The sequence below is a fragment of the Helianthus annuus genome, chromosome 9 (assembly GCF_002127325.2).
Source record: "Helianthus annuus cultivar XRQ/B chromosome 9, HanXRQr2.0-SUNRISE, whole genome shotgun sequence".
In the NCBI taxonomy this organism is placed as follows: domain Eukaryota; kingdom Viridiplantae; phylum Streptophyta; class Magnoliopsida; order Asterales; family Asteraceae; genus Helianthus; species Helianthus annuus.
In genome coordinates, this window is record NC_035441.2 from 183,006,492 (window position 1) to 183,150,670 (window position 144,179).

Here is a 144,179-nt window from a genome sequence, read left to right on the forward strand (position 1 = left end):
GGGATCCAAACTCTTTGACCCCCTCATAAGTTAACTACTATTAATACTACAACCCGGCTATTTAGGACTGTATCCCTGCTGACTCAGACTACTTAGTCGAGGGTAACGTCACCTCCAAAAGTGGGGCCTACCATAATTTGCATTAATAACTTAATTCATTATCTTTCAATAATCCGACCCTTTAGGATTGTATCCTTGCTGACTCAAACTACTGGGTTGAGGGTAACGTCGCCTTCAAAAGAGGGGCCTACTACAATAACTAAGATAATCTCTTAAACAAGTGCAAAAGTGCGAAAATAATCAAAGGTTATACTAATACACGAGTCGGATCCAAGTGATTCATCTTGTCTATCTGTTTTTATTTTTATTTTATTTTTCAGCATTTAGTTAGTTTCATTTTCTTAGTTTAAAAATCTTTTTTCTAACATTTTGATTTGATTAGACGTTGAGGATAAACCGGTACTAAAAGCTCTTGTGTCCTTGGACGACCTCGGTATCTTACCAACACTATACTACGTCCACGATGGGTGCACTTGCCCATATGTGTGTTTAGTGTTAGTAAATATCGTGTTTTATAAATTTAAAACTTGGCTAAAAGTGTAAAAAGGGCTTAAAATATACATCTAAAACATATTACACTACACACGCATCATCACAACTTCTTCATATAATGATCCTCACATTAATGATCCTTCATTAATCTTATGATCAATTTTGTCTTCCTTAATTTTTTAAGTACTCCTAACTTTACTCACTATAACTTTCTTCTATAAATCAATATCTCATCCACTCTAATTCTTAAACTTAAAATGTTTTGCTTTATTTAAAGTTTCTATAAGAATTAGCTCTTAAATTAAATCCTTGATTATCTCTTAAGCCACGATAATCCTATTCCTCTCTTCTAATATAAGTAATACAGAAGAAAACTAGAGCATGATGAATAGGATAAATCGAACATGATGTCTCTTATGATAATCAAGAACTCTCAAACATAAATGTTATCACTAAAGTTATTCCAGATTAAGTATTTCCTAAGACTAATCTATTATCTGTGGAATAATCACAAGAACTACTAAGATGCATGCCTTTATTTAAAATTATAAAGTATAAAGCTAAGTGGTATATGTGAATGCATAATAATGTACAATACCATGACCCATAAAGTTAAGGGTTTACGCATGGAAATAAGTACATTTTTCCAGTACATTACATACTAAGATTTTCACTTGTACAATTTGATGCTTTATAAATCAACTATAACACTCAAAAGTACCAAAGTATAATGAGTGTGTTGATAAGCAACATATGTACAAAGAAATAAATGTTTGAAGCTGGAAAAATAAGTTGTTACTCACCTTACAATCACTTAAACTTTAAAAGAGGATTGTTCTAAGGTCCATAGACAATTTACAAGTGCTAATTCCACCTCTAAGGTTCTTCAAGGGGAAATCTCACTGCATAATTTTGCCTTAGACTAGGCATAAGCAACGAGACTATCTATTATTCAGAAGAACGATTGGATAAGTTAATTAGGTAGTCACTTCCTAATGATATCTAAGTCCGATAATTTTAATATTCCTATTAACACATGATTAGAAGACTCTAGTTTTAAACATTTCCTTACCAGAAGTCAACAAATAATTAACATGAGAGTTAGTGACAAAATTAAATGTTAAGACTATAAAAACCATAATAAGCAGTCTTCTAACAAAACTTTTCGATACCTTACATATTCTGAAGATTAATCAGAATATAGTATCATAATTAAGCTATGTTATGAAGGTTTGAGATTTGCATGGTCAACATAAAGTCACACTTACTTAAACTCTCATATTATTTGTTTTAATATCTAGATAGAAACATTACTAAGATGGAACTAGATGATACCTTAAACTTTCACAAATTTTGTCATCATGCAAATGAGAATTTGATAAAATAAAAATGAGACTTATAAATTCCATCCATTATAATCAAAATTCATAAGAAATCATGACATGGTTAACGAGGATGATTTTTTATCTAATTTCATTCTAAGTGATTTTAAATCATGACATTAAAAGCCCTAAATCATTATTTGGCTTAAGGAATAAGTATGGTCTACCATAAGTTATATTTCATTAACATTCGTGAAACTTATTCCAAAATAAAATATTCAGACATAATTCATTTATCAATTAAAGACTATCTGCTTGTATCTAAATTAGTCGCATATGGCCCATGGGCTTAAAGAAATCTATTCATATATGTGCTTAACATGATTTTTATTAAATATGTCCCTAAGTTTCTTATGACATCTGGACATTAAGGAAATCAAGTAAAGTCTAATATATATATGATAGGTTCCCACGTCACATAACTAATTGAAACTTATCTTGTAGCATTTCTAGAGACATCATAGATCAGTGAGAGCATTAAGTGTCTTAATTATAACTTGTAAAAAGTTGCAAGAGGTGGGGGAGTGCAAACTTCACGTTACTTCAATTTACACCTCTTGTACAAGACACTACTCATTTTGGCACTGTTTCATCAAAACTTGTCTCCTTACAATCTAATGCTACACTTACAAAAGTTTCATCGTTGCTTAATTTCAATCTGAATTTAACTCCGATTACACCTCTTGTACACCATATTGCACCAACTCTTACAAACTTAGAATGAAAATGATAGCAACCTAACCAAGAGCTAATCCATAAAACTGAAACTTCTAACAAACCCAATAATCAACTCAGGAGGTCATCTAGGTTTAAAAACCTACTAACTTTGATGATTACATAACCTCCCTAATTGAAGTTGAAATGGATTTTGTAAAAGTTTATCGATCCTATCTCTTCTAATTAAGCCATTAGCGTCAATCAATCTTCTAAATGGAATAAAACTGTTTTCTAGTAAAACTGATTTTATGTGTTCGTATAACGTTTGGGATTTGATTGAATAACCTAAGAGTGTTCATAACTAAACCAAATCCTGATATAAACGTTAAGACACAAAGAAGCATGATTGATTGTCAAAGGTTATACTCAGGATAAGATATATTATTAAAGAATCTTTCTTACATATCTAACAAAAGATTTCTTTTAGGATCATCACTGTTCTAGTAACTTATAATAGTTTTGAGCTACATTAGATGAACATTAAAACAACTTTCCCTAACAACTAGCTGTCATATTTACATGTTCATAAAACAACCTGAAAGTTCTAAACTTAAGGTTAAAGAACAGTTTGTCTATAAGCCAATAAAATCTATGTATGGGTTAATGCAAACAATGTGATGAAATCTTAACGAAATTATTTTCATCAAGAACCTAGTGGATTAATGTACCTACCTCAAGATGAGTGGGAGCAACTAAGATAAACTTGTCTTTATATAGATGACACTTTTTTTGACAAGTATATGTTACATAAGTCAAAGCATTGTTGTCAAAAACTTTGATATAATAGATCTCAGAGATATCTCTTACATAATAGATATCATAACATGTTGAGATAGACCAAATGGGACATTAGTTCCGTTCCATAAGTTTAACATTAAATTGGTCCTTGCATATGTAACAAACAATACCGCTCTCCTTTAGAGGATAATAGGATAAATGAGATTATATCCTTACGCTTCATTAATTAGAAGCCTTATGTATGTTCAAGTCTGTACTCGTTTAGATATTACTCACATTGCAACACACTAGATATGTCTAGATTAATGTGAAGCATCTAATACAGCATTACAATATCTTTAAAAGAAATGAGAGGCTATAATTTAAAGAAGAAGTGAGAACTCAAACCGGTTGATTACTCTAACTTTGTGATATTCAAAAATGATAGAATGTAATTTCGGGTATATCTTTATGTCAGCAGCCAAAACCTATCTCATGGAGGAGTCATAAAAAACTGATAACAACCTAAGTTATAACGACATAATATATTGTTGATCACAAAACAATAGTCACTAAATGTTGTTGAAAATTTATCAGTGGACTCATAACTTTATTAACTCCATATAATTAATATATTGAAGACTTATTGTGATAAAGTCAACTACCATGTCTCCTTGAACAGTAACAGTTCGAGAGGTGTTGCATTAAATTTTGATACGCAATTAATTATTCGTTTATGAACGAATTGAGAAAACTAAATCTTTGTATCGAATGCATTCATGATATGCTTAAGGATCCTATAACTAAAAGTCTATCACCCATAACTATTATGCAAGCGCTTATAATAATCACAGGTATATTAATGACTATGTACAACTGCATATCGTACTATGAATAACTAACTATTAATTAATTTTCCTCATCAGTTTGATTTTGTATGTCTCTTACATATATTCTGCCGGTGTAATGACATATAGACAACTATAAATACAAATCAAACATTAAAGGGCTTACTTATTTTGATCATAACTGTTAGGTTTTAAATTGAGGTTGTAGTATGATTAATGGGGGTCCTGAGTCGAATAATGATTCAACGACTGTATTTCTCTGCTACGATTCTTGGTTTAAAGCTAAAATGAGTATTAACTTCTGATCAGACTTATCTAATACTCATGATAAATGATTATTCGGCTAAGTGGGAGAATGTAAGATTAAATATTTATTTATTTATATTTAATCTAGTAGCCATCATTATCATTTATATAATATAGATCAAAATATATAAAACCTATAATATAATTAGTTGGTAATTGTTGATGGGCCATATTACCCTAATTAACTAATTGGGTTTCCCCTTGGGTGTATATAAGGAGATTACTAGAGAGGGATTAGGGTTAGACATTCATAACATCACATTCAAAATCGCCCCTCCTCTCTCTCCATTATTACGAGTTCTTCAACCCTAAAGAACTCGGTGCTACCATCAAGAAGATACATCCTAAAGGGGAACCAGATCAAGCTGACAACTATGTCGGACCTCGTGGCTGCGTCCCCGACTGGATTCTCTGTTGGCCTGTTCGCTGTATCAAGTATTATTTACATGTTTTCCCTTATGTTTAAACAGAACTGATCAACAGAGTTGAGTCAAATTTTGTTTCATTTTTTTCCCATTTCTTATAAATTCTAATTAGTCCATTTTGATTATACGTGCAAGTTTTTCCTTTATATCTGTTACGTTTTCTATGTATGAGTCATGTCACATATAATATGTTACGATTCTACGGTATAAACTCAAATTACTTTACATTTTGATTCAATCGCAATGCTTATATATGTTACATTGAGTTAAATTGGATACGTCGAAACACACGTTTTCATATGGCTAGCGAATCACATAACCCTTGGACTAATCCATTCAATGTTTGCGATGTGCCCGCGCCACAACACGCGCGGGTCTTATGGCTAGTTATTCTTAAAAGTTATCCCAACAATAAATGTGTCCTTTATAAATTCTGGGATGTGGTTTCTCTTCTTTCATCTCCATCTCCACCCCATCTTCACCTCACCTCACCACCTTCTTCTTTTCATTCCTCTTCCCTCATCAACAAGAAATGGTCTCCCTATCCATTCTTTCCAATAATTTAAGAGAGAGAGAGAGAACGTGTCCCGGGAAGACGGGGGTGAGCCCCCGAGCTTAACGAAGAAAAGACGTGGGTGAATTTTGGGTTGGTTTTGATTGGTTAATTTTTTTTTGTATAAAAACGTCGCTCTTCCACGCCCCATCCCACACCCCCCATTTTTGCACCACGCTACTTTTTTGACACGTGTTGACGTGTCGTACACATATCACATAATGCCTCATTTTTCATGCTATTCCACATCGTATAGTCTAAGTTTTAAAAGCAAACATTTTTTTTGGCAAATACTTTTTGTTGTTATATTATTATCGTATTATATTTTGAGGGACAAACACATATTCTCTTTCTACTTCTAAATCTATATCATTGTGTTGATATATTGTTGCCATACCACAGGTCGTATATTGTTAAGTTCGTTAAATACGCGTTAACTATTCCGTTCGAGACATTTATAAGGGGGGACGGGGCGCTCCGCGGTGGCACGATGACCACGCGTGGATCCCCGTGGAACACCGCCGTCGCTCAATCCTATCACGCGTGGAACTCATGACGCGTTGAAAGTTCACAAATCTCAGACACAACCATCTTCTTCGCTGGTATCTTTGGAGTGATGAGCATTTCACTAAAATTCATCACCAGTGTTTAAATAAAGTTCAATGACATGGTGGAATTTGATTGAATGTTGTGGGTGATGGAATTAAATCACTAATGGAGCGCACGTATAGTCTCGTAAGAGAAACTATTCAACTATCAAAGCACGAGTTACAAGCTACAAAAAGACATCATGACATCTGGGCCCGTCACCCTGACTCTTTCCAATTTCCATCCGAAGAGAATTATACTCGAAATTTGGTATCTCCACTCCATCTTCAATTATTCGCTTGTTTTATCCGTATACTCCAAACATATTCAAGATTCGTGTTAAATCCTGAATCTAAACCTCTATATGCTCGTTGTGTGATCAATCGACGGTTTATTTTCAATATCTTGTTTGGACTGAAACCCTAATTCAATGACGACATGAGGTAACTTACTAAATTCACGATACAGTTCTGTTAGTTTAGTCGATTATACTTATTCTGTTGTCATTAATTATATTTTTCACTTCAGTTCGTTTTATAAACTTTAATTATTGGATAATTGAATCCCTTGTTGTAGCAATTTGATTAAATTTGGTAATAGTATTATTATTTTGTATATTCTAAGTAGGTGAAAATATATGTGTTGTTAGATAATTATAATGGGAGACATAAAAGAGCGTCTTCTACCAAAACCAGCATCAGCAGTGACTTTAGGAGATGCATCATACAGGCCATTTGCATCTTTCCGGCAGCCGTTTCAAGGCGTTGATGTATCGGGCTTGAAAAAGCGCGGTCAAGGTCTTCGGTCATGGATCCGTGTCGATGCTTCAACTGGCGATTCACAAATTATCGAGGTTGATAAGTTCACGGTGATGAGACGGTGTGATCTTCCGGCTCGTGATCTTCGTTTACTTGATCCGTTGTTCGTTTATCCCTCGACGATTTTGGGCAGAGAGAAGGCTATAGTTGTGAATTTGGAGCAGATTCGGTGTATTATAACAGCGGATGAAGTGTTGCTTTTGAATTCTCTTGATAGTTATGTGTTGCAGTATGTTGTGGAACTGCAGAGGCGGTTGAAAGCTACGGGTGCGGGTGATGTTTGGCAGTCGGAGAGTAGGGATTTTGCGGACGTGTCTAGGAACTCATCGTCGGATTATCTGCCTTTTGAGTTTAAGGCTTTAGAAATCGCTCTTGAAGCTGCTTGTACGTTTCTTGACTCACAGGTGTGAATGTGATCGATCTCGTATTAAATTAATTATGTTGTTAATTTTATTTAATGATAATAATAATAATATCGTGATAAGTTCGTCAGGCAGCAGAATTAGAAATCGAAGCGTATCCGTTGCTAGATGAACTTACGTCGACAATCAGTACTTTAAACTTGGAACGCGTTCGTAGACTGAAAAGCAGACTTGTTGGATTGACTCGCAGGGTCCAAAAGGTACTCGAGTCTTTTGACTTTCATTGACTTTGGATGTTTGACTTTCATTGACAATAACTTTCATACAGGTAAGAGATGAGATAGAGCAACTTATGGATGATGACGGAGATATGGCTGAAATGTACCTAACGGATAAGAAACTGAGGATGGATTCTATATACTACGGTGGAGATCAATCTGTGACGGGATACAGGTCAAACGATGGTCTACAATCTGCTTCAGCTCCAGTATCTCCGGTTTCTTCACCGCCAGAATATCGAAAGCTTGAAAAATCTATTAGCTTTGCGAGGAGCAGGCATGATAGCATGAGGAGTTCCGAAAGTAGCAAGCAAAACATTGAGGAGATGGAGATGCTTTTGGAAGCTTATTTTGTTGTTATCGACAGCACTCTTAATAAGTTGACCTCGGTACTAAATTATTATTAATTTACCATAAAAAGTATATATATATTTTTAATCTGGTTTCTTTGTTTTGTGATACACCAGCTGAAGGAATATATTGATGATACAGAAGACTTCATCAACATTCAACTGGTATGTGTCCCTTCTTAAGATTGCTGTCCGAAAGAAACATAACTAATATTTTTTATGTTATATGTATAACCTTGGATTGCAGGATAATGTGAGGAACCAGCTTATACAGTTTGAATTACTACTGACAACTGCGACATTTGTGGTTGCCATCTGTGGGGTGGTTGCGGGGGTATTTGGCATGAATTTCCCGATAACATTGTTTGATAACCCTACAGCTTTCGATTGGGTATTGTTCATTACGGGAGTCACTGGGCTCGTTATATTCTGTTCATTTTTGTGGTTTTACAAGTCCAGAAGAGTGATGCCATTTTAGAATATGACAAAATGCTCAGCTTGTAATCTTGTATCACCATACCAACTTGTGGTTTGTCGAATTTGAGACGCTTAAATAGTTTCATCTGAAATGTACATATTCACAAAAGTTAAAATTATCAGAAGTTAAAAGTCACGAGGGTCGACAAAGATCACAGGAGACGACTTAGATGTAGATGTAATACAATCGTGTGGTCCGCGATTCGTGTTGATATCCTGCTTCGCGGTTGCAAGCTCCTTGATGCACCAAATATCTTCGGCCCAAGAAAATTTCCTCCAATGCGGCATCACCTCTCTCACCGGATCCCTCTTGCCCACTTCCGCCACCACGGCCCGACATAATACGTCATTCCGGGCCATATTATGTGCGTGTGCACACAAAGACTTCATGAGCCGCGAAGCACCGTAGCCTCTCATGTGAAGTCCGTATAGGAAATAAACCCCGAACTGTTTAAAAAAGTTCGGTACAGATGGTAATCTTAAACAAGGCATCAAAGTGTCCAACACCCTACTTCCTGCGCACTCTGCGTACGTTAGCGGCGACACGCCCTTCACTTGAAACCGAAACACCTCCTTAGTGTTCCATATGCTTAAGATGGCAAAACTAGGTGGCAATATGGTCATTTTAGGATCCCAATAGTCAACATAGCTCTTAGGTATGGCCATAAAAGTTCCTAAATTAAGCTTGTTATGCAAAATTACATCCATGTCCTCAGGAAAAAACTCTGAATCCCCCAAGGTCTTGCAATAGACTGCGCTCGCAAGTTTAGGGTCGAGCTGTTTGATCACAACACCTGAGATCAACGGCTTGTTGTGGGCGTGAACTGGTTGGACCAAAATCGTAAGGCTACGGAACCTGATATAATCGCATTTTAGTGTAAACAGGTTTAGTGAAGCTTCGTTGTAGGAATCAGTCGCCATGTAAGCATAATCGGCGCCATTTCTCTTGCACCATTCTTCTAAACATTGGACTAGTTTTGTACCGATGCCTAGTTGTCTATATGCCAAATTCAAATATAAATGTCAAATTGCTAAGTGAGTTAAACTGACACTTGTAAAATTAAGAATAATAATGAGACCAATTATTGGTGTAAGAATCTAATCAAATCTTCCTCTTTGTTACTAAAAAACTTTTCTATTACATCTAATCCAATAAAAAAAAAGTTTCCAATTTGATGCCGTGATATGATTTTTTTTTTTTTTTTTTGAAAGGTGAATTTCTTTAATTCTTGTCGTCTGTGGGACTTGAACCCAAGACCTTCCCATTCCCAACCTAGGTGTTTTAAAGGCTTTGCCTTTACCAATGGACCACCACCCCATTGGTCTTTGATATGATTATTTATCAGCCAAATAAACTAATATATTAGATTCTAAACTATTTAAACAAACCCATTATTATATTTTTCATAAGTCGTCATCTCGCATTTGGTAAATCTTTATTTGAATTTCACAACTGTTTAAAGGAAAATTTTAATGTTTTGGTCAGGATCTTAGGAGGAACATAAGTACAAAACCAAGGTCAAAAAACACCACTAACAACAAGAATAACACCAGAAAGATCCATCCTCCACCAACAAACGACAATGCATCACTTTAACTATAAAAATGTCAGAAGAATCTAATCATACAATATTCTTTTCAGCAACACCTGTAAATAAATATTGAAATCGGACCATCAAGAAACCAAAACACCAACAGACCGAAAGTTACACGATTACATCACAAATAAAAATATTGCAACACCTCTCCCACTTAACAACATAGGATTTAGATCTACCGAAGCAGTGGCGGACCCAGAATTTTTTTGCTAGGGATGCGGATGATGTGTTCAACCATATTTTCAAGGGGTGCGGTCGGTTTTTTTGCATAAAATATACACTAAATTTTTTTTCAAGGGGTGCGGTCGCCCACCCTGGCCGAAGGCTAGGTCCGCCGATGTACTGAAGTCTCTTTGATATCCTCCACAGTTCTAGTAACCGAACTGTAGTTATAGTAATTAGTAAACCATGAATTGTAGTTCGAAAAGTTGTCACGATTTCAATGAAAAAAGACTTAAAAAACAAGACTTAACGTACAGGCCAATAATTACTTGCATGAACCATATTGGTAGACACACACGTTATACATATTTTTTTATATATAAGAAAAAAAAAGATACAATAATGAAGAGTGATATACCTATGGGGTGGTGAAACCCTGAGTCCAAGAACATAAGCCATCTTTATGTAAGCCCTATGTTGATGTTCCCCTTTGCTTACAGTCTTGATGCAACCCCTTATTCTGTTGGATTTATATGTACGGGTTCGATAAGTCAACGCTGCTGACCGAGCTATGACCCGTAAGAGTTACACCTTGGGCAACGAACATTAAACCCACTTAACTTGGTTAACTGGTGATCACGAACAATTAACGGAACTCAATATATAATTATCTAGAATAATTATATATATCCACGAGAAACGGGATTTATTATTTATACGGGTTATAAATAATATAACGTTTAATTACTTATTTAATTAAACTTTGTTTTTCGGGCTTCGTATCATGTCTGGGCTTGGACTTATTATATTGGGCTTTGGGGCCTAAGAGTAATTAGGGATGTTAACCTAAATATATTACTATATATATTTTGTGTTAATTTTTTCCTTTGTGGCCTAGTCTTCTGCCGTAACACATCACAAAACAAAGGAGTCAATTTTGTGAGAAAATCACAAAACAGAAGTTGGCATCAAAACAAGAAATACGGCCACCACTTTTTAAGTGCTGCCCTATTTTCTTTTCTTTGCATTGTGACGACTGGTCAAGTCAAAGCTGCCGCCACTTGGTTCGTGTTCGTGTCTAGCACCCGTTCGTTGTACCTCGGTGTCTCACACGGTTAATTATTAACCACAAGGGTATAATTTTTCTCATCGGTAGATTAATTATTTTATGTATCGTATTTGCATGTTTGTAACCATGATCCTGTTCGGTTCACTTCTGGTGTTATTATTTATATTTATTCCACTGCGTTTTTATTAATAATATATTTAGTTAATAAAATATGTCAAACCCGTTTTGATAAAAAGTAAAATTGACACCACTGAATCTCAACAGTGGTATCAGAGCCACGCTTACAACATGCAAATCGGAACCAGTCCTTTTAACCGGTTATAGATCTCAAACTTTAACTTGTTTAAAGTTTCAGATCTAAATATTTCTTGGGCAAAAAATTATTTGGTCAAAAGTTTATTTGTTTTATTTGACCAAAAGATTGCTCACTTCAATATGATTGTGTTGAATATGTAAATCTGGCCGACCTTGTACTTGTATTTTGTTATTGTTTTGTTTTATGGTTTTGGCCCACTTTGTGGCTCAAAGTTGTAATAGATTAGGGTTTCATTCTTGTTATATTTTTATTATAATATAAAGTTGAAGACCCGAAGACAAAACTGAAGACATTACAGGAATCAAAGAGGTGTTAAAGACAACTAGATGCACTAGGTCCATCCTTGTGGTTGTTTGTTACCCCGTGACCCAGTTTGGTCTTGCTATTTGGCTCTAGCAAGAACAAACATAATGGCTTAAAGATTTACATATCTATTTTTGCTATTATGGTTGTTTTTATCATATAAGTTGTTATATAACATACCAACCTAATACCAAACCTTTTAAAAGATGTTTTAAAATGTTCACAATCAATTATAACAAGTTCTAAATTGATTTTTACAACTTGTAAATATTTGTTATAAAACAAATAGTTTATCTTAAAATAAATAATAACCATTAGAGTTTTTAAAATGTAACAAGTTTTTAACTTTCTAAAACTCATAACTTAATAGTTTTAAAACTATTAACTTTTAAATGGTTATACAAGTCGCGACAAACTTAGTTTTAATAGGTTATTTAAAATTAAGTGTCTTGAGAGATGAAAGGGTTCATCATGATGTCACGACTAAATATGTACTAAAATTGGCTCTTACGACCCTATTTTGTAAATATTAAATTATCCCATAATTAAAATCAATAGTCTATGCCATCCTATCACAAGCTACACTTGGAACGTAAAAGCGAACCATCAGTGTTTGAAGCCACAACACCACACTTGATGTCTAGCATATCCTTCCAAGGTGCAAGGGTTTCGTTGACACATCCGGCCCTTCCACAAGTACCTCTTTTAGGACGACTATTACTTTTTCTTTTCTCACCACATGCTCCAGCTGTCTCGAAAGTAAAAAGTCGGCATAGATGAGGCTAAACGTATCAATGCATAGACAAGAGTTGTCTTAGCGGCCTCATACTCGAGAGTTGTGCAATTCTCACAATTGACACTCGTTGTCAGTCTGCCTAGTCACTTACTAAAGAGCATGCAACAGCTGCCTTTACTACTGACATAGCCAGATTCTCATTCCTTGTTCTAATTATTGTAATGGGTCATTAATTAAATAAAGAAATGTACATTGAAAATACTAATTAAAATCTCTTTGCTTATGTAACAGATGTCTAATGAAAACAACTCCTTCGTTCTCAAGTCTATACTTGAAAAGGAAAAACTGAATAACACCAACTTTCTCGAATGGCACCGCAATCTGAGAATAGTTCTCAAGATGGCGAAAAAGCTCTATATCTTAGATGGCCCAGTCCCTACCGAGCCTGAAAGTAACACTACTGCTGCTCGTAAGGCACTAGAAAAGCATAACGAGGATGCCATTGAGGTAGCCTGCCTTATGGAAGCCACCATGTCTCCTGAACTTCAGAAGAACATGGAAGATAAAGATGCTTATGACATGATCCAGCAACTGAAAGGCATGTTTCAGAAACAAGCCCGACAGGAGCGATATGACACCATGAAGCAGCTCATAAGCTGTAAAATGCAAGAAGGATCGTGTGTCAGTACTCATGTGCTTAAGATGAAAGGGTACATTGACCAGATGAACAAACTTGGTTATCCCCTGCAAGATGAAATGGCAGCGGACTTCATCTTGAACTCTCTCCCTAGCTCATATGACCAGTTCATTATGAACTATAATATGAATGCTTGGGTGAAGACTGTGCCTGAGCTACATGGTATGCTCAAAACGGCCGAGATGAACATTCCACATAAAACCAACCAAGTTCTGATGGTCAAGTCTGGTGGTGTTAAGAAGCTCAACAACAAGAAAAGGGCTCATAACAGCAAAGGCAAGAAAATGGCTGTTGTTGCTGCCAAATCTGCCACCAACAACAAGCAGGTTGCTAAACCACCCCCTCCCCAGGAGCGTCAGTGCTTTGAATGCAACCAAATGGGGCACTGGAAAAGGAACTGCCCACAGTATCTAGCCAAGCTGAAGGCGAACAAGGCCAATAACATTGGCACTTCTTCAGGTATTCTCATTTATGTTATTGAACTTTTTACTGTCTCCAACAACACATGGGTATTTGATACCGGGTGTGGTTACCACATCACTAATGTTTTGCAGGAGCCTGAAAAGTGGAGGAAGCTGAAACAAGGCGACATGGAACTCATTGTTGGTGATAGGAAAAGAGTGCCCGTTCTTGCAACCGGCACATTTCATTTTTCATGTCCTTCTGGCCTTGTAGTTAATTTAAACAATTGTTTGTTTGCACCTAGTATAACCAGAAACATTATTTCAGTTTCCCTTTTGTTTGAACAAGGTTTCAAGTACGTTTTTAATGGTATTTCTATTTCTGCCTACTTGAATGATGTCTTTTATTTTGAGGCTAAACCTCGAAATGGTATTTATGAGATTGATGTTCAAACATGTAATAACATATATCATCTTTCTAAGCGTAACAAAATTGGTATTAATGAAACCTTTCTATGGCATTGTAGACTTGGCCACATAAGTAAGGCACGCATAAAATGGCTCCAATCCGAGGGGATTCTTGAATCCACTGGACAGGACTCCTTTAATGATTGCGAATCTTGCTTAGCTGGCAAACTCACAAAGCGTCCCTTCATTGGTGTTGGTGAACGGGCTAATGGTCTGCTATGACTCATTCACACTGATGTATGTGGCCCTTTCAGAACCATGACAAGAAACCATGAAAGATACTTCGTTACTTTCATCGACGAGTATAGCCGATATGCTTATGTCTATCTTATGAAGCATAAGCATGAAACTTTTGAAAAGTTCAAAGAGTTTCAAAACGAAGTAGAAAACCAACTTACTAGAAAGATAAAAATACTTCGATCAGATCGAGGTGGCGAATACCTCAGCTTAGAGTTCCTCCATCATCTCAAGAGTGTGGAATAATTTCAGAACCCACTCCACCTGGCACACCCCAACTTAATGGCGTGAGCGAGAGGAGAAATCGAACCCTACTTAATATGGTTAGATCGATGATGTGTAGAACTAACTTGCCTCACTCCTTCTGGGGTCATGCTCTTATGACTGCCGCCCGCATTGTCAATCTGGCTCCGACTAAAAAGGTAAACAAAACCCCATATGAGATATGTCATGGGCGTAAACCCGATTTGGAATACCTAAAAGTATGGGGATGTGATGCATATATCACAAGTGAAGCTGATGATAAGCTCGATTCTCGAGGCGAAAAGGTTGTTTTCGTTGGATACTAAAAAAGAAGCGGATATTATTTCTACCATCCTGATGCAAATGTTATTTCCATCAAAAGGAAGGGGCACTTTCTCGAGGAAGAACTTCTTAATCGAGGAACTGGAAATAATGTGGTTGATCTTGAAGAAATTCGAGAACCAACAGCAACCGCTGATGAAGTCGGAACGTCTGAACAACAAGAAATTGTTGCTGATGAATCAGACATAAACACATGCGTTCGCAGAAGTAGCAGGACTCGTAAAGAACCTGACAGATACCTTTGGCATCTCGAAGGTGCTGAAGTCTTGGTAGTAGATGAGTCTAACGACGAACCTACTAACTACAAATCTGCTATCTCAGATCCTGAATCTGCGAAATGGCTGGAAGCCATGAATGCTGAGATGCAATCTATGCGTGATAATCAAGTCTGGGACTTGGTTGAGCTACCCCCCGAATCTCGGGCAGTAGGGAGCAAATGGGTTTTCAAGAGAAAAACCGATATGCATGGAAATGTACACACCTTTAAAGCACGGCTAGTTGCGAAGGGTTTCACTCAAACTCAGGGTATTGACTATGATGAAACATTCTCGCCTGTTGCTATGATCAAATCGATCAGGATATTGCTTGCCATAGCCGCGTACTATGACTACGAGATATGGCAAATGGATGTCAAAACCGCTTTTCTTAATGGCCATCTCTCTGAAGATGTCTATATGGTTCAACCAGACGGTTTTGTTGATCCAAAATATCCTAATAGGGTGTGCAAGCTGAATAAGTCCATTTATGGACTCAAGCAGGCGTCTCGTAGCTGGAATCTTCGTTTTGACCAAAAGATCAAAGAGTTTGGTTTTGTCAAAAATGAAGATGAGCCTTGTGTTTACAGAAAGGCTAGTGGGAGCACTATATCATTCCTCATCCTGTATGTGGATGATATACTGATCATTGGAAATAGCGTCCCTATGCTTAACGAAGTTAAACACTATTTGGGAACTTGTTTCGCAATGAAAGATCTTGGAGAAGCAGCTTATATTCTAGGAATCAAGATCTATAGGGATAGATCTAAGCGGCTTCTTGGGCTAAGTCAAAGTACATACATAGACAAAATGATGACACGCTTTAAGATGGAAAACTCCAAGAAAGGAGGTGTTCTTATGACTAAAGGGACTGTGTTGGACAAATCGCAATCTCCTTCAACGGACATTGAAATTAAGCGAATGGAAGCAGTTCCATATGCTTCAAGGATTGGTTCTATCATGTATGCTATGTTATGTACTAGACCCGACGTCTCGCATGCTTTAAGCATGACTAGTCGTTATCAGCAAGCTCCTGGCATCGCCCATTGGACTGCTGTCAAGAACATTCTTAAGTATCTGAGAAGAACTAAAGATATGTTCTTAGTATTTGGAGGAGTAGAAGAAAAGCTCACTGTAAGATGTTACACTGATGCTAGTTTTCAAACTGACCGAGATGATTCTCGCTCACAATCAGGTTTCGTATTCACTCTAAATGGAGGAGCTATCTCATGGAAGAGCTCCAAGCAGAGTGTGGTGGCGGATTCAACCACCGAATCTGAATATATAGCCGCATCAGATGCTGCAAAGGAGGCTGCTTGGATGAAGAAATTCATAACCGACCTCGATGTGGTTCCAAGCATTAAGAAACCCATCGAGATATTCTGTGATAACACAGGTGCTATTGCTCAAGCGAAAGAGCCCAGGTCTCATCACAAGGCCAAGCACATTCTAAGAAAGTTCCACTACATACGGGAAATTGTGGAACGTGGAGACATCGTGATAAGCAAAGTGGACACAGATCAAAACCTAGCAGACCCGTTTACTAAGCCCATGACTCAGGACAAGCATGATCAGCACATGGGTGCTATCGGGCTTAGATTAGCTAGCAGTATGTTTTGATTTAGTATTTGGATGTACGAACTTTTAACAGTTGTACTTTTGAATTCAATTTTGATTTACTGGTTAAATGCAATTTTGAATCCTATAACTGTGTTCGATTTTAATACGTTTAATCCGTGAATCTTGCATTCTAAACTATCCGTAGTCGGTCAGACTCGTGGGAACAATTCTGAATTAAGACTATTCTGACTTTGGACTCAAGGAGTTGACTTCCAAATTCACAGACCTCATTGAGAATGACGTTGGATGTAACTTGCATCAAATCATCTTCATGGATCTTAGTCATAAGATGCTTTGATATTGGTATACTCATTTAGTATCCTTTGACCTGTGATACATATTAGAACTTCCGTTTACCAAGGATTATTCTTTGATTAATGTCAACTGCTGTCGCGTAACTACCAGTCATAAAGGCTTTAATTGGGAATAGTTCTGAAGTTCAGTGGGAGTTGTATGTAGTCGATATGGGATTCTGTACTCTTACATGATATGTAACAGTTAGACATTGTGGCGCCCTCGTTGATTCAAACCGGTGAAGTGTAAGGCCTTGCCCAAACTTACTGTGTGTTTGTTCGGACCACTTTGACTCTTGATCGAGAACAATAATAATTGAACACCATATGAGAATGAACTTAATCCATGTCTCATTGATTCAATTTATGTCTTTTACAGAAAGGATAAATGACAACAATTACCATAAGTCTATTGTCTTGCAATAGTAGGTTGTTACTAATGGCAAGGTGTTTTGGTTAATGACTTTAAAGTATCATACCTTGTTGGGGGCAGCCATGTGCAGCTAGAGCGCCGCTGACTGTCTGCGTTGAGGATTTTATCGAAGACCGTCCAAGTGGGAGATTGTTGGATTTATATGTACGGGTTCGATAAGTCAACGCTGCTGACCGAGCTATGACCCGTAAGAGTTACACCTTGGGCAACGAACATTAAGCCCACTTAACTTGGTTAACTGGTGATCACGAACAATTAACGGAACTCAATATATAATTATCTAGAATAATTATATATATCCACGAGAAACGGGATTTATTATTTATACGGGTTATAAATAATATAACGTTTAATTACTTATTTAATTAAACTTTGTTTTTCGGGCTTCGTATCGTGTCTGGGCTTGGACTTATTATATTGGGCTTTGGGGCCTAAGAGTAATTAGGGATATGATGTTAACCTAAATATATTACTATATATATTTTGTGTTAATTTTTTCCTTTGTGGCCTAGTCTTCTGCCGTAACACATCACAAAACAAAGGAAGTCAATTTTGTGAGAAAATCACAAAACAGAAGTTGGCATCAAAACAAGAAATAGGGCCACCACTTTTTAAGTGCTGCCCTATTTTCTTTTCTTTGCATTGTGACGATTGGTCAAGTCAAAGCCGCCGCCACTCGGTTCGTGTTCGTGTCTAGCACCCGTTCGTTGTACCTTGGTGTCTCACACGGTTAATTATTAACCACAAGGTATAATTTTTCTCATCGGTAGATTAATTATTTTATGTATCGTATTTGCATGTTTGTAACCATGATCCTGTTCGGTTCACTTCTGGTGTTGATTATTTATATTTATTCCGCTACGTTTTTATTAATTATATATTTAGTTAATAAAATATGTCAAACCCGTTTTGATAAAAAGTAAAATTGACACCACTGAATCTCAACATATTCCTCCTACTATTTCACTCTTCTCCACATGCTCAGCAACCTGCATGTATGTATGTATGTGTCAGATTACTCTTGCAACATCAAATTATTAAGAAAACTATGAGGCAGGGGTACCAGCATGACATGGAGGGGGGAAATGGCGCACGCGACAAAGAGGGTCACCTAAGAGATTGGTGACTAACGAAGGCTTTCCCGCCTGCTGGAAGTCACAGCGGCTCTCAAACGCCTCCACCGCCGCCTTGTCTTTCTCTTCGTCGTACTCTCTAACCACCAGCCACGGAGGATTTTCAGCAAATCCAGTAGACATCTATCTATTATACTAAAGCAAAATAAAGGTTGACTATTTGACCATGATGTGGCAGCTCTCTTAGGCCAGATAATTGAGAATTTGGGCGCCATTCTCCTTTTCTTCCATATTCCTTCATTTTGTTCAATGCTATTAAATACTCAGTTACCTTCACCGCTCTCTCTCTTCAATTATCTTTGTTACCACCGCCTTATCTTCAACATATACTTCTTCCTTTTCAAGTTCATCATCTTCAGTCGAATCCTGAAATTTTTCTTTGATCCATTACGAAAAATTGTAAGTTTAGATTGTTTATTTCTTAGTTTAATCCTTCTTTTTTTTTTTTTTTTGTCGGAATTTTATTTTGGATCTGAAAAAGTGTTATTCTGTACAACAAACCCTAGATCCGATTGTCATTATAGATTTGTTCTTTATGATTATATTCTTTTTGTTTTTGTTATACATTTTTGTGTTTACTCATATCCCTGACTCGGTTTATCTCTTCCGTTTTTTGATAATTTTTTGAATAAATTTTGTATTGTTATTTGTATGAAACCCTAAGTCCGATTCTAATTCCAGATCTGTTTGTAATATTTAGTAACATTATTATGTTGTTATTAAATTTGATGTTTATTCATATTCCAGATCTGTATGTTATTGTTATTGAATTTGATGTTAGATTTATTAAAATCCCTAGAATGATAAGCTGATATCACAATTTCATGGTAAAAAAATGTGATATTTTTATTGAAATTTGTTGTTTATTCATATTCCAGATCTGTATGTTATTGTTATTGAATTTGATGCTAGATTTATTCAAATCCCTAAAATGTTAAGCTGATATCACAATTTCATGGTAAAAAAATGTTTATTTTTTATTGAAATTTGTTGTTTATTCATATTCCATATATCTGTTTGTTTTTTATATTGAATTTTATGTTACATTTATTCAACTCTCTAAAATGTTAACCTCATTTCACAATTTCATGGTCAAAAAAACATTTAATTTTGATTGATTCTGTGTTGTATGCACCATAAATTCTTTGAATATATTGTTTTTAATAGAGGATCTTTTTGATTTGTTGATTTTTTGTTCTTTTTTCTTTTAATTTTAGTCTGTATCTGATTTCCTACGAAGATCTGTTGATTTTTTATAATTAACCTTACTGTTGCTTTTTGATAATTAACATTCAAACCTGCTTTTTGATTCTGTGTTAATCCTTTGTTGTATTATGATTTCTTACATCTGAGATGGTATGATTCCGATGGTATGAATCATCTCCAAGAAGACGAACAATAAACAATTCAGATCCATTATCCCTCTTCAACCCTACAATGAACCTCCGTCAGGTTTGTTTTCTTCAACATTTTTTCTTTAATTTCAAATGGTTGGAGTGTAATGCTATTTGGTTTGATTTGATTAACATTGTTTGTTGATTATTGTTTGTGTTCGTCGGAATGCAATTAGGGCTTTTCGGTTGAAAGAGCACAATTAACTCAATGCAACTTTTGGTGTCCCTTTATTATAAGAGGGTATGTACATTTTGGTGATTTTAGTTTGTTTGTGTTGGAAGGTTTTTTTTTTGCTCATTTTGGTAGTTTGTACTTTTCTGGTTGATTGTTGATGGTTAGAAATTTGGGGAATATTCACATGAGTTTGTTTGTTGATAATTAAAATTAGGGAAGATTGTTTAAATTCTTTGTGAATATTATCATGAATTTTTGAAATTCCACCTGAACTACTGCTCCGATTGACCAGACCCATATCATGAATTTTTGAGTTTTTAAAAAGTGAAACATTTACATAATTTCTGTTTGGCATATGATTTATGGAAATAAGTTAGTTGCAGACTTATTTTTTTTTATAGACTTTGATTTTTTTTTTGTTTCATTGCGGGTTTTATATGCGAATGGTGATGAAGAATTGCTCGACTATCCTTGGTGATTAAGATTTTAAGGTATTGTTGATTTTTTGTTCTTTTTTCTTTTAATTTTAGTCTGTATCTGATTTCCTACGAAGATCTGTTGCTTTTTGATAATTAACCTTACTGTTGCTTTTTGATAATTAACATTCAAACCTGTTTTTGTAGGTTTATAGTATGCCTGTCCCTTCTTCATTAAGGTATATGTTTTTTTATTAACGTATTGTATTATAATATCCCTGTGACATATTCAGTAAGTTATATTTCGCGTTCAAACCTGTTTTGTTAAGAAGAAACGTTCAGTTGTATAAAAAAATCAGGGAAAGTCTTTTGCTTGGAACATTGAGGCGTCGTTGATGTTGCCAAGGAGTCTCAGAAAATGTTAAGTTATATAATTTTCTTACACTCCTCGGCAATGTCAACGACTCCTAAAAAAAGTTCCTTCGAATCTCTCTGACTGATTGCTTCATCGACAGATTGTTTCTTTTTCTCATCACAGATTTCCTCTATATTATATCAATTCCTTAACCGCCCTATTTTCATTATATATGGAAAGTTGCCTTTTGAATGAATAAACTTTAATTTTTTTTAGGTAATTTTGGAACCGTTTCCATTTGTACTCCATATATACAAAAATTGTTTTTAATATAATGTTTCAATCGTTCACTTGAGAAGCGTTCCCTTTTTTTTGTTCATCATCAGACATCCAAATACAAGCATCGGTAAGTATATTGCACCTCTGTTTGACATTTGTATTTTTTATTATATATAACCACAATTATAGTTATTTGGTTTTTATGTTCTATTTAACTGTGTAATTGATATTTCAAGTGGTATCGATATCATAAACAATAATCACTATTTAGAATTTTCATTATATATAACCACAATTATAGTTATTTGGTTTTTATGTTCTATTTAACTGTGTAATTAATATTTCAAGTGGTATCGATATCATAAACCCTAATCACTATTTAGAATTTTGCTAAATACATGTGTTATACAAATACTGATTCAACTGATTGAAACGAAAATTATATTATCTATTGTTATGAGATTTATATTTTTATTAATTAACTATTTAGACAATTTTTTAATTTTCTTATTATGGTTATTTTGATGTTATACAACTCATTCTTCAACTTATTCATTAATCCTTTGTTTGTTAATTATTTTTATTGAAATATATTAGATCTGATGTCTTTTTTTTTTTTGTATCCTGTTTTTTTGCAGGTATTTAGTATGGGTGAACGTTCATCAAGGTATTATGTGTATATTTTTTATAGTTTCTAACAATCCCCTTATCGTGTTATATTTTCTTAACATTCTATTATGTAATTCACTTACAGAGGACCCTGGTTCTGTAGGGTAATGAATCGAGCAGACCAACTTATTCTGGTATAGGAAAAAATATTACTTTAGTTATTTGTGTTATCTGTTTTTTCATATTTTTAAAAACATAATATTATTATTCTATTGTTTAAATCAATTGAAAATATTTATAATTCATTTTCCATTTCATTATATTATTAGTCCATTCCGGATGATGCGGCCTCCAAACTATGGGGTGTTGACAAAGGCCCTACTAATGTTATGATACACATTGAAGATGGTCGTGACTTTAATGTTTTTTTAAGCGCGTCTAAAGGGAAATTATTTTTTTTTTCATGGATGGTCCAATGTTGTTGAACACTTGGGTCTATCTCAGGGATGTTTGGTAGTATTTAATCCTTTAGATCATGCTACCTTTAAGTTAACAACTTATCAGAATGGTGTTAGTCGTGGGTCTTTCTGGACATATATGCTACCTCCATCATGCAATTTTTATGTAAGACAAATGTGATTTTATTTTTCCTAATGTATTTAATTATAATTTATAAATTTATAGATACTAACCTTTTTTTTTTCATCCTACAGCTCATCCCTGAATGTATTTTGCCCAAAATTTACGATTTTTCGTCAAATGATGTAACCTCTACTGTGATGATCGACAACCAAACGTTTAACGTTTCCATTGTAACTAATGACGGCAAAGTCGGTTTTTCCGCTGGTATGGATGTAATTATTAGTATGTTTCAGTTGGAGGTTGGTTGTTATTTCTTATTCACCAAAGGTTTTGGACATTTTTTCTATTTGAAAGTCTTTGGAAAAAACGGTGTTGAAATCACATATCCTAACTTAGATTTTCATGAGGTAAATTAAATATATGTACTTACTTCTATGTATTATACATATCAGAATGTAATTCATTTTTTATATATTAATTTGCAGATTGAGGTTGCACATATAGATGTTGATAATGAAGTTGAAGAACAAATACATGGTGGTGTTACTCGGTTTGTTCGTACGGCTGGTGAAGATTATTTTGTAAGTTTTGATATCATCTTCAAAACTGATAAAACACATAAGTTTTATGTTATTTTATTTTATTTAATGAGTATTAATATTTTTTATTAATTTTATTTAAATACAGAGAATTCCTGATCATGTTTCACGCATGGCTAAGCTTCATGAAGGGTTAAAAGATTTGACCATAAAATTTTTGCATCTGGACCCGCCACTGCAGATTACTAACGGTACCAGACGTGAAAGAAGAACCAATGGTCGTGGTTATCGATACGCTTTAACCTCTTGGAAGAAGTTCATGAAAGCCGCTCAAATTAAGGTCCGTGACCAGGTTCACTTTTCTTTTGATGAAAATGAGCAGGTCCTGACTATTGAGAGGGTTGTACCTTACGTTAACCGTAGTAATTAGATATATGACAATTATGGCATGTTTTTGGCCTTTCAAGTTTTTTTGGTTATAACATTGGTTTTGGACTTTAATTTCAAGTTTTTATATATCTTTCAATCTATTTCTTATATATTCAGTATAACATTGCTGATTATTGTTTACAACTAAATATGTAAAAAAAACAATATATAAACTAACTTTGCATATATGAAAAAGTATTATGAACTTAGTATTATATTTTCAGCATATTACACTAATTTGTTACATTATAAACATTTTATAAACCTTCCAGAATAGTTTTTTTATTATATATAATAATTGCAGAAAGTCAGGTACGACATAGTAGGTTGCATATTTATAAATGTTTTCATTATTTCGAAATTTACTAATCATCAAAATTCCCTCCGTTCCTTGCAATTTCAAATTAATAACTATTGAAATTGTTAATATGCCCCATGTGTTTTTTATCCAGTGTAATCGTTTACAAATCTATAATAAGCCAAAAAAATATACAAATTTAGTATACGTAGTTATGGCCATTATATGGATATGTTCGTCAATGTGTGATATGTCATAGTTCAATGCTGAGTTTAAAACTGCTAAAGTTGTAGAATGTTCCATAGTTTCAAATTCAATTAAAGGTTATGAAGGAATTTAATATTGACAATCCGTATACTAAGTTGGTTAGTTACATTTCATTTTCTAATTTTTTATGACATATACCATATTTTTGGACATTTAGATTGATTGACTATATTTTTAGAAAATACCTTCATATTACATATTTCCATTTTCATCGTATATTATAATTGATTGTGTTCGATATTTTAAATTTTTATACTATACAATGTTTACTTAATTAACTTTGCCTACCTATTATAAATATTCTTTAAACATTTCACATTTTAATCAGTCTTATCTACTCAGCATTTTCTCTATCATTTTTCATAATCTTTGGTAAGAATACCATTGACAGTTCTATACGATATTGATTTATAATTTATTACAATGTGTTAGTATATAGTGTTTTTTTTCTAATCTTTACTTTGAATTTTATGCAGAAATGGAAGAAGGTGCAATCACATTGTTGAATAATTTGGACCTCAATGTTGATAACTATACCATAAGAATACGCATTGTTCGTTTGTGGACAAGAGCTGATTTCAATAACGCTAGAAAAGTGTATTGTTATGATATGATAGTCATGGACAGTGAGGTAAGTGTTCATATACGTATGTTATAATTTAAGTTTATATACTGTTAATTGTCAAAGTACGTATTATTTGTCTAACATAATGTTGTTGTTTGTCAGGGAACAAAAATGCAAGCTTTTGTCTTGGCTAAAAACGCATCTGGATATCAACATCTTTTGGAAGAAAAGCGTTGTTTGACGATTAGAAATCCTTCATTGGGTGAGAATCGTCAGAAGGTCAAGTACGCTAAAGGTGGTTTGAAGATTAACCTTAATAACAACACCGTTGTTGAGGAATGCCACGAGGCTATTGGTTCTGAATGGGGTTTTGATTTTACTCCGTTTGATTCAGTTGTGGAGGATCCAACAGTTGACAACAAGTTTTTTAAAAGTCCAATTGGTATGATATACAATTAAAACTATATAACTAAACATAACACATTTTTTATTTTGTTGACACTATTTAATTTTTATCCACAGATGTAATTGGTTTTGTGGTCAAAAGTTTTCCCTTCGAGATAGACACGGAAACTAATAATGGACAAAACCAGAAGAAAGTCACCTTTATGCTTGAAGACTTGAAGTATTTATTTATTTTTTCTTCACTTTTATTCTTTAATATATTTTTTTATATTATGTATTCTGAACTGCTACTTTGTTTGTATTGATTTCAATAATGTTCAGCAATAAGCAGATCTTTGTGACACTTTGGGACGGTTATGCGGATCAAATAATGGAGTATGATGTTAGAGCATGTGAGATCGTTGGTACTTGTACTGGATTAGTTTAGTTGTAGTTTGTATGCCTTTTGAATGTTTAGGGGTTGTTTTGTAATTATCTAGAAGTAATATTCCTGACCTAGTGTAGTTAAGATTCCAGCAAATTTATAAATTTGCTGGTTAGTCAGGATGCTAGTATAAATACCCCAAGCATTGTAACACATTCAAGCTTTTGGCTCTTGGTGGAATCAAGTGTTGTTTACATTCTTATTGAGCTTTGATCTGATTTCCAAGGTTGTTTATTGTTATATCATTCTGTTTGGATTCAATACAACACTAGTTGTATTCCTCAATCCATTAGCTTCACCTTCATCTTCATTCTTGATATTTCTTGACTAGTCATAGTTCAAACACTTAATCAATAGGTGTTTTGGACTAAAACAACCAACCACTGTGATCCGGATACGTTTTGGGATCTACAATTTGGTATCAGAGCCTTTGTGCTCTTGGTTGTTGTGTTCTTGTTAAGATTTTTCATTGTTTTGAAGGTTTTTCAAAGTTTCAAGGTTTTTCAAATTTTTGGGCTTAAAATGGATTGATTTGGTGTGTTTAATTGATAGGTTGTTGTTAATACTTGGTTAAGGAGTCATTTTGGTCATTTTGGTGCATCAAAACATGGTTTTTGGGCTGTTTTTGAATGATTAGAGGGTTTTAGTTCGTGATAAACCCTCTGGTTAGCGAAGATAACTTGAATGCAGCGATGAGTTTTTGAATACAGCGAAGATAATTTTGAATACAACGAAGATAATTTTGAATACAGCGAATATATATTTTGAACGTAGCGAACATAGCGAAGATTGTCTGAATCGCTGAGTGTTCCGTCGCATAATCAGCAAATTAGCCGACTAACGTTCGAGCAAATTTGCTGATCATCAGCGAAACAGTATCATTTGACCCATTAGCGAATTTATCGAAGGCGACTTCGAGAACCGTGCTAGCGAATCACAGCGTTCCTATCACGGTTTCCGGCAATTATAACCTAACTTCGTTTGGTGTTTGATTTGTCAGCGAAGATAAATTGGTGTTCGTGCAGGATCCAACATCGTGTCAGCGAAGATAGCGAACAAGTTAGCGGAGATCATCAGTCAACATCGTTCGCCGGCGAAATTAAAGATTTGTCAGCGAATTTAAGCCTGTTTCAGCACACGTTTGTCAAAAACAAAGAAAAATGTCGCTAAATCAACTAAGTCCAATCGCTCAAGCGGAACTTGAAACTGGAACCACAACTCGCCCACCAAAGTTGAAAGGAGCGGAAGATTTTAGCACTTGGAAAACTCGCATTCAATCGTTCTTCGAGTACACGGATTACAATCTGTGGCTCTCTGTTACGGCCGGACCTCACGTTCCTACGGTAGTTAGAGGAGATACGGTGGTTCCTAACAACGATGCTACCACCTTCACTGACGAAGACAAGGCCCTCATTCAACGTGATCGTCGTGCACACGCCGCTCTAACCATGGCTTTATCAACAAACGACTGCAACATGTTTGAAGAACACCGAACTGCTAATGCACTCTGGAATGCATTGATCGAGTACTATGAGGGAAATGAAGAACTGATCGAAAGCAAGAGAGATATGGTGCAAAAGCAATACGACATGTTTTGCGGAGTCCGTGGAGAGAGCCTGTCTGATCACATTAGCCGCTTCCTAAACATGATGACCAAAATGAAGAAAGCTGGAAATCCTGTAACCAATCGTGCTGCAATAAAGAAATTGCTTGACTCGCTCCCCAAGGAATGGAGCCTGCAGTGTATTGATCAAGAAGGAATTCCTCAACAATCCTAATCCTGTTACTCTGTCAGATCTGATCAACACTCTAAGGGCATTTGAAATGGACGTAAACAAGAGAGAGATGAACACTGCTGGATATCAACCTAAAGCAACTCAACCTTCAGCAGGACTGAAGAATGTAGCGTTTCTCGCTTCAGGGGGCATTACTCCACAAGCTTCTGATCTAATTTATGCAAATGCTTCCGCAAGCGCATCTAAAGCCCCACAACTTGTTGAGAAAACGATCACTGTCGATACTCAAGCACTGAAAGTTTCAACCGAGAATGTGGCACTCTTCAACACTTTCCTAAGCAGCTATGAAGCCCTAATGTCTGGGGAATTGAAGAAGGAGATGTTTACTGCCGAAGACATGTATCAGGTTGATCCAGATGATATGGAAGAAATGGATCTGAAATGGCAAATGGCCATGATCACTCTGAGATTGAAGAAGTTTCAAGACAAGACAGGCAAGCGATTAGGTCTTGGAAAAGCTGGTTTTGACAAGTCTAAGCTGAGGTGCTACAACTGTAAGAATCTTGGACACTTCAAGCGTGACTGTCCGATGTTGAAAGAGGGAAACAGTGAAGCTACTCCTGCTGCTAAACAGATCACTGCCGAAGAGAACAAAAGCAACGCTTCTCCCAGCACGCCAAAGGCTTTGGTTGTTGAAGACTATGACTGGAGCGAAGAGATCACTGAAGCTAAGGAACAAGTCAACAAAGCACTGATGGCCAAAATCTCTAGTGAATCATCTGCAAAGCACTTTGAGAAGCAGACAACGGGAATCCCAACTGGAAACAATGATGCTGACCAGGGATTGAAAGGTATTCTGCCTTCAGTGGAGTCTGGTGATAAAGCTGAAAAAGATGCTGAGAAAGGAAAGGATAAAGTTCAAGCTACAGCCATGAAAGCAGATGCATCAAAAGAGAAGGCTGACAAAGACTTGGTAAATAGTATTCCACTTAGTTTCAAGGAGAAGTTATGCTCCGAAGCATGCGTTGATGTCGTGGCACATTATAAATTCCTAAATCTGGAGTTTGAAAGGCAAAAGGACAAAGCTTTAAAAATTAATAATGAGCTTAAACAAAATAAAGCTGCATATCAGAGAAAGTTGAACTCAACTTTGGCTGAAATGCAAACTCTTAAAGAATTTGTGTTTAGAAAAGATTTTATCATAAATGATCTTACTGAAAGGTTAGAAAAAGCGTTAAATGAAAAGAACAAACTCCAGATTATAATAGATAAATGGAATGTCAGTCAAAAGGCCTTTACTGACATCAAAAATTGCCAACGACCAACGTTTGTGAAAGACGGGATTGGTTATAAGGATAGGCACGGAAATGAAAGAAAACTTTTCTTTCCGCCTCACAGCAAAAACTACGTGCCTATGCCTACTCCTCATCCCGAAAATGATCTCATAAATGAAAAGGCCTCAGTTGAACAAAATGAATTTTATGAAAATGGGACAACTGCTAACTGTTCTAAAAGCAATGCAGATTCCATTGAGTGTAAAGAAGATGTGTGCGATGATGATGGAGACTGCGGAGGGTCAAAAATAGGAATTGGTTATTCAGGCGACAGTTATTCCACCGTTAACTGGTTCGTCTGGAATTGTTCTAAAAACAATGTTAAGGATGAATGTAATAGTTTAAGTAGGATGGATGACTGTAATGGCCAAGTGCCTAAAACTAAATCTGTGGATGACTGTAAGGGCCATGTGCCTACATTTGAGACCCGTGATCATGAACCTTATGTGTCTGAATGTCATGGTTTGAATTATGCGTGTCGTGATGATAATGTTGCTTGTGAATCTCCTGTATTTGTGCCAGAATTAAAAAGAAATAGCTTTGGAAAATTCCTTACAAAGGAAATTCCCGAATTTATTCCTTCCAGAACAGGTATGACAGAATCAGAAAAGAAAGCTACTGAAGATCAAGATAATGTAGAATCAAGCGCCATTACCACAGAAGACGAACAGACATCAGAAAGTTCGCATTCAGAAATCTCAACTGAAGATCAAGCAACAAGTGATGAAAGCTTCGAATGTTCAAGTTGTGAAGCAAGTGAAGAACAAAATTCAAGCAAGGACAACACGTCTGAAAGCTCACTCGATTCAGACAGTGATGAAGAATTTCCCGAAGATGAAAGCAGAGTGGACAAGAAAATGAAGAAAGCAAAAAGCTCAAGATTCTCATCACATACATCATCTTCTCACACCAAAAGACCCAGACATAAAAGATGTTTTCGCTGTGGTCATTTAGGACATACAGCGAAACATTGTAAAACCAAAAAGTTTCCTAAACCAGAACATGATTTTATTACAAACGTCACGCAGCAACTAAATTATCTTAAGAAATCTGTTAAAAATCTGGTTGATTCAACTGCGTATCTTTGGAAACAAAAAGAGGTCAAAGTGGGTCAAAACCACGATAGATTTGAAATGAAACAGATTTGGGTTCCTAAATCAAACTAATCTGTATATTTGTATATTTGTATATATCAGAATAAGCTCCAGAAATGGCTTCGAATGCTCATGGAATACATCTGGCACGTCGACAGCGGATGCTCAAGACACATGACGGGGTTAAAAGAACTATTAAAGAACTTCCGCTTTATTGGGGGCTAGAAATCATGCCACCAACCTTTGTTGAGTGGGGGCTAGAAGACGAGGTCTTATATGAGCAAGAAGACGGCAAGACATTTGCTCCTGAACATCCCGAGTGGTTCAGAAAAGAACGAGAAAAGCTTCCTGATCTTCATCAAGTGATAAAGGTCGTTAAATCTGAGGAAACTGAGAAAATAATTAGCTGGATGTATGATAACCTCAGGGGCATGTTTGTAGTAAAGAGACGGGGTGGTGTGATACAATATTTCGCAACAGGATTTGATCTTTTCTCGCTCCCAAGGTGGGATTTAAGAGAGCTTGGGCGTCTGAATTTGCTCAACCATGGTGACAGAGGCATCGGAAGAGACTTTGAACGTCTAATTACAAGCGAATGCGACAAGAACTTCCCGAATCATGCCCCACAGCGCCCAAGACGCCGAGTGTCCAAAACTTCTTTCGATCCAGTAACAGGCAAGGGAAAGGTGACGTGGGTTATTAACCCTGCTAAAGTAGTCACCAGAGTCAAGCTTCCGGAAGAAATCCCTGTGGCACTTAAGGATTTCAAGAAATGGTTCTACGATAGTCAAACCGGTGAAGCTGTAATAAGGTCGAACGACAATGTTGATATTCGAATACTGGATCCTATGGACGTGTTTCAGTTCGGGCTGTCTGATCTCACCATGCTGAATGCGAGTCGTATCAATGTCGGAGCTGGAAATGCAAATCTTGAAGAGGCAGCACTGTTTCAGCGAGCAGTTGAACGTGCCTGGAGATTAAAAAGGGAGATGCTCGACATGGTAGACAAAATAGAGAAGCGAAAAGAGAAAGAGCAGAAAAAGAGAGAAGCTCGAAAGAAAAAGAAACATGAGACAACAGTGGAAGGAAGTGCTACTGCAACTGCAGATCCAACCACCACCGACTCTCAAGCCACACCAACACCTCCGGCCTCATCCACATATGAGGCCACTAAGGAGGACCTAAAATCAAGTGAAGCCGTTATTAATCAGGAACCTCCGGTAGCACCAACGGAGATTGTCGCACCACCAGAAACGATCGTTGTAGAAGAAAATCCAATCGAGCCAGAAAAACAAACTACAGAAGATCCAGTGGTTACAACAGAAGATCCAGTGGTCACCACGGAAGAATGAGAAGACAAGCACGCAACGATCTAGGGGGGATATTGTTAGAGCATGTGAGATCGTTGGTACTTGTACTGGATTAGTTTAGTTGTAGTTTGTATGCCTTTTGAATGTTTAGGGGTTGTTTTGTAATTATCTAGAAGTAATATTCCTGACCTAGTGTAGTTAAGATTCCAGCAAATTTATAAATTTGCTGGTTAGTCAGGATGCTAGTATAAATACCCCAAGCATTGTAACACATTCAAGCTTTTGGCTCTTGGTGGAATCAAGTGTTGTTTACATTCTTATTGAGCTTTGATCTGATTTCCAAGGTTGTTTATTGTTATATCATTCTGTTTGGATTCAATACAACACTAGTTGTATTCCTCAATCCATTAGCTTCACCTTCATCTTCATTCTTGATATTTCTTGACTAGTCATAGTTCAAACACTTAATCAATAGGTGTTTTGGACTAAAACAACCAACCACTGTGATCCGGATACGTTTTGGGATCTACATATGAGAGCAGCAATCGAGGTGAAAAAAATGTCGTCGTGATCATTCAGTTTGGGAAATACAGATTCTGGGGAGGTATCGTATTATTTCAAATATATTGTGTTTTTTTCTTTATGGTTACATTTTGAATAATTGTTTACATTAATTAAAATAAATGTATACATCTGTTCAGGGCATTTGTCTGTTTCAAATTTGTATACTGTCACCCGAGTCTTAATTAACAGTGATATTGATGAGGTTGCTGAGTTTAAACAAAGGTTCACTATCCTAATAAGTTTTTTTAAATTTCCTATGCATTTCTGTGAGTCTAAATTATTAAATTTTATTTTTTTACTAGATTTATCGAGAAACTTTCTCCCGAAATGTCTTCCAGTTATTCTGGCCTAAGTTCTTCTGTTGTGAAGTCTGCCACTGAAGAGTTCCTTTCTGACCTCACTTTTTTTCCCATTGGGTCGTTAAGCTCAATAGATACGGTAACACGGATAACAGATAGTTTTTATATGTTTTACACCATCCATTTTTGTATACTTTATATATATCTTAAACACAGACGAGGTTTGTTGTGATTGTTGGCACTATCAAGAGTTTTGCATCGAATAATGAGTGGTTTTACAACGCGTGCACAAACTGCAACAAAAAGGTTTCAACCGTTACTGTTGTTAAAGAAAAGCATGATGGTACTGATGGTTTTGAAGAGGTTACTGTCTTGGAATGCAAGACTGATATTTGTAATACAAGGACCGTTTCATCAATTCCACGGTAAATATTATCCATGTTAAGTTTTGTTTGTCAAAATAAGTAAATCTCATTTATATTTGTTTGCAGAATTAGGCTTTATATACGTGTCCAAGATTGCACTGGTATTGTGAGTCTAACATTGTTTGAGCGTGAGGTGACAAAGCTTTTGAAGGTTAATGCTAATCAGCTTTTAGACAACAACATTGAAGTATGTAGTAAATAATTCATTTTATCATAATTGTGTTTATTTTAAAAATATTAATTATATTTTATTTTTCAACAGTTAGCAAACGAAGGAAGCTTTCCAAAGGAGCTAAATTCATTACTCAATATGAAGTTTGCCTTCAAGATTGATGTTTCTTCTTTTAACATCACCAAGAAGTCTGATGGATACTCAGTCTCGAAGATGACTGATAACCCGGTTGTTTTGTCCGAGCTTGATAAACATTTTGACACTATTCAGGTAAATTTATTCCAATTCACCTTTATACTATTATTACAATTTTCCAACAATGTTTAACTACTAATTAATATCATATATGTTTTTAACTTAAAAAAATTTAAAAAATCAGCCTATTGATGAGGAAGCCGTCAATGTCGAACCATCCGATTCAAATCGTAATGATGATTTGCCTGTTAAGGTTTAGTATCCTTTACCTTATCTATGATTCAACTTTAACTCATTATATGTTAAATGTATGTTTATAACTCATACCTATTTATTTATTTTATTTTACTAGGATTCTATATCCCAAACGGGAGACGATGTAACCCCTTGCTCAAATGTGTTTAAAGTTGGCTTTACAACATCGTTTGATCAGAAGGATGCTGACTTTGATACGAGCAGCGAGCGTGACTTGAAGCGCAATTTGGATACCGTGTATGACGTGGATGATGTATCTTCGCAGTCTTCGTCGAAGTCGCGTAAAGATGGTGGTGTGGATGCAGTTCTTCTAATTCCAAAGAAAGAAAAGTAGTCACCTATAATTCGAACATTTGATTTCATCGGCTGTTTTTTCTTAAGTATTTTGCTATTTTTTTTTATTTTGACAATGGTTTTAACTGTGTGGTTGATTTTTATGAACATGGTTGTCTTATTGTTTAGTTGTTTGTTTTGAATATCAATTGTTATTTTGCTAATTTATTTTTCTAATCCCACTTTTTGTTTCTTATACATATGACATCATTATTCTTTTTGGTAACTAACATTTTAATATTATATCGTTTGAGTATTGATATTTTTATTTAAAATATAAGAGCTAATATCATTTTGTGTAACATAACTCATTTTAAGAACGTATCATTTAATATTTACGTATTTATTAATCAGTATTTAGAAAAAATTACACAGTAATAAGATAACAACTTTTTACGTTACTTAAATAATAAAAAAAAATAATCCGTGCTTTAAATAATGAATCTTACTTAAAATTTAGTTCCGAATATGATAATTCGTTAATATGGGACACTTAGATATCCATATTTTTTTATTATATAAAATTTTAATATTATTTGTTATTTTATGTAAATAAAACGTAAAATTTAATTATTGGTTGATATTTGAATTCAATTTAATTATACATGTAATGTAATGTATTTAAGGAATGTAGTTAATACATTATCCATTTTTAATATACAGTTACCATAAATTATTTCTAAATATATATATTAATTAGAATAAAATATATATTGTTTATAGTATTATTTTTATATACATATTTTACCAACGAATTACCACAATTACTTAGCTGATTTCAACTGACCCTCTTCATTGTATGGTTAACAAATACATGGTAACAGTATTTTAACCCTTAGTGGAACATAAAAGGTTGTTGTGGTAATTTATGTTTAAATCCATTTTATTTTTGTCAGAAATCAAACTATAGGGGATGTATATGTAAATTTCATTATGGCGGTTCTAAATAAGGACTTTGTCCTTACCATACTCTACCATCAAATCATCCTTCTTATCATTCTTATCATCCCTAGGAGAACGCAAATCGGCGACCGGAACGTATCATCGGATTATCGCCGGAATCATCCATCTTTTAGGTTTCCGGCAACCGAAACTAGGGCTTCTAATCTTCACTTAAAGGTAACAACATTTATGTTCCTGTGATCAGTCATAAACTTTACTTTTAATCGTTTATATATTTGATTTTAGACCACTACATTGATGTACTTCTAAACTTAACCATTAATATTGTTGATTTTTGTAAGATTTGAGTCTTTAATTGTTTGAAAAATAGTGTTGTAGTTTAGTTTTGTTATGCTATGTTCAAAAGTTGTTTATATACCGATCCTAGTTTTTTCATAAACGTTTGTTGATGAATCTGTATTTAATAATTTACTTAAAATTTTTTAGATACTGGTATTAAAACTTTAAATTGCTGATGCATTAAATTTATTTATAATATTGTATGTATATTCATATAAAATTTTAATTTGTTAAGCATATAACTTTGGGTTTTTTATTATTTTAGTCGTCATTTTTTGTAGTCCAATCAGTGGTATGTATATATTTGTTAAGATAGATATATTAGTGTTTGGTAAAGTACTAGAATTTGAAAATAATTTATTGTTGCAGGTTTCAAAATGTATACTTCATTTGTAAAGTATCTTCTAAACCCATCCTCATTGAGTATAGTAAGTATTCTTTATGTAATCTATAATTCCGCTTTTAGAGTAATATAATTTATAATTTTGTTCTTTGAAACTTATAATACTAAATATAGTTAATATTAATATTAATATATATACAGGATGTACCTATCAGCTTTGTTACTCAATTCTACGGAGAGGATTGGGCCGATAGGAAGATGCGTATATATCACTCAAGTGGGAAAATTTGGATCGTAATGTTGAACGATTAAAACGTATGCCAGTCTTAACTGACGGCTGGGAAACAGTTGTTTCAGATCTCAAACTTCAGAAGGATTGTCTCCTGACATTTCGTCCCATGAACCATTTTGGTCTCTATCTTTCATCTTTTGTTAATGGCGCCTGTGAGCAATCTTATTTCACGATTAATCGTCATCTAAGATTGGGTTTTACGGTACGTAATCTCAATTAATTTTCCTTAAACTTTATATTTAACATGTATTTCACTTTTTATAATCTACCGTACATAGTCAACATTCAATTTGTTATGTTTCATATTATGTAGATCATTGAAGATTCATTTGTTCAACAATGTTTTGGGGACGATGTAATGGCTGGCTCATATGAAGTTAATTATAAGGGTTCTCCGTGGACGGTGTCAACAACTAAGGTTAATTCAAACTATGTATTCTCACAAGGTTGGACTCAACTTTGCAACGATCTTGGCGTTCAGGAAGATGATTTATTGGTTTTTGAAAAACTTAATGATGTTATGTTTGATTTAACGGTGTATCGAGACGAGGTTGAGATAAGGTTGAGCAAGAAGGTTGAATCTGATGATGATGATGATGATGATGTAATTCAGATCTCTAGGGCCGATTACGATAAAGCGCTTTTTAAGGTTCGAATCTATTAGGTATTATATTTTGTATCCATTTTTATTTTTCTTTCAATCTTTTTTTTAATATGATTTTTTCAGGACATAGAGGTAGATGATAACCAGCCCACATCTGTTAAAAGTCCATCAGGAACAGTCCCGACAAGTACACCAAAGAATGTTCATGTTAAAGAGACGTTGAAAGTAGGTGATGGTTTACATTTCACGACAACACAAGATGTAAGTTTACACTCTCTATTATATTGTTATATTAATTTATTTATTATGACAATTGCCTATTATAACTAAATTTTTTGAATTCAACCTACAATTAACCAATACGAACATTAGTACTGATAATAAACCAATGGTTGCATCTATATTATTACTTTTATAGTTTTTTTGTTTGTTTGTTTGTACAAACACATAGTTTAATCAATTTGCCTTATTAGTAATACCATGGGATAGTTTCAATCATCATAATAGTTGTATTCGAGTTGTTGGAACTTCATTATTTATTTCTTTGGTTTACAATTCAAGTATTAATTAAATAAACATGACAATGTACAATTAATTTAACAACTTTATTATGTCTGAAAAATAACCTCCAACTTGATTAGATCAATTAGAAGGTGAGTCTTGGATGTATTTTTTCCTTTTTTTTTCCTTCAAAATTAGTACATTTTGTATATGTAATTTGTTGCTGACAAATTTTTGGTTTAAATTTAAAAAACATATAAGATGTAAAATATTTCATGTGCTAACTCTATTATTTCACAACAGCTCAAAGGAAAGGGAAAAGGTAAACTTTCTGTCGACCGATCCGTCACAGTTGACAATTTCAACAAACAATGCAGAGGCCGAAAACGTTATACAACATCTGATCAAACTGTCAAGGTATTAAATAATTTATGTATTTTATTTTAAGTGTACTAATATCCGTTTGTATTGTACATTATTTTCCTTATCAAAGGCAAAGAAATGCTTAACTGTTGTTAAAAATGGGTAGCATCCAAAGAAGGTTTCAAGGAATGCAAACAAAGTTTCCCGTATCTGCATTGATCCAGAATATTTCGACTTTAGCCGTAAAGCTGAATATAGGCTGGTACTTTTTCTTTTATACCTGATCAACAATTAAAAATTTTATAATTGTTTATATTTACTTATAGTTTTTTGTTATTTTCAACGCATTTAGCGGCTTCCGGTTGAGGTTGTTAATAGAGCCGGCCTGTCTGAAAGATTGCAACTTATATCTGTCCAGAACTTGAATGGTGATGTTGAAGTTTATGACACAAAGATAGAGTTAAACAGTGGTACGTTACGTTACGCTGTTGATGGATGGAGGAAATTTATGGATGATAACCAGTTGCAGTTTGGACACATGTTGCACTTCACATATGTAACTTCACAGAGGAAGATTGTGTTGAACGGTTTAACTTCAATCTAATGAAGACTGCTATAAAGTGTGTTTAAAACAGCTATGGTTTGGTTAGTTGTTTGTTAGTCTTTTGAATAGATTAATTTTTTCGGTTGTGGTTATGAACATGAAAAATTTGCGTCCTTTCCCATGGTTGACTTTATTTAGATCTTTTGTAATGATACTAATGTCACTTATTTTGTAATAGTTTTTAGATTTTGTTAGTGTTTTATATGTCTATTATAGTAAGTAGTTACAATCTTCATATTTACACAGTTCATATCTTTTATTTATTTGTAAAGATGTTATAAATCTCAATTTCCTAAAAAAAAATTTAATATAAGGTAAGCAAATTCATTTATGGAAACATATATAACAATTTAAAAACTTCTAAAATTAACGTATTACATAAATATATTTCCATATTTTTTATATTCTATCTCTATATATTATTATAGACTTCTTCCAATTTGTGGTTTCTATATCCCCCTTTCATTTCTTATCGGATGATTCAATAAGAATTGATCAAAACACTCATTTTCCCTTGATTATTTCATCCTCGGTATTCAACCTTTCAACTCGGTTAGTTTGTTCAGTTTGTATTTTTATCTAATGTTATTTAATCATTTAGCATTTTATTTGAATCTGTATGTATTTTTGTTTTCACAATATTTGTTTTCGCACAGTATAATTCATTTAAGTTGTGCGCTGTCATTATAATGTATCTTTATATTAATATATTTATACATATATAATACATAAATTTTATGATTTAACACTCCGTATAAAATATAGACCATTGTACACAATTAACACCTTATTGTTTTGTTAAATTGTTTATATGAATCTTTATTGATTATTGATTAAATATTACTTAACATGTGTTCCAACATACCAACTATGTAATTTAACAATTCTTTTTCTAAATTCATAGCAATGCCTAAACGACCAAAAATTGTCTCCGTATACAATGACATTGATAAAGAAAACACTCAGCATGGTAAGTTATTTAAAGTTTTACGGTTTTTTTACCTTCTTAGTTATTTGATTATATAGATAGAGATGTATATTTTTTTTATCCGCAGTTCACCGGAATGAAAACACATCCTCCGACATTGTTAACGGTATAGCACTAATTATTTCATTGTCCATTTATATTATTTTAGACCTACTTACTTAGCTCACTATTACGCTAGAATTTTTTATTAATTCTTCCATTTTTTTTTTTTGTCTTTTTAAAGTTCGACGAGGCAGAAGACATTTATCAAGCATAACGAATGGTATTATTTTAAGTATATATTTTTTTAACAAAATGAAAATTATTTTTTCCTTATCTACAACTAACTATTTTGATTTGTTATTGTTTGTTCATTATAATTTTTTCAATTTGTCTACGATTTTATAATAGCTGTCCTCCCAATTGTTACTCGAGACGAGGCATCTCATAGAAGAAAATTAAGAAAATTATACTTGGATAATAAGAAATCAAATGTGGGAACTACATTGTCATCCCTCAATATTGATTCCACTAATATTAATTCAACTTCCACTCCGTGTGTTACATCTGATAACATAGTCAACAGAATTGGTTTTCACAATTTTGAATCCACTCCTGAGGTGACTAATAATGTTAATCCAAGTCCTTCAAGTATTGTAACAAGTAAGTATTTCTTTATTTTAATGTTTATATATATGGGAATATGTTCTTATTGTTTTGCATCTATATTTTTAATATGCTTTTTGTCAATTGTAGCATGTAACATTATTTGTAGCACCAGCAATCGTACAACGAGAAAAAACGATATTGGGAATAATATTTCAACTGGCATCACATCAACCACCTGCACATCATCATTGAACCGTAATTTGCAAAGGCTATCATCTGGGAAACGTAAGTTGGTATCCAAAGCACGTATTTCGTCTCCTATACCAATGATCGACTTGACCACAGACGAAACCGTAGAACGAGATCCTTATAAAGGTGTTTCTACAGGTTAGGTTTGTTGATAAGTAGTGCTACATATTGTAAAATTACTAAGTCTTAAATACGTATATCTTATTATTTTAATGAATGTTGTATATATAACTATAATAATGTTGTATGTTTGAACAGATTATTTGGATCACGGTGATCAAGTTATTACTTGTGAAGTTTGTTATGCAAAGTTATGGGACGCAGAGAAAGGAAGCGGAAGAAAAGAGGGTGGCAAAATATGTCATATGTTATGTTGTGGTTATGCCAAAGTTGTCTTACCGGATTACAAAACCGCGACACCTTATTATAAAAGTCTATTCATGTCCAATGACAATGAAAGCAAGCACTTTTTGAAGAACATTCGACGTTACAATTCTATGTTCGCGTTTACCTCAATGGGTGGTAAGGTTGACCAAACCGTGAATACTGGTAATGCTCCTTTTTGCTACAGAATTAGTGGTGAAAATTATCATTCTATTGGTAGTCTTGTGCCACCAAACGGAGGGAAGCCTAAATTTTGTCAGTTATACATATACGATACTGAAAATGAGTTGGCAAACAGGCAATCAGTTTTTAGGTACCATTCATGAACTAATTTTATTAATAACATTTATTTTAAGTATATATTTACTTAATATTTCAATTTGATGAAACAGGTCTTCAGACAATGTTTCCTCATCATCCACTTCAGATGAAACTGATAATAAGCTGATACAACAAATCAAAGCAATGTTTGATGCCGAAAATGTGCTTGTGAAAATTTATAGGATGGTTAGAGATTACTTCCAACAAAATCCTAATACCACTTTAAAGCTTCGCCTAATTGGCAAAAGAGAACAAGATGGTCGGACTTATAACTTACCTACTTCCTCAGAGGTTGCTGCTCTTATTGTTGGAGATATCGATAACGCACTTGAGAAAAGAGATATCGTTGTCGAGACACAAACAGGTTCATTAAAAAGAATAAGTGAATTGCATCCTTCCTATCTTGCACTTCAGTATCCTATTTTGTTCCCATATGGAGACGACGGTTACAGAATTGACATACCACATAGGGGTGTCATTGATGTTACTAACAAGAAACGTCCGAATTGTACAATGAGAGAGTTTTTTGCGTATCGTGTACAAGATCGTAGTAACCAGTTTTCATTGATTCTAAATTCCCGACGGTTATTCCAACAGTTTTTGGTTGATGCTTATACGATGATTGAGAGCGAGCGACTTAACTTTATAAGATTTCAGCAACAAGATCTCAGGTCTGATACATATGAGAATATCCGGAAACTAAGATATAACGGCCAACAAGATTTGTCTAAGGTTGGAAAACGTATTTTCCTTCCATCTTCCTTTACAGGCGGGTCACGATATATGATGCAAAACTATCTTGACGCAATGGCAATTTGTAAATGGTATGGTTATCCAGACTTTTTTATAACCATTACCTGCAATCCCAAATGGCCGGAGGTTCAAAGGTTTCTTAAGGACACAAATCTTAATCCGGAGGATAGGCCAGATATTTTATCTCGAATTTTTAAAATTAAGCTGGATTCAATTTGTAAAGATTTGAAAGACCGTGATTTGTTTGGAAAAGCTTCTGCTGGTATGTTTATAAATTTACTTTTTAAAAATAACCTTAATTATAATTACAAGGTTTTTATTTTTTTTTTGTAGTTGTTTACACTATTGAGTTTCAGAAGCGAGGATTGCCTCATGCGCATATGTGCTTATTCATGGAGAATCATTACAAACTTCCAACTGTAGACCATGTTGATCAGTTTATTTGTGCAGAAATCCCTGATTTAAACCAAGACCCGGAACTATATACGCTTGTGAAAGACCATATGATTCACGGTCCATGTGGTAATGCTAGAATGAGCTCTCCATGTATGGTTGATAGAAAATGTTCAAAAGGTTTTCCCAAGAAATTTCAAGATCACTCAACCTTGGATTCTAACGGATTTCCCTTATACAGAAGAAGAGATGACGGTTCCTTCGTTTTAAAAAATAAAATTCAGTTAGACAACAGAAGTGTTGTACCTTATAACAAAAAGCTTTTGAAAAGATATCAGGCGCATATAAACGTTGAATGGTGCAACCAAGCGGCGTCAATAAAGTATTTGTTCAAGTATATTAATAAAGGTCCTGATAGAGCAACAGTTGCTGTGGTTCCGAGCAATAATGAAAACGAGCAAGCAGAAAATGATGAAATTAAAGAGTATTATGACTGTAGGTATATATCTGCGTGTGAAGCCTCTTGGAGGATTTTTTCTAATGAAGTTAATTATAGGAGTCCTTCTGTTATGCGTCTTCCTTTCCATCTTCCTGGACAACAAACAGTTTGTTTCGGTCCTGATGAAGATATTAATCAAGTGCTAAACAAACCATCTGTGAACTCATCAATGTTTTTAGCTTGGATGCAACGTAATCAAGATCCTAACGACCATGTTGCACGTACCCTAACATATGTACAGTTTCCGCGTTTTTATGTGTGGAAGCTTGACAAGCGTATATGGGTTCCAAGAATAAAAGGAAAAACAATTGGAAGAATTCATTCCGTTTCTCCTTCTACCGGTGAAGCGTACTATTTAAGAATTCTTCTTAACAAAGTTAAAGGACCAACATCGTTTGATGATATTAAAACAGTTAATGGTCGAGTGTACGATACTTTTAGAGATGTTTGCTATACGCTTGGTTTGTTGGATGACGACTCGGAGTACATTGAGGCCATCAAAGAAGCAAATATATCAGGTAGTGCAGGTTATATTCGCAATTTATTCGCCACCATGCTACTGTCAAGCACATTATCTAGACCTGAAGTTGTCTGGGAAAGCACATGGAAGTATATGACAGATGATTTTCTGTACAGATTCTCAAAGTATCATCGTGTTTCAGGTAAAATTATAAATTTCATATTATGTTTTTGTGACAGTTACAAAAAAATTACCATTAAATTTATATGTGGTTTTGATTTTTCACAGGTTTATCAATTCCTGATGAGCAACTAAAGAACTATGTTTTATGCGAAATCGAGAAGTTTTTAACTCGGAATAATTCATCGCTTCGGAGATTTTTATCAATGCCTTACCCGGATACTTCATCTTTAGATAACTTTCGCTGCCGATTGATTAACGAAGAGCTTGCTTATGACAGAACAGAGTTACAAAATGTTTATCAAGGTCAGGTGAATTTGTTAACGGATGAACAACGTGCAGTATATGAAGAAATTATGAACGCAGTTCATGGAGACAATGGAGGAGTATTTTTTGTTTACGGTTATGGCGGGACCGGTAAAACTTTTTTATGGAAAACATTGTCTGCTGCAATTAGGTCAAAAGGTGAGATTGTATTAAACGTTGCATCTAGCGGAATTGCATCATTGCTGTTGGAGGGAGGAAGAACGGCTCATTCTAGGTTTCATATACCTTTGAATCTTAATGAGGATTCCGTTTGTCATATAAAACCAGAGGATGATGTAGCTAAATTACTACAGCAGACCAAACTCATTATATGGGATGAAGCTCCTATGGTTCATAAACATGCATTTGAGGCTTTGGATAGAACTATGCATGACATTTTCAATATATCTAATCCATCCAGGTCTGATGTTTCATTTGGAGGAAAGGTAATTGTATTTGGTGGTGATTTTCGGCAAATACTACGTGTTGTTCCAAACGGTGGACGTCAAGAAATTGTGAATGCCTCATTATGTTCTTCTTATTTGTGGAGTAAGTGTAAGTTGTTGACGTTATCTAGAAACATGAGGTTAACTGTTGGAAGACCATCATCTGAAGTTGAAGAGATCAGTAATTTTGCAAAATGGTTGTTGGACGTTGGTGAGGGAAATGTTGGTGGTTCCAATGATGGAGAAGCAATAATTGAAATACCACCTGAGCTTTTAATTGATAACATATCTGATCCAATTTCTAGCCTGATTGATTTTGTTTATCCATCAATTTTGGAGAATTACAATGATCGTAATTACTTTAGTACACGAGCTATACTTGCGCCTAAGAATGAGGTTGTTTACGAGATTAACGACAGATTGTTGGCAGTATTCCCTGGTGAAGAAAAAGAGTATCTTAGTTCTGACAGTCTATGCCCTACTGAAGATGGCAATGTTGATCAGCAAAAAATATACTCCCCCGATGTGCTCAATGGTCTCAAAGTGTCTGGTTTACCAAATCATAGGTTAGTGCTTAAAGTTGGTGTTCCAGTAATGTTGTTGCGAAATATTGACCAACGAAATGGTTTGTGTAACGGTACAAGGTTAAAGGTCACAAAACTTTACAGTCGTGTTATTGAAGCTGAGATAATTCTGGTGGTAATATTGGTTCTCGGACATTCATACCTAGAATGAATTTGGTACCTTCGGACAAAAAGATTCCTTTTGCATTTCAAAGGAGGCAATTTCCAATAACTGTATGTTTTGCAATGACGATTAACAAAAGCCAGGGACAGTCGCTATCTAAGGTTGGGTTGTACCTAAGACAACCAGTTTTCACACGTGGTCAATTGTACGTAGCTTTATCCAGGGTTACAAGACGAGATGGAATCAAGTTACTAATACTTGACAATGATGGCAGGCCTACAAATAAAACAACCAATGTTGTATATAAAGAGATATTCAATGGATTGTAACTTTTTTATTTTTGTCATTTTTTTTTCTTCACGTTATTTGTATCATTTTTTATTATATGCGAAGAAACTTATAACGAAGTATTTACGCATTAAAGTATATTCACATTCTTATGTATTATTGAATCAATAGTTATTTCTGGTAATAATATTGGGACATGAACTTTTATTCCAAGGATCCATATTTCTCCGTCCGACAAACTAATTACTTTCAAATTATATAAAGTAACCGATTCACATATAAACAACAATAACTTATTATGTTAATATATATACATACACATATTAATCAACAACCTTTTATAGATGATACCAACATTACTTAGATTCCAAAATATGGTTTTTTTTCATGATATATAACTAAATGTCTTTAAGGTTAACCACTTACTACATGTCCATAACAAAAGTAAACATAACATCATAACCACTGATTACATGTCCAAAACAAAAGTAAACATAACATAACTAGCATAATATAGTCCTCATTTCGAGTACACAAAAAACCTTCTTCATTAGCTTAAACATTTACCTTTCAACCTGCATTAACTTGATCCACGTCTGTTAAGATCAGCAGATTTCCTGTGCTTATGAATTTGAAATGCATTTTGTCACCCAGACGAAGCCCATTCTCTTTCATGAACATTGGCCAACCTTCGATTGCATACCTCACATCATCTCCATTCTTTTGGCGCCTAACATTCATATCGACTGTTTTTCCCTTCATGCTCCTCACTTTTAACACATGCACTTTGTTTTTTAATCCGCCAATTCTTACAACATTAGCAGGCAATCTCTGCATGAATATGATAATTAACAATTAAACCAGCCTTATGAATGTTATAGTCTTACCGTTTATCAATTAGTGTTGAAAAAACATACCATTCTGTTACCTCCCTTTTGTGTAAATTCACAGCAACCATCTTTATCTACAGAATTCTTCCTTGCAACACGTTTTGGTGCAACATCTAATATCTTCAATTTACTGCCCGATATCTTTCTAATGTCTTTTTCCTAATTATTACAGAAACACATAATGTTTATAATAAAATATGTATTATATATTTTAATCTCTTTGAGTTAATCATAAATAAATGTTGTTATACGTACCAACCGACTGCGTGTTCTTTTTCCAACTGTTGAAACGGTTTGCATTTCCACTTCTGTTCCGCATATCAGCGCCTTACCTTCGTCTGCCTTACAATATCCCTCAATATGTTTTCCTTCTTTCTTAACATGTTTACACAATTTCTTATTTTAGACATCAATAACCAAGAAGTAAAAAATAAATATGGCTATACATATTAAAAGTACTACTCATGTATTATTATGATTAAAATTCTTACATCTTCTTTTGGCAGTTGGTTTATCTCTTCTCTCATCACACTCTTTGTTTCCACGTTCGAGGCTTCTTCTCCACCAACGTTCTTACTCCCCTCATCTTTGTAACCACTTTCATTCATCTATTTATCATACATTTATACTTAGTAAAATCCCAAAAGCTAATTCTAAATTATATTTATCTACATAAATGGATGCTTATTACCTCACACTTAAACAGATCAACTGAATCATCGTCTTCACACAAAGTCTGTCATACAATAACATACGTAAGTAAGTCGGATTTTTTTCTAAAGTCTTATAATTTAGTATAAAATACTTACAAAGTCAACGTTTTTGTAGTATGTGTCTTTAGGTATTTCCAGCACAGATTCATCATCACTTTCTTCTTTGATGTTCACATCTAACTCAACTCCTCTACGATATATCTTTATCTCAAATGTTGCGTTGTCAGTTTTCGTCAACAACAGTAAATCATCCTCTTCTATTCCAAGATCATGAAATAACTTCGGACAACCTTTTGTAAAAACATAGTTATCATTTATTTTTTCCGTCTCAACTTTCCAACTATGACCTGCTGCATTTATGTTGTAACAGTCGTTCACTGGGACGTACGAGTAACATTTTGTGACATAAGCTTTTGGAAGCACCTGAAAAGTAATGTAACATTTTATTGATATATATTTATGTAAATCATCTATATTTCAAGTATGACAAAATAAAAAATCATTAAGAAATAATAGTATACTTAGTATTATCTTTAAAACGTTGTAAAGATTGAATGTTACAAAAGATTCACCACTTATGTTTTCAACGAAGCAACTGATTTCCATACTTTTGTCCTCCATTATCCTTAATCGCAATATCGTCCTCTTTGTCAATTCAAGATCCCTTACTAAATTACTCCATCCGTCGGTTATAACAGATTCCCCACTTACACTTCTTAAAGAAACTGGCCAACTTCTACGACTTTCATGATTTATGATTATTTTTTTCCTTTGCCAATATTCTCCGTATACATTCTTAACAAAATCAATTGGCAGCACCTGCGGTTAAAGTTAGTCTTTACATAATTTGTAATACAGGTTATATATATTATTTTTTAACCTTTATACATACAAGTTTTAACGACGATGGCTCTTCTAAGATTGCAATGCATGAGGGACTCATTTTTTAAACCTGCATTATACCAACATATGGTATAAACATTTAGTGTTGAACTTCAATGAATACATATATGTTCATTTCAATAAGAAAATAATATTTTAAACAGATGTTCACACACATTTTGCTGATACAATTAATATCTACAATATACATATAAACAAGACTAAAGCAACTTTTCCTGATCATTACATTTATATAGAGTATTAGAAATAAATAAACGAGTCAATTATTTTTTACCAAAAATTATCATTTTATAGTGTTCAAGATGAGTTAAATATAATCTTACTTTGAATACAAATCAACAAAAAAAATTCTGGATCATAAATTTAAGATGATAATCATATCTATTCAATCATCCAAATCACACTATTAACTAACATTTTTTCTTCATAACAATATCATCAAAATCTATCAACCAAATCAAAGTAATAACCGAAATTATATACACTCAAACACATGCAATACATATACTCCTTCTTAAACACAGATAACATACAGAACTTTCGAATTAATGAAAACCTAACTCTGATTTTACGTCTAATTCTTCAATAATCGATGGAAATAAACACAATTCTTGAGTTGTTTGTAATACCGTTGATAATTTTAGTTGGTAAATGGAAGTAACCATGTTCTTACAACTGATCGGAGTAGAAGTCGGAACTTACCTTTACCAATTTTTAGAACCGCCGGTGAAGCTTTTCTTGAAGCATGTGAAGAAGGTAAGCTTATTTTCAAGAAGTTGATTTGATATATTTGAAATGATAATGATGATTGTTTTGTTAAAAGATATTATCATACATTCTTGCCGAAAATATTTATTAAAAAAAAGTAATTGGACGGTAAGTTTGGTAAGAATTTTTTACTTTTATATATTTTACTCAAAAAATTTTAATTCCCATTGTTTTGTTTATTTTAGGATATAAAATTCTTATTAGATTATTAGATGTTCAATTTTTTTACAACTAATTATAAATATATTTACAAGTTTAGTAATGTACAACTGATTGTTTTTTCAATTGGTCTAAACCGAATTTGAAGTTATTTGTTACGAAACTCCATGAACCATAAGTTTTAGAGTAACAAATTTTAAATATATATTGACATCCGAGAATCATTTTTCTTACATACACATCATCTATCCACTTTTTTTACATTTGTAGTACGATGAATATTTTTTTTTTTATATTATAACTTCAAATTGATATGATAACAACGTATTCTGTTTTCAAAAAGTAAGAAACATATCATTGTTCAACACTGCAATATTCGCGGGTATAATCAATAGGCATCATTGATCATAATGTTCTGAGGTACTAACTTTACATTTATGTAGATTAAAATACATCATAATATTCGAACGAAGCTGTAATAAAGAATTTACGTTTCAAAGTATAATTTATTTGTTCTTTAGCCACCCGTGTATTACACGGGTACTTAGACTAGTTATATATATATAGGGAATTGAAGGAAGGAATAAATGTTGTTGGTACGAATTTTTTCTATATTTGAAAGCTTTATAACGTACCTTATGACCTATAAGCTTCTTCAACGTATATATATAGTAACTAGGGATGCCAACTTGGCAGGATATATTAATCTTTGTTTTTTGTCAATTGCTTCTTTGCCTAGCGAAACCATGTGAATATCGTGTGAGTTTAACTCTTACGAAATAGAGATTTTACGGTGGTGTCTATGAAATATATTTTGAATAATATAATTGAGTGGAAAATAGATAATGGGTGGATTTCAGAAATCAGAAGTAGATTTTACGTCTATGAAATATATTCTGAATAATGTATTTAAGTGTTTAATGTGTTAATGGTTGTATATTCATTTTCTGTTGTTGTCTGTAATAAAAATACTTTAGTTATGTAAATTTTGTACACATTATTATACTTTTATTTTTATTTGTACATAGAAGAATTTAGAAATTCGTGAGTTATAATTGCACATTCATTTTCTGTTGTTGTACGTAATAAAAATACTTCAGTTATGTAAATTTTTGTACACATTATTGTACTTTTATTTTTATATTATATAACACCATACCATGCATAACTCTATAACCTAGTTACCTAGTTAAAGCGTAGTAGAAAAAAGGGCAAAAAATTGTGAAATGATATTTTCCATATTTCAACGTTTTTGGGTACCGGTACTTTCGGTACCGGTGCCGATGCAACTTTTCTCTGTTTTTTGATATTGGTATTGGTTCGGTACCAAATGGATACCATGTTCATCCCAATTCCATATAGTACAACTGAGGTACTTGTTTATTAGTGGGAACATCGCTAGGGATATGTATTTTAATACAAGATCAAGTGTGGCATCACCTGTTGCCCTCATAAGTGATGATTACAAAAGCAGTGATCCATTTCTATCAACTTTGTGAACAAATAAATAAAATTCAATGATGATTAACGGATAGTACTTGAAATTTTTGAACGGCCAACAGAATCAATCCCGAGAACTCTCAGGGCACCCACTGGACCAAACGGAGTACTCCGAGAGTAACCCGAGTCCACCACCAATTCCGGGGAAAACCCGGTAACCCACCCGTCCGTAGGCACGACGGTGAAATTACCGGTAAAACCCGTTTGGTTAATTATAAATTGTTTTCATTGTGTTTTTTAAACCCTACTTTGACGGGAAGAATAAAGGGGAACCGAGTCTACACATGTTTAGACTAATGGATAGTGATGAGGGCCAGAAAAACACGAATCACGGTGGTTATGCAAAGTAGGAATCTTTGTAAGGATAAATACCCATTCATTTGTTAAACTAATATGTTTATATTTTTTTAACAATATCATTTTGTTTTATGCAATGCATCAACTTATTTTAATTTTGCATTTATCTATTGATTTTTAGTATTTAATTCTTGTATTGTATGTTCGTATTACTATTATAAGCATACTATTTACCCAACAAAAGTTGTACAAATCATGTTGCTACCCTAACCCGCACGGGTTGGTGAATGGTATCAGGCTCGTTGGTCGTTTATTCATGTGTCGTTCCTACAACAAAGAATATTGTTAGTCTCATCACGGAGGAGCTCAGGGGGTATTGCCGTGACCAACCTTCGACGTAAGAGTAAGTGTTTGTCTCGTAAGGAGATTTAAGACAGTAATAAATGTATAGTAAATGAAGGTTATTTTGGGGGCTGAGAATGTATCAAATGCCTTTAGGGTCTGTTTGGTATGGGGTAATGGAATGGATTGGATGAGAGAATGAAATGAACCAGGTAATGGAATAGACACCGTAATGAAATGGATCATTCCATTCCATTGTGATGTTTGGATACTCATATGTGAATAGAATGAATCATTACTTTGTACAATTTAATAAACAAAAAAAGACAAAGTAACGAAACACAATTGTATTAAAAACGAAAAAAATATAATTGCCTCAATGATAATAATAATATATTAAAAAATTAATAATAAATTTTTTGATATATATATATTAATATTAGTATGAATACTAATAATAATAATATAGATATAGATATAGATATAGATATAGATATAGATATAATAATAATAATAATAATAATAATAATAATAATAATAATAATAATATTTCTTTTCATTCCTTGAAGGAATGGAAAAAAAAAACACCCTCATACCAAGGAATGGAAATTTTTATATTTGGAAGGAGTTACATTCCTTTGGAATGCTCCATTCCATTACCACATGATAACCAAACATGTTTCTTTTCATTCCATCAGGATGATCCATTCCATTCTACCTTCTATTCCTTCATACCAAACGCTACCTTAATCCTGGAGGAGATGAAACTTATTAACTGGCTTTATCATATTGCATTTAATGAAGCTCAACATGTTGTTTAGACGATCAAAATTACCTTGACTTGTGTTAAGACTTATTCTACTGGTCCACCCTGTTATTGTTGTTGGTGGTGGTGATGGTAGCGGCGGCGGCGACGGCTTTTATAACAAAAGTATATAAAAAGACTGACAATGTAAGTTATATTGCTAGGGAGATTGGATGTATAATTCTTCGGATGCTGGTTCTAGTCTTGTGGGGTACATTGGTGTCAAATTTAAGAGTAGACTTAGTTGGTGTATGTGTTTGTTGTTTAAAAAAACACTAAAAGACCAAACCAAGTAATGTCGAAGAAATGCAGAGATATTGAGGATAGCGGATCCTTGGCTCACCAAATTTCATAAAACATATAACCAAACAAAGTTTTACAAAATATTACATCTTTTATGAAAATATGGGTGGATAAAAAGTGTAGATAAGAAGTATTTCTTCAAAAAAAAAAAAAAAACTAAATTAGATAAAATGTTATATTTTATGTAAAGCATTGAAACGCACCAAAACCGGGGGTCTCATATGTTGGATTTACTCATCAAAACATGTTCCTTAAACGAGAGGAATTCATTTAAAACACTGCAATTGAACAATAAGTCAAAGCATTCATTGCAAAAGGTAACCTTCTTCTAAAAACAAAAATGGTGTTTACAATGAACTTCTTAAAAGGGATGCCACTTTTGATCCAGGATAGCCTTCAGAGCCATGCCATCCAACACATCGCGACTAACCTATTATGCATACTAAACATCAGCTACGCTGAGTAAGTTTTAGTTTTAAAACAATAATTGACCTTAACATGCATTATCATATAACATAACATGGCAAAATATAACGTATAATAAGTAGAGCTACCTTAACGATCACTAGAGCTACCTTAACGATCACTGTATAGTTTAGGTAACACAACACATAGTAAGATCTTTACAGTCTCTATGTAAACTAGTAGTCAGTCAGTGATTATCTTTAATGTGCATTCATTGATTATATATAGTGTAAACATGCACAAGGTTCGCAGACATTTCTCTTGTTTACTACTTTAGTGGGTAAGCGTATAAAAGGGTCGCAGACTTTCCCTACTTTTACTCCTTACCATTCCACATGTAGCGTAGGGCCAATTCTACTAATGTAAACACGTTCAAGGTTCGTTGACCTTCCCTGTGTTTACATTATTACCATTTACGTATGATGTAGCTGCAAGATACATAGTATTTTAGTGTTAAAAGTCCCGCATTTAAGGTAAATTATCTCAAATCTGATAAGGATAGATAGTTATTAATGTATTATTAAGGATTTGTAGGTAATTGGTTAAAAGGGGGTAAAGTGGACGTAAAATGATGCTTTTGGAAAAGAAAGAGAAAAGGTGAGGAAAGGATAGGTGAAAGAAGAGGGTACGACCCGTACCTGACCCAGATAGTACGACTCGTAAGCGCCGTCACGCAGAGAGACAAGATCAACATTGGAATTTTGGCCAAAGTAGGCCAGATCAGGTTATGTACGACCCGTAACTAGTAAATAAGGGCACGACGCGTACCGTTTTCAAACTCGAAAAGAGTCGCCTATTTAAAGTTTGCGATGGGAAACCCTAAACATAATTGTAATCGGCTGGAGAGCAAAAAAGGGTTGAAGAACTGTGTTTTGAAGGAATTGGAAGAGAGAAGGCGAGAGGATTGAAGATGTAACGCTTGGGGAAGCAAGATTTGATTCTCCGGGTTACATCTTTACTATTTTCTAGTCTTTGAACTTTTGTAATTGATGATGAATTCAGTTTGTGTTTTGAATTTGTTTGTCATGTCCGACCAAACTATTTTATAATTATCCGAATGAGATGATTCGTTGATTTGACTTATGATTAGTAATTAAGTTGCTTATTAGTATGGTTTTAGTAGTTTGTTACAGATTAATCTTATGATGCATATGAGTACATGTTGTGTATTGATTATGATATTAATTGTGTGGTTGTGTTGATCTTTCTTTGAAGTTATGCATGTCAGATTCAATACCTTCTATCTCTAGGTTATATGACGTCTATTAATTTAAGGAGTAGAATGCCCGGATATTCCCCGTGGTTTGGTAAAATAACACCTATAGTCCCCACCTTTTGGAAATTACACCAGTTCTCCCTATGGTTTGAAAATTTTTACTCGGATAGTCCATTGAGTGGATGTCTCTTAGTTTCTGCCGTTAAGTCCATGTGAAATTACTTATTTACCCCTCTCATTGAAAAATAAAAAAAACAAATATTATAAACACTCATATTATTATTAAAAGTGTGGGACCCATGAACTCCTTTGTCTTTTAAAAACAACCGACCACCATCACCATAGTCACCCACCTCCACCTCCAGCCACCCCCACCTCAGCCACATAAACCTAACTCCTTCAACCCTTAACCCGTCAAAATACCACAACCTCCATCACCCAGCTATACAACAAAACACCACCACGGTCACTACCGCCACAACAACAGTCGCCATCTGAAATCGGTTCTAAATCCACAAATGCAGCTCAAAACTCAAAACTCTAAGAGGAAATACGTACCTTAATTGACTGGATTCACCATTTTTGTTAACAATAGCACCCATCGTCACCCTCATGTTCACCAATTTTGGAAACCCTGGGAAACAAATCAGATCCATCCATCATCGCTGCAAATAGATCTAGCCACCACCACAGCTCACCAACAATAGCACCCATCGTTACCCTCATGTTCACCAATAATTAATCGGTTCTCTCTCTGATGGATCTCTCTCTCTCGTCGTTCCTCTCTCTAATATGGTGGACTGATGGTTCTGGAATGGAGGAGGGAGTTAAGGTGGTGGAGATGTTGATGGTAGTCGAGTGGAAGGTAGTGGTGGTGGTAGGTGGTGGTGAATGAGTGTTTGGGGGTGTGTGTGTGATACAAGGGTTTAAATGGTGAATAAGAAGGTTGATGGGTACCACATTTAATTTAATATATCTACTTTAAATGTTTTAATAAAATACTAAGGGCATTTTAGTCATTTTACATAGAGTTAACGATGAAAACTAACGGACATCCACTCTAGGGACTATCCGAGTAACAATTAGTCAAACCACAGGGAGTACTGGTGTAATTTTCAAAATCTGGGGACTATAGGTGTTATTTTACCAAAGTCATAAGTCATAGAAACCCTAAGTCATAAGAATCCATATCAATAGTAGCTTTATTTGATTAGGTGTAAAGGTGTGTTTATAGCCTTAACCCTAGTTTAATATGATTGACCTTAGTCGGTGTTAGTCCATTTTAGCACTTCATACGCTATTATCAATGCTAAGGTAGTGTTTGGTATGTAGGAATGAGGGACGGAAAGGAATGGATGATTACGAGGGAATGAATAAAAGGGTGTTTGGTTGGTCAACGGAATGGAATCACTCATTCCAAAAGGCATTCCATTCCCTTAAAATCATTCCATCCAACCCTCATGTTTTTTTTATTCCATCCCCTCTTTCACCATTCAGCAACAACACCACAACCCACCACTGCCACGGCCACCCATCCGCCATCATTACCACTTACCGCCGCGACCAACCGCCAACGCCACTCGCCGCCACCACCCACCACCATCGTCGATGCCACCACCGTCACCACTAACCACCGCCGCCGTCGCCACCCGCCGCCGCCGCCACCTCTGCCGCCACCCACCACCAACGGTCGCCATCGCAGCCACCGCCACTCTTCGTCGCCGCCGCATCGCCACTCGCCGCCACCACCACCACCCATCGCCGCCGCCACCACCTATAACCACCCACAATCACTACCACCGACCACCACAACCACCACTCACCGCTAATTTTATTCCTACGTTCTTCTTGCCACCAAACAATACACAAGAATAATTCATTCCATTCACAGATGGTAACCAAACAAGACATGGAATGGTAATGATTCATTGCATTCACTCGTCCATTCCATTACCTCGTCCATTCCATTCCTTCGTCTATTCTATTACCCCATACCAAACAGACCCTAAATCTTGAAATCGTTTAATATGTATTATCTGTCATCAAGCTAGTCAGTCTTCGTGTTTGATTATTAGTAGATTGCATATTAAGTGATAGATCTAGTACTAATAGCTTTTGTGTCCTGGGATTGATACTCCGTAACTTACCTGAACTATACTATACTATGATAGGTACACTTGCCTGTGACTTGTATAGTTAGTATTATTCTGTCTTTTACCTTAATAGTGGCCTGTGCATTGTTTCATATTTTATTTATTACTATCTAAGCACGTCAACGTACCTACTCTTTAATGTTAGTAATACTAACGCCCTTTCATTACATTACTGTTTCGTTATCAAGACATCAGTCAGGTTATTATTTGTTAACAAAATTATTTTATTTGTTAAATCATCATATTTTCAAAATATTTCTTATTTCATTTAAACGTATATTGAGTATGCACACCGCCCTTGAATAGTAAAAAGATGGGATCTGGAAACTCACATGTTGTGCTATGTCTTCTATATCAATGAATGAGCTTCCTCGACCCTTAGTAACCTTGGTGTTAATGTTCTAGGTACGCATGCGAAATAGGTGACCTATTATTCCAATTATGGGGCGCAAAGTAGGCTTTACGCTCAAAGTTATCCGAACATGCTGACCCCTTAGTGCTCGGGCAAAGTTTGTGCTTGACCCAAGCCACTACGTCATGCTATGCGCATGACGACAATACGCATGCATGACATGACAAAATGTGTCTAGCATGATCTACTCTATGCCTGTTCTATGAAAATCGTGAATGATCCTTTGATGTTTCCCATCAATCCTCTTGTAAATTCGTCTTGGAAACAACCTAAGATGAACTTTCTCTCTCTAGACACTAGATGGAAATGATGATAAATGGGTTGTGGTGGCTACTCTATTCTTTCCAAAATAGGGATGTCATAGATATTACCAAAATTCCACTCTTTTGGCCTCCATAACTAGTTCGCCTTTCTTCTTTTTTAGATCTTTTAATTACCTTATCGCCCTTTCCATTTTACCAATTGTACTGGAAACTAGTGTTTAACACCCGCGTTGCGGGCGCAAGGTCGTAATCATGCTAAGTAGTAAGTATAAGACGACCAAAACCGGAAAAATCGTAATACAAAAGAAACGAAATTATATCTTCATGTCACGTAAAACGTAGGTAAAAACAAACGCAAACTTATACTACAAGCTGACATAAAGTATATATAAACACGAATTTATAAAGAAAACTTCCGTTTATAGACCCAAATAAAAAAAGACATCTGTTGGTCCAAAAATAAAACATACAAACATAAGGGTAAAAAATTCACACTAAAAGAGAAGGACAAAAAATATATAATTCTCCGTTAAAAAATTTGATGGAAATTAGAGTGGCAATTATGTGAATATCTTGAAAATGAGTGCTTCTTTGGACCGTAGCCATCGGGGTAGGCTTCACACGCGTTAGGACATGTGGCAGCCTTATCTGCCCGGCAAGTAATGCCCGTCGCGCCCCACGACACCCTTGGTTTCATCCGTCGCGGGCCGCCACAGGCCTTAGGAATTTGTTTTATTTGATTTTTATTAATTTTAAGGTATTTCGGGCCTATTTCCCGTGTATGGGGTGTATTTTAGGACGTATTGGGATGTTATAAATATTTTAAGATATATTTAGGAGTGTCGGAAATATTTTAGGAGGGTTGTTATAAAACCCAACACGTCCCAACCCCCTGCATTTGTATCATCCCCTTGCTCAAAATCTTCATAAAGATAAAACAAACCACCAAGCTGTATTTTACAGTGTATTTTGTGACCTAACGGTTGACTTTAACGACACCGTGTTCATCATTGTGTGATATGATTCTGTTTGTAGTTTTATTCATAGAATTCAACATCAATTCGATGTTTTGTAGAGGTAAAACTTATGTTTGACCTGATGTTAGAAGCTTCTTATTTGACTTGTTCATGTTTGTTTCCAGTTATCATATGAGTTTAATTTATATGATATGTTATATGTTATATTTGAATTTTGTATTTTGTGACTAAACAACTGATTTTAACGACTTGAATTCTAATCACAATGTTCATCATTGTGTAATTTGATTTGATTATCTGTGTGTAGTTTTTAGCATCGATTCGATGTTTTGCAGGCATATAGATATACATTTGACCAGATGTTAGAAGCTTCTTATATGACTTGTTAAATTTTGTTTCCACAAGTTATCATACGAGTTCAGTTTATTTGAAATTTCATACTTAAATTCTATGCTTTGTGAACTAACAATTGAATTTAGTAACTAGAATTCAAATAACAGTGTTTATCATGGTGTATGTTGATTTGATTATCTATTTGTAGTTACCATCAATTCAATGTTTTGTAGACGTATGTTGAATTTGGTATGTTGAATTGGAGGATTAGGGTTTTAATAGAAGGAATACAAGTGGGTAGGTTAAATGACGTTAATGCCTTCACGTGGGCCCTACGTGACATGAGTTAACTGAAAAAATAAATAGAGCTTGGGGTAAAGGATATAACATGTTAGGGTGTAAGGGGCACTCACCTAAGAGGTGAGTCACCTCTCTTACGCCCAACCAATCGTCTTGTGCCACGTCAACTCCCCTCTTAAACTCCCCTAACACCCTAAATTGATGGCGGCACTCCCCTCATAGGTGACTCGGTTTTTTAATTTTTTTTTTGTTTATTTATTTGTTGAAAATATACATGTTTATAAAAAAAATATCAATAAAAATTAAATATAATTTAACAAAAGACATTTAGACCGTACTTGATGAACGGTCCGGTTACTTCCACCGACGGTTTTGTTAAAATGATCTAAAATCTTACGCCAAAAACTTTCGCGGTTTTGTTGATTGCCCTTCTTTTTGTTGGTAGAGCAATGTACCCACGCCTTTGCCAACGCCTCTTCTTCGACCTTTGTCCAATTCGTGCTCTTCGTTTTTCCCTTTTTTTCCCGAGCGTCATCTTCTTCGTTGCCCGCGTCTTCATCCACATTATATTCATCTTCCGCGTCATCGTCGCCCAAATTTTGAGTTTCGGGCACTACCTCATCGTCCTCGTCGTCGTAAATAGGTAGAGGACGTTCGACATTTCCTCGTGTAGATGGAACTTGTGGGGCACGAAAAGCATATGGGTCGAAGGTGGGGGATTGAGGAGGAGCGTCCATTGATAACAAATTTTGAAAATAGCCGAAATTGGGTTGTTGGGTGTTGTAAAACGAGGGGTGTGAAGGTTGTTGGAAAAAAACGGGGGTTGTGAAGTGTATCCGAAAAGGGGTTGTGATTGAGCACTTGCACCGCTCGAACCACCACGAGACGGTTGCGAGCCCCGTCCCTTAGTTTTTTTCTTGGCCTCGCGGGGTTGGTTCTCCATTGCTCGGTTTGAAGTGGGTGTGGTTTGAGAGTATAAAAAATAAACTGAAGTGGGTGTGGTTGGAGAGTATAAAAAATGTGTGAGGTTGATATGGTTTGAGTATAAAAAAATGGGGAAGGATGTATAGAAAACCCACTTTAATTTAGAAAACCCGGGAAACTCAAAGCTCCCGATGTTTTTTTGTTTTGAAAAAATTTACACATGTTATATGCATGTTTTTAAGGGTTTTGGGCAAAAAAAATCAAAAAAGCGCCGAGTAGATATTTTTTAAAAAATAAACAAGTTTTGGTGTAACACATGTTACATTCATCTGACATATTTGTAATATGTGTTACACCAAAACTTGTTTATTTTTTTAAAAAATAACTACTCGGCGCTTTTTTGATTTTTTTTGCCCAAAACCCTTAAAAACATGTATATAACATGTGTAAATTTTTTCAAAAGAAAAAAACATCGGGAGCTTTGAGTTTCCCGGGTTTTCTAAATTAAAGTGGGTTTTCTATAGATACTTACATTAAAAAAATTGAGTGAATGGGATGGTTATTTATATATGTTTTAAAAAAGTGATTTTTTTTTTAAAAAAAATCTGACCGTTTCAAACTAGCCGTTCCTCAATCTTCGTGCAAACACAGCGGTGACTCCATACCGATATCACTCCCCGATTCGGGTCCCCGCGTTGATGGCAGCGGTGTTCCCGATCGGGGACAACTGTCACCGAAGCCCCTCCCCGCTTACGCCCCGTGCACCCTTAGGGTTTCCAAACATTAAGTATGTTTTTTGTACTTATTAAAAATAAAGGACACGCTTTGCAATTACATACATACATAAAGGAAGATTTTTGTAATTTACTCTTTATATTTAAACGTGACAGTTTAACACCCCTCAATTTTATACCCGAACACATCGGACATATTAAACCTTTTGCATAAGAGTAAATTTCAAAGTTCGTCCTTTATGTATGTCTAATATATCAAAGTATGTCCTTTATCTTTAATAACCTCAGAAAACATCCTTAATGTTTGAAAAACCGATCAGGTTATGTCCTTTACCCTAAACCTTGTTTGTTTTCCCAGTTAAATCAGGTCATGTGAGAAGCACATGAGGGTATATTGGTCTTTACCTTAATACTAGAAAAATAAAATTATAAAAAATTCAAATCTTCTTTCTCTTAACTATAAGCTTCATAATCTGCACATTATATCTTCAAAACTTCAAACAAAACCCAGATCTTCAAAACACAAAGAAAAAAATATCAAAACTTCAAAACCCAGATATTCAAAACTTCAAAACCCGGATAGTCAAAACTTCAAAACCCAGATTATCATCAACATTATCATCAATAACCCATGAACAAAAAAACCCCCAATTTCTTACAACTCACCAAAATTAGGGCAACAAAGTGGTTTATTGAGATCTAACAATCCTACCACCACCACAACCTACCTGCCGCCACCACCGCCACCACGACCCACCTGTCGCCGCCATCACCGCCACCACGACCCACCTGTCGCCGCCATCACCACCGCCACCACGACCCACCCGTGTTGACTGTTTGACTGATGTTGACCCGACACCGAATCTGAACCGAAAATGAAACTGAGTCGGTTGGCTACTTTGACTGGACCCGAACCCAAACTGAAACTGGGTTGTAATGAATCTGAAAATAAATCCAAACAGAATCCGATTTTGAAGTGAAACTGGAACTTAACCGAAAAATACTCAAAACCCTTACCGGAATAGAGACGACCATGTTAACCCGGTGTCGACTGAACTCGAACCGAACCGAGTCTGACCCGTGCCGTGACACCCAAACTCAGAATGATGCCCGACCCCATCAACCATCAAACCTGAAACGCAAACAAAACGGACTTGAGAGATAGCTCGTTACAAACCTGAGAGTAAAAGAGGTGAAGATGACGAGTTGGATAAGTTTACCGGAGAAAATTCCTGAACCCACGACTACTGTGACTCGAGAGGGTCGCTGGAACCACCGCCGCCGTAGACGACGGCACCGGCTCCGCCGGTTCTCTCTCTTTCCTGCCTTCTCTTCTGCTCTCTCTCTCTCTCTCTCTCTCACTCTCTCTTGAATATGCCAGGTTGTGGTGGTGGTAGGATTGTTAGATAGAGAGAAGAAGGGGGTATGTTGATGTGCAGGTGATTGAAAGATGGAGAAGATGATGGTGGAGTTTAGGGTTTTTATTAAGGTAAAGACCAATATACCCTCATGTGCTTCTCACATGACCTGATTTAACTGGGAAAACAAACAAGGTTTAGGGTAAAGGACATAACCTGATTGGTTTTTCAAACATTAAGGATGTTTTCTGAGGTTATTAAAGATAAAGGACATACTTTGATATATTAGACATACATAAAGGACGAACTTTGAAATTTACTCTTTGCATAACACTTCATGTTGACTACTTAATAACCATTTGTAAAGATATTAAACTTTGATCCAATTCATCTTGGATTTCAATAGTAAAAATTAATCAACATGTCATTTAATGTAGTGATTTCAATATATCTTAGATTAAGGCTCACTTTTAAGTAGAACTTAATTATTTCGCAAAATATAATAATACCTTTATAACACATTCTCCATAATCAACAAGTTCATTTGTTACCACATTAGTTGATATTTCGGAAGCACACGTCCATGTATCACTTCCTCTTTAATGCTTCTTTGGTATTATACAAAGATAAGACATCGCCTAACATAATTATTGGTTTTTTACTTAATGTGTTATTGGTGCGACTAAAACAAATGAAACATTGGTTTTGTTCATATCGGCGACCAATTTACATGTTACTAAATTGTGTTTGAGTCACTAGACCAATTTGTTATCATTTATATGTCCTGCCACTAAAGAGTGGTTTCTTATAGCAAGTAGAACTCTATTATTTACGGTTTATTTTTTAGTTGCTAATCAATAAAAAAAGAAAATAAAAACCAAAATAATAGATATATGTCTGGAAGAATTCATTTGTCTTTTATGTAGTAAAAAGTTATATTATTGGTTGGCCATAAAGAGCTTTTGACTGGTCCTTCACTCTTCTTCACTAGTCACAATCTCCTTTGCTCTCTCCAGTACTTCAGCAGCGACAACGACAACACTTCCGGTCTCACAGTACTAGCCCCATCTATTTTAACCGAGCTTTATCATTTCCACTACTCACACTCTCTGTTTCGCCTTTTCCGATCACCCAAAACTATTTCCAACTTCCCCTTTTCACTCGCACTAAAATCACATGACTTCCGTCCATTATCTCTTTCTAATCTATTTCCAGTGGGTAGCTTTTAAGGGACCGGGGGTGCACCCGCCCCCGAATGTTTTGATTAGACGTGTGATATTTTCGTTTTTTCGTTTGAAAATTTTAAAATTATATAGGTCTGCCCCGCCAATTATTTTGTCTAAAATTCCTCTGCCCCAACCAAGTTTATTGTAAAAAATATTTATACATATTTTCGTATTGAGTTAAAAAAAATGTGAACAGGCTAAAATTTAAGTAAAATTTGTTACTACTTTATATATATAAATCAAAGTTGAGGGCTCTTTTTTATCTTAAAGTTCTTAAAGATACTTGCCATTATCTTAAAGATCGTTGGGTTGAGTTGTAATTCTTCGTCCTTTACTTAACATTTATCTCGCATCATTATAAATATTTGCTCTTTATTTTTGTTAAACAATATATAACATTTTTTTATGATCAATTAAGCAATAAATTAAGCAGCCCTTTCCAACCATTTTACTCAACCCGAAACCGTACTTAAACTGACCCGATAACCATATAATCCAATGGTTTGGTTATCGGGTCATATGTCCACCACTAAAACGATATTTAGGTGAAAACATAAGTCAAACAATTAGTACCGGATTTTCATTTATAGAAGACGAAACCAAATCGTTACTAACTATTTAAGCTCGTCAAACCTTAATCAAACCGTCAAATGGACTAATGAGAACGAAGAAGAAGAACGCCGGAATTTTTTTGGTTTTGCCGGAATTCTTTGCCGGAAGTTACAGGTCAAGAAGAAGAAGAAGGTAAGAAGAAGAAGAATGGTGGGATATGGGAGGCGGCTAGGTCAAAGAAGGTATTTTAAAAAATGGCAAATTAGGTCCTTGTGGTTTTTATTTGTTTTTTTATTTCCAGTTTTTTTTTTATTTCCTGTTTTTTTTAAGTTTAGTCGGTTTTTATTTTTTTTATTTCTAATATTGTATTTTTTTTTTAATTTAATGAAGTATTTTAAGTTTTTAATTTAAAAAAATAAATAATTGTGTAATGATTGGATGGGGCGTATTGAGCATTATTCCACTACGCAATTTTTGCAAAACGCCCAATAATGCCCCCCATGCTGACTAGACTGCCACATAGCAGAAAACGCCCCAAGGTGGGGGCATTATTCATCAAACCACTACGCATGGTCTTATAATTGATATTATCACATGTTCGTTTTTACAAATTCTACTCTAATACGTTTCATAATTTTGGTTCAATTAATTTGATAAAAAAATGGTTCAAAGGTTTGGAACAATAAACAAAAATCAGATTCAATATTATTTTCTTTGAAATATTAGGGATTCAAAGAATCTATTAAATTATGATCACGTATTCATTCAAGAATCTTGACGATTTGTAAATCTTTCAAATCAAGTATTTTGATTGTGGTCAAGAAGCGGGACACGAACACTCCACTCCTATATGGCACGACCATACGAGGAATGTATGAACTACGTTCCTCTCGACTGCCTTCCTCATCTACCGCTTTCACAATGCAAATTCTAGTTCTAACGACAATTTTAATTCTTTTTCATATCAATAAAACTCACCGTTTACCGTTTTCTAACTCTTTATTATCGTCGTGCTCCACTTGACTTGATATTTTCCAATGTTTGGTGCTAACCGGTTACCTCTTTTGACAACTATAAACATTGCATTATTTTTGTAGATCATGTTACCAGGTACATTTGGATTTACCTTTCAAAAAGAAAATCTGACTCTCTCCCCATATTTATACGTTTTCAACCTTAGTTGAAAATTACTTTCAAAGCAAAATAAAACAAATAAAACAATTATCCACCGAAAATGGTGAAGAATGTATTAAACTTGTCCCTCACCTATCTTCACATGGCATTTCTCACCTTATGTCACCACTACATACACCGGAACACAACGATTATATCAAAAGACGTCGTAGGCATATCGTTAAAATCGGCTTGGCTCTTCTCTATCATGCCAGGTTACTGGTCATTTTTTGGCCATTCACCACCACAACTTATCTTATAAATCTTCTACCCACACTCACCCTTAACGACACTTCACCGTATTTTTGTGACAACCCTCATAATTACATAATTACAGGTATCCGTATAATTAATTAATATTAATTCATGCTTAATGACTGTGCTTGATTACAACTGATGATACAAACTGCTTTATGATTTCTGTTACATACATACATGTGCATCACACTTCATACTGTCACTCCATTTAATGCATACCAACTTTAGTGACAAACATGATGCACAAAGCACAGTTAGCGGATAACTCAGAAATATACTGACAGTGCCAGTACATAGACAGACAATGTTTCGAGGCCCAGTATGAGCCAGAGACAAGTACTACACTAGTAGCGAGTGTAGGGAAGTAAGGACCATAAAACTGCATCACTAGGTGATAGTTAGGTGCCAGAAAGTGCCTAAGACCCACTTAAAGTGCAGAATTCTGCATTAACCAACAAATTCAGCATTTTAACATGCTAGTAAGGTGCAAAAATATGGCAAAATGGTCCTGTATGCTTTCCTAAGTGTCGGGAATTAAAAGTGTCACAAAAAGTTACTTAAAGGACACTATACGGAATAACTTAGCACTTTAACGGATCGGTATCTAACCGAACAATCGGACATTACCTGGAACACTAAAATATTGCTAGAAGCATTGTTTTTATTTTTCTGAGTTAGTTATGATTCCCGAGCACTATAACACATTACATAATTCAAGTAACACACTAAACTCAAGACTTACACTTAACACCCTACTAATCACCCACTTACCATCTAGTTTACAAATAACCCCCCCCCCCTTGCAAGATTACGGCTCATAGGGGCCCCACTCACCAAAGATTTCTTCAAATCTTCTAAAATTTCTAGTAATCTCTCCTTGGGATATGGTGGATCTTCTGTGTACTTCTTGAAACATATAACCCCTTGGATAATAACCATTAGAGATTATAAGTATCATATGTATCTTCATCTTCCAACACACTACACCACAAACTCACTCTCTCCCTCTCTAAGCTCGGCCGTGAACCCCCCTATATACCACCACCATTTTCTTTCAAGCTTCATTCAATCCAAGTGTACTTCAAGGTGTTACAAGGTGTATAACAAAGCTCGGTGCTCTCGGAACTTGAAGGACCACCTTCGTTTGCTATTATCCACCACATTTTCTCCATTGTTCTTCCCTAGCTTTAAGCTAGTAGTAAGATGCTCTTGAACTTTTGTTACTTCACATTTATGGTGGTTAAAAGATATATCTTGTTGAAATCATTTGAACACTAAATGAACATACACATAAATCATGAAACATAAGCTTACATAAGATGAAAACTTGATGATATGATGTTGTTTAGAATATGTTGATGATTACTTGTTGATTTCTTGGTAATATGATGTTGAAACTTGTTAGATTATGATTAAAAACATGACTTAACAAGTTAAGGGATGATTATATCACTACATAAGATAATCATCTACTAGTGAAGACATGAACTTGAAAGTAGAATGATTTTTCTTGAAAAATAATAAACCAAGTGAACTAGTAATCTTGTAAATCCAAGTCTTGAGAATGATTTTTCTAAACAAACCAAGTTCAAGAGACGGTTTTTGAAAGATCATAACTTTTCATACACTTACACTATTTTTTGGAAACGAAATAAGTATAAGGGTGCTAGTAAAACAAGAAGATGTTGCAAATAAATATTTTTGTAAAATAGGTTCACAAGTTGTGAACATCTAGAAATTTCGAGAATGAGATTTTAACAAATGTAAACACACTTTGGAGGGTAACTAAACCCACTAAATACTTTACCAAGTTACTACAAATTTTTGTGAAGAATTAAGTTCATGTCATTAGGTAAATATATATAGTTTTTGCACTTGGTAAATGTAATATGATTTAGTGAATTGTTATGCTAAATAGCATGGACACCTCCATTTACAAAGGAAACTATGGCGAAATTTTCTAAAAAATTCCAACACTTAGAAAATATTTTCTAAACAAGTGTTTACTAGTGTATTTTAAACTATGTGCTTCAAACATAAGCTTCGCCATATTTTTTGTTACAAAAATACAAAGTATCGGAGGTTGGTTTTTATAAATAAAATGGATAAATATATATTTAGAATATATATTTTATACTAAGACACTTGTGTGAATATTTGTATATTTTGTGAAGTAGTTATATTGTTTTAAGGTAAAATAATAAAACTTACAAATCACCATGACATTTACAACTCCAAAATACTACCAAAAATCACAAGGAATAAATATTTAAGTTACATCCATAATATTGTGAATCGAACACAAAAAAGTAACTTATGAAATATTCCGGAAAATACTCTTACACATATATTTTTGGTAAACATTATTTTGGAAATAAAAGAAGTGAAAATATATTATTTTTGGGAAAAATATATATATATTTTGGAATACGTTATTTTTGACAAATAAGTTATATATATTTTCTAAGTGAGACTTAAAAATATATTTCGGAATTACATTATACATGTATAAATATCTCCATCCTTGGGAAGGAAAATACGAAGTTAAAATACTTGAGAAGTATTAATACGAAATATTGTTTAAACAATTATTCAAAAACAAAGTATAATTTAAAGTTAAAATAATTATTATTTTAACAAATAATTATAACTTGGAATAATATTCGGAGACACAAGAAACGCAACTCAAAAACATTAAACTCTAAGCCAAGGCACGGCCCGTTCTTCTAATAGACGTTAGTACACTGTAGGTAGTCGTGATTAGCTGCGGAGATTTGAGTGGCCGGTACAAGACGCACTACTGTGAGTTCATGTCCCCCTTTTCTTTTAAATGTTTTCAGTTTTATACTTCGGGGGTGAAATACATGTTACGATTATTACAAACGTTTATTACATGGTATGATTAGCTTAAGGAGGGTTTACTACTAGATCATGTGAAGGGTGGGTACGACACTTAAGGCCATCAATCCTCGTCATAGGACCGAGGGACATGAGTGATAGATCTATTTGGGTGTAGCGAGCCCACACCCATGGGGACCAGGGTGGCCCATAGTGGTGACTATGTCTTCCAGCCGGAGGCCCGTTACAAATTTGCTAGGTTTGAGTCTTCCTGCACCATTTCACACATACCATTGGCTTTGCAACTCATTGGTGATCTCTTTTTCCTTAATTGCTACATACCAGGGACTTTCATACATACAGACATACTTTAAAAGTTTATACTTACTCACATACGCATGAACTCGCTCAACTTTTGTTGATTTTTCAAACTACATGTATTTCAGGGAACTAGTGGATCTGGCGGGGAATGCATGTGTCAAGCTGCTTTTGAATAAAAGATGTTATCCAGCGTTGTTGAGTTTAGAGGGTGTATTCCTTTCCTGGACGGGATACCTGATTCTAAACTCAGGTTTTATTTAAGTACTTTTGTTGAGTCTCGTGAACTCGTTAAAACATGTCATGGTTTGTAACTTAATTCGATATTGATACCTTCAAACTATGGTATTGTGGTAGTTTCTAAACTTTATTAATGGATAAACATCTCGTGTTTTTATCATATAGCATTGTTGTGATTGTTGCTATGGTATTAAGAAGTCACACCAAATAAACCCACGCTTCCGCAAAAGCCAGGGTGTGACAGCTTGGTATCAGAGCTTCGATCATAGCGAACTAGGATTCCTTCTTGAGTCTAGACTATGATCATCAGGGCTCTCACGAAAATGTTTTCAAACATTTTTACATTGCATACACAAAACGTCCAGATCCAGGGAACAAACATTTTTACAAACAAAAGGCACAAATACACACTTCAAAAATTTATCTTTATTATTCAGTCTTAGAGACTGAGGGAGGATCAGTCTTAGAGATTGGCGAGGTTCAGCCTTAGAGGCTGGGGAGGTTCAGTCTTAGAGGCTGGGGAGGTTTAGTCTTAGAGACTAGGGAAGTTTGGTCTTAGAGACCAGGGAGTTAGTCTTAGAGACTGGGAGGTTTGGTCTTAGAGAGCAGGGAGTTGGTCTTAGAGACCAGGGATGTAGTCTTAGAGACTGGGGAAATTTGGTCTTAGAGACCAGGGAGGTAGTCTAAGAGACTAGGGAGTTCAGTCTAAGAAACTGGGTGGGATAGTCTGGGGAAGACTAGGATGATTACATGCTTACACTGTTATTACATACGTGCTTATTTGATGTTTATTGACATATGTGCAAATGTGTGGTTGTTTTGTCACAGACACCATGTCACCATCCTCCGATAGTGGAGTGTCGGACACCCTAGACCCAATAGTTATTGTATCAGACGACGAGATCCTTCCAGAGGGCGAGTTTTACACTTCAGATACGACGAGTAGTGACGACGATGACTTCCAGCCCTTCGCCTTATCGGATTTCGGGGATGATTTACCTTTAGCTGATGGTTTTCTCGATGGGGATCTACCTCTTGCTTAGATCCCTGCACCTATTCATCTCGCTGCATTTCCCTTGGAGGATTTGCCTCTTGACGATATGTCGGACGATGACATCGATCTATTCATCAAGGGTCCCCTGAGGATGACCAGGATGGCGAGGCTCCGATTAATGATGATGTTGCTATTCCTGTTGTTGAGGTTCCTGTTGTTGATGCCATTGTTTTTCCTGTCGAGGTTCCTGTTATGGAGGTTTTATCTGACCAGTCTGGTCACGATTCGTCTGGTCTCGACTCGTTTGAGTCCGTTTCATCTTCTACTCTTCATGCGCTGGGATTACAGCGATATCCCACAGACACTGATTCCGACACTGCTATGTCTGCAGCGCCGGTTCCGCAGCTGGGTTTTGGGTTCGTCCCTGACTTCCCACACGATTTTGACCCCGATCATGAGATGGAGTTTATTCCTGAGGAGCAGCCTGTTGAGGCATCTGTTTTTCCTGGTGATCAGCACTTCGATATACCCGCTGATCATGAGCTTGCTCCATCTGATCCAGAGCCTGAGATAGCACCAGAGCCTGTTTTTGCTCACGACCCTTTACCTATGCATGACCCTATCCCTGCTGAGGTCCTAGTTATTGCACCACCAGTTGTTGAGGTCCTAATTATTGCACCACCAGTTGTTGATGTCCTAGTTGTTGCACCACCAGTTGTTGATATTCCAGTTATTGCACCACTGCCTGACCCTATACCAGTATTTGTTGATCGTGCCCCTTTTGCTACACACGTTGACCCCCGTTATGCACACACCCACAATGGGTGGATTGAGGATGACGACGATTATCCTCCTTTTATCAGACTAGTTACTCCCCCTGCTGCACCTGTGTTTGCACCGATCGGTCACTGATTTACTAGTTACTTTTCTTCAGGACATTCCTCATCCCCGTCTAGGGGAAGGACCTTCTAGTCAGCAGCACACTCACATACCTTTTGTGTCAGGAGCCGATCAATTCATGTCTCAGTTTCCACACGCTGCATCTTCTTTTACACCTACGGGCGAGCCATTTATGAGGTCTCAGCCCAATGTCATGCCTTTATCTGATCCGTACCATCCCTTTCACGTTGGGTACTCTACGGATGATATACTTTTATCCTTGTAGTTACAGCAGGATATGTTAGGTCGCAGAGTCACCGAGCTGGAGAGGATTCCGCGTCCTCCACTTGGTGCTGATTCATCACAGTTTACTGCTTCACCTGCTCCACTGTTTCCTTATCCGGATTTTGGTATTCGTTTTCTCACGATGGAGCAGCAGATTGCTTGTTTGTTGCGTATTGTTTATGCACTCGAGGAGGATTTGGTGCATTTGCGCCGCTTGCTTTTCATTCCTCCACCTCCCCTCCCCCATCAGCATGAGGTTTTTGGTTTTGTGCAGATAGCATATTTTGATGAGAATGCAGCTATTGGGCCGGATTGCACAGCATTTTGAAGACCACAATGTGTCTTTTGACTTTTGATTTGTGATTATGGTAGTTGGTAGACGATTCAGACAAGGGCGATGTGACCCTTAGTCTCTTTTGTTGTATGATACATTTGTAAAACTTGTAAACACTGTATTTGTGGTCTTAGTTATATGAAGCTCAATCGCATCGTTCTCATTACATGCATTGTTGGATTACTTATTTGTGTTATAACATGGGATGTTATGTGAATACTTGTGTTGATGAATGATATTACATACGCTTACTACATACATATATACATAAAGGCCTAACCTATACAATCTTCTTATAGAAGATGCCTCCACGAAGGGAAAACCGTTTGCCCACTACTGAGGCCGAATTACAAGAAAGGATCTCCCGAGCCATAGCCGATTACGAGGCCTCACGCGCCGAAACTAGCGGAAATACCTCAAGGAAAAACCCGCCACATGGTAATGTTTAAATCACTTGGGACACATTACGTTACCTTTGGATATCCCGTGTGCATTTGCTAATGCTTCCTGTAAATGACGATGCTTGTACAGGCTGTACTTTTAAACAATTTTTGGACTGTAAACCGATGAATTTTGACGGCACCGGGGGTGCTGTGGCTTATGTTCGATGGATGGAGAAGACCGACTCCGTGATAAGGATGAGCAAATGCGCACCAGAACAACAAGTGACCTACATCTCGGGATTGTTCATAGACGGAGCACTTTCATGGTGGAATCTCCAAGTCCAAACTCTGGGAGAGGCAGCAGCATACGCTTTGACTTGGAATGAGTTAAAGGAACTCATGCGTAAAAAGTATTGCTCCAGGGCCGAAATTCAAAAGCTGGAAACGGAATTCTGGACGGCCCAAAAATCGCCGAATATGTGCAAAGATTCCACGATTTGTCGCACGTGGTACAATACAGGGTTACTCCTGAATTCAAACGCATTGAACGATTCGTCTGGGGATTGGCACCACAGATTATGAGTATGGTAACGACGTCAAAGCCCCCGACGATTACTGAAGCCATTGATCTCAGTGTGGCACTTACAGAAGAGGCTATCAGGCTAAACAAGTTTTCAATTTCTGAACAAAAGAAGAAAGAAACTCATGTTGAATCCTCAGGAGAGAACAAAAGGAAATTATCCAGTTTTGAAAAGGGTACCAGCAGCGCCAGCAATAAGAAGGAGGTGAACCCATGTCACACCTTGACTTTTGCGGAAGCGTGGTTATTTGGTGTGACTTCTTAATATCATAGCATTCAATCATAACAACGCTATGTGATAAAAACATGAGGTGTTCATTCATTAATTAAGTTTAGAAAATACCATAACATACTTGTCTTGAAAACATTGACACCAAATTAAGTTACAACCCATAACATGTTCAACTGAGTTCATAAGGACTCATCAAAAGATGTTAATTAAAAAAAACCAAGTTTAGAAACGTGTATCCCGTCTAGGAATAGGATACATCTCTTAAACTCTATGACCATGGATGACATCCTTTATTTAGTACGCAGCTTGAAAACACATGCAACACTTGCTAGATCCACTAGTTCCCTGAAATACATGTAATTTGAAAAACATCAACAAAAGTTGAGCGAGTTCATGTGTAAGTGTATGTGAATAAACCTTTAAAGTATGTCTTGTATGTATAAATGTCCCTGGTATGCAGCAATAAGGAAAAAGAGATCACCAATGGGTTGCAAAGCCAATGGTATGTGTGAAATGGTGCAGGAAGTACTCAAACCTAGCAAACTTGTCTCCGGGAATAAGACATAGTCACCACATGGGCCACCCTGGTCCGTATAGGTGTGGGCTCCCTACACCTAAATAGATCTATCACTCATGTCCCCTCGGTCCTACGATGAGGATTAATGGCCTTAAGTGTTATACCCACCTTTCACATGATCTAAGTAGTAAACCCTCCTTAAGCTAATCATACCATGTAATAAACGTTTGTAATAATCGTAACATGTATTTCACTCCCGAAGTATAAAACTGAAAACAGTTAAAAGAAAAGGGGGACATGAACTCACCGTAGTGCGTCTTCAGTATCTCAACTCAAACTCTGTCAGCTACACGACAACCTATAACGTACTAATGTCTATTAGACGAACGGGTCGTGCCTTGGCTTAGAGTTTAATGTTTTGAGTTGCGTTTCTTGTGTTATTCCAAGTTATAATTATTTGTTAAAATAATAATTATTTTAACTTCGAATTATATTTAGTTTTGGAATAATTGTTTAATCAATATCTGGCATTAATACTTCTCAAGTATTTTAACTTCGTATTTCCTTCCCAAGGATGGGGGGGGGTATTTATACATGTATATTGTATTCAGAAATAATATATTTTTAAGTCCCACTTAGAAAATATATATAACTAATTTGTCAAAAATAATGTATTCCAAAATATATATATTTTTCCCAAAAATAATATATTTTCACTTCTTTAGTTTCCAAAATAATATTTACCAAAAATATATGTGTAAGAGTATTTTCTGGAATATTTTATAAGTTACGTTTTTGCGTTTGGTTTCACAATATCAAGCGTGTAACTTAAATATTTGCTCCGTGAGATTTCTGGTATTATTTTGGAGTTGTAAATGTCATGGCAAATGTAAGTTATATTATTTTACCTTAAAATGATATAACTATTCCACAAAATAAACAAATATTCACACGAGCGTCTTATTAATAAATATATATTCTAAGTATATATTTGTCCATTTTTATTTATAAAAACCAACCTTCGATTCTTTGTATTTTTACAACAAAACATATGGCGAAGTTTATTTCGAAAACAAAGTTAAAAATATACTTGTAAACACTTGTTAGAAATTATTTTCTAAGTGTTGGAATTTTAGAAAAATTTCGCCATAGTTTCCTTTGTAAATGGAGGTGTCCATGCTATTTAGCATATCATTTTTTTTTCAAAAATTCATCCAAACAATCATCAACAAATCACTAGACAATATTACACTTACCAAGTGCAAAACTATTTTATTAATACGACATGAATTTGATGTTTTATAAAAACGCGTAGTAACTCGATGAAGTGTTTAGTTACCCCCCGGAGTGTGCTTACTTTTGTTAAAATCTCATTCTCGGGATTTTTAGATGTTCACAACTTGTTGACATATTTTACAAAATATTTATTTGCAACATTTTCATGTTTCACTAGCTTTCCTACACTTAATTTGTTTCCAAAATAGTGTGAGTATATGTAAGAATCATGATCTTTCAAAAACCATCTTTTAAACTTGGTTTGTTTAGAAAAATCATTCACAAGCCTTGGGTTTACAAGTTTACTAGTTCATTAGGTTTATTACTTTGTAAGAAAAATCATTTTTTTTTACTTTCAAGTTCATGTTAGTCTAGACGATGATTATTTTATGAAAGCACATATCATCTCTAACTTGTTAAACCATGTTTTTAATCATACTTTAACAAGTTCCATATAGTGATCAACCATCATATTACTAGTAATCAACAAGTAATCATCCACATATTCAAAACAACCACATTCTAGCAATATTTCATTATGTTTCATCTTTTGTAAGCTTATGTTTCTTGATTTATGTTTGTGTTCTTATATGATTTCATCATAATATAATCTTTAACCACTAAAAACATGAAGTGAACAAGGATCAAAGAAGTCTTACAACTAGCTTAAAGCTAGGGAAGATCAATGGAGAAAAATGAGTGGATAAAAGCTTGTAGTAGAGGTCCTTCAAGATCCGAGCTCACCAAACCTTCTAAATCACCTTGTAGTGCACTTGGATTAGTGGGATTGAATTGGAAAATGGTAGTGGTATATAGGGGAGTTTCGGCCGTAGCTTATGTGAAGAGGGTGAGAAGGAATTGAGTGGATGAAGATGGTGAGATAATTGCTCCTTATATCCCACTAAACTTATTATCCATTGGGTTAAATGCTCCCTCAAGTACACACATAATCAAATCAAGATCTAAATGAATATTTCTAGAGATTTTGGAAGATTACATAAATCTTGGTGAGTAGGGCCAAGCTAGTGACCGTAAATCATATATATGGGGGGGGGGTAAATTGTAATTTTTTGATGGTATATAATTTAATTAGTGGAAGGTTAAACATTATTTCTAATGTTTAATGTGTATGATGCATTTTATAATATGTTAGGGTGTTCGGGAACCATAACTAGCTCAGAAAAAGTAAAACAATGTTTCTGGTAATATTTTAGTGTTCCGGGTAATGTCCGGTTGTTCGATTAGATACCGTTCCGTTAAAGTGCTAAGTTATTCCGTATAGTGTCCCTTATGTAACTTTTTGTGACACTTTTAATTCCCGACACTTAGGGAAGCATACAGGACCATTTTGCCATATTTTTGCACATTACTAGCATGTTAAAATGCTGAATTTTGTTAATTAAATGCAGAATTATGCACTTGGAGTGGGTTTTAGGCACTTTCCGGCACTTAAACTATCACCTAGTGACGCAGTTTTATGGTCCTTACTTCTCTACACTCCATACTAGTGTAGTACCTTGTCCCTGGCTCATACTGGGCCTCAAAATATTGTCTGTCTATGTACTGGCACTGTCAGTATATTTCTGAGTTATCCGCTAACTATGCTAACTGTGCTTTGTGCATCAAGTATGTCACTAAAGTTTGTATGTAATGAATGTAGTGACAGTATGAAATGTGATGCATATGTATGTATGTAACAGAAATCAGGAAACAGTTTAATCATCAGTTGTAATCAAGCACAGTCATTAAGCACAAATTTAATATTAATTAATTGTACGGAAGCATGCAAATTTGACAGTTGTCACAACCCACCAGTTGAAGTTAAAACTGGTGCTGAAGTCAAGGGAAAGGGATACATGGGCGCTCTGCCCAAATGTGATACATGTCAGTACCACCACTCCAGCCAGTGCAGGCTAAGGAAATGTGAGTCTTGTGGGAAGACTGGCCATTCGAAAGAAACATGCTGGGCTGGTACTGGTGTTGGTGTTGGTCGTGGTGGTCAGCGAGGATATGGAAATGGTAATGGAAACCGTCCGCAAGGAAATGGCGGAAATGGAAATCGTGGGAATGCTGGGAATCAAGCTGGTAACCGGGGAGCAAACAATAATTGAGGTGGTAATGGTAATGGGAATGGTCGAGGACCAGGGTGTTTCAATTGTGGAGACATCGGGCACTTCAAGCGTGAATGCCCAAAACTGAATCAAGCTCAAGGAAGAGTATTCAATATCGGAGCGAGGGAAGCTCGCCAGGATCCAAATGTTGTTACTGGTATGTTCCCTATTAATCAACGCTTTGCATCTGTACTATTTGACACTGGTGCCGACTATAGTTTTGTATCGCTAGAATTTAAAAGTATGCTTGGGTTAACTGCTAGTAAGTTAGACATTCCATATTCAATAGAACTAGCTAATGGAAAGCTAGTAGAAACAAATGAAGTTATCAGAGGATGCGTGATAGAGCTGGGAGAACACGAGTTTACACTGGATCTACTGCTAGTCGAGTTGGGAAGCTTCGACATGGTAGTAGGGATGGATTGGTTGTCAAGCAACAGAGCCGAAATTGTATGTCACGAGAAGACCATTCGCATCCCAATGGCGGATGGAGAAACGATTGTGGTACATGGAGAAAAACGCGATACACCCTTAAGAATCATCAGTTGTTTGAAGGCTCGAAAGTGTTTGAAGAAAGGATGTGTTGCTTTCCTGGCACACATCATGGATAAAGAAGCCGTCGAGCCGAAGTTAGAAGATATTCCAGTCGTGAAGGAGTATCATGAAGTCTTTCCTGAAGACTTGCCAGGAAGTCCACCTCAAAGACAAGTCGAGTTTCACATTGACTTAGTTCCAGGCGTCGCGCCTGTAGCTAAGGCACCTTATAGACTTGCACCTTTGGAGATGCAAGAGCTGTCAACACAACTCCAGGAGTTATTGGATAAAGGATTTATCAGACCAAGCTTCTCGCCTTGGGGAGCACCAGTTTTGTTCGTAAAAAAGAAAGATGGTAGTTTCCGTATGTGTATCGACTACCGCAAGCTGAATAAGTTGACTATTAAGAATCGATATCCTTTGCCAAGGATAGATGACCTGTTTGATCAATTACAAGGCTCAAGTTTTTACTCCAAGATCGATCTTCGATCGGGTTATCATCAGCTGCGTATTCAAGAGGAAAGTATTCCCAAGACTGCTTTTAGGACTCACTATGGACATTACGAGTTCCTGGTTATGCCGTTTGGTTTGACAAACGCGCCAGCAGTATTCATGGATCTGATGAACAGAGTTTGTAAGCCGTACCTCGATAACTTTGTGATTGTGTTTATTGATGACATTTTGATCTACTCAAAGTTGAAAGAAGAACATGAGCAACATTTAAGGGCTATTTTAGAGCTGCTTAAGAAGGAGAAATTGTACGCTAAGTTCTCGAAGTGCGAGTTCTGGCTACGCGAAGTCCAGTTTCGTGGTCACATGGTTAACGGAAATGGAATTCATGTGGATCCAACAAAGATCGAAGCGATCAAGAATTGGGAAACTCTTAAGACGCCAACCAAGATCCGTCAGTTTCTTGGTTTGGCTGGTTATTACCGCAGATTTATTGAGGATTTCTAGAAAATCGCTCAACCGTTGACTTCCCTCAGACAAAAAGACAAGAAGTATGAATGGGGAGACAAGCAAGAAGAAGCTTTTCAGCTGTTGAAGAACAAACTTTGCGACCACCCATCTTATCTCTACCCGAAGGCACTGACGACTTCGTGGTATATTGCGACGCTTCACGTCAAGGTGTAGGTTGCGTGTTTATGAAGCGTCAGAAGGTGATAGCATATGCTTCGCGCCAGCTAAAAGTTCACGAGAAAAATTACACCACACACGATTTGGAATTAGGCGCGTTGGTGTTTGCTTTAAAAATCTGGCGACATTACTTATATGGCATGCGATGCACGATCTTTACAGATCACAAGAGCCTACAACACATATTTGATCAAAAAGAGCTTAACATGAGACAGAGACGTTGGGTTGAACTATTGAATGACTATGATTGTGAGATCAAGTATCACCCAGGGAAAGCGAATGTGGTCACTGATGCCCTGAGTCGGAAGGAAAGGATCAAGCCCATAAGGGTTAGGGCTTTGGAAATGATTATACAAACGGACCTCTCATTGCGCATTCGTGCCGCGCAGAGAGAAGCTCTCAAAGAAAGGAATCTGGAAAATGAGTATCTCCGTGGGATGGAGAAGCAGTTGGTACCAAACGAGGAAGGAACTTTGTACTTCATGAAACGGATTTGGGTTCCTCTGTTTGGTGGTTTGAGAAATGTTATTCTCGATGAAGCTCATAAATCACGGTACTCGATCCATCCAGGATCGGATAAAATGTACCAAGACTTAAAGGATTTCTACTGGTGGCCGAGAATGAAAGGCGATGTTGCGATATATGTTGGCAAATGTTTAACTTGCGCCAAAGTAAATGCCGAATACCAGAAGCCTTCAGGTCTCTTGCAGCAACCTGAAATACCCAAATGGAAATGGGAACAGTTTTCCATGGATTTTATAACAAAGTTGCCAAGGACGCCCAGAGGTCACGATACGATTTGGGTAATTGTAGACCGTTTAACAAAATCAACACACTTTTTGGCAATTAAGGAGAAAGACAACACGAGTAAACTTGCTGAGCTATACCTGAGAGAGATTGTTGCACGTCATGGAGTGCCTCTCTCAATTATCTCTGATAGAGATGGACGCTTCGTGTAAAGGATTTGGCAATCCTTTCAAGAAGCTTTTGGCTCTTAGTTGAATCTGAGTACTGCCTTTCACCCGCAGACAGACGGACAGAGCGAACGAACGATTCAAATGTTGGAAGATATGCTGGGAGCTTGCGTAATGGATTTGGGTGGTAGTTGGGACACTCACTTACCCTTGGTCGAATTTTCATACAACAATAGTTACCATGCAAGCATCCAAGCCGCACCGTTTGAAGCTCTCTATGGACGCAAGTGTCGATCACCGATTTGTTGGGCTGACGCAGGTGATAGACAACTTGTTGGACCCGAATTGGTCCAGGAGACGACAGACAAGATTGCACAGATCCGAGAACGCATCAAAGCGGCTCGTGATCGACAAAAGAGTTATGCGGACCTAAGGAGGAAACCTCTGGAATTTGAGGTGGGAGATATGGTTTTGTTGAAGGTTTCACCATGGAAGGGTGTGGCACGCATTGGAAAGCGTGGGAAGTTGAATCTGCGATATATTGGTCCATTCAGAATCCTGGAAAGGATTGGTCTTGTAGCATACAAGTTGGATTTACCTGCTGAACTGAATGACGTTCATGATACATTTCATGTATCAAATCTGAAAAAGAGTCTAACTCAAGCAACGGTAGTCATTCCTGCCGACGAAGTTCATATTGATGACACACTCCACTTTACTGAAGAACCCGTTGAGGTCACGGATTGGAAGGTTAACAAAACACGCCGGAGTAGTGTCAAACTCGTCAAAGTTTGATGGAATGCACGACATGGCCCAGAATTCACGTGGGAGCGTGAAGATCACATGAAAGAAAAATACCCACATTTATTCCCCAAGACCCCTGCAACTAGTAGCAGAACTAAAATTTCGGGACGAAATTTTTCTAACAGGGGGAGAATGTGACAACCCTCATAATTACAGGTATCCGTACAATTAATTAATATTAATTCATGCTTAATGACTGTGCTTGATTACAACTGATGATACAAACTGCTTTATGATTTCTGTTACATACATGTGCATCACATTTCATACTGTCACTCCATTTATTGCATACCAACTTTAGTGACAAACATGATGCACAAAGCACAGTTAGCACAGTTAGCGGATAACTCAGAAATATACTGACAGTGCCAGTACATAGACAGACAATGTTTTGAGGCCCAGTATGAGCCAGAGACAAGGTACTACACTAATATGGAGTGTAGGGAAGTAAGGACCATAAAACTGCGTCACAAGGTGATAGTTTAGGTGCCGGAAAGTGCCTAAAACCCACTTAAAGTGCAGAATTCTGCATTAACCAACAAAATTCAGCATTTTAACATGCTAGTAAGGTGCAAAAACATGGCAAAATGGTCCTGTATGCTTTCCTAAGTGTCGGGAATTAAAAGTGTCACAAAAAGTTACTTAAAGGACACTATACGGAATAACTTAGCACTTTAACGGATCGGTATCTAACCGAACAACCGTACATTATCCGGAACACTAAAATATTGCTAGAAGCATTGTTTTTATTTTTCTGAGCTAGGTATGGTTCCAGAGCACTATAACACATTACATAATTCAAGTAACACACTAAACTCAAGACTTACACTTAACACCCTACTAATCACCCACTTACCATCTAATTTACAAATACCCCCCACCCCTTGCAAGATTACGGCTCATAGGGGCCCCACTCACCAAAGATTTCTTCAAATCTTCTAAAATCTCTAGTAATCTCTCCTTGAGATATGGTGGATCTTGTGTGTACTTCTTGAAACATATAACCCCGTGGATAATAACCATTAGAGATTATAAGTATCATATGTATCTTCATCTTCCAACACACTACACCACAAACTCACTCTCTCCCTCTCTAAGCTCGGCCGTGAACCCCCCTATATACCACCACCATTTTCGTTCAAGCTTCATTCAATCCAAGTGTACTTCAAGGTGTTACAAGGTGTATAACGAAGCTCGGTGCTCTCGGAACTTGAAGGACCACCTTCATTTGCTATTATCCACCGCATTTTCTCCATTGTTCTTCCCTAGCTTTAAGCTAGTAGTAAGATGCTCTTGAACTCTTGTTACTTCACATTTATGGTGGTTAAAAGATATATCTTGTTGAAATCATTTGAACACTAAATGAACATACACATAAATCATGAAACATAAGCTTACATAAGATGAAAACTTGATGATATGATGTTGTTTAGGATATGTTCATGATTACTTGTTGATTTCTTGGTAATATGATGTTGATCATCATATGGAACTTGTTAGATTATGATTAAAAACATGACTTAACAAGTTAAGGGATGATTATATCACTACATAAGATAATCATCTACTAGTGAAGACATGAACTTGAAAGTAGAATGATTTTTCTTAAAAAATAATAAACCAAGTGAACTAGAAATCTTGTAAATCCAAGTCTTGAGAATGATTTTTCTAAACAAACCAAGTTCAAGAGACGGTTTTTGAAAGATCATAACTTTTCATACACTTACACTATTTTTTGGAAACAAAATAAGTGTAAGGATGCTAGTAAAACAAGAAGATGTTGCAAATAAATATTTTTTGTAAAATGGGTTCACAAGTTGTGAACATCTAAAAATTTCGAGAATGAGATTTTAACAAATGTAAACACACTTTGGAGGGTAACTAAACCCACTAAATACTTTACCAAGTTACTACACACTTTTGTGAAGAATCAAGTTCATGTCATTAGGTAAATATATATAGTTTTTGCACTTGGTAAGTGTAATACGGTTTAGTGAATTGTTGTTGATTGTTTGAATGATTTTCGGAATGAAAATGATATGCTAAATAGCATGGACACCTCCATTTACAAAGGAAACTATGGCGAAATTTTCTAAAAAATTCCAACACTTAGAAAATATTTTCTAAACAAGTGTTTACTAGTGTATTTTAAACTATGTTCTTCAAACATAAGCTTCGCCATAATTTTTGTTACAAAAATACAAAGTATCGGAGGTTGGTTTTTGTAAATAAAATGGATAAATATATATTTAGAATATATATTTTATACTAAGACACTTGTGTGAATATTTGTATATTTTGTGAACTAGTTATATTGTTTTAGGGTAAAATAATACAACTTACAAATCACCATGACATTTACAACTCCAAAATAATACCAAAAATCACAAGGAATAAATATTTAAGTTACATCCATAATATTGTGAACCGAACACAAAAGCGTAACTTATGAAATATTCCGGAAAATACTCTTACACATATATTTTTGGTAAACATTATTTTGGAAATAAAAGAAGTGAAAATATATTATTTTTGGGAAAAATATATATATATATTTTGGAATACGTTATTTTTGACAAATAAGTTATATATATTTTCTAAATGAGACTTAAAAATATATTTCGAAATTACAATATACATGTATAAATACCCCCATCCTTGGGAAGGAAAATACGAAGTTAAAATACTTGAGAAGTATTAATACGAAATATTGTTTAAACAATTATTCCAAAACAAAGTATAATTTAAAGTTAAAATAATTATTATTTTAACAAATAATTATAACTTGGAATAATATTCGGAGACACAAGAAACGCAACTCAAAAACATTAAACTCTAAGCCAAGGTACGGCCCGTTCGTCTAATAGACGTTAGTACACTGTAGGTAGTCGTGATTAGCTGCGGAGATTTGAGTGGCCGGTACAAGACGCACTACTGTGAGTTCATGTCTCCCTTTTCTTTTAACTGTTTTCAGTTTTCTACTTCGGGGGTGAAATACATGTTACGATTATTACAAACGTTTGTTACATGGTATGATTAGCTTAAGGAGGGTTTACTACTAGATCATGTGAAGGGTGGGTACGACACTTAAGGTCATCAATCCTCGTCGTAGAACCGAGGGACATGAGTGATAGATCTATTTGGGTGTAGCAAGCCCACACCCATGGGGACCAGGGTGGCCTATAGTGGTGACTATGTCTTCCAGCCGGAGGCCCGGTACAAATTTTCTAGGTTTGAGTCTTCCTGCACCATTTCACACATACCATTGGCTTTGCAACCAATTGGTGATCTCTTTTTCCTTAATTGCTACATACCAGGGACTTTCATACATACAGACATACTTTAAAGGTTTATACTTACTCACATACGCATGAACTCGCTCAACTTTTGTTGATTTTTCAAACTACATGTATTTCAGGGAACTAGTGAATCTGGCGGGGTATGCATGTGTCAAGCTGCGTTTGAATAAAAGATGTTATCCAGGGTTGTTGAGTTTAGAGGGTGTGTTCCTTTCCTGGACGGGATACATGATTTTAAACTCAGGTTTTATTTAAGTACTTTTGTTGAGTCTTGTGAACTCGTTAAAACACGTCATGGTTCGTAACTTAATTCGGTATTGATACCTTCAAACAGTGGTATTGTGGTAGTTTCTAAACTTTATTAATGGATAAATATCTCGTGTTTTTATCATATAGCATTGTTGTGATTGTTGCTATGGTATTAAGAAGTCACACCAAATAAACCCACGCTTTCGCAAAAGCCAGGGTGTGACAATTTTTGCCTAACAACCCAACTATTCGAATAATACGTACTCTCCAAATAAAATTCATTCCTGTTCCATTCCTTGTATTTTTATGGGCAGGGCCGGCCATAAGCATGTGTGGGGTGGGCGACGGCTCAGGGCCAAAAACGTAGAAGGGCCCGTACGTTTTTTAGAAGCATAAATATAAAAGATCTGGAGGGAACCCATAAATATAATTAGAGATGAAGCCACTTTCAGAAAATAATTACAGCCTAGTGGAAAGGTCCCTTGTTTCCAACCAGATGGTGGCCGGTTCGAGTCCCTTTTGTATATTTTTTTTTAAGATTAATGTCTAGTTTGTTCATGGAAGTTCCAATGAACTTGGTGTATTTAATGAACTTGGTGTATTAGGAATTAATTGTAACAGATTATACTACACTTATGCCTTTCTTATTAGGAATTAACTATAACAACTCATGTATCAATGTTTTTGTTTTCTTATTTTTTGTTTATCATTGCTTTTAATTAATAATTATATTTTAGATCAAATAAAGAATTATACAAGTTCAAGCAAGATCGTATTTGTAAAGCAGATAAGTGTGAATTAAAGGCTATGTCGGCACCAACCATAGTTGAACCGGTTGCCGACTCCCCTTCTAAAGTTCAGGTGTTGAGTTCGAGTGTACGTGCTAGGCGTTTTTTCTGTTCAGTGGGCTTACTTTGTTTCTCGCTATTTCCTTATTTACTGCAAAAGGTTAGGTCATGCCCGGTTTTTTTAATCTCGCTCAGGGCCCAAAATCTTTTTAGCATTTTCGGAGACGGCCCTGTTTATGGGTTACTCCAACTCAAAGTGCATATTTTGCCTATGATCGAATATCTTCCAAAACATAGACATGTGACTTTTGGGTAAATCGGTTCGGGTAGGTACCAATGTTTGAAAAAAAAAGGGGAACCGGGTAGGACCAATAGGATATAAACAAGTTAGGACCGGTTCCTTCTACTACCAGGTAGGACCAATATAAGTCTTAAAAATAGTTTTGTACTTAGTAGCATAAAAACATATATGATGTCATCAATGAGGTTTATGTTCCATATAAGTAAGCTAGTTGAATAAACCATTGATAAAAAGGGTTAAGAAATAAAAATTAAGTTAAAAATTTATAGGTCTATGGTTCGGGTAAATGGGCATATAATTTCGGAAACTCCATTTTTGGCAAATCCATTTCACTCATTTCACATACATATCATTCAAAATTTATGATCTATGATAGATGTAACTAAAAATCCATGAAACCAACGCAGACACACACTACCAGGCGAGAAGAATTCCGATTTAGATTTATCATGCGGTGACAAAACCGACAAAAAGTGGAACAAAAAGTGTTCAAACCAAAAATCCATTATCCACGAGCTTTAGCACCAAACTACAAAATTCGAGGGTTTTTTTATTTGTGGATATGACAGCTTTTAGATTTCGGTTGAAGAAAATATGGAACTTCACTATTCACATGGAAGAAGTTGTCTTATATTTTTCTTATTTCCGTAAGTCGGTTATTATTATTATTTATTTATTTACCCGTTTGCATTGTGCAACATAGCTCAGGAATTTAAATTGTGTGACACATCATATATATTCCCAAGAAACTGTGTTGCCTGTGTAATGAAGGCGATGAGTCGGTTGAGCACTTATTCACCTCTTGCCATTTCTCCAAAACGATGTGGAATGTCATCTCTCGCTGGTGTCAGTCATATCCCAATGTTCTTTGCTTTTTGATGAGGATACGTCCTTAGTCGGACCGAATCATCTCTAGACCCGAGAGCAAGTCTCGAGCATGAAGGTCGGATACACCCCTGGTCGGACCATATACTCTAGACGGAGCGACCAGATACTCCGCTACGCCATAACTAACTGGGCCCCACGGTCATAACTGCCATGAAAGCGACTGGTTCGGCCCAAACTAACTGGCCACATCAGCATACCCAAAAACTATTAATACCACACTTAGGACTCCAAAAAGGGGTAATCACTACTTTCTCACTCTAACTCTCCTCTCTCTCTCTCTCTGTTGTTAAAAGCGATCGCCTGGTCCGCCTAGGCGACCTGGGCGACCAAACTGCGCTTTTGTCTCCTAGATAAAAAAAGCAACGTGTTTTTTTTTAAAAAAAAACCCTATCTTTTAAAAACAAGATTATATTTAGAGTTAATTTAAAATCTTTTAGAATCATATCTCAGCAATTCTGTAATATTTTGAATTTCAAAAAGTTAGGAGATATATTATCTTTATATTCAATATTCATTCATGTTCTCTATATAACAACTAAGACGTATCCACAGCATTCAGTTCTGCTTTTTTTTTTTGCTGGCAAAAAATACTACAGATATGTGTATCGATTCTGTTAAAGTATTTTTGCCGGCAATTGTTGTGGATGACGACTCCGACTCCGATGATTTTTAAAGTTGAAGAACATTTGATTTTGAATTTTATTTACTTTTTGAAGTCTGAACTTTATTGTTTTCAAGTCTTTAACAGTTTTGGTTTTGGGATATTTTGCTGATTCATAATTATGTTGTTTAATTTTTAAGGTTTATGATATTTGAAAACTTTTGGAATTTGAGGATTTGGCTTTTTCGGTTCATAACTTTGTTTTTTAATGTTTTTATTTGACTGCGCTTTTTTTTCCTCAGGCCCTCGCTTTTTTTGCGCTTCTCGCCTAGGCGACAGGCGAGCCCTATGCGCCTAGAGTGCGCCTAGCGCATTTGATAACTATGCTCTCTCTCTCCCTGACCTTTCTCCTCCTCACAAATACTTATTCTCACGCCCGAGCTTGGTCACAGAGAGGCCCCCCTCCCTGTGACGAGGCTAACGGTGTGCTTGTCTCTTTATGATCTTGCAGGTTCATTACTTGGTCATCTAAAGCTCTTACTCTGACCAGGCCGGATCAACTGGTTTTTGAGTCTTCACTTTTCACATTCGGGACTTGTTGGATGTACATAAAAGCTCGGGGGACTCAAAGAAGAAAAGAAAGGCTTTACATGCTGTGGTTTTAACAGTGTTGTGGAGTCTGTGGTGGAGTCGGTATTCAATAATAGTGCACCTTCAATCTCAAAGGTTATTGAGGAGACGAAATCCTTAAGCTTTCTTTGAGTTAAAAATTGTTCTAGATCGGGCACATTATCGTGGGAAGACCGGAAAAAAATTTCAGTTGGGTAATCTTGGGTTCTTTGTATTTTTGGGGCTTATTTTTGTTTTTGTCATTAAAACCTATATAAAGAAGCAAGTTTTTGGTGCATCAGCACTTGTAAATTTGGCTTTGGGTGGTTTTCAAAAAAAAATTAACCTGCTACACCGTGCACCCCCTCTCTCTTACCATTCTCTCCATCTCCATCTCCCCATCTGAGCACTCTCCCCATCAGGTAATGTTTCACTTCTTCATATTTATGGTTGTCGTGTCTTTGTGTTTAAGTGGCCAGCCCACTGCCCACCTCCTGCGGTGGCGGAGCCACAGCGAAGCGGTAGTGGAGTGACGGCGGAGATGTGGTGGAGTCATGGCGGAGCTGTTGCGGTGACCCCTCATTCGATTACAGTCGATTACTGGTGAAGCTCGGGAGACTTATCCAGTCACCGATCTGGGTCTGTATGTAAATACATCTTAGTGTCGATTACTGTGTGATTGTTGGTGCTTGACTTCCCTATTTTTCTTCTATGGCAACCCTTTTGCTCGGTTAGGGTTCACGAAATGGTTGTGATGAGTTTGAGGGTCTGAGAAAATATTACTAAAGATCCCACCTTGGCGTGGCAGGGTTGCAGGATGGTAGGTGAACACCTGCAACCTCCCCTGCAGCCATGGTGGTTTCCCTATTTCGCAAACTCTGAGCCTAACTGTACGAGATTAGGATGAATCAAAGTTGTTATTTCTTATGCAGACTCTGTTCTCGATGATTACGTCGTTGTTGTTTTAAACCCTAATTTTAGGGGTTGCGAGAACCGATTGTTGCTAGAGACCGTTTTACAGCGTTTTTTAGTTGATTTGAGGCCTGGGAATTGTGCCAATGAATGCCATGAGGTATTCGGGATTCAAAGGCTATGATGAGAAATCTGAGCCACTTTATTGTGAAAATTTAAGACTTGGCACATACTGTGTTAATTTTGAAATTGTTTGGTGCTGACATATTTCTATGAGGTAGCCGTTGCTGGAGATTTAGGCCTGTGATGGTTACCTGAGGTCAAATGTTTAGTCATTCTATACGAGGTTTGTGAGGTCGCGAAGCACGTTTAGTTGCTAATGAGGTTTGTGAAATGATAGACGATGAAGGGCAACCTTCATTTCCTTCGTTGTGTCTACATTTGTTCTTGGTTTTTTTTCTTTTTTTAGAAATGGACACATAGAACGGTATATACGCAGAGAATAAGCATAAGTAACACACTCTTTTTTGCCACAATCCTTCATCTGTTGTTTTAGTATCCCACTAATCCATGACTTCTCTTTATGGGTTCACTTAATTGAAATTTATAACACAACCGACTGAATGTGGACTGAAAAGTTAAACTTGACGATAAACATAATCTGAAATAAAATAAACAGGGAGCGGTGGCTGGTGCTGCAAACGGGTCATGGCGGGTCTTGGGGAATTGGATAATATAATCCGCTGAATGGACTGTCAGCTGCTGGTTTCTTCTTGGTGCTAACATCCAAGGAAATGAATCGACCTGTTTATGTAACAAAAAACACATCAAAACATGTTTGCATGTTAGGTTGATATTGAACGTAGTTGTCATCATTTCTTTGAGTGATTTTTTAGAAAGTGGAATCATGCGGTGAAGAAAAAGAAACGAAAAAAGAAAAAGAAAAAGAAAGCTCACCCGATACTGGATCCACCTGAAGTTTGAAGCTTTTCAGGAAGACGGTCGTGGTAATAAGTTCACTGGATACTGTTATTTATCCTTTTTTGTTTTTTCTAAAATTTGAGTCCCGAATATCTTTTTACCAGTCATATCTGCTTGATATTCGCCCGTTGTATTGTTGATCCACCTGAACTTTGCCTGCCTTCTTTCTCTTCTATTTAACTAATGTGTAGGTGTTCAGAGCTGAAATAAATCCAGGTGCTGTGATGAGTTAAGTCGCGTTCGGTTGTAAGAAGCAATGCTTTTATTCAGAAATTAATCCATATTCGTTGACAAAAAACATCAAAATTCCGTTTGTTTTCAGACATCTTTTGACCATTGTAGTCAACTCTAGATGCTTTGTTATTTGACTAATGTATTTTTAATAATTTGGTAGTCCAGATAGTAATAAAGTAGATGCTTAATAAACTGTTATTAGATATGGTAGTCCCGAATTGCTTCTGTAACGCAAAGAAACTACCCATGACGAAATTAGAATGTTCGTTTGATATCATACGTTGGTGATGTTTCCGCTTTTGTAGCCCGCGCCGCAACGCGCGCGGGTCTAATATCTAGTTATGTATAAACTAGTATCAAGGCTCCGCATTGCGATGGTACGTAAAATTGTGCCAAGGAGAATAATGCCACATTGTTGTCAACGACCACCAATTCCGGAAAAAACTCATGAAACAAAAGAAATAAAAAACGAAGAATAGGCGTAAAAAACGTTAAACCATGCACGCCCGTTGTGATATGTTAATGTGCAAAAGTTGGATCAAAACATAAAACACAATGCAGCCATTAACCGGGAAAAATAGAGGTAAAATGTTGACCCATATACAGACGTTGCGTCGTATTAACTCGAAAAATTTAGACCGAAACATAAAGGCGAAAAATTTGTGAAAGATGAAAAATATATGAGACGAAAGTTGAAGGTGAAAAAAGTGTTTAGGTTAATTGTAAAAGATGAAAACTATTAGGGTTAAAAATAAAATAAGGGTAAATTGCATTTTACGTCCTTTAAGTTTCAGCAAAATTTCAGGCGTTGTCCTTTAACTAACGAAATTACAGCGGGTGTCCTTTATGTTCTAATTTCTTTATAGGCGGTGTCCTTTCTCCCTTAAAATAAAGGACAACCGCTGTAAGAAAATCAAAACATAAAGGACATTTGCTGTAAAGAGATTAAAACATAAAGGATATCCGTTGTAATTTCGTTAGTTAAAGGACAACGCCTGAAATTTTGCTGAAACTTAAAGGACGTAAAATGCAATTTACCCATAAAATAATAAATAAAGAAGAGTAAATTGCCAAAATCGTCCCTGAGGTTTGGGCATGTTTCCCAATTTAATCCAAAACAATTTTTTTTTATCATATTGCCCTTCACTTTTGAGACTTTTTTCAATTTTCATCCAAACGTATAACTTTTTTTTTTTGCCAAAATCGTCCTTGAGTTTTGGAATTTTTTTGCCATTTTCATCCAAATATCCAAATGTCTGATAGAAAAAATAAAGCAAATTAAATGTTTAGATGAAAATGGCAAAAAGTCTCAAAAGTGAAGAACAATATGGTACAAAAAAGTTGTTCTTGATGAAACTGACGAACATACCTAAACCTATGGACGATTTTGACAATTTAATCAGTAAATAATAAACAACGTAAAATACAACCTATAAAGCATGTGGTACAAATCATAATATATAATCAAGTTGTAAATTAATAACATATATAATATAATATAATTATAAAATAGTAAAACATTAAAGGTTAAAAAAAGAGAGAAAAATATTATGATTTTCTTAGTATACTTCCCCACAAACTTATAATTAAATTGAATTTTTAAGGTGTTACATTTTTTACAGCCATCAAATATATTTAAGATGAGACATTACAATTTTAAAGGACAAAGTTGGTGGATTTTCTACCGGCTTTGCCTTTCAGCCTCTGTACTTTAACGATATTGCAATTTTAGCCCTTTGATTTTGATACCTTTAAAGTTTCATAAAATGACAAATTTAGTCCCTAAACCTTCTACTTTGAATTTCCAAAATCACAACCTCATCTTTCAAACGTTGCCAGCACCAACCCTCTACTTTGGTTTTCCACCATCACTACCTTAACTCTTACAAAGTTACGCCACCAACCCTCTTCTTTTATATTTCCACCAACACCCCCTCATCTTTTACACATTTTTGCCACCACCCCTATACTTTTACACTGCCTTTTTTAGACTTTGCTTTTTTACCCCTTGCACTATTACTCCATTTTTACAACCGCCCAACTTTAAAAAAAATTGCAATTGTAGCCCCTAGACTACAACTCCTACTTTTCCAAAAGCCAATACATTGTGTTTTACGATGAGACATTCTATATACTCTTAAAGTAGAAAGTTGGTGGCCAATGCCACCGACAAAAACAAGTTGTTTGCCTTTTTGCCCTTTGATTTTGTGGTACTATCCTTTATACCCCTAACTTTGTTATAGTTTCTTTTTAACCCCCAACTTTGTCAAAGCTCATTCTTACTTAAGTTTAAGGAATTTAATTTTAACCCCATAACTTAACTTTGTAAAATGTCACTTTGACCTCTTGAGAGTTTTTGACTTCACAGTATAAATTCAATTTAGTCGGGTCACATATAATACATTATGATTGTACATTATAAACTCAATTTGTAATCGCAATGCGGCTATATGTTACGTTGAGTTCAACCAGATACGTCGAAACGCGTGTTTTCCTAAGGTTAGCGCATCACATAACGCTTTGACTAATCCGTTCGATGTTTGCAATGTACCCGCACCGCAACACGCGCGGGCCTTATTACTAGTTATTCTTAAAAGTTATCCTAACAAAAAATGTGTCCTTTATAAATTGTGGGATATGGTTTCTCTTCTTCCACCTCGACATCATCTTCACCTCACTACCTTAGGGATGGCAAATGGGTCGGGTTTGGGGCGGGTATTGGTAATCCCATACCCACACCCGTTGTAAAATTGTGTCCCATACCCGATCCATTACCTGTCGGGTAATTACCCGTCGGGTTGCAGGTATCGGATACACCCATTAGTTTGTTAAAAGATATACGTTGGGATTTCCAAATACATTTTTTACTCTTATAATTTTTATATATTTTATTTATACAACAATTGGTATAAATTAAAAATGTACATTACATACACATAAGTTTTATTATAAATTAATAATAACTTTATAATACTTATACACTTATATTTATACACTTCACAACATACAATATATAAATACTATTATCAAATACATATACTAACAAAATTACTTTTTTACATTATTAACATATTAAAATAAATCACTAATATACAAGGGTCAATAAAAAATAAAAATATAAATTAAAAAATTCGGGTATATAGTTCGGGTAAACGGGTATGTCGTTTCGGGTAATCGGGTCAGGTATCTCCTAATCCCATACCCGACCCATACCCGCGAAAATTTCTAAAACCAATCCCATACCCGGCCGAATACCCGTCGGGTATCGGGTATACCCATCTCATTTGTGTCGGGTTTCGGGTATACCCATCGGGCTCGGGTATTTTTGTCATCCCTACACCACCTTCTTTTTTCCATTTCTCTTCCAATAATTTAAGAGAGAGAGAGAGAGTCATCGGGGGAGACGGGGTGAGTCCCCGAGCTCAACGAAGAAAAGACGTGGGTGAATTTTGGATTGGTTTTGATTGGTTAATGTTTTTTTTTTTGTATAAAAACGTCGCTCTTCCACACCCCGTCCCACACCCCCCGTTTTTGCACCACACTACTTTTCTGACACGTGCCGACGTGTCGTCCACATATCACATAATGTCTCATTTTTCATGCCACTCCACATCGTATAGTCTAAGTTTTAAAAGCAAACATTTTTTTGGCAAATACTTTTTGTTATTATATTATTATCGTATTATATTTTTGGGTAACTTACATTTTTCGTCATGTATGTTTGTATCGAATTGTAATGGATGACCTTTAACTTCAATAATTACAGTCACAATCCTTTATTTGTAAAACCCGTTACACCCTACGTCCTTTAACACTAACCATGTTAAAAATTTCAATTAAATATGACATGTGCAAGGCACATGAGAATATTTTTGTAATTTTACTCAATATTTTAAATAAATTTATAAATAAAACACAAAATCAGATGCGTCACACCACACCACCATCTCAATCTAAAAATTATAACACAAAATCATGAACAATAATATCATCACCAAAGTTCTAAACTCAAACGCAACAATTAGAATGCAAATGCAAAAAAAAAAAAAAAAAAAAAAAAAAAAAAAAAACCTTTAAAATATACAGAGAGATCAATCTCTAACGTCGAATAAATAGAAGAATCAGAAGAAGGATTCGAAGAGAGAGGTTGTAGATCTGGCTCCGCCGGTGGTTCCGACGGTTACTGCAGAGGAAAAAGAAGCATCACCGTCAGAAAACACGACGGAATCGTTGAATAATGATGTGATCGGACCAGAATGAAGGAAGATGTGATACCTAGGGTTTTATCATCGATGAACAATTGTGACGTTATTGTTGATGAGTTTTCAGGTTCTTCTGTGTTTACTCCTTCTCCACCGCCTAGCAGCTTGCCGTTGCCGACTTTTTTTCTCCGGCCAAAGGTCAGTTGCAAGGCGGAGGCTTCTGGCGTTGATGTAGGAGCTACTGATAGTCTCCGACGACTTCTCCGGCTCTAATAAGTTGATGTTGATGGTGTAGTATGAGTGATTGGAACAATTGATATGAATTTGAGCGTGAATAATTGGTCTTAGGTTTTCGAGAGCTGCCATGGTATGTACGGATGGGTGATCTAGGGTTTGGTAGTTGAAAATACATGGGAGAGATTGGAACAGTTGATATGAATTTGAGCGTGAATGTTGATGGTGTAGTATGAGTGATTGGAATAGTTGTTATTCTTTCATGTTTTGTTTTGGCTTATTCAGAAATACACAAGTTATGATGAGAGAGTACATGGGAGATGATGATAATGGTTTAGGTTTATAATTTTTAAATTTTGATATTCTTTTTTTTTTTTTTTGTATTAAATGACTGTTTTGCCTTCACATGGGTTGCACATGACCTCACTTAACTGAAAGTTTTAACCAGGTTAGGGTTAAAGGACCTAAGGTATAACCGATTTTGTAAATAAATGACTGTGAATGTAATTATTAAAATTAAAGGTTACCCATTGCAAACCGCTATAAACATAAATTATAAAGTGTCTATATTTGGAGAAACAAACGCATATTCTCTTTCTACTTCTAAATCTATATCATTGTGTTTGATATATTGTTGATTCGTACAAACCTTGATACCACCGTACCACAGGTCGTATATTTTTTTTGAACGGAAAATCACTTTATATATATATATATATATATATATATATATATATATATATATATATATATATATATATATTAAGAGCCAGCAACTAGGAGAACAAGAAACAAAAGAACAAAACAAAACAGAGCTACAAAAACCGATTACAAAAAGTCGCTAACATCAAACGATAACCAATTCTCCCACTTAGGCTTCTTAATCTTGGCACGATTGTTAATCCAAAGAAAAGAATCTTCCTTGATAAACTCCACCGTCTTCATTATGGGAATGAAGCAATCTTCGAATACTACTTTGGTATTCCTCGCACTCCAAATTCTCCAAACCGTGGCTATAACTATCGTAGAGACTAACCGCTTCCAAATTCTACTTCCCGGACAATCTTTGACATACCTGACTATCTCCAAAAGAGAAGAGCGATTGTTTGGGAATTGGATGCGGACCCAAGCCATCACGTTCCACCAAACACTTCTAGCCCACAAACAATTAACAAATATATGATCTGGGCTTTCGATTTCCAGTCCACACCTTGGACAGCCCACATCAATAATCGCCACCCCTCTACGGGCCAGCCCAACCTTAAAAGCAACTCTACCAAGGAGAGCCCGCCAGAGGAGAATATTACCTTTGAAGGGAGCCCAACAGTTCCAAACGAATGCATTCTCTGATCCTCCACCCACGAGTTGAACAGTTTGAAAGGAATAGGACCAAAATCCAACGGGTTACACAAAAGGGAAATCGGGCAGTGGTCCGAGGCACCCCCTTCGTGAACCTCCACTTTAGCAGCCGGCCATCGATTAAGAAAAGAATCACAGACCAAGAATCTGTCTAACTTACTAAGTTTAACGTTAGCGTGCCCGGAGATATATGTAAACTTACCTCCAGTCATAGAATATTCGAAAAGGCAAGCATTGGAAATAAAATCATTAAACGCCTCCATTGCACTCCTATCAAAGGTAGAATTGACTCTTTCATCTTCAACACGAACATCAATAAAATCGCCAAAAAGGACCTTCAGCCAATCCAAATGAGATACTTGTTAACTATTCCATTCGAGACATTTATTTATTACTAACTATAAGAACAAGAAACTATACAGCTACCAAAGCACGAGTTACAAGCTACAAAGACATCTGAGCCCGACACCCTCACTCTTTCCAATTTCCATCCGAATAGAATTATACTCGAAATTTGGTATCTCCAACTTCAATCATTCGCTTGTTTTATCCGTATATATTCAAAATTCGTGTTGAATCCTTAATCTAAACCTCTATATACTCGTTGTGTGATATCTTCTTATGACGTAATAGACAGTTTTTTTTCAATATCTTGTTTGGACTGAAACCCTAACTAATTCACGACATGAGGTAACTTACTAAATTCCCCTGTTAGTTTAGTCGTTATACTTATTCTGTTGTCATTAATTACGTTTTTTCACTTCAGTTCGTTTTAATTAGTGGATAATTGAATTTGATTAAATTTGGTATTATTATTATTATTATTATTATTATTATTATTATTATTATTATTATTATTATTATTATTATTATTATTATTATTTGAGTAAACTGCCATTTTGGTCCCTGTGGTTTGGTCAATTTTGCCACTTTAGTCCAAAACTCAAACTTTTTGCATCTGGGTCCCTGTGGTTTCAGTTTTATTGCCATTTTGGTCCAAAAATGAAATCAGGTCATATTTGTCTTATAAAATCCTGTTATTTTGTTATTTTCCGCAGGGGCAAAATGATCATTTCTTTTTTATAAATAAATACCATATTTTATAAGACAAATATGACCTGATTTGCCCCTAAGGAAAATGACAAAATTGCAGGATTTTATAAGATAAGTATGACCTGATTTCATTTTTTGACCAAAATGGCAATAAAACTGAAACCACAGGGACCCGGATGCAAAATGTTTGAGTTTTGGACTAAAGTGGCAAAAGTAACCAAACCTCAGGGACCAAAATGGCAGTTTACTCTTATTATTTTGTATATTCTAAGTTCAGTGAAAATATATGTGTTGTTAGATAATTATCATGGGAGACATAAAAGAGCGTCTTCTACCAAAACCAGCATCAGCAGTGACTTTAGGAGATGCATCATACAGGCCATTTGCATCTTTCCGGCAGCCGTTTCAAGGCGTTGATGTATCGGGCTTGAAAAAGCGCGGTCAAGGTCTTCGGTCATGGATCCGTGTCGATGCTTCAACTGGCGATTCACAAATTATCGAGGTTGATAAGTTCACGGTGATGAGACGGTGTGATCTTCCTGCTCGTGATCTTCGTTTGCTTGATCCGTTGTTCGTTTATCCCTCGACGATTTTGGGCAGAGAGAAGGCAATAGTTGTGAATTTGGAGCAGATTCGGTGTATTATAACAGCGGATGAAGTGTTGCTTTTGAATTCTCTTGATAGTTATGTGTTGCAGTATGTTGTGGAACTGCAGAGGCGGTTGAAAGCTACGGGTGCAGGTGATGTTTGGCAGTCGGAGAGTAGGGATTTTGCGGATGTGTCTAGGAACTCATCGTCGGATTATCTGCCTTTTGAGTTTAAGGCTTTAGAAATCGCTCTTGAAGCTGCTTGTACGTTTCTTGACTCACAGGTGTGAATGTGATCGATCTCGTATTAAATTAATTATGTTGTTAATTTTATTTAGTGATAATAATAATAATATCGTGATAAGTTCGTCAGGCAGCAGAATTAGAAATCGAAGCGTATCCGTTGCTAGATGAACTTACGTCGACAATCAGTACTTTAAACTTGGAACGTGTTCGTAGACTGAAAAGCAGACTTGTTGGATTGACTCGCAGGGTCCAAAAGGTACTCTAGTCTTTTGACTTTCATTGACTTTGGATGTTTGACTTTCATTGACAATAACTTTCATACAGGTAAGAGACGAGATAGAGCAACTTATGGATGATGACGGAGATATGGCTGAAATGTACCTAACGGATAAGAAACTGAGGATGGATTCTATATACTACGGTGGAGATCAATCTACGACGGGATACAGGTCAAACGATGGTCTACAATCTGCTTCAGCTCCAGTATCTCCGGTTTCTTCACCGCCAGAATATCGAAAGCTTGAAAAATCTATTAGCTTTGCGAGGAGCAGGCATGATAGCATGAGGAGTTCCGAAAGTAGCAAGCAAAACATTGAGGAGATGGAGATGCTTTTGGAAGCTTATTTTGTTGTTATCGACAGCACTCTTAATAAGTTGACCTCGGTACTAAATTATTATTAATTTACTATAAAAAGTATATATATTTTTTAATCTGGTTTCTTTGTTTTGTGATACACCAGCTGAAGGAATACATTGATGATACAGAAGACTTCATCAACATTCAACTGGTATGTGTCCCTTCTTAAGATTGCAAACAATTTTCTGTCCGAAATAAACATAACTAATATTTTTTATGTTATATGTATAACCTTGGATTGCAGGATAATGTGAGGAACCAGCTTATACAGTTTGAATTACTACTGACAACTGCGACGTTTGTGGTTGCCATCTGTGGGGTGGTTGCGGGGGTATTTGGTATGAATTTCCCGATAACATTGTTTGATAACCCCACAGCTTTCGATTGGGTATTGTTCATTACGGGAGTCACTGGGCTCGTTATATTTTGTTCGTTTTTGTGGTTTTACAAGTCCAGAAGAGTGATGCCATTTTAGAATATAACAAAATGCCCAGCTTGTAATCTTGTATCACCATACCAACTTGTGGTTTGTCGAATTTGAGACGCTTAAATAGTTTCATCTGAAATGTACATATTCACAAAAGTTAAAATTATCAGAAGTTAAAAGTCACGAGGGTCGACAAAGATCACAGGAGACGACTTAGATGTAGATGTAATCCAATCGTGTGATCCGCGATTCGTGTTGATATCCTGCTTCGCGGTTGCAAGCTCCTTGATGCACCAAATATCTTCGGCCCAAGAAAATTTCCTCCAATGCGGCATCACCTCTCTCACTGGATCCCTCTTGCCCACTTCCGCCACCACGGCCCGACACAATACGTCATTCCGGGCCATATTATGTGCGTGTGCACACAAAGACTTCATGAGCCGTGAAGCACCGTAGCCTCTCATGTGAAGTCCGTATAGGAAATAAACCCCGAACTGTTTAAAAAAGTTCGGTACAGATGGTAATCTTAAACAAGGCATCAAAGTGTCCAACACCCTACTTCCTGCGCACTCTGCGTACGTTAGCGGCGACACGCCCTTCACTTGAAACCGAAACACCTCCTTAGTGTTCCATATGCTTAAGATGGCAAAACTAGGTGGCAATATGGTCATTTCCGGATCCCAATGGTCAACATAACTCTTAGGTATGGCCATAAAAGTTCCTAAATTAAGCTTGTTATGCAAAATTACATCTATATCTTCAGGAAAAAACTCTGAATCCCCAAAGGTCTTGCAATAGACTGCGCTCGCAAGTTTAGGGTCGAGCTGTTTGATCACAACACCTGAGATCAACGGCTTGTTGTGAGCGTGAACTGGTTGGACCAAAATCGTAAGGCTACGGAACCTGATATAATCGCATTTTAGTGTAAACAGGTTTAGTGAAGCTTCGTTGTAGGAATCAGTCGCCATGTAAGCATAATCGGCGCCATTTCTCTTGCACCATTCTTCTAAACATTGGACTAGTTTTGTACCGACGCCTAGTTGTCTATATGCCAAGTTCAAATATAAATGTCAAATTGCTAAGTGAGTTAAACACTTGTAAAATTAAGAACAATAATGAGACCAATTAAGAATCTAATCAAATCTTCCTCTTTGTTACTAAAAAACTTTTGACTTTCTATTACATCTAATCCAATAAAAAAGTTTCCAATTTGATGGTTTGAGATGATTATTAATCACCAAATAAACTAATATATTAGATTCTAAACTATTTAAACAAACCCATAATTATATTTTTCATAAGTCGTCATCTTGCATTTGGTAAATCTTTATTTGAATTTCACAACTGTTTAAAGTAAAATTTTAATGTTTTGGTCAGGATCTTAGGAGGAACATAATAAGTACAAAACCAAGGTCAAAAAACACCACTAACAACAAGAATAACACCAGAAAGACCCATCCTCCACCAACAAACGACAATGCATCACTTTAACTATAAAAATGTCAAAAGAATCTAATCAAACAATATTCTTTTTCAGCAACACCTCTAAATGAATATAGAAATCGGACCAGCAAGAAGCTGAAACACCAACATACCAAAAGTTACACGATTACATGACAAATAAAAAAAATCGCAACACCTCTCCCACTTAACAACATAGGATTTAGATCTACTATTCATCCCCATAAACGAAGTCTCTTTGATATCCTCCACAGTTCTAGTAACCGAATTACCGAAATGTCGTTATAGTAATTAGTAAACCATGCATTGTAGTTCGAAAAGTTGTCACGATTTCAATGAAAAAAGACTTAAAAAACAACTTATAACGTACATGCCATTAATTACTTGTAGACACACACATCATACATATATTTTTTATATATAAGAAGAAAAAAAAGATACAATAATGAAGAGTGATATACCTATGGGGTGGTGAAACCCTGAGTCCAAGAACATAAGCCATCTTTATGTAAGCCCTATGTTGATGTTCCCCTTTGCTCACTGTCTTGATGCAACCCCTTATTCCTCCTACTATTTCACTCTTCTCCACATGCTCAGCAACCTGCATGTATGTATATATGTGTCAGATTACTCTTGCAACAACAAATTATTAAGAAATATATGAGGGGTACCAGCATGACGTGGAGGGGGAAATGGCGCACGCGACAAAGAGGGTCACCCAAGAGATTGGTGACTAACGAAGGCTTTCCCGCCTGCTGGAAGTCACAGCGGTTCTCAAACGCCTCCACCGCCGCCTTGTCTTTCTCTTCGTTGTACTCTCTAACCACCAGCCACGGAGGATTTTGAGCAAATCCAGTAGACATTATATATATAGGGAATTGAAGGAAGGAATAAATGTTGTTGGTACGAATTTTTTCTATATTTGAAAGCTTTATAGTGTACCTTATGACCTATAAGCTTCTTCAACGTATATATGCAACTGTAGTAACTAGGGATGCCAACTTGGCAGGATATATTAATCTTTGTTTTTTGTCAATTGCTTCTTTGCCTAGCGGCACCAGGTGAATATCCTATCAAAGTGGTGTGGGTTTAACTTTTACAAATTGGAGATATTTTATGATGGTGTCAATGAAATATATTTTGAATAACATATTGAGTTAATTACTGTTTTCGTTCATGTGGTTTGTCAAAAATAACTATTTCAGTCCATTAGTTTAAAAATTGTGATTTCAGTCCCTGTGGTTTCACTTGCGTAACCATTTCAGTCCCTGTGGTTTCACTCTCGTAACCATTTCAATCCATTGTTATGTTAAGTACAAGGACTGAACTGGTTACGAGGTGGACTAAAATGGTTACGAAAGTGAAACAACAAGGACTGAAATTGCAATTTTTAAACTAATTGACTGAAATAGTGATTTTTGACAAACCATAAGGACGAAAACAATAATTAACTCTAATATATTTGAGTGGAAAATAGATAATGGGTTGATTTCAGAAGTAGATTTTACGTCTGTGAAATATATTCTAAATAATGTATGTGTTAATGGTTGTATATTCATTTTCTATTGTTGTCCGTAATAAAAATACTCCTGTTATGTAAATTTTGTACACATTATTATACTTTTATTTTTATTTGTATAGATAAGCATTTAGAAATTCACGAGTTATAATTGTACAATCATTTTATACTGTTGTACGTAACAAAAATACTTTAGTTACATAAATTTTTGGACACATTATTATACTTGTATTTTTATATTATATAACACCATACCATACATAAGTCTATAACCTAGTTACTTAGTTAAAGCGTAGTAGCAAAAAATTGTGAAATGATATCTTACATATAGTACAATTGAGGTCAGGGGGCGGAACTAATGTATTAAGAGGGGTAGCACGGGCTACGGCTCAACCCTGTATTCGTGTATTTTTTACGATTTTTTAGGGGGGTATTCGGTTTTATACAAAGGATACCCCTAAACAAATATGAGGACGCTTTTAAATTAATAGGCTAGCTGCGTCACTGATTGAGATACTTGTTTATTATAGTGGAACAACGCTAGTGGTATGTATTTTAATACTCTCATAAGTGATGATTACAAAAGCAGTGATCCATTTCTATCAACTTTGTGAACAAATAAACAAATTCAATGATGATTAACGGATAGTACTTGAAATTAATTATAAATTGTTTTAATTGTGTTTTTAAACCCTACTTTGACGAGAAGAATAAAGGGGTAACGAGTCTGCACATGTTTAGTGGATAGTGATGAGGGCCAGAAAACACGAATCACGTTAGCTACGCAAAGTAGGAATCTTTGTAAGGATAAATACCCATTCATGTGTTAAACTAATCGGTTTATATTTTTTTTAACAATATCATTTTGTTTTATGCAATGCATCATATCAACTTGTTTTAATTTTGCATTTACTTATCTATTTGTTTTTAGTATTTAGTTCTTGTATTCTATGTTTGTATTACTATTATAAGCGTACTATTTACCCAATAAAAGTTGTATGAATCATGTTGCTACCCAAATCCACACGGGTTGGTGAATGGTATCATGTTGCATTGGCCGTTTATTCATGTGTCGTTCCTACAACAAAGAACATTGTTAGTCTCATCACGGAGGACCTCAGGGGGTATTGTCGTGAGTAGCCTCCGGCATGAGAGTAATTTTTATTTACCTTTACTCACGGAGGAGATGAAACTTATACAATTAGCTTTATCATATCGCATTTAATGAAGCTCAACATGTTGTTCAGACAATCAAAATAACCTTGACTTGTGTTAAGACTTATTCTACTGGTCCACCATGTTAATGTTGTTGTTGGTGATGGTGGTAGCGGCGACGGCTTTCATAACAAAAGTACATAAAAAGACTGAGAATGTAAGTTATATAACTAGGGAGATAAGATGTATAATTCTTCGGGGTGTTTCGTAATTATAAAAGGTACATGAACACACATATTACTTTACATCAAAAGGCACAAGACAAGATTAACATTTTAGCACTTTATACTCTATTATCAATGCAAAGTCTTGAAAAAGTTTAATATGTATTATCTGTCATCAAGCTAGTCAGTCTTTGTTGATTCGAGTCGCGGATGGTTATATTCTCTTGACCTTGATTATAGTAATACTAGCATTTGTGTTTGATTATTAGTAGATTGCATATTACGTGATAGATCTAGTAGTAATAGCTTTTGTGTCCTAGGATTGATACTCGGTAACTTACATGAACTAAGCTATACTATGTTATACTATATTATGCTATGAAAGGTACGCTTGTCTGTTACGTGTATACTATACTATACTCGGTAACTACGTACCTACCATTTAACTCTACTAATACTAATGCCCTTTCATTACATTAATGTTTCATTATCAATACATCAGTTGGGTTATCATAAAAAAGTATTTTATTTATTAAACCATCATATTTTCAAAAATTTTCGTATTTCATTTAAACATATATTGAGGACGTACACCGCCCTAAAATTGTAAAAAGATGGGATCTAGAAACTCAGATGTTGTGCTATGTCGTTCTATATCAATTAATGAGATTTCTCGACCCTTAGCAACCTTGGTGTAAATGTTCCAGGTTCACATGCGAAATGGGTAAACTATTATTCCAGTTATGGGGCGCAAAGAAGTCTTTACGCTCAAAGCTATCCCCACATGCTAACCCCTCAGCGCTCGGCAGAGTTTATGCTTGATCAAAGCCACTACGCCATGCTATGCGCATGGCAACAATACACAGGCATGGCCTCGCAAAATGTGTCTAGCACGATCTACTCTACGCCTGTTCTATGAAAATGTGAATTATACATCGCAAAATCTATGCTATTCACGCGTGCAAAGCATGCACAAACTGCGGGGGCGCAAAGTAGGATCAATAAAGAAACCCTAGATCTCAACTTTTTTGGCGGCTATGGATTGCAGATCTGAAAACGAATCAAGATGCTAACTTTATGAATCCATATACTTCGAAATTGACATATATCATGTTTCCATGCATAGATTTCATCATAAATGAGAAGATGAGTTTTCATTACCTTTAACTTGTTTGAACCGAAATAGAGTTTAAAGCTAGGAAAAGCCCATAGAATCTGATCCAAAACACCCATTTCTTGCCTCGAATTAAATCAGGGATGATCCTTTGATAAATAAGCACAATGAGAATAATTACAAGAGAACTTAATTACAATACAATGAGGATATTCACAAAGGAACCATAATCAAACCAGATCTCCTAGTTATGAGACCAGGGACGTTTTTAAAAATTTTGTGCCCCCACGACTAGGGAAAAAAGGTCCCTAATTAATAAAACACACACACACATAATCAATAATAAAACGATAGTTTTGATAACAATAAACAAAACAAAACTATTGTTGCAAAATGATCTATTTTACATAGTTAAACAAATTATGAGACTCCACAACAACAACAACAACAACAACAATAAATGTACAAAGTAAATCCCACAAATAGCAAAACTATTGGTAGGGTCTGGAGAAGATGGATGTAGGCGAACATTGCCTCTATCCCTAGAATAAAGATGCTGCTTTTAGATACACCCTCTGCTCAAAACAAACAACAGACAAACAAACCAAGCCATAACACAAGAAGCGCTAACATGGTAAAATACAAACAGATACAATAACATATAGACCTAAATACAAGAAGATAATTACATGTAGAATCTACCTAAAATTAAAGGAAATCTAGGCATCCAAGACCAAGCTCATTCAAATCTATACCCACTCGAAAAGTCTTGAACATTAATCCTACGTCTACACGAATTCATACACATTTTCTAATTTTTTATGCCCTTAGTTTTCTAATTTGGTTTAAACTTTTTTTTTAATTGGGTGCAAGAAATATACATAACTATTTATGAATTGAAAAATATTTTATTTAATTGTTTGTGACAAATCAAGCTAGAAAATAAACTTCTTCTAAACATATTTATACACATATAGATGAAGGGTGAAGTTTAACAATGAAATTCGAAAAAAATTATCTCCTTTTACACCTAAAACAGATTGAGTCACCTTTGCTTGGAAAGTTCATTATTTTCATTTCTTACCTATTATTGTAATCTAATTTATTCAGTCAGGGCCGGTTACAAGCAAGTGCAGGTTGGGTCTGCGATCATGGCCCAAATCATTATAGGGCCTGAAAAATTTTAAATATATATATATATATATATATATATATATATATATATATATATATATATATATATATAATCTGGATGTTTTTATAAATAAGGGCCTTTGTATAACAAGTTTGAAACTCAATTAAAAGTTTTATAAAAAAGGGGGTCTGCTTAAAAGACCCAATGACCAATCTTAAAAAATCTGGATGTTTTTATAAATAAGCCCCTGTGTATAAGAATTTTAAAACCCAATTAAAAGTTTTACAAATAAGGGTCTGTTTAAAAGACCCAATATTTTATAAACCCAATTAACAAGCCCATCCCCAAGACCCAAATGACTAATAAACAAAAGTTTGCGAATAGGGTCCAAATTGTTTATCTCGAACATGGCCACATATTTTTTTTTTTTTTTTGTGATTTTCTGATACGAACCTATATTTAGTCCTTGTTTACTTCTAAACTCTGATTATTCTTGAAAAAGGATTTACAACCAACTACCAAGTACCGAACCCTCATTATTCTAGAAGAGGTTGGTCTTTTGAAAAAATATATGGGCCTTTGTTAACCACAAGCCCATAGTTAACTAATTCCACTACCCACAACAAAGTCAAACAAAAAGTGATTTGCAATGACTGTCAAACAATGGCGATGAAGATGGCTGTCTTGAAATAAGGCACGTCTTGCGAAAAGAAAAATAATATATTACAAAGTTTGATGGGGAGAGTGGGTGAGTATTGCTTTTACAAATTTTGAGGTTTTTAACCTTATTAATTGTGTTGGATTGACAGATTGGTGGGTTAACGACTTAACGGGTTATCGGTTGATAGCTTGAAATGCATAATTCAAAAATAACTCATATTATTATTCATGTCAAAGATCTCAATTCTAATAACATACATATAAATTTGGTCAATCTAAATATAACCCGTTTAACCTATTTTATAAATAAGTCATTAATGTTTGTTGATGAGTTATAAGTGGGTTGGATTAAAAAAAAATAAGTAGTATGAATAGTTTTATATTTAATAATGAAAATATTGAAAATGGATTGTAAATTAAAAGTGTATCTTCAGAAGAAAAAGGGCAAACCAAAAACAAAACGAATTATAGGAGTATATATTTTTAAATACTCAAATGGGTTAACGGGTCAATCTGTTTTTATGTGGGTTAACCTGAACCCAGCCCGTTTAGAAAACAAGTTGTGTTGACGACCAACAACCGTTTCTTCGTGTCAAATTCGGGTCATGTCAGTCTGTCAGAAATTGTCACCCCTAGTTACAATTTTTCTTTTTATAAAAATGGGTATAGAAAATTGCAGTCATAAGATATAATAATTCAAAAGTCTAGGTGGTTTTAAATTTGAAATATTGAATAAGAAACTCACGGATAAACAAAACATAAATGTCAAGCTGCCCAAATAAAGAAATCTACACATCGTCATGCATTCTTTTTCTCTATGACGGTGGTAGCGGTCGTTTGTCGGCTCCTGAAAGTCTTCATTAATTTGTAATTTTGTATAAAAAAGTAAGACTTAAAACAAGTTAAGTTTGACATAGCTTTCCAATTGTTTGTTGTCTTCCCTTCCAAACAAAGTCGTCTCATCCCAAACGAATCCATTTCTAGCAAATGAGAACACCTTGTAGTGTCTTCGGGGTTAAGCATGTCAAAATGAGGTTGGATGATAGGTCAAAACAGGTTTAGTCAAACTTGGTTTGGGCCAATAACATGTTTAGAATATAATGACTTTGGGTCAATACGGACCGTTTAAAAGAGCATTAGTTTGGTTCAAGTCAAAATGTATCGCCTAGGTTGATTATCTATCAACTTTTTTTTAACAAATAACTTTGTATTACTCTAAACAAAGTTGCTCATAGGAAAACTGTTTGATTATTCACTTTAATTATATAACAAAGTTGCTCATAGAAAAACTGTTTGATTATTTTCACTTTAATTATATTAGTTCGTTTAACTAGTAAAAATAGTTGTTTTTGATTTTAGTATCATATGAGATCTTCACCTAGTCTTCTTGTTTAATTATATTAGTTTGTTAAACTAGCATATAAAAGTTGGTTTAGATTTTAGTATCATATGAGATCTTCACCTAATCTTCTTTGTTATATCTATTGTTAATGATAGATAACATTGTTCTCAATTGTATCTTATATGAAGACCGGAGATGCATATTATGAAACCCACAACATGTAAAACAATAAGTTATTGTTGTTTCTCACCACTAACTTGAACCATAGTGAAAACTTTTTAAGTTGAGTAAAATGCTAAAATGTTCCTTAAGTTTAGGTCATTTTACGACTTTAGTCTAAAAATGAAATCTTTTGTATTTGAGTCCTTGAGGTTTATTTTGGTTGTCATTTCCACTCCTTTTTTTTTCTTTTCATCATTTAAATAAAAGGTATAATGGTAATTTTATGTCTAACTTTATTTTAATTATAAAACCTAAAAAAACTAAATGAGGGGTATAACAAGGAAAAGACAAAAAAGGGAGTGGTTAGCAGAAAGGGAAGTGGTTAACAAAAATTCTAACCAAGTTTGCCATTTGAATGGAAAACTGGGTTAGAAAATACAACCTTATGGATACAGATACAAAAAGTTACATTTTTACCCTGAAGTAGAAAAAATAACATAAACTCAGAGACCATTTTGATATTTTACTCAATAAGAATATGTGTTTTGTTTTTAGCTAAAAAACCATATTACATTTTCGGAATAAAAGCTAGAAATTTGTGCATGGTTTAAGTCTGTTTTTTACTAAGAAACCGATAATTTTTTTAATTATCTTGACCAATTGTAGAAAGATGTGGTGTGTGGATTATACAGCCAATAGCCAGGTGTACGTGATGTGTTATTTAACGCGTGGGAATTTATTTGTTGTCTTGGTCACGAGTGTGAAAGCAGTGAAAGCAGCCATCGGGTGATGGGTCATGTTGTAGGCGGACAAAAACAGTAGCAAGTCGTTGATCCACCTTAACATTACTTCTTTATATTTTATTTTTATATGCAATTTAAGTAAAAAAACATTTGAATCAATGTGATCTTTAGGATACACGTATATGTTTCTTTGTACAAACAATCGCTAACAATTGGTGTGTATCATCTTGGAACAAATGTAAGGTAACTAGCGGAATTTCCTCACGTGTTGTCAGTGGTGAAGCTTGAAAAAAAGTTTGGGGGCTGAAGGTAACGGACCTAACAAAAATTCTATCGCGTAGTTTCGAGGTGTATGTTCGGGTCGGAAATCGGTGATTCAATTTGGGTCGGGTTGGGTCAAACATTAATATCAAATAAAAAATGTTCTCAAACATTATAACGTAAAAATTTTTTAACAAACAAATGAACAATTCCACCCCTAATTTCAATCTAAATCACATAAATTGAAGCTCTAAATAAATTAAACCTAAAGATAAAACACATACCTTGAAGATTGAAGAAACACTAAATCGATTCCAGTCGTTGCTTTCTGTTCAGCGAAGATCGAACAACATCAGCTAGACCACTGCCCAGCGATTTTGGTTTTCTTTCTGTTCAGCCGTTCCTTCTTCTTCTTCTTCTTCAGTTTAGTGACCTGGTAATCCAATCAACAGATATTGGGTTTTTTTTTATAGAAAGGGTATTTAAGTCATTGATTGTGCTTTTAATTCTTGGCTATAATAAACATAACAATATGATTTGGGCTGAAACTGAATATATCTGATTTGGGTTATACAAATAATTTTTTTTATAAAACTGGGGGGTCGAAAACGTATATACAGAATTTTTTTAAAACGGGGGGGGGGGGGGGGGGGGGGGGGGGAGGGGGGGGGCGAAAACGCATAGACCTAAAAATTCTATACAAAAAGTACATACGTAACACTACTGCGCGAAAAGTTCGGGGGTCGGGCGCCCCCCCCGGCCCCTATCATCATGCGCCCCTGCGTGTTGTGTTGTGACGAGAATTTAATTGACATTACCGGTACAGCACCGACACTCAGTATTGTAATAAACAAAAAGATATACCGCGAAGTAAAGTCGTGATATGCCTAAAAAGACAACGATACATGTTATACGTCGATTGAAAGCCATAAAAATGAATATCATAATGATTTCGATAGTATCAATACCAATATCGATATGCGATCGAAATCAACGTTTTACCAATATTTTTGGGACAATGTTTGTTTTATTCGTAACAGTACGAAAATTATTATAGCTTACAATACAAAAAAATAGTCATTGTGTAGAGAATATTACTTCGTTTTCAATGAAATGTATACCATAAACCAAACGAATATTGATACCGCTACTATAGTTGATCGAACGGTATCGGTTTATTTAATCACGGTAAAAAAAATCAATCATATTTGATCCGTTTGTTTTTTAATAAAATTTATATCGAAATGTAGATAAACATAAACATTTCGCAATGGTATATTCCAAATTATATAAAATATTTGATCATTAGGGGGTACGTGTGGTTATCACTCATCACCCATTTATCACTCACAACATCCAATCAATTTCCGTCATGTCATCAACCATTATTCCATCACTCACAACCTTTTTTAGTGGAAATCCTCATCACTTACAACACACAACAGTAAACCCTCACACCCCCTCACATGTTCCATTTACCACGCGTCAAATTTGCTAGGTGGCGGTGGTTTGTTTGTTTGTTTCACGCGTGGAAGAAAATTATAACGTGCAAAAACCTCCCCACCCGAGTCCCCTTATATTATTAGAATAACGAAAAAGGTAAACGATATCAATTTTTATATAAAAAAAATAAATGTAAGGTGTCTTTAATAACATGTACGTTTGTGTTTCGATCACTTGTACATTACTACTCCCAACTCCGTTTTGAAAAAATTATATGGAGACGTGGATAAAATAAGCACATTATAATATTAAAAATCGTTAGTGAAAAACAAAAATTGCTCAAAATTACTTAAAATAATAAAATAATTGAAATTTTAAAAATTTTAAAAATAATAAATATTAAAATTAGTTGTTTATGAATTGTCTAAGTGTGTGTTACACATAGAGTAATAAAGTATATTTATCATTTTTCTAGTTTACTTAAAACATATTTTTAGAGTAAGTGTGTGCATATATTATTATGTGACAAAAGAGTTGACTAGGACAAGGGATCCTCTTTCCGCACTTTTGTTTGTTATTGTTGCCGAACTACAAGTACCAACTGTATCGTATTGGTGGTCCAAAATTATTATCTCTCAAAATTTATATTATTTATTGTTTTAAAGGTCGAAAGTACAATAATATATCATTATCTATTGTTAACCTTGAGTAAATGATTGTTTAGTTATAAAAAATGATGAGTGGTCGTAACCATGCCGTTTGGAATCATCCACGTCTTTGTAACATATCATAAAATAAATCATAAAAATGTATTTTCTTGTAATTAATTAAAACCATGAGGAGATTAGTTATAATAGTTTGGTTAATTTGGTATATTTATCGTTTGTAAGACCATAGGTAATGGTTAATGCCCACTAAGGGGCATTTTTCACCACATCATCATCATAATGCCCTTTTAAAAAATGTGTAATGGTTAATGCCCATTTCATTTATTACTTTCCATTATTTTTCTTCTCTTTGGGCATTATTATAGAAATGCCCCTCACTCTTCATGCCCCTATAATGCCCATGAGTAATGGTCTAAGGGCATTATCAAAATCTTTCATACCCTTATAAAGCCCCATTACATATGGTCTAAGAGCGTAAGCAAAGTTCTCTTCTTTTTCAAACCATTTAATTAATTATAAAAGTTAGCAGCTTAATGACACTTTATTATAACAAGTCATTTTGGGTGGTAATGAGTTTTGTTTGATAATATTTTACATAATTCACCGTTATTGACTTTAACGAGTCTAATAAAACCCAGATAGATCTTAATAAGCCCTAATAGGTTATAGGTTAGAGATAATGCATCTTCTTTCAAACGTTTACAAACACATCACGTCAAATGTTAAATCAGATTTTCAACCATTCTTTAAACACACCAGTTTTCTCGAGTGAGAGAAGCCCACTCCATTCTAATTGCTCTCGTTTAGAATCTGAATGACAAGGGGTGAACATCAAAACAAAGAGCTCCTCCGATGGGGCCATCCCCCTTCTCCGAGTCACCTAAGGGTGTCCGGGGCACCTTAGGTGACCCCTTTAGGTGACTCCATTCACCTATTAGGTGAGCATTGCCAACACTTAGGTGAGTTAGAGAGAGAGTAGAGAGAGAGGGTGAAATAGGTGGGGAGTTGCCGAGAGAGGGGAGGAGAGAGGGAGGAGAGAGGGAGATCTTGACCAATCAAAAATTTTCTTTTTCTTTTTTTTTTTTTTTTAAACCAACTCCCCTAATAGGTGAGTGCCGCCATCAAAAAAGGGTATTAGGGGAGTGTTAGAGGGGAGTTGACGTGGCTTATTCTGGTTGGTTGTGTGTAAGAGGGGGGACTCACCTAAGAGGTGAGCACCCCTTACACCCTAAGCGTCCGCTTTGATACATTAAAGACACTCTTAATTTGAATCTATTGACATACTGGACCACATAAAGGGTCCTGTTGGATAATTTTTCCACGTGATAGACATAACGTTCAACGGCTTTTCTAAACTCAAAAGATAAATGATTCAATTAAAAATTTAATAATAAGATCCAAATAGAGAAATCAAAATCCGAATTGTAGTAAACTTTCATATAAACAATTGGTTTGAGCCATAAGTTCTCAACTTCACGTGTATCTCCTGGTTTCAGTCAAGTCACGTTACAACTGGAAACAAGTTAAACCAACTCACAACTTGTGTATAATTTTCCCTCCTAAAATCTCAATCAAATCGAAGCTTCCTACCACTAGCACTTTCTTTGTTTTCTTTTAAGTTTTAACATGTGATATCTACACCATCCATGATCTAATCAATACTTGCTAGCTACCTACCACTTTTGTGCCTGATTTTGTTGAGCCATTCTTCCCGAAATCGCTGCGGCTATTGCGGCTTTGAAGCTCGGGTCTTTTGTCAAAGAAGAAGCCATTTGATCTACAAGAAACTTTTGAAACTCGGGTGTGTCGATTCTTCGGTTATTACCACCAACCTTGGCTTCATCACAAGGGATAGTAGGTGGTTTGGGTGGTGTTGTTAAGTCTAGAGTGATGGTAGGTCCGGATGAACCAAGTGAAGCTGAGCATGGGAGTGAACCAAGTGTAGTGGTTGCAACCGGCCGGTGGTTCAAGCCTGAACTCGCTTGCTCTTGTTTCGATTGGGTTGGATGGTTGTGCTCTCCTTCATAAGTTGCCACCAAGATTGATTGATCCTCAACACTTCTTTGAACCTGATTAAAACAAGATTATATAGAAAACGAATTAGAACTCGCTACAAAAACGATATCAAATGTTTGTATATGAAGACATTAGGAGAGAATTTTGCACCTTCTTTTTTACTGGGCATGTTGGAGCATGAGAGCATTTGAAATAAGCTCTAGGAGAAGGGTTGTCTCTTGTGACCTTTTGTCCATATTTCCTCCATTGATATCCATCCTTCACCAACTGTATACAACAAATATATAACATAAATGACATGTTCTTTAACTAAAGCTATGAACTACTAAGCATTAGGTTCTTAATGGTATCTTTCTTGAGATAATCGTCAACATCTTATAATCAAAAGCTTCCAAAAACTGGAATATTTCCCATATTTCTATGGTATGTAATAAGACGGGGTAACTTGTTATAATGCCCCCACCATGAGGCATTATCCGACACGTGGCAACCCAGTTAGCATGGGGCATTATAGCATAAAGTGGTGTAGTGGGGATAATGCCCAAATAATGCCCCTTCCAGTTATTAAAAAAAAAAAAAACAACTTAAATGATATTGGCTAGTCAAACATGGAAAAAGCAACCCATTGGATGCATGCAGCGTTTTCATTATAACGCCAAAGGTGATTTTTTGAATTTTTTTTAATTATAACGCCTAGTGTAGTGGATGGGGGGGGGGGGGCGTTTTGGGGCGTTATTTTTCAATTTTTTTTTTAAAATCACGCCCCACTACACATGGTCTAATAATATCATGTCTAGATAACATGATACTCAATCACAACTTGACACGTTATATCATCCTATATGGAATGTTAGACGAGTTTATTATCTATTATGAGTATTAGGATAGTCAAAAATATTATTCACCAATAAAGTTTTCCGGATGTTACACTAGTGTTTAAATAGCTAAAAATATTATTCACCAATAAAGTTTTTTGCAATATGAAACTTTTCAGGATAGATGCAACAATCATGCAAAGTTTATGAAGATATAATTATTCATAATAGATGGAATGAAGAGGACTTACGAGGCCGGTATCTGAAGCTTCGGTACGAACACAAACCCGAGAAATCTTGGCCTTGATGTGTTGTTGTTCTTGTATAGGTTTCTTACAAGAATCTTCATCACTTGAACTGCTTTCAGAAACTCCCCTCTCATGGGGTTCCAGCTTCCGTTTCTTCGAGTTGCTATCAGACGAATTAGCCGGATTCTTGTTCATGTAATCAGCCAACTGTTTTTGCAAAACATTGTAGTTCTCACACATGACAGTCAACATCTCAGTTAGCTTCTTGTTTTCTGCACTCAGCCTATTCAATTCCTCCACCAAAGCACCAGTAGCCTGCTCATATATATATATAAGTTAGAGAAATAAAGAAATATGCATCTAGGGAGATAAATAGAAGTTATATTATATAATATATTTATATATACCTCATCATTAACAGGTGACAACTTCAATCCAAGCTCAATGAATGAGTTGTTCTTAGCTTCTTGTTTCTGTGAGTCAAAATCAAGAAACCTTGTAAGCTAAAGAAGACTGAAACACATATGTTGTAGATATACATATATACATGGAACATGTGTATATATGCATATATTGTAAGGACTTACTGGAACTAAAGAGAGGAAGTGGGTAGGATTTGAGTTGAGATCCAAAGAAGTATCAACCAAGCTAGTGTATTCCATTGAAAGAAATCTCCTTAATTTGCAGTAGATTGATCTTGCAGTAGTCTTGATATATAATAAAAGTTATCTAGAGAAAGTTATTGTGGGATTGTTGAAGGTGAACTGAAGAACTCAATGAAAGGAAAGAGTAGAATATATAGATAAGGAGGGAGAGGCAAGTTGAGGCAGGGGGAAGAAAAGAGGAAGGTGCCAACTGCCAAGATGTGATTATGGTCAAGATGGGAGATAGGGTATATATAATGCATTGAAGTTCAATATTTAATAATTAGCTTCTACTTTGTATTATTACATATGTGTTTTTTTTTTAATAACAAACATTTATCTTTGTGGTCTAGCATTTAATTTTCATTTAACTTATATTGGTCAAGATCATTTCTTTGTAGACTCTTACCTTTAACTTTTCTACTTTTTTTTAACGGCAAATTTGGATCACTAATAGACCACTGAAGTATCATCGTGCTATCAGCGTAATCACCCGATCATATACATCTCCACTAGGCATAATGCCTACCAATTCAGGAGGAAACCCAATAAATATGGGAAAAACCCCCTTTTGTGAAAATCGAACCCAAAACCTTTTGGTCCCAAAGCTTTTATCCCACCCCAAGATTGGTAGTTTCTCATGACCGGAACAATATTCATACAGGCTGCTTTACTAGTTTATTAGTACTTTTTGGGTTTAAACACTGGTTTACATTATAAATATTTTTAAGTAAGAGTAAACCTTAATTTTAGTCGCGATGATTTGTCTAAAATAACACTACTCGTCCAATATTTATCATCGAATAATTTCATTTTTGAGCCAGACAACTCAAGACCATTTGTTTTTATGCTAAACTAATGTGAAAAGACAACACCACCTCTATAATAATAAAAAAACTAAATATATATATGAGTAAAATGCAATTTGCATCTTTGTGCTTTCCGTGCAGAGTCAACTTTAGTCCCTGCAACGAGAATTTGGATTGGTGAGTCTCTGGCTTATGAAAAGTGCAACGATTTGAGTCTCTGGAACTAACTCCTTTGGTTTTTGGCGTTAAAAAATAAGTGAAAAGACTATTTTACTCTTGATCTTTATTGTGAAAAATCATATTTATCCTTGATTATCTTCCTCACCACCATCTACCACCACCAACACCATCATCTACCACCACCCCAACACAATCCACCACCATTTCTGGCTACACCGTCTCCGACAATAATCCAGACCAACGGCTAGCACCAGCTCCATAAACTCAATTCCGGTTCACCGGTTTTGCCATTACAATCCTGACCAACAGCTAGCACCAACTCCATCTCATTAGGATTGGTTCCGAGTCAAAATGTGAAAAGAGTCCACCTTCATTTCCAACTCTAAAACGTCACATTCTGATTCTTCACCTCATAGTTCTAGCGAGACAAAATTGGGTCACACCCATAAAAGCTCTGCTACTTCTCTGGTCGTACATGACGTCATCCCAAAGCTCAAAATCAGACGTACTAAGTTACGGAACTTGCAGTTACGATCATGGCAGCATATTGCGAGGATGTTCCGCCATTAAATGTGTCATAACTCGTAACTGTCGTCTACTACGAAGAAATTGAAACCCTTATTTCTATAAGAGTTAATTACTATTTTCGTCCCTGTGGTTTGTCAAAAATCACTATATCAGTCCATTAGTTTAAAAATTATGATTTCAGTCTCCATTGTTTCACTTTCACAACCATTTCAGTCCCTGTGGTTTCACTTTCGTAACCATTTCAATCCATTTATTCTGTAAGTACAGAGACTTAAATGGTTACAAGGTGGACTGAAATGGTTACGAAAGTGAAACCACAGGGACTGAAATCGCAATTTTTAAACTAAAGGACTGAAATTATGATTTTTGACAAACCATAGGGACGAAAACAGTAATTAACTCTTTCTATAAAAATTATATCATACAATATGACTTAACGTAAATTACGTACGCGATGGCAAGTCGCACGTTATAACAAGAAATCGCATGTTGATAAATTCTGAAGTTCGTATGGTCAAACAATTATACAAATCGCATGTTGATAAATAACACAAATCGCATGATCTTCAGTAATACCAAAATCGCATTTTGATAATGCCTCGCATACACAATGTACGTTAAGGCATTTTGTACATTAACCGGCCTATATATATATATATATATATATATATAGGGTAAGGATAGTGTAAAAAGGGCCTCAAGTGTAAGAAGTGTGAGAAGTATATTATAACACTATATATAATACTATATAACACCATATAAACACCGTATAACAATATGTAACACCATATAATATCATATAACACTATGTAACACTATATATCATTACATAACAAATATAACACTATACATCTATCATAGACATGCTGTCAGACAACCTATAGTGTTATATTTGTTATATAATGATATATAGTGTTACATAGTGTTATATGGTATTATATGGAGTTATATATTGTTATACGGTGTTTATATGGTGTTATATAGTATTATATATAGTGTTATAATACACTTCTTACACTTCTCACACTTTGAGCACTTTTTACAGGATCCTCTACCTATATATATATATGTGATTAGGTTCATTTGTGAACAACTTCTTGAGAGTGAATTGACTGAACTAATCTTGGTCTTTGATCATTTTTTAGATTAGAGTTAATTAATGTTTTCGTCCATGTGGTTTGTCAAAAATCACTATTTCAGTCCATTAGTTTAAAAATTGCGATTTCAGTCCCTGTGGTTTCACTTTCGTAACCATTTCAGTCCACCTCGTAACCATTTCAGTCCCTGTACTTACAGAATAAATGGATTGAAATGGTTACGAAAGTGAAACCACAAGGACTGAAATGGTTGTGGAAGTGAAACAATGGGGACTGAAATCATAATTTTTAAACTAATGGACTGATATAGTGATTTTTGACAAACCATAGGGACGAAAACAATAATTAACTCTTTAGATTAAAAGTGTAAGATTGACATTAGCCAAAGATATTTAATTAAAATCCCTTAATTTTCCCATCTCTTAACTCTCTCTCTCTCTCTCTCTCTCTCTCTCTCTCTCTCTCTCTCTCTCTCTCTCTCTCTCTCTCTCTCTCTCTCTCTCATTTTTAATTAGTTCTCTATTATTTTAATTATAAGAGATTCAAGAGCTAATGTTTTTTTAAATAAACTCATATATTCTTTTTAAAATTAAATATCAAACCTAAATAAATTATGTTTTTTTAACATATGTGTATAAAAGACTTATACACTTGTGTATTGTTACATCTTGTTCCCACATGTCGGTATAAACTAGATTTATACACCTGTGTATTATTCAAGTACATATGTGTATACAGGTCCGTATATACCATATGTATACACCTGTATATTATTCAAGTACATAGTGTATACAGGTGGGTATATACCAGACTTATACACTTGTGTATTATTACATATTATTTTCACTATACATCTTTTCATTAAACATTGATCTAATGCATATATGTATAGAGAATGTAATTAAATATTTTTATTCGTGTTCTAGATGGAACAATATTTGACAATGTTTGTATTTTTTTTTAATTTATCAAATATTAAGTTAATAATTTGTGAGAAAAAATATAGAAAATGTAATTAAATATTCTTTTAATTGGAAAGAGAAATTAGGAGAGACAAAAAAATCAATTAATTAAATGAAAAGAGAAAAATACAATTATACCCTTGTATTTATTAAAAAGTTACAAAAGATAATTACAATCTTGCCACTAAAGATAAAATCTAGATTTATAAAATCAATTGTCAGGATAAGTTCATTTTGTTCACAAATACATCATTGTTCACTCAAGAACCCTACCATATATATATATATATATATATATATATATATATATATATATATATATATATATATATATATATATATATATATATATATATATATATATATATATATATATATATATATATATATATAGTAAGGTTAACATACAAAAAGCCTTATCATACATTACGTAGGAGACAATGGTAACCGTTGGATCAGGGGTATAATCACGCATGGGACCACATAATCACGCATGGGACCACATAATCACGCATGGAACTATAATCACGCACGTTCTATGATAATAACGCACGTTATATTTTTTGTCATGTATGTTAATGTAGGTTAAGCCTTGAAGTACATTATACTTTCTCTATATATATATATAGGGGATCGCTAAAATGAAAACCACCTCTAGTTGTAAAAACCATAGGAACCACTTTCTAGCCTTTAGATTAAGAAGATGGATGGATGAGATTAAACGTAACAAAAATTAATATTAAATGGTTTTGTCTTATGGGTCAAGTTATTCTACAAAGGCTTCTAAGTGTAAAAAGTGGAAGAAGGATTTATAGAGTGACAAGTGTCCAATAACCTAAAACTAAACCCACTATATCACCACCAAAAACCTAAACACCTACCCCCACCCCACCACCACCCAAAAACCTAACCCCCCCCCCCCAACCAAAAAACCGAAACCCCCCACCCCCCACCCCCCTCCGGCAAAAAAAAAAAACAAAAAAAAAACTATACCTCACCAAAAAACCTAAACCCCCTACCCCCACCCCCCAAAAACCTAAAAAAAACCTAACCCCCCACCCCACCCCCCAAAAACCTAAAAAAACCCAAACCCCCCCCCCCCCCACACACCCCCCAAAAACCAAAAAAAAAAATCTAAAAAAACTAAACACCCACCCCCACCCAAAAACCTAAACCCTCACCCCCCACCCCCACCCCCTCGACAAAAAAATAAATAAATAAATAATTTTTTTTACGGTGGGTGATGTGGGGGGGGGTTTAGGTTTTTGGTGGTGGTGGATGTTTAAGGTTTTTTTTTTTTTTGCAGTGGGGTTTTTTTGTGTAGTGGGTTTTTTTAGGTTATTGGACACTTGTCACTCTATAAATCCTTCTTACAATTCTTACAATTAGGATCCTTTGTATTTGATCCTAATCCTTTGTCTTATTATGTCTTTAATATTATAATCCAAAAGGTTAATTTGATAAAATAACTCTATTTTGTCTTTTTGTCTTTATTGTTTTTTATTAGTTTTTTGTATTATTATATTACTTTTTATTTTTTAAACATAACTTTTTTATTAAAAACATTTTAAAATTCAGATTTTTTTTAAAGTTTTTTTTATACTTTTTACAATTTAAGTTTTACGTTAAACTTTTTACGTTTTTTTGACGCGCCGTTTTTACGCCGGGTTTTTTCAAGCGTCGGTATTTTTTACGCGCCAATTTTTTAACGCCGTTGTTTTACGCGCCGTTTTTAACGCCGTTTTTACAACGCCCCGTTTTTTCGCGCCAATTTTTTAACGACGTTTTTTACGCGCCAATTTTTTAACGCCGTTTTTTACGCGACAATTTTTTAACGCCTTTTTTTCGACGTTTTTTAACGCGGCGTTTTTTCGACGTTTTTAACGCGCCGTTTTTTCGACGTTTTTTAACGCGCTAATTTTTTAACGCCGTTTTTTACACGACATTTTTTTAACGCCGTTTTTTACGTAAAACGTTTTTAACACGTTTTTTACGCGCCGTTTTTTCGACGTTTTTTAACGCGCCGTTTATTTACGCGCCGTTTTTTCAAGCGTCGTTTTTCTAACGCGCCGTTTTTTACGCACGGCTTTTTCACGTGTCATTTTTTCAACTCGCCGTTTTTACGTTAACGTTATTTACGTTTTACGCGCCGGTTTTTTACGTTTTACGCGCCAATTTTTTAACGCCGTTTTTTACGCGCAATTTTTTAACGCCGTTTTTTCGAGACAATTTTTTAACGCCGTTTTTTCGACGTTTTTTAACGAGCCGTTTTTTCGCCCGTCTTTTTCACGCGTCGTTTTTTCAACGCGCCGTTTTTGCGTTTTACGCCCCGGTTTTTTACGTTAACGTTATTTACGTTTTACGCGCCGGTTTTTTGCGTTTTACGTCCCGGTTTTTTACGTTAACGTTATTTACGTTTTACGCGCCGGTTTTTTGCGTTTTACGTCCCGGTTTTTACACCAACGTTTTTTGCGTTTTACGCACCGGTTTTTTACGTTAACGTTTTTTTACGTTTTACGCGCCGGTTTTTTACGTTAACGTTATTTACGTTTTACACGCCGGTTTTTTGCGTTTTACGCACCGGTTTTTTTCGTCAACGTTTTTTTACGTTTTACGTCCCGGTTTTTTACGTCAACGTTTTTTTGCGTTTTACGCACCGGTTTTTTACGTTAACGTTTTTTACGTTTTACGCGCCGGTTTTTTACGTTAACGTTATTTACGTTTTACACGCCGGTTTTTTTGCGTTTTACGCACCGGTTTTTTACGTCAATGTTTTTTTACGTTTTACGCGCCGGTTTTTTTACGTTTTACGCACCGGTTTTTTTACGTTTTACACGCCGGTTTTCTTACGTTTTACGCACCGGTTTTTTTACGTTTTACGCACCGGTTTTTTTACGTTTTACGCACCGGTTTTTTACGTCAACGTTTTTTTTACTTTTTATGTTTTTAGATTTTACGTTTTATGTAAAACTTTTTACGTTTTAAGTTTTACGTTAAACTTTTTACGTTCTATTTTTTTAAGTTTTACGGTAAACTTTTTACGTTTTACGTAAAAGTTTACGGTTGAACTTTTTTCCCACAAAAACTTTTTTACACGAAAACTTGTTTACGCAAAGACGAACGCACCCATAAATCGCAAAGTCGGTAGGTGTCTCGGATATATTTTTATCGTCATCGACGGGGGAAAAGAATATAAAAAACCAACAACAACAAAAAAACAAAAGTGTATCTCGAAAAAAAAAAGGGTTTGGCTCAGATTTTTTCCGATAATTAAAAGGCTGCAAAGTGGGGTTGCGGGTTCAAAAACCTAACCTCCGCCATCCTTGCCGTGCCATCGTCATAAAAAAATACGTTTTTTTTTTGCATCATCACTGCCAAGAACGATCGTCAATATCAAATGTCGGCGAAAAAAAGTTTCAGTAGGCACAACGGGGCACCCCCGGCGACAGCGGGCACCACCGGGCACTATCGGCAACCGCTGTACAGACCCATCATGTGAACATAATCAAAACAAACAATTGTACAGGTACCACCGACATCGATCCAACAGAAACAATCAAAGAAAAACCCAACAAAAACATAATCAAAACAAACAAGCTGTACATACCATAGCTCCAACAGAAACAACACAAGAAGTCCGACCAGTAGCCACCACCCAAACAACACAAGAAGTTCGACCAGTAGCCACCACCCCTAAACAAACACCCTCTTCCTCCACCCCCCCCCCCAAAACCGACATCGATCGCACCATCGGCACCACCGACATCGCCGGCACCCCCTGTCTTCCGACCACCTACCAACCACCATCACCTCCATTTACCTCCGCCCCCACCATCACCCACCACCCCCTGTCTTCCGACCAACCAAACAACCACATCAAGAACACATAATAATAGTTCACTGATTCAAACAAAAATCACTGATCAAAAATCAAACAAAGAACAAACCCACATAGTTCATCAGGCAAAAAATCACTGATCAAAAATCAAACAAGAACAAACCCACATATCTTACTAGAGAGAGAAACACCCTTCAAAGGCCACCCCCGCCGCCGGTATCCCACCGCCGCCGTCATCTTTCTCAGATCCAGGATTGGGCGGTGGTTGAGGTAGATCGGAAGAGATGAAGACGGTGGTGGTCGGATTTGTTTCAGGTGGCGGTGGAGGCGACGAGATCGGAAGACGTGGCGGTGGCGGTGGAGGCGACGAGATCGGGAGAGGAGGAGGGGGGTCTTGCCCGTCGGAGAGGACCACCGCAGCGGCCGACTCCACCGTTTCGCCGGTGAACTTCTTTTTTGAGATATATATACAGTGAACTTCTTTTTTTGAGATATATATACAGTGAACTTCTTTGTTCCTGTAATGGATACAGGCTTACGTATTTTCTTGGTGAAGATACTCTTGGATTTGAGAGAGGTAGAGGAGATGAATTTCATCAAAATCTTCATTAGTAGATGAGTTTCAAATGGGAATGAGGAGAGAGAGACAAAAGATGGTTTTAATAGCTGGTGGTATTTAATGTGGAGAGAGGTTGGATTTGACAATTGGGGTAAATGACCAAATTATCCTTTTTGTTGGCAGAAAATCATTGGTGGAGAGTGGTTCTCACGGTTCTTACAACTGGGGGTGGTTTTCATTTTAGCGGCTCCCTATATATATATATATATATATTATAGGGTTAAGTTATTCTACAAAGGCCCCTAAAAATAAGAAGTGTACAAAGACACAATGGATCGCACAAGATGACACAATGTCGAGCAAAATATAACACAATACCGAAAAATATAATACAATCTCAAGAAAAAAAGACACAATGGGTCGCAAAAAAGAAACAATAACGTAAATATAGAAAAAACACAATGATAAATAAAAGACAAAATGGTAATAAACAAAGATTCTAAAATCTACAATCTACAAATCCAAAAGTAAAAACCTAAAATCACACATCGTAGAGTTCAATGAGACGGTTCTAATGCCGCTTGAATTGGGTCAATCAGAGTCTGTTTGATAATACAGACTTTAGGAATTTTGGTAATACAGCTTTTAAAACATCTGTTACAATCATTTAAACATCTTGTCGACTCTAAAAACCAATTAATTCACACGATTTTTTAATGCTTAGAGTTTCTCAGACACTAATTTTTTATGTAAAAAAATACATCAAAAAATGAGTATTTTACTTTATTTTATTTGAGAATAGAATTGCTGTAGGTTTTTTTTAATTTAAAATAGAGTTAATTGCTAAAATTGTCCCTGAGGTTTAGGCACGTTTGTCATTTTCGTCCAAAATGACACTTTTGTACCAAATTGCCCGTAACGTTTGTAACTTTTTGTCATTTTCATCCAAACCACTAACTTAGTTTATTTTTTCTGTTAAGTTGAGGATATTTGGATGATAATGGCAAATATAAAACCACAGGGACGATTTTTGCAATTTACTCAAACCCTTTTTAATTTCTTTTATTTAATTTTTTTTTGTTACATATATAATAAAAAAGAATATACATGGAGTTTTTAGAAAAAAAATTAATAGTTTTGTCACATAATTTTTATAAATTAAGACAGAAATTAATTTACATCTTCTTTATATAAATCGGTTTTATAAAGAGAAAACGTCATTGGTGTGCAACACATAATAATCGATTACAACTTTTAGTATTTATTAGTTGTAGAGATAGAAAAAAATTGTAAAACGTTACATATTTTTTAAATGTGTTGAGCATCTGGGAAGTATGTTGGTAGAAATAAAATATTTATTTAATTAAGATTACGAGGGTAACTAACTAATACTTATTTTGAGTGGCTTGAGTAAAGAAACATTTGGTTCATAGCATTATAATTACAAGAGTTAATTGCCGAAATCGTCCCTGAGGTTGGGCAGGTTTGCCATGAATATTCTTTTTTATTATATATCTAACAAAAATAATTAAATAAAAGAGATTAAAAAGGGTTTGAGTAAATTGCCAAAATCGTCCCTGTGGTTTTATATTTGCTAGTTTCATCCAAATATCCTCAACTTAACAGAAAAAATAAACTAAGTTGGTGGTTTGGATGAAAATGACAAAAAGTTACAAACCTTGGGGGCAATTTAGTACAAAAGTGTCATTTTGTACGAAAACGACAAACGTGCCCAAACCTCAGGGACGATTTTGACAATTAAGTCTTTAAAATATTAATATGTTCTTTGATTATCAGTCTTTATGTTCTTCGCTGTGTTACACAAACTCTCCTCTAGTGTAAGATCCTGGGTTGCAGCCCAGTGGTCAGAGGCGGTGATAGTTAGAACGCCAGGGGACCGAGAGGTCTCCGGTTTGAATCCTGAGCCCAATCCGACTTTTCTATTACAGTGCATTTACTTCAGAGAGTCTGTGGCTCTTGTGGAGGGTGCAACTCCTGTCAAGTGGCAGGGGCTGGAAATTTTCTCGGGGAAAGCCAAGCCAAACTTTGATGCCAAGGTGTGGACCCGATTAAGACAACATAATCCTAGCCAGAGTGGGGTGGCGGGCGTGCGGTTGCAAGTGTGAATTATACCGTCTGTTGTAGAAGTTCACTTAAAAAAAAAAAAAAAAAAACTCTCCGCTAGTGTGAGTATATAACTTGGTTAAGTTTAGTAGGAACAAAAGGTAGTGAGATAATAAGTAGTAGATACTAGAAAGTCTTGTCGGCTATTGTTAAAGAAGTCTTTAAAATTAGTCAAAGTCAAGCCCACCATTGACAACGTTACTCGTGATGTCTACAACTACCCACCCTTTTTATTGCAATTCAGATTACCATACCAATATAAGATTATAATTCGGTTTTAAATGCGTTTCTGTTTTCACTCTCTTTCCCGGTTTACTCGTCTCGTTTTTACATGTAAATAGCATAACTATGTATGCGTTGCGGCATATATTTGGTTTATATCAGTTTGGTTTGTTACACTTCAATATGATACTCGTATTGATATAGCAACTGAAAAAGAGATACATCGAGTAACATTCTATAAATGAAATTGTGTGTGAACTTAGAAAAAGAAAATATATTCCAACTGTAGGCATTAAGGACATGTTTGGGATTGTTTTTCGAAACAACTTATTGACTTAATAGTGTTTGGATAAGTGAAAATGACTTTTAGAAATAACTTTTTGCATAAGGGGGAAAAGTCATTTTGAAAAGTTAAGAAACCCTAGCTTTTTAAAACTCCTTTTAACTTTTGAAGAAACAATTACAAAAAAAATCTAATCTAACCCTTTTATATGAATAAGTTAAGCCAAACACCTTTTATAAAACAACTTATTGACTTATTGATTTTTTCACACCACATAAGTTAATACAAATACTTTTTTTAAAGACTCTTTTTGAATAAGTTATAAATCAACAAGTGCTTTGGCCATAAGAAAGTCTTTTTTAAGTTAAATAAGCAATCCCAAACACCCCCCCTGAGTTTATTACTTATCGTGTTATAAGGAGTGGCGGATCTAGAAAATATTCGTAGGGGTAACGTTTTATAAGAAATTGGTAACGAAATCGAAAAAACGTCAAAAAAGTCAAATGTTTCCAAAATTTACACTACCGCCTGAGCGCCAATGAGGCTACCCCTTCCCCTAAGTTAAGTCCGCCCCTGCTCGTAAGTGATTTTCAATCCGGCCCCACTAATTTCATCAATTTTGTCCCGACTTTTCATTAAATGATTTATCCGGTTTGAACAATATAAGCTTAATTAGTAAACAATGAACTATAACTATTAAATATATTTGAAATTATGCACATTGAATAATATATAGGCTTAATTAGTAAACAATGAACTAAAACTATTAAATATATTTGATATTATGCACATGGAAGGAGACACAATATGTCGATTTATTATTACATGAGGTATTGACCTACACCTTTATGTATATCCTTTCAACCATTTTTTATCCACCGTTCTCATGGGCCGACATCCAGTTTTGCACTTTGATTTTATTCAATAAATACAAGGGTAGTTCCGTACATACACTTTGTTCGAGAAAATCTAAAAATAAAAAAATACATATAAATCATTCGAAAACATAATGGCTTTTTAATTGAACTAGTCTTATGTGTTGCCCGCGTTGTGGGGCGTTAAACTGAATATTTCTTAGTTTAATAACATGTATGTCTTTATTTCGGTTACTTATACATGCTACTTATAACACGATCTAAAAAAAAAAGATACATCGATTCAACCAATTAAACCAAAACACTACCATAGTTTTGCCAAAAAAATAACTAAAAGGATGGCAAGCATGTAATTTAGAGCTGGGGCAAAACAATAATTTGTTAGGACGAATTAGCGAGTGCTAGGCAGCTGTTTGGCACGAAAAAAAACTACATTGAGTCAACGAAGTAAAATAAAACACTACCATAGTTTTGTCCAAAAGAAAAAAACAATGGCAAGATTGCAATTTTGAACTGGGGTAAAATCGTAATTTTGAAATGGAGGCAAAATCATATTTTGCACTGAGGGCAAAACCATAATTTTATTTAGAACGCGCGGCAAAATCGTAATTTTAAGCTGCGGGGAAAGGCAAAATTTTATTTTGAATTGGGCGAAATCGTAATTTTAAACTCGGGGTAAAATCGTAATTTGGTAGGACCATAGCTGTGGGTAAAACCATAATTTTATTTTGAACTGTGAGCAAAATTGTAAATTTTAACTGAGGACAAAACCAGAATTTTATTTCTGATATGGGGGCAAAATCATAATTTTAACTAATATATACTTTACTTAAAAAAAAAAAAAAAAAAAAAAAAAGCTTGTTGGTTGCCGTCATCATTGGCCAATAAGAAAACAGAACTATTCCTCATTAGGGAAAAAGTAAATGTAGTAAATATATGTTCATTCAATTTTGTTTACTGTTCATTCTGTACACTTTTGAATATATAGGTGAATAATCGATGTAAAATATTTGTTGATAACATTTTAGAGATATAATGACTTTATTTTTTTTTTCAAGTATTTATTCTAGGGTTTTTAGTTTCGATAAAAGAGAATTGAGCACCTGAAACACGAGTGTCTATAGTTATTGAACCAATGAAATATTACGCACGTATGACAATGTGATAAAACATTAATGAAATAAAAATTTAAATGATATTTTGAAGAAACTAGGATTACGACCCGTCGCAATACGGCGGGGATTCTTTAGTTATAACTAAGTCAATCTAGGACTTGTACGTTATGTTAAACCTATCAAACGGGGGAAAAATAGACGATGTAAAAACGTTCACCCAAACACGCACGTTGCGTCGTGTTAACTCGCAAAATTTAGAACGAAACGTAAAACTGTTAAACCAAAGACGCACGTTGCGATGTGTTAAGTCACAAAATTTAGAACCAAGCATAAAGCGAAAAATTTGCGGAAAATGAAAACTATAAAGGATCAAAGTTGAAAGTAAAAAAAGTTGTGAGGATAGATTGTAAAAGATAAAAAGTTTTGGGTTAAAAGTAAAAAAAATAGTTTTGGGTTAAAAGTAATTTATGAATTACTTTTGGGTGAAAAGTAAAAAAAAAATCAATTTTGTTTGGAAAACCCCCAAAGCCAACGTTACGACAACCATATGCGTAACCATTTTTTCTTTGAAAACCCCTCAAAGCACACTTCGCATTGCGGTGGGGCGTAAAACGGTGTGTCAAATAGTACTAATGTCACACAATCGTCATCAACCATGATCACTGACTCGACCTACGATATGCGTGTTGCGACAAACCTATAAATTATGGAAAATAGAGGTAAAAACGTTGAACAACACATGCACGTTGCGTCGTATTAACTTAAAAAATCTAGAAGTATACGTAAAACGAAAATTTGCGAAAGATGAAAAATACAAGTGATAAAAGTTGCGAAGTTAAATTGCAAATAATGAAAAGTTTTGGGTTAAAGTTAAAAAAACAAATTATGTAGGGTTAAAATTGGAAAAGATAAAAACTTTTTGGTTAAAAGTAAAAAATCAACTTTTTTTTTTTGAAAAACTCACAAAGCACAATGTACAAGTGCTTATGCACAAAAAACTTGCAAACTTATATATGGAAAAATGAATTGAATTGAAAACTTTACCCTAAGTTTAAAATATAGAAGGCTAACATTTTGAAGTAACAAATCATTATTTGAATGAGGTTTTAACATATAAGTGGGTCTTCAAATAAAAAGTGAAATTTTTTTAGAATTATCATTCCACACGAAAAAGGCAATTACAAAGCAATGGCAAGTAGTCGGACAACAAGTTACGCCGCTACCCCCTTTTGAATAGAAAAACTAATTCTACTGAATACAAAGTTTGAAACCTTTAGCGACGAAGAATTACTGTTAACGACTTTTTGAACCCGATTCAAGAGTCGCACAGCGTCAGGAGCGAGACCACCAAAGGTATCAAACGCAAACGGGACAAACACATGTTGATTCTCCCGGCAGGCTTTCTCATGTTTTGTCACTTTGCTCGCCTCTGCCTTGAGCACCGCTTGCCTTACGACAAAGCTCTTTTCCTTGAGCCCGAAAAGGGGGGAGACTCCAGTTAGATCTACACAAGCGTGTTTCCCCCTTCCCATCCAAACACAAGGATGTCCGCCGGGCGTAAAGTGGACCTCCCCTCTAAGGGGTCAGTCAGGAAATTTACTGGAGACTCCTTTTTGGCAGAGATCCCGGCCCGCTTAAGAACATCACATAACACATCTCTCACCCAATCATGCCGATATTTAAACTCTGGTAGCTCTTTACAGTGGATCGCGTGCTCGCCGAAAGAATCCAAACATGCTTTGCGGCATACCGGACATGGCTCGTCAACTGGGAACAAAGGAATCATCAGTCGGTATCTAAGGATAGCACGGTATTCCACAGCCGACATGTGTTGCCCCAAGCCTTCAATAGGTGCGACAAATAGAAAATTCTGAGCATGTGGGGCACGTAGACATTCAAACACAGCTCTTTGCCGAGGGGATAAAACAAACTTCTCTTCAAATCTCTTGACAATTTCGCCATATAAGGTATTCGCCGGAATTTTCTGGGATTTAGGAGGGACGGTGTCTTTAATGTAGAAACCGCCAATATCAAGGTCGGGAAGAGAACTATGCAAACGGTCCAACGCACTCCTGTAATCGGAGTCTAAAACATCCCCACCACATTCTCGGAGTATGTGGTCTTGTAAACCCCAAGATTGGGCCCTTGAAGCCACGAAAGCATATGAAGAGGTATCCTCGGCCGTACAAATCCCTAAGCCTCTGAACCGGGTCGGGAGAGAAGCCAACCTCCACTGGAGATCTCCAAAAAAGGCACCCCTACAAACAACAATATCCTCTAATGCTCCCCGGAGGTCTTCATCAAAAACAGAGACAGCTCCCCCGACCAAAGAAGGTTGACACGTTCGAAGACCAAACAGTAATTTAGCAACACTCATACAAGAATGAAGCAAGAGGAGCTCGCTCTGAGGGTCCCGTAGGCGTTTAAGGCACTTCATCAGCTCTACTGCACATTTCGCTCTTTAAGAGTCATACCACTAATAAACTCTGCATCACGACTAACGGCACCCCACAGGAGTTTCACACCCAGCACCGGCCTCCCAATCCCCCGAGGGAATAAGCCCTCCTGTCTGTCAAGCATGTAGTTTAGTCTCAGATACTAAAAAAATTCATCTATTTACCGTAATAGAGTAATTACTCTACTAGAGTAAATACATGATTTTTTTTTAACATTTTTCAACTAAACATCATGCTTAAGTAGATAAAGAAAACTTCTTTCATTTCTTATTTTAAAACTCATTTGTATTTCATCTTTACTAGTTCAAAATAATAGATATAATATCTAAACTATTTCATTTTGCTTCTTTCATTATCACTATTTAAATATAAGGTCAATAGAAAAATGTCCTGGTTGTACATCTTTAATATTGACCGTAATCACATGTCTCCTTATGTTTATCTTAAAGTATGATGTAAAAGGAATCTCATGTTTTTATATTTTTTATCTTTTTTATAATGACTTTATATGATATATATATATATATGGGGGTTGGTGTTTTATGTATTTTGACAACATTTTCCACGTTATTATATGATGGTTTTAAATAATGGAAGTGGGGTAAAGAATTTTATAAGTAGTTTATATTGTGTCTGATACGTGTGCCTCGTGCGCGTAACGCTTTTTGATATTTTAGTAGAGGGTCGAGCATTTGTGATTCACGTTATGACACAATGCCACCCCCACGATCTAGTCTTTGTGCGTCGGTGTTTAACTCACTATAAATCTAATTTAGAAAAAAAAAAAAAAGTCATTACCATTAACGATTAATTATTATTAAAAAGTCGTCTTCTTTCAAGGAAATAGTTAGTTTGCGTTGAAAAGGTCCTAGGTTCAAGTAAATTTGTTCATGATAATAGAAAAAAAGATTTATTGTGTTTCATGGATCAAGAGCCTTAAATAAAAAAACTTTAGGGCTTAGGAGTGGGCTATATTTGAATAACCAATTCGGCTTACTGAACAGGACCGTTTTAACGTTTTCGGAGACCTTAAGCAAACTACAAAGTGAAGACTCTTTTGCAAAATTATCTTTTTCAACATATTTAGTAAAAAAACATTCCTCCTTTACCCAGGCTTGGCGGCAATTATAAACTAAAAAATTTATAGTTGGCGTAGTTATTTTTTTTAAGTTATATGTTTTCTATAGATATAGCATATGTTTAAATAATATTATATGTTTAATTAAACCGATAAGCAACATGTTCAAGATTTTTTGAGAGTGAACTCATCAATAGTGGCGGAGCCAAACTTTGAAAAACGGTGTCACTCGACACCATTGAATTTTGTGTAGCAAATACACTGTATAATAGGAAAAATTCGAGCGACACCATTGTCTTTTAATAAACGACACCATTGTTTTGTTTTCTTGTAAAAGAGTTACATAATAAACAAATTTATAGTTCAAAAATTAAGCCCGGTTACTTGAATTTAATTAGTATACTTTAAATCATTAGAGGTCCATGCTTAATTTTAATTTTTTCTAATCCAGTAAGCATTAAAGGCTTATGTCTAATTGGTTTTGTTTCAATTCTTTAACCTAACCGGATGTTTGATGATCATTTGAATTTGAATGATGCTTGCACTTATTTGTTATAATGAAAAAGAGATTTTTTTTTTTTGCAAGTTGCCATTGAAAACATTATGAATCATTTTAAAAAGATGAAAATGCGTACAGAACAACTATTAAATGACATTTTTTATATATTTCAAATGACTTTGTAATATTATTATGTTTTTTTTAATTCAATAACATTGTACTTTTACTATGATATTTGCTTTTATTATGTGATTCGACCCGACTAGATCCAAACCGATCCAAAAATTTCGACTCCGGGTTACTACTATAAACCGGGGTATCCATAAAATGACACCATAAGAAAAAATTTCTAGCTACGCCATTGCTCATCAAATCAAAGAGTCCTAAAAGAAGAATAAGCCGTAATCCTAAAAACAACAAATAACAATATCTAACCTTAGTGGCACAACCACACTGCCAAGTTCCAAGCTAAGTACAGTAATTTCGCAAAACTGAGATGTCTGAGCAGGGTCGTTCCACTGTCATCTTAGCCAGCCACTGCCACAATATCAAATCGAATCGACGATCGAGTTCCCAAACTGAAATTAATTCCAAAACTGAATTTCAAAACTGAAATCCAAAAACTGAATCGTCAACAAAGCTGAATTTATTTTATGGTTAAGGGGTATTTGTTTACATCTTAATGAGGCACTTAATGGTTCAGACCTCTTACTGGTTCAGCATTTAATGGTTCAGACTTTTGTTTTGTGAGCAGATGTCTGAATGGTTCAGACATTTGCCTCTGAATGGTTAAGTTTTATACAGAGTCTGAATGGTTAAGACCTCTAATCTGAATTGGTCAGACATTTGCCTCTTAAGGGTTAAGCATTATACTGCCTCTTAATGGTTCAGACCTCTTACTTGTTCAGCACTTAATGGTTCAGACCTCTTACTCGTTCAGCACTTAACCATTCAAAAGTTGCCAAACAGCCCCTAAGACTTTGCACAATTTAGGATTTCAGACTTGAGACTTTGAGCAATATATATGTAAAAACTAAAAAGAGTCGTTGTTACCTTGTTCTTCAATTGAGATCGAGTTAATGAGATGTGATGATTACGCCCTACCATCGTCACCCCGTCGAATTACTCAATCTACGTGTCTGTACTCTGTTTATTAGCCGCCCTTTCCTTTCGCACGTTCTGTTGTTTACGAGGTTAAATAGGATTGTATAGGCCTTTCATTTTCATTAATGGACTAATCGGTGTTTTCAATCACAAGCCTTTCAATGGGTTGTTTAGTATATTACTAATAATTGGGCATAGTATAAAGAAAACACACCATAAATTTGGAGGCCTTTTAATTTGGGTGGACCTCGGCCTGGGCCTAAGGTCTGAAGCCCATTGGGGGGGCCCTTGTCACACCCCAATATTTATCACATCAACCCGGTGGGCCCGGATGGGGAGTATCGTGACGAGATTGATATCAAATACACAAACACAGATAACACAGCGGAAGTCTTGTATTTAAATTTTTTTCCAACCTTAAACGTCCGAGTGTTCAAAATAATAATACAGACAACTTGTAATAAAAGATCCACAGGCGGATCAAAAATGTACAAAAATGAGATAACAGACTACTAGGCTTTATGCAATGGAGTTGCATATTCATCTTCTAGCATTACCAGGCAACTCTCAGCCTATTTACGTATCCTTGCAACCTGTAACTTAGTCTTTTGAAAATACGTTAGTTTACACTGGTAAATACAAATAGCCGACTCATTTTGAAAACATTTCAAAAATCATTTTAAGTGCACAAGGCACATGATTTTCATAAATAACTTGGGACAATTCAAAATGATCTTGTATGCAGTTTTACATGCATGTCAACACATATGGGGTCTGGTGCAAAAACCGAATAACATGATTAACCGACACATCACTTAAACCCACAAAGGGGTATCCCCAATTAATGGGTAAGAAAAACATTTTATATTAGCATTAGCATCTGTCAGGTGTATGCCTACACACCGTGCTCAGTCATGGCCATTAGTAACTTAAATGAGTCGTGGATATCCAAGATACGGTCGAGTTAACCCCCATTGTTTAAGTTATCAGACAAAACAGATTAAAACAGGTTATAAAGATTTTTTAGTCACAATCCGACATATGATCCCATACCCGACCAAGCGTTAATAATTTACCGTATCCCAAGCCCGTATAGGGAAAATAGGTTAAGAGTATTTACCTAGCTAAAACTCGTCTTATAATGCAAGAATTATAAATAGCACAGCCGTAATCAATTAACTAAGGTTGGTTTCAATCTACCGGAAGGCCCTAGTCTGGAATGAATGGTATAATAACCAATTAGAATGTTAACGGGTCCTATTCAAGTCAAATACTTTGACCGGTTAACTTAAATTAACGAAAACGGTACGATATGCTTGACTAAGTGATGACCGGAATAGAATGTAGTCTAAACCCAACAAGTACTGGGACTTGTATAATATGGGTAAACAATGTACATTCTGGAATTTGAAATAAAAATGATAAGAGTTGACCCGTTTCGGTAAACTTACGTAAACCAGCTACATAAGCTTAACCGTACGTATATAAGCGACATCGGGTAACCGGATGAGTCATAAACAAGTTCTATATGCCAATATAATTTAAATAAGTTGTAACATCCAGTAGGTTATCAACTTATATGATCATGGAGGTTTTAAAATCAAAATATGCACCAAAAGGGCATTTTAGTCATTATGTGACATAAATTAAGAACTTGCATAAAAACTGATATTATGAACATGTTCATTCTGTAAAAATACTTTAATCATGATATAATATCAGTAAGTAATCAAACATGTATGATTTTTACGATTTAAAACCATACTATGTGCCAAAAGGGCATTTTGGTCATTAAGGGAAGTCTCACAAAGGTCATTTTCTTGGAATTAATGGAAAAATAAGTTGTTACATGAGGATAAGTCGGATATTTTGAACCTTGAAGATATGATAAATCAAAAAATCATTCCTCGGAGAACATGTGTGATGGGGCAGCAATAGCTTGGGTAGGCTTTTGGTTATGTCGCTAAGGTTCATTATGGCGAATGTTTCATGTGACGCGGGTTCTAGGAAAAACTTTGCTTGGTCAAAGTGGGTTTTTGATCAAGGTGACTTATTTTGTTTGAAGATTACTTTAAAATAGGGCTTTGTTTGTGGTAAACCCAATAGCCAAAGGGGTTTCATTATGATTGACTTCTTGTACTTTCTATTTGGCTTAGTCCGAATCGGTGGATCACTTGTTCTTACAATGCTTTATCTTAAACATTTGGAGAAATTTATCTTAATGGTGTGTGGAGGATGACAACAAATTAAATTCCATGTAACAAGATTTGACAGACATTGTGAGGAGTTACTATAGAAAGGTCATGAGCTATTCTTTTCGATTATCTATGCATCGTTATGGTTCATTTGAAAAGTTACAATTGTAAAGGTGTTCAACAAAGAGATGCAAGCCAATTCAAAGATTATTGAAGAAAAAAGAGCCCTCTATTTCAGTGGATGAAGGGGTATGGTCCCAAAAAGTCGCGCAAACCTCAGATCAGGTTGCGCGTGAGACCATACTCCTTAACACAACAACTTGTTAACAACAACCTCGCGCGACCTACATCGCATTACGATTTATCCCGCGCGAGGGAATGCACACAACAAACCCAGATATCAGCACTTAGCATAAAACAATGGAAGAAATAAGCCACTCAGTTGGGAAGCGCGCGGCTACCTACAGTGGTACGTAAGGTACAAGTGGCAGTAAAAGGAGCCAATGAGCGTCTAGCAGGCTCTGGTCAATCGTGCGCCACGATCGCCTGACAAGAAGTACACAAGGACGCCTACATGGCACCAATCAGGGGACGGAGACAACTGTCCCACGATCTCCACTCGTCTGCTGATGACAGAAGGACAACAAGGCCGACAACAATGACACGTGGCTCCAATCAAGGTGCGCCAGCACCAACGAGCATCTAGAAGCCACTAAGCGGTCGACGCCAGTGAGACAAAGAGCATATCCGTTTTGTTGTCCGCTTCTGGCCCAAGGCCCATCAGCCCATAACCCCTCACACCTCTCCGGCTATAAATAGAGACCTTCATTCCTCAGGTTAAACATTCTATTCCCTTGGCTCTCACTCTTTACACTTAATTACTCTCAAAGCAGTCGCTTATTCTCACGCCGGAGCCTGGTTAAGAGGGAAACCCCCACATTCCCCTTTTAACGAGTAACGGTGTTCTGTTTTGCAGGTTAGATCACCCAGTCGGAGCTCAAATATCCTTAAGAAGATTAACCCTCATGAAAGGAACATAAACCAATCTAATTAACTCCCTAATTAGACCACTGTTTCTTCATTGGCGCCCACCGATTTTTTCTATAACCACCCTCATCTTCTTTTATTTGAGCCTTTGACATCTTTTCCTTCCTTCGACTATGACTGGTCAAGGAATCATCCCAGAGTTCGGTTTCGGAACCAACTCTAACACGGCGTTGGGTGAAGGAGTCCAAACCTTCCAAGCCCAACAAATCGAAGAAATCGGCGAAGTTGAAATCAACAATACTGGGGGTCCGCGCGGGAGCTTTACCCGCATCACCCAAGTGGTCACCCCAGGGAACAACGGTGAGGGACCGTCGAACACAGCGCCACCTCAAAATGTATCTGCATTACTTGGCTTACCAGAGGGCGAAACCCCAGCCTCATGGTATGCCAAGAACATCGCCACTATCAATGCAGCATACCAATCGCTCATCGCGCAGCAGGCAGTTTTGACGGCAGAACCGTCCTTGGTCACCCCTCAGAGTCAGGGGGTGCGCCAAATGCCACCACCAGCCAATATACAAGGCAGAACCAACAGGCCTCCCCCTACAAGACGTCTAAGCGTACAAGACACGCGCGATACAAGAGGGGAAACAGATAGTTACTATGAATATCCGTCGAACCTTCAACGAGGCCCTGTTCACAGCCGGCTCACGCCGCGCAACATGAACAATGAATGGGAAGAAACCGACCCATATGATCCCACATGGGAAGGTGACGAAGAATCATCAGTCTTTAATCGTTTACCAAAAAACCACGAGTACTACAAGCCAAGGCAACACATTGGCTACACAGAAGAAGCTGAACGAGATTTCCGCCTGGCATACAGACCAGCGGAAGCTGCAGAACACTCCAAGTTTATCCCGAAAATTGCACTCGCACCGCTCTCACGAGAGAAGCTACCCCCAACTGTTGGGAAATTCAATGGGTTGACTGACCCAGACGATCACGTCAGAACATTCACGAGTGTGGGCTGCATGGGAGGGTGGAACATGCCCATGTGGTGCCACCTGTTCATTCAAACTCTTACCGGAGCGGCTCGCGCCTGGTTTGACAGCCTTCCGCCCGGGAAGATTAAGTCATGGACAGATTTCAAGACGCAATTCTTAAGCTACTTTAGCCAACAGCGTCGCTACCAACGTGACACAGCCGAAGTAGAAGATATTTGGAGAAGAGATGGTGAAGGTCTGGAGGACTTCATCACGCGTTTTAACAAAGAGTGTCTGGAAATAGGCGGCGTCAGTGAGCAACTCATGCGCTGTCACTTCAAAAAGGCTATACGATGCGATAGTCTCATTAGAACCATCACAGGCAAAGATGGTATGCCGAAGGAGTGGGATAAACTGATGGAAGCCGCAAAAATCGTCGCGCAAACTGAGGAGTCCCTTGCTGGTGGAAAGGGCTACTACCCAGAAGATCGATTTTCAAGAGGAAGTACGCGCGACAACAACAACAAGCGCAACAAATACAAGAGCCATGACTGGAAGTCTGAGAGACCAAGAGGCCGTGACGACAGGCCACGTTACAGAGAAGATGCGCGAGAAACGATTGACCGAATCGGTTACAAGAAGGCAGTTAGAGACGACAATCGTGACAAACACTGGACTCCGCTCACAAAAACTCCAAAGGAGGTATTGATGACGGAGAATGTCGATTTCAAGGCGCCAAGGCCAATGACAAACAAGAAAGGGCAAGACCCTAACTTGTACTGCGATTTTCACAAAGATTCAGGGCACCTGACCGACGACTGTTACAGCTTGCGCCAAGAAATCGAGAGAGCGCTCAAAAGCGGCAAGCTAAGCCATTTAGTGAAGAATGTACGCAAGGAAACCCGTCAACTCCAGCGCCATGATGAAGGGAACCACAAAAAGGTCCGACGACTAGAGACTCACATGGTCAACGGACCCAGGTACAGCGCGAAAGAGAAAGGCAAACGCCCTTATGAACCTTCTTGGCAAGAGCAGCAAGTCATATTTCCAGTAGTGCGCGGCGGACCTCGCGCCACGCGTCCTGTGGTCATCACCGGCATAATCGGGCATTATGAAACTGACTACATATTCATAGACCCGGGAAGTACTGCCGACATTATTTACGAACAGTGTTTCAATCAGTTGGATGAGGAGGATAAAGCGCGACTCGAACCTGTCGATTATCCTTTGTCTGGATTTTGCAACGAGATGGTTTTTCCTCTCGGACAGATCAGTTTCCCCGTCACGCTCTCTGACGGGAAACACTCAAGAACAACAAATGTGAACTTTATGGTAATGCCAGTGAAATCGAGGCATGATGTGCTTCTTGGGAGGGAAACACAAGGCGAGCTAAACATGGTGACGTCAACGCCTCATTCTGCGATAGGTTTCCCAACCAAAACAGGAGTAGCAATCATATACGCCAAGAAAGAAGTAATGTCAACTGAAGAGCTGCGCCCAACAAAGGCGGCGAAGGTCTCCACGACCGAGCCAGAGAAATGGGTTTTAAACCGAAAATACCCTGAGCAGACTGTGACAATTGGCCACGCCATTTCGTCAGACATCAGAACACGTCTAAAGCAACTGCTGTTTCGAAACATGGATATATTTGCCTGAACACCGGCAGACATGACCGGTGTCCCGCGCAACATCACCGAGCATTGCTTAAACACGTACCCATCTGTCGAGCCAAAGGTCCAAAGAAGGCGCAGCCTAGGGGCAGACAAGACAAAAGCAATGAACGAGCAGGTATGTGAGCTGCTCAAAGCCGGGATCCTGCGAGAGGTAAGATATCAGAGTTGGGTGGCGAACCCCGTGATGGTCGAAAAATCAAATGGCGGATGGCGCATGTGCGTAGACTACACTGATCTCAACAAGGCGTGCCCAAAGGATTGCTATTCCTTGCCTGAGATCGATAAAAAAATAGATTCTCTCGCGCCATACCGATGGAAGTGCTTTTTGGATTGCTACAAAGGATACCATCAAGTGCAGATGAAGCTAGAAGATGAAGACAAGACAGCATTCAGAACAGATCTTGGAATCTTCTGCTACACAAAGATGCCTTTTGGTCTGAAGAACGCAGGCGCGACATATCAACGCTTGATGGACAAAACCTTCGCAGGTGACATCGGAAAGCATATTGAGGTTTATATCGATGATCTAGTGGTGAAAAGTCCCGAGGAGGACCAAATGTTAAAAGACATCGAAAAAACGTTCAACTCATTGCGCAGCGTAAATATGAAGCTAAATCCAGCCAAGTGTTCCTTTGGCATGGAAGAAGGGAAGTTTCTGGGCTTCATTGTCACAAACGGCGGTTTCAAGGTAAATCCAGAGAAGGTACAAGCTATAGAACGAATGCCCTCACCAAGAAACATCAAGGAAATGCAACGACTAGCCGGCCGGCTGGCCGCGCTAAATCGTTTTCTCTCCAATCACGCCGCAAAGTCGTATCCCTTCATTAGCACGTTGCGCAATTGTGTAAAGAAGCAAGAGTTCAAATGGACCCCGGAAGCCGAAACAGCTTTTCAACAAATGAAAGCGTGTCTGATCGAACTCCCTACCCTGACGGCACCATTTGAAAAAGAGCCCCTTGTGCTGTACTTGTCCTCCTCGGATAAGGCAGTAGGGTCAGTATTGTTGGTAGACAGGAACGGAGTGCAAACCCCGATCTATTACGTCAGCAGGGTACTCACAGACCCAGAAACAAGATATCCCACAATGGAAAAGCTGGTCCTTGCGCTATTACACGCCTCCCGAAGGCTGCGCCGATACTTCACAGGCCATGTGATAACTGTGCTTACAAACTTCCACATTGGCACTATACTACAGAAGCCTGAGACATCAGGCAGGTTGGCAAAATGGGCCATTGAACTGGGCGGCCATAACATCTTGTACAGGCCGCGCCCAGCCATTAAGGGGCAGGTCCTCGCCGACTTCATCACAGAAGTGCCGGCTGATAAAATCAAAGAATGCGAGATGATAGAGACTCCCAAGGAAAATACAACAGAGGAGACTTGGATGCTTTACACTGACGGGGCATCAAATGAAGATGGCGCGGGAGCAGGTTTACGTCTAGTGAGCCCAGAAAAGCACGAGTTTACTTACGCCATTAAGCTCGACTTCAAAAACACCAACAATGAAGCTGAGTACGAGGCTTTTCTGGCAGGCTTACGCCTCGCCATCAAGATGGGAGCAAAAAACTTGCGCGCACATGTTGATTCACTCCTGATAGCCAGTCAAGTAAATGGCATATACGACGCGAAGGGAGAAGTCATGGCTTTATATCTGGAACAAGCGAAAGAATTGCTCCAACAATTCAAATCCCACAAAGTTATACATATCAATCGCTCAGAAAACAAGCCCGCAGATGCCCTGAGCAAACTCGCCTCGACTTCCTTTCAACATCTCGCCAAGGATGTAAGGATAGAGGTACTCAAGAACCCGTCAGTATTGCTACGACAGGTGAATGTGATCGAAACAGGGCAAACATCGTGGATGACCCCGATCATCCAATACTTGCAAGAGGGGCTGCTCCCCGAAAACAAAGCGGAAGCAAGGAAGATCCAAAACAAAGCCTTGCAATACGAAATGAACGGCGGTATCTTGTACCGAAAATCCTTCCTAGGGCCACTACTGCGCTGTGTGGACCCCCAGGATGCGAATTATCTGATAAGGGAAATCCACGAAGGGATTTGCGGCATCCACTCCGGACCACGGATGGTTGTCGCGAAGATCATGAGCGCCGGTTACTACTGGCCTGGTATGCATGTGGACGCAATGAAGGAGATCCGCAAATGTGACTCTTGCCAGAGGCACTCTCCAAAAACGCTGCGCCCTAAAAATGATCTTATCCCCGTATCCACCGCATGGCCCTTTCAGCAATGGGGAATTGACATGGTGGGACCCTTCCCGGATGCTCCCGGCGCCGTAAAGTTCATCATAGTAGCTGTCGACTACTTCACAAAGTGGGTAGAAGCCAAAGCCCTTGCATCCACCACAGCTATGATTGTGCGCAAATTCATATGGGAGCACATCATATGCAGGTTTGGCCTCCCGCTCAAGATCGTGACTGACAATGGCACCAACTTTGCTTCAGACGATCTTAAGGAATGGATGAAGGAGATGAACATCGAACACACTTTCACATCCGTTGCGCACCCACAAGGCAACGGACAAGTGGAAAGTGTGAACAAATGCATCGTCGAAGGGATAAAGGCCAGATTAGGAACAAGGCGGCGCGGATGGGTTGATGAGCTCCCAAGCATTTTATGGGCTCATCGGACCATGCCAAAGACGAGTACTGGCGAGACCCCTTTCAGCCTGGTCTATGGCTCAGAGGCGGTCATTCCGGCGGAGATTGGCCTGCCCTCGCCACACATGACAACGATCAACGCAGTTGACAATGAAGCGGAAAGGCGCCTAGACTTGGACTTGTTAGAAGAAAGACGCGAAATCGCGAGAATCAGAGAGGCCAAATACAAAACCCAGCTGGAAAGGTACTATAACACAAGGGTTCGCATTTGTACCTTCAACCCAGGGGAATACGTCTTTCGCGACAATGAAGCATCAAATGCGGAACGACCAGGGAAATTGGCACCTAAATGGGAAGGCCCATATCTGATTCATGAGGTCCTGGGCAAAGGGGCCTACAAATTGCGCACCCTAGATGGCCACATCTTACCAAGAACTTGGAATGTGCAACAATTGCGCAAATGTTACATGTAATCTATTTCGGCCTTGCGCCATCTTTCAATTCAATACGCCGGCTACAAGCCATTAGCAATTATGTACGAAGGCCTAAGCGCCCATTTCTGACTTGAATGAAAACATATGACATGTTTCTCTATTACATTTTTTCGTTACAAATGCATGCTAAACTTTTGATCAGCGCGAAAACACTCCAGCATTTCAGGGTTGCTCAAACCACCTCCAAGGTCCTCCGCGAACAAAGCGCGAGACCGGGTGGATACCTTAGATACTTAAAAAACGCTTCCATTTATTCGAGCTAATTTAACATAAAGTTTTTATAGCAATGCAATAATTGCAACGGAAAAAACCAAAATGTTTCATTTCATTTAAAACTCGCGCAAATGCGCAGCATTGTACATAGTGTGAAGAAATTACAAAGGCACAAATGCCTATCAACCACCTATTCAACAAACTATCCTATTCATCGCGGCGATCATCACCATCATCATCGTTGCCGTCATCTTCACCATCATCATCGTTGCCATCATCATCACCATCACCGCCATCATCACCAGCTGGCTCTTCGTCGGACAACTCGACGGTAACTGGTGGATCGAGGACCGCCTTAAGACGCTGGCACCAGTCGTCTTTCTTCAACGATTCAACAACCAACTCCATGATAGGCAAGGAGAGGTTGTCATAGGAGTTTTCAGCACTTGCCAGTGCAGCATCAGCATGTTCCGTCACTGAGCAATGACTTATGTCAAATTCCTGCCCAAGCATCTGCTCAACGTGATCGGCACACTCCAGATAGCCTCCCCGATGACCCACCGCACGCGCCGCATCTGTCAGAGCCGCTACGGCGCGGTCTAGCTCGCTCGCATTCAAGATGGAGTTGGCAACCTTCAACAAAAGAAAAAACGTTAAATATAACCCTTAACAAGATCAAAGCTTAAAAAGTACTCACCAGCACTACGCCGCGCGTGCGCATCCATTCAGCCTCCGAGACAAGCGTATCAACGATGCCTTGGGCCTCGGAGTAGTTTGTCTGGGCCACATTAAGCGCAGCAGTGCTGACAGCACGCGCCTCCTCAGCATCAGCAGCCTTGACCTTCTCAGCCTCAAGGTCAATCTCCAAAGACTCGCATCTGTCGATTTGCTCATTCAAGCGACGTTTGAGTTCCGCAATCTCAACGTCCTTGGCTTGGAGATCGTTGTCCTTGCTGGACAATTGAACCTTGGCTTCAGTCAGCTCAACCTGAAAATTGGCAAATGCCTTGAGAATTGACTTAAGGAATTTCATAAACAACAAAGGGAAGAGCGAAAGTCAATAGAACTAACCTCCATCTGCTGCTTGGCAGCTTTTTCACCCTGCGCTTCCTCCACCTTTGAGGTCAAGTCCGCAACTTTAGCCTCAAGATCAACGATCTTCTGTCGTAGCGCATAAGCACGATCGTTGTCTTGGGCGCATATACGCTTAAACTCGGCCTTCTCCTTGGCCAGTTGCTCCTCAACATTGTGGAGTTTTTTCTGCAGCCCCTCGCGGCCCCACTCTTCAGCCTTCTTGTCAGCCTCAAACTTGGCTCTCTCCTCACCAAACGCGGTTTTAGATTTTTCGAATTCGGCAATACGTTTCAGCATACGCTCGCGATAAGCCTCCCAGTCGGCGCGCTCCCTAACCATCGTTCGCCATTCGCGAACTATTTGATGGTTGGCAGCACGAGCGTTGGCCTCACCAAGGATATAAGTACGATACAACATTTCGTGAGGTTTCGCCCTTTGCCGATGGACTTCAGCAGGTGTAAAGGAGTTCAGGAACCACTCGCGCGCAGGGCTGAACTCGATGAAAGTATCTTTCTGTTTTAAACTCCAGGGGGCTTGATGAGGAGCGTCCCCACGCTCTTCTTCAGTGTAAGTCTTGTAGTAAATATCCCCAACGGTGTCCTTCGCACCTATCACATTGGGGTTATAACCCCCAGCTCCACCAGAGCTCGCGCCGCTTGAGAAGAAGCGGCTGGAACCCTTGGAAGTAATAACAGGACCGGTGTTGGTTGGTTTGGTGACCTCAGGACCTGGAGATTTAAGAGGCTGATCCACAGCCTTTTTCGCCGCTAGCTCCTTCTCCAAGGCCTGCTTCCTCGCCACTTCAGCCAACCTCTCCTGCTCCGCCCTCTGCTTCCTCTCCTCCTCCTCTTTTTTCTTTCTCTCCTCCTCTATCTTCTTCCTCTCTTCTTCTTTCTTTCTCTTCTCTTCCGCAACTCTCTTCTTCTCCTCCTCTCTCTTTCGATCCTCCTCCACCTTTCGCTGCGCCTCAGCAGCCTTCGCGGCATCCTGAGCAGCAGTGCCAGTGGACTTGACGGTAATCTTGGGCCTCTTCACCCCAGCCTCACTGAACGTGACACCCTTCTCAGGGGTCTTCTTCTTGATTTCTGAAAAATAAAGCAAGTGCATTTGAGTAAAGAGAAAAGTATTAAGAAGAGAAGCGAATAACTTACCAGGAGAAAATTTGTATAACGAGCGCAACTTGCTCGTTTTCCCAACCACGGGAATCACAGCAGATGTAGGGGCGGAAGCCACACCAGTCGTGGCTTCGCTCCTACCCCTCTTTCGCCCAATAAGCTGGGCACCAGCATCTTCTTCTTCAGCTTCCTCATCTTCAGGGAAAGATGGAGTCACGCCAGCTTCAGGGTTACGAGAACCCGCGCTCCCAGAACTCTTCGACCCACCAGCAACAGTCTTCCCCTTAGCTGCATGTGATAAACCTTCATATGAGTCACTGATTATCACATAGTCGTCTAAATCACGTTGACGAAGGCGAAGAGTACCTTTGACAGCAGCAGATGTTGCGCGACTAGGGCCAGTGCCCTTACTGGTCACCTCAGGCTCCACCTTCTTTTTCTTCTTCACCGGTTTCTTCTTCTTCTCCTCGGGGTCAATCCCCAGGTCGCGCAACACACCTGCAAAGATTTCAGACCAAGAGCTTAGCTCGCCGTTGGAAGAACCTACGGACTCCTCGCTGGAAAGATAGAAAGTCTCTTTCCCAGCGAGAGTCACAGAGCGCAATGGACAAGGTTTAGGGTATTGCACACCTTCAGTAGCAGTCGGCGGTGAAGCGAAAGCATCAGCAGCAGGAAACATGAAGTTTCCTTTAATCTGGTCATACCAGCTCTCCTCGTCATCGCGCAATGGGCGACCGCCCATGGAACCACCAAAGGTAGAGAAGGCAGCTTGGTAGAGTTGCGCTTCTACAAACGGAGATAAGTAAGTGACAATTACAGAAATCCTACTCAGAAAAAGAATAAAGAAGACACTAACCTTGATCGCCGATCTTCAAAACCGGAACCTCCCTGCTGCTAGGTGACCACTGGTCACTCATCTTAGCAGCAACCAACACATTTTCTCCAAACACCCGATTTGGGGTTGGGGTTAGCTGCTGGTACCACCGAGCAGTTTTTGGGATGGGAAGATCTTCCTTCGGTATGACCTCGGTCCAGTCCCTAAAGGGCATGGCAATCGGCAAGACTTCTTCCCTGATGAAGAAGAACTTGGGTTTCCAGTCGTGGAAACTCTTAGGGGGATTCAACAAGATCTTCTTTGCCGCACCCCGGCTTGCAAACGAGAAGAACCCCATCGTTCTCTGCAACTGGTAGAAAGCACGAAACTTATCTACAGATGGCTCAATGCCATGAGAGTGGCACAAGAACTCGAAGTGCCTCACCCTCACCATCCCGGGTGGGCTCATCTGCGATATATGAAAGTTGTAGTGGTGAAGGATACTGCCCATGAAGTTGGTCGCCGGCAGTCGGAAATTGCCCTGAAGGAAGAAGTCTTCGTATAAAGTGATGTAACCGGGTGGTGCATCGGCCGCGGTCTGGCCCTGAGCCGGATACCGGGCATCCCACTCCGGTGGGAATCGGAAACTACGAACGATTTGTTCAAAAAGCCCTAAATCCCATCTGAGGACAGGAACTGGTCCTTCCTCACTAACAGGAGCCTCTTGGTGTTCTTCACTCATCTTTGAAGAAGAATCTGGAAAAAAGGCTTGAGGAAAGTTTGAAGATTTGAAGAAATCTTGAAGAGACGAAGAACACTTTGAAGATTCAAAGAGTTTTTGAGAGAAAAGTGGAGAAGCAACGAAGAGAAGTGAGAATCTCTCACCTTCTCTTCGGATATATATACCCATCGCATTTAATGCGATGGGTAACCGTGCCGCGTTCGCCGCTAGGCTAACCAACAGGAGGTTGCCACGTCAAGCGGAAAACCAGGGGTGACGGTTACCACGCGCGCGTGGGCCTCACTCTCCTGACACGAAGTGCAACCGCCGCAGGCGGCATGATGACACCCGTGCCAGGGGTCAACTCAAACGTCGCCCTCAGCGACTTATCTCACCAACCTGTCAGAAGTTCAAATTTCGAAGTTTCCCGCCATAAAACGTGCAAATAACTTCATGCAGAAGTCACATGAGCCGCGCCAGATATGTGTCAACTACTATAACCTCGCGCGCCTAAAAGGCCAAACATTAAATCACTTAACACCTGCCCAGTACATGCGCATTCAAAGTGACAGCTTTCAACGCGCGCCATACAAGTCAGGATCAAAAAAAAACCATTTCCCCTTCTCTTATTTTTTATTATTAAGTCCAGAGCTCCAACCACTTGCGTTGCGCATGGTGCAGCACTGGACTGGGGGGACTTGAAGGGGTATGGTCCCAAAAAGTCGCGCAAACCTCAGATCAGGTTGCGCGTGAGACCATACTCCTTAACACAACAACTTGTTAACAACAACCTCGCGCGACCTACATCGCATTACGATTTATCCCGCGCGAGGGAATGCACACAACAAACCCAGATATCAGCACTTAGCATAAAACAATGGAAGAAATAAGCCACTCAGTTGGGAAGCGCGCGGCTACCTACAGTGGTACGTAAGGTACAAGTGGCAGTAAAAGGAGCCAATGAGCGTCTAGCAGGCTCTGGTCAATCGTGCGCCACGATCGCCTGACAAGAAGTACACAAGGACGCCTACATGGCACCAATCAGGGGACGGAGACAACTGTCCCACGATCTCCACTCGTCTGCTGATGACAGAAGGACAACAAGGCCGACAACAATGACACGTGGCTCCAATCAAGGTGCGCCAGCACCAACGAGCATCTAGAAGCCACTAAGCGGTCGACGCCAGTGAGACAAAGAGCATATCCGTTTTGTTGTCCGCTTCTGGCCCAAGGCCCATCAGCCCATAACCCCTCACACCTCTCCGACTATAAATAGAGACCTTCATTCCTCAGGTTAAACATTCTATTCCCTTGGCTCTCACTCTTTACACTTAATTACTCTCAAAGCAGTCGCTTATTCTCACGCCGGAGCCTGATTAAGAGGGAAACCCCCACATTCCCCTTTTAACGAGTAACGGTGTTCTGTTTTGCAGGTTAGATCACCCAGTCGGAGCTCAAATATCCTTAAGAAGATTAACCCTCATGAAAGGAACATAAACCAATCTAATTAACTCCCTAATTAGACCACTGTTTCTTCAGTGGATAAGATACATGGACCAACATAACTTAGAAGCAATACGCTAGACGAAATGATGTTGTGCGGCTCTTTCTTGTTTTGAGTAGTTAGGTCGGGTATTTGATTGGTTGATAATGGTTTGTCTTGGTGTTTGTTTGTTTTGTTGTATTCAATTTTGTATAAGTCCGGTTTCCCGTCGGCTCTTTTATTTATATGTGTTTCTTGTAGTCTCTTATATATACACATGTTATATGCTATTCAAATGAAAAAAATATCTTTGTTCTAACGGAATCGGTAAAATTAACAAACTTGGTAACTTAAATACGCAGGATTAAACACTCAAAAGACATTGTTACAACATGGTGGCTTTGTGAAAATGACCGTGATTTATAACAAAAGTAGTACTGTTATATAGCACGTCTATTAATTAGTATGATCATATTCTTTTTTTTTTTTTTTTTGAACGGAAAATGTTACTACTTAATCCTTAAATACTCCCATTGCCCACGCTTGAAGATGAGATCGTCTTTTGGAGTCAAGTGCCTCTACCAAGTGGGTCAACCCACTTTGGCATTTAATATGTATTCTTAATTCTTAATAATGTGTTAAAAACATTTCATGTTTAATAATCGTTTTTTTATCTAATGACAAACTTTTTAACACATTAATTTCGCCTTTACATTGCATTTGCAAGTATTTAAATCTATAACCTACATTTGTAAAAGGGATATCATACCATTGGACCAATGTCATGGGTTATTTTTTAAAAGTTTCTTAATTATTATTTTACTTGTTACTTTGGATACCTTTATTCTCAAAATAAACGTCTTTTTGTATGGAAATTCAATTCAATACTACTATTGAGCACATGTACTTAATAAATTATATTTGAACGGCAGGACTTAATTAATTAAGGATGTGCTTAGCATTAAATTAATGTATACTTGCCATGTAACCTGGGATGGATTAAATTCTTATTCTAAAATTTCCTTTTAATGTATGGGTCCATATATATAATTAACGTGTAAAATAAAACAATGTCTTAAAAATTAAAATGTTGTTAATATACTTATATTGAATATAAACATAAAGATGTTGATATAAAGATGTTGAACAACTTTTGAAACAGTTTAGTCATTGATCCAACTAGAAAAGCATCCGACATGGCGGAAAGTAGGAAAATCATTAAAGAAGTGGAAAATAGAAAAAATTCTGACCTTAAACAGAGGGCAAGGACTAGTTGGGCTATCGATGGAGATGAGAATTCGAAATTCTTCCATGCTTCGGTTAATAACAGGAAAGCGGTTAATGCTATCCATGGCTTGTCTATCAACGGGGAATGGTGTTCGAAACCGGCTTCTATTAAAAAAACATAGTCATGCGTTCTTCCTTGATAAGTTTAAAGAGTTGCATCCGACTAGGCCCGAGTTGCATTGTTATAACATTAAAAAGATATGGGATTCGGACTGTAGTATGTTGGAAGATGTTTTTTTCTCCTCAAGAAATAAAGGAAGCGGTCTTTGAATGTGGAGATGATCGGGCTCCAGGTCCAGACGGGCTAAACTTCAGATTCACCAAGTTCTTTTGGGATCTGTTTAGTGACGATTTCAATAGAATTTTTGCTTCATTCTATGGCAGCGGGGAGATTAGTAAAGGCAGTGGAGCCTCTTTTATCACCCTTGTCCCTAAAATCGTAGATCATGTGTCCCTTAATAATTATAGACCAATCAACTTGGTCGGAGTAATTAGTAAGGTGATTTCCAAAGTTTTAGCTAATCGTATAAGGAAGGTTCTGGATGGCGTGA

The 144,179-nt window shown here is 36.5% G+C and overlaps 8 protein-coding genes and 1 long non-coding RNA gene across 10 annotated transcripts; 5 read left to right on the plus strand and 4 right to left on the minus strand.

Annotated features, from left to right (window-relative positions):
• The first annotated feature begins 6,295 nt into the window (after positions 1 to 6,295).
• On the plus strand, positions 6,296 to 8,492 carry LOC110879991 (magnesium transporter MRS2-1). The gene is made up of 6 exons (XM_022128543.2): positions 6,296 to 6,531; positions 6,738 to 7,310; positions 7,400 to 7,528; positions 7,597 to 7,935; positions 8,014 to 8,061; positions 8,144 to 8,492. The coding sequence occupies exons 2-6, from the start codon at positions 6,747 to 6,749 to the stop codon at positions 8,372 to 8,374; spliced, it is 1,311 nt and encodes a 436-aa protein (XP_021984235.1). The 5' UTR covers positions 6,296 to 6,531; positions 6,738 to 6,746; the 3' UTR covers positions 8,375 to 8,492.
• On the plus strand, positions 6,412 to 94,795 carry LOC110880031 (magnesium transporter MRS2-1). Of its 2 annotated transcripts, none has more exons than XM_035977968.1 (6): positions 6,412 to 6,531; positions 93,031 to 93,603; positions 93,693 to 93,821; positions 93,890 to 94,228; positions 94,306 to 94,353; positions 94,447 to 94,795. In XM_035977968.1, exons 2-6 carry the CDS (start codon positions 93,040 to 93,042, stop codon positions 94,675 to 94,677), a joined length of 1,311 nt encoding a protein of 436 aa, XP_035833861.1. In that variant the 5' UTR covers positions 6,412 to 6,531; positions 93,031 to 93,039; the 3' UTR covers positions 94,678 to 94,795. The 2 variants fall into 2 exon arrangements, with proteins under 2 accessions (XP_035833861.1, XP_021984273.1); XM_022128581.2 differs by lacking the exon at positions 6,412 to 6,531 and adding an exon at positions 92,279 to 92,369.
• On the minus strand, positions 8,491 to 9,390 carry LOC110879992 (probable N-acetyltransferase HLS1; the record flags this gene model as incomplete). Its single annotated transcript, XM_022128545.2, has 1 exon — positions 8,491 to 9,390. A coding segment is annotated over one exon (891 nt), but the record flags the coding sequence as incomplete, so codon positions are not given.
• LOC118482271 lies at positions 27,173 to 28,989 on the plus strand. Its single transcript, XM_035977969.1, has 2 exons — positions 27,173 to 28,124; positions 28,675 to 28,989. Exons 1-2 carry the CDS (start codon positions 27,240 to 27,242, stop codon positions 28,735 to 28,737), a joined length of 948 nt encoding a protein of 315 aa, XP_035833862.1. The 5' UTR covers positions 27,173 to 27,239; the 3' UTR covers positions 28,738 to 28,989.
• LOC110875085 lies at positions 31,651 to 33,133 on the plus strand. The gene is made up of 7 exons (XM_022123321.2): positions 31,651 to 31,655; positions 31,756 to 31,891; positions 31,969 to 32,177; positions 32,244 to 32,364; positions 32,440 to 32,619; positions 32,729 to 32,797; positions 32,897 to 33,133. Exons 1-7 carry the CDS (start codon positions 31,651 to 31,653, stop codon positions 33,131 to 33,133), a joined length of 957 nt encoding a protein of 318 aa, XP_021979013.2.
• Positions 34,066 to 43,383, plus strand: LOC110943631. The gene is made up of 15 exons (XM_035977160.1): positions 34,066 to 34,251; positions 34,919 to 34,979; positions 35,042 to 35,211; positions 35,323 to 35,658; positions 35,737 to 35,874; positions 36,418 to 36,531; positions 36,644 to 36,739; positions 36,830 to 37,064; positions 37,986 to 38,051; positions 38,460 to 38,711; positions 38,805 to 39,044; positions 39,165 to 39,588; positions 39,683 to 40,626; positions 40,698 to 41,918; positions 42,005 to 43,383. Exons 1-15 carry the CDS (start codon positions 34,066 to 34,068, stop codon positions 43,381 to 43,383), a joined length of 5,862 nt encoding a protein of 1,953 aa, XP_035833053.1.
• LOC118482272 lies at positions 58,664 to 59,213 on the minus strand. The gene is made up of 2 exons (XR_004868161.1): positions 59,098 to 59,213; positions 58,664 to 59,022 (listed from the first exon to the last, which is right to left on the minus strand). It is a non-coding gene; the product is annotated as an uncharacterized LOC118482272 (long non-coding RNA).
• A 7-nt stretch (positions 94,796 to 94,802) lies between the features above and the next one.
• On the minus strand, positions 94,803 to 96,953 carry LOC110880032 (probable N-acetyltransferase HLS1). The gene is made up of 3 exons (XM_022128583.2): positions 96,762 to 96,953; positions 96,552 to 96,691; positions 94,803 to 95,673 (listed from the first exon to the last, which is right to left on the minus strand). The coding sequence occupies exons 1-3, from the start codon at positions 96,951 to 96,953 to the stop codon at positions 94,803 to 94,805; spliced, it is 1,203 nt and encodes a 400-aa protein (XP_021984275.1).
• A 10,967-nt stretch (positions 96,954 to 107,920) lies between these two features.
• On the minus strand, positions 107,921 to 110,467 carry LOC110880030 (probable WRKY transcription factor 40). Its single transcript, XM_022128580.2, has 5 exons — positions 110,183 to 110,467; positions 110,003 to 110,068; positions 109,599 to 109,910; positions 108,683 to 108,799; positions 107,921 to 108,585 (listed from the first exon to the last, which is right to left on the minus strand). Exons 1-5 carry the CDS (start codon positions 110,255 to 110,257, stop codon positions 108,190 to 108,192), a joined length of 966 nt encoding a protein of 321 aa, XP_021984272.1. The 5' UTR covers positions 110,258 to 110,467; the 3' UTR covers positions 107,921 to 108,189.
• Positions 110,468 to 144,179: the final 33,712 nt, after the last annotated feature.

What these genes read in the sequence shown, in the direction of transcription:
- LOC110880031 (XM_035977968.1), top strand. Translation starts at nt 93,040, where the DNA reads ATGGGAGACATAAAAGAGCGTCTTCTACCAAAACCAGCATCAGCAGTG. An exon ending in CTCTTAATAAGTTGACCTCG is followed by an intron (nt 94,229 to 94,305) that starts GTACTAAATTAT and finishes GTGATACACCAG; the next exon opens with CTGAAGGAATACATTGATGA. An exon ending in ACTTCATCAACATTCAACTG is followed by an intron (nt 94,354 to 94,446) that starts GTATGTGTCCCT and finishes CTTGGATTGCAG; the next exon opens with GATAATGTGAGGAACCAGCT.
- LOC110875085 (XM_022123321.2), top strand. An exon ending in ACCGTTTCATCAATTCCACG is followed by an intron (nt 32,178 to 32,243) that starts GTAAATATTATC and finishes ATTTGTTTGCAG; the next exon opens with AATTAGGCTTTATATACGTG. An exon ending in TTTTAGACAACAACATTGAA is followed by an intron (nt 32,365 to 32,439) that starts GTATGTAGTAAA and finishes ATTTTTCAACAG; the next exon opens with TTAGCAAACGAAGGAAGCTT.
- LOC110879991 (XM_022128543.2), top strand. Translation starts at nt 6,747, where the DNA reads ATGGGAGACATAAAAGAGCGTCTTCTACCAAAACCAGCATCAGCAGTG. An exon ending in TGACTCGCAGGGTCCAAAAG is followed by an intron (nt 7,529 to 7,596) that starts GTACTCGAGTCT and finishes ACTTTCATACAG; the next exon opens with GTAAGAGATGAGATAGAGCA. An exon ending in CTCTTAATAAGTTGACCTCG is followed by an intron (nt 7,936 to 8,013) that starts GTACTAAATTAT and finishes GTGATACACCAG; the next exon opens with CTGAAGGAATATATTGATGA.
- LOC118482271 (XM_035977969.1), top strand. Translation starts at nt 27,240, where the DNA reads ATGGACGTAAACAAGAGAGAGATGAACACTGCTGGATATCAACCTAAA. An exon ending in AGAAGGCTGACAAAGACTTG is followed by an intron (nt 28,125 to 28,674) that starts GTAAATAGTATT and finishes AAAGCAATGCAG; the next exon opens with ATTCCATTGAGTGTAAAGAA.
- LOC110880032 (XM_022128583.2), bottom strand. Translation starts at nt 96,953, where the DNA reads ATGTCTACTGGATTTGCTCAAAATCCTCCGTGGCTGGTGGTTAGAGAG. An exon ending in TCCCCCTCCACGTCATGCTG is followed by an intron (nt 96,692 to 96,761) that starts GTACCCCTCATA and finishes ACATACATGCAG; the next exon opens with GTTGCTGAGCATGTGGAGAA. An exon ending in AGGGTTTCACCACCCCATAG is followed by an intron (nt 95,674 to 96,551) that starts GTATATCACTCT and finishes CTTGGCATATAG; the next exon opens with ACAACTAGGCGTCGGTACAA.
- LOC110880030 (XM_022128580.2), bottom strand. Translation starts at nt 110,257, where the DNA reads ATGGAATACACTAGCTTGGTTGATACTTCTTTGGATCTCAACTCAAAT. An exon ending in ACTTCCTCTCTTTAGTTCCA is followed by an intron (nt 110,069 to 110,182) that starts GTAAGTCCTTAC and finishes TTTGACTCACAG; the next exon opens with AAACAAGAAGCTAAGAACAA. An exon ending in TGTCACCTGTTAATGATGAG is followed by an intron (nt 109,911 to 110,002) that starts GTATATATAAAT and finishes ATATATGAGCAG; the next exon opens with GCTACTGGTGCTTTGGTGGA.
- LOC110943631 (XM_035977160.1), top strand. Translation starts at nt 34,066, where the DNA reads ATGGCGGTTCTAAATAAGGACTTTGTCCTTACCATACTCTACCATCAA. An exon ending in ATCTAAGATTGGGTTTTACG is followed by an intron (nt 35,212 to 35,322) that starts GTACGTAATCTC and finishes CATATTATGTAG; the next exon opens with ATCATTGAAGATTCATTTGT. An exon ending in CATCTGATCAAACTGTCAAG is followed by an intron (nt 36,532 to 36,643) that starts GTATTAAATAAT and finishes AAAAATGGGTAG; the next exon opens with CATCCAAAGAAGGTTTCAAG.